We start from the raw sequence: 144,179 nt of genomic DNA, 5'->3' as shown, positions 1-144,179 counted from the left end.
CTGACTGAAAAACACCAAAAGAAAGATTCCCAGGGTCCCTGCTTATCTGCGTGAACGTGCCTTAGGCATGCTGCAAGGAGGCATGAGGACTGCAGATGTGGCCAGGGTAATAAATTGCAATGTCCGTACTGTGTGACGCCTAAGACAGCGCTACAGGGAGACAGGACAGACAGCTGATCGTCCTCGCAGTGGCAGACCACATGTAACAACACCTGCACAGGATCGGTACATCTGAACATCACACCTGCGGGACAGGTACAGGATGGCAACAACAACTGCCCGAGTTACACCAGGGACACACAATCCCTCCATCAGTGCTCAGACTGTCCTCAATGGGCTGAGAGAGGCTGGACTGAGGGCTTGTAGGCATGTTGTAAGGCAGGTCCTCACTAGACATCACCGGAAACAACGTTGCCTATTGGCACAAACCCACCGTCGCTGGACCAGACAGGACTGGCAAAAAGTTGTCTTCACTGACGAGTCGCGGTTTTGTCTCACCAGGGGTGATGTTCGGATTCGTGTTAATCGTCGAAGGAATGAGCGTTACCCCGAGGCCTGTACTCTGGAGCGGGATAGATTTGGAGGAGGAGGGTCCGTCATGGTCTGGGGCTGTGTGTCACAGCATCATCGGAGACTGAGCTTGTTGTCATTGCAGGCAATCTCAACGCTGTGCGTTACAGGGAAGACATTCTCCTCCCTCATGTGGTACCCTTCCTGCAGGCTCATCCTGACATGACCCTCCAGCATGACAATGCCACCAGCCATACTGCTCGTTCTGTGTGTGATTTCCTGCAAGACAGGAATGTCAGTGTTCTGCCATGGCCATCGAAGAGCCCGGATCTCAATCCCATTGAGCACGTCTGGGACCTGTTGGATCGGAGGGTGAGGGCTATGGCCATTCCCCATGAAATGTCCTGGAACTTGCAGGTGCCTTGGTGGAAGAGTGGGGTAACATCTCACAGTAAGAACTGGCAAATCTGGTGCAGTCCATGAGGAGGAGATGCACTGCAGTACTTAATGCAGCTGGTGGCCACACCAGATACTGACTGTTACTTTTGATTTTGACCCCCACTTTGTACAGGGACACATTATTCCATTTCTGTTAGTCACATGTCTGTGGAACTTGTTCAGTTTATGTCTCAGTTGTTGAATCTTGTTATGTTCATACAAATATTTACACATGTTAAGTTTGCTGAAAATAAACACAGTTGACAGTGAGAGGACGTTTCTTCAATATCTTTAATGAGTTTAGTTCAATATCTTTTCTGCATTCTACCTGGTTTCATTCCTTACTCTGAAACTATTTTTACATCCCAAAAAGTATAGAACCTAAGAACTTTCAAAACAGGAGAAACCCTGTAATTAACTCCATATTAAAGGGGTAGTTTGAGATTTTGGCAATGAAGCCATTTATCTACTAGCATGCTAACTGTTCCTGTAAACTTCCAGTCATTGTGCTAACCCTAGTTAGCATTGGCTCGTGAAACAACCTCTAACTTGTTTCACGAGTTAAATAAACTTCAGTTAGTGCTAAATACGGCTGCTAGAATCCTGACTAGAACCAAGAAATTTGATCATATTACTCCAGTGCTAGCTTCCCTACACTGGCTTCCTGTTAAGGCAAGGGCTGATTTCAAGGTTTTACTGTTAACCTATAAAGCGTTACATGGGCTTGCTCCTACCTATCTTTCCGAGTTGGTCCTGCCGTACATACCTACACGTACGCTACGGTCACAAGACGCAGGCCTCCTAATTGTCCCTAGAATTTCTAAGCAAACAGCTGGAGGCAGGGCTTTCTCCTATAGATCTCCATTTTTATGGAATGGTCTGCCTACCCATGTGAGAGACGCAGACTCTGTCTCAACCTTTAAGTCTTTACTGAAGACTTATCTCTTCAGTAGGTCATATGATTGAGTGTAGTCTGGCCAGGAGTGTGAAGGTGAACGGAAAGGCTCTGGAGCAACGAACCGCCCTTGCTGTCTCTGCCTGGCCGGTTCCCCTCCACTGGGATTCTCTACCTCTAACCCTATTACAGGGGCTGAGTCACTGGCTTACTGGTGCTCTTTCATGCCGTCCCTAGGAGGGGTGCGTCACTTGAGTGGGTTGAGTTACTGACGTGATCTTCCTGTCTGGGTTGGCGCCCCCCCTTGGTTTGTGCTGTGGTGGAGATCTTTGTGGGCTATACTCGGCCTTGTCTCAGGATTGTAAGTTGGTGGCTGAAGATATCCCTCTAGTGGTGCGGGGGCTGTGCTTTGGCAAAGTGGGTGGGGTTATATCCTTCCTGTTTGGCCCTGTCCGGGGGTATCATCGGATGTGGCCACAGTGTCTCCTGACCCCTCCTGTCTCAGCCTCCAGTATTTATGCTGCAGTAGTTTGTGTCGGGGGGCTAGGGCCAGTTGGTTATATCTGGAGTACTTCTCCTGTCTTATCCAGTGTCCTGTGTGAATTTAAGTATGCTCTCTCTAATTCTCTCCTTCTCTCTTTCTTTCTCTCTCTCGGAGGACCTGAGCCCTAGGACCATACGTCAGGACTACTGGGCATGATGACTCCTTGCTGTCCCCAGTCCGCCTGGCCTTGCTGCTGTCCCAGTTTCAACTGTTCTGCCTGCAGTTATGGAACCCCTACCTGTCCCAGACCTGCTGTTTTCAACTCTTAATGATCGGCTATGAAAAGCCAACTGACATTTATTCCTGATTATTATTTGACCATGCTTGTCATTTATGAACATTTTGAACATCTTGGCTCTCTCTAATTCTCTCCTTCTCTCTTTCTTTCTCTCTCTCTGAGGAACTGAGCCCTAGGACCATACGTCAGGACTACCGGGCATGATGACTCCTTGCTGTCCCCAGTCCACCTGGCCTTGCTGCTGTCCCAGTTTCAACTGTTCTGCCTGCGGTTATGGAACCCCTACCTGTCCCAGACCTGCTGTTTTCAACTCTTAATTATCGGCTATGAAAAGCCAACTGACATTTATTCCTGATTATTATTTGACCATGCTTGTCATTTATGAACATTTTGAACATCTTGGCCATGTTCTGTTATAATCTCCACCCGGCACAGCCAGAAGAGGACTGGCCACCCCTCATAGCCTGGTTCCTCTCTAGGTTTCTTCCTAGGTTTTGGCCTTTCTAGGGAGTTTTTCCTAGCCACCGTGCTTCTACACCTGCATTGCTTGCTGTTTGGGGTTTTAGGCTGGGTTTCTGTACAGCACTTCGAGATATTAGCTGATGTACGAAGGGCTATATAAAATAAACTTGATTGAAACTTGATTGATAACTTCCTTCATACTGGACGCAGACACATTAAAATGGTATCCACGATGGTATTCTGTGGCAGCTAGCAATATCCACACAAAGAAAATAATTGTGGACCCCATGCAGTAACACCCTGGACCCCATGCAGTAACACCCTGGACCCCATGCCGTAACACCCTGGACCCCATGCAGTAACACCCTGGACCCCATGCAGTAACACCCTGGACCCCATGCAGTAACACCCTGGACCCCATGCAGTAACACCCTGGACCCCATGCAGTAACACCCTGGACCCCATGGAGTAACACCCTGGACCCCATGCAGTAACACCCTGGACCCCATGCAGTAACACCCTGGACCCCATGCAGTAACACCCTGGACCCCATGGAGTAACACCCTGGACCCCATGCAGTAACACCCTGGACCCCATGCCGTAACACCCTGGACCCCATGCAGTAACACCCTGGACCCCATGCAGTAACACCCTGGACCCCATGCAGTAACACCCTGGACCCCATGCAGTAACACCCTGGACCCCATGGAGTAACACCCTGGACCCCATGCAGTAACACCCTGGACCCCATGCAGTAACACCCTGGACCCCATGCAGTAGCTCCGTGGACCCCATGCAGTAACATCCTGGACCCCATGCAGTAACACCCTGGACCCCATGCAGTAACACCCTGGACCCCATGCAGTAGCTCCGTGGACCCCATGCAGTAACATCCTGGACCCCATGCAGTAACACCCTGGACCCCATGCCGTAGCTCCGCGGACTCCAGTTTGAAAACCCCTGGCATAAGTCACATAATGAAACACTGGACTGACTGACTAAGATACTGTATGAGTCAGTCTGAGAGGATTTACCAAGTTTAGCCAGAGACGGATTCCATCCAATCTTACCCTTTCTTTCCCTAGTCTATCCAACCTTACCCTTTCTCTCCCTAGTCTATCCAACCTTACCCTTTCTTTCCCTAGTCTATCCAACCTTACCCTTTCTCTCCCTAGTCTATCCAACCTTACCCTTTCTCTCCCTAGTCTATCCAACCTTACCCTTTCTCTCCCTAGTCTATCCAACCTGCTGAACCATTATTTCTCTCTCTCTCTCTCTCTCTCTCTCTCTCTCTCTCTCTCTCTCTCTCTCTCTCTCTCTCTCTCTCTCTCTCTCTCTCTCTCTCTCTCTCTCTCTCTCTCTCTCTCTCTCTCTCTCTCTCTCTCTCTCTCTCTCTCTCTCTCTCTCTCTCTCTCTCTCTCTCTCTCTCTCTCTCTCTCTCTCTCTCTCTCTCTCTCTCTCTCTCTCTCTCAATTCAATTGACTTTATTGACATGGCAAGTTCATTATTACTTACATTGTCAAAGTATACATATCGAAAAATCTAAATCAAATATATATGTATATATATACAAAATATATATATTTATATATAAATAAATGGTGGGACCAACAGCAATAATAGTAGTAGTGTACATGGGATTACCATTAACAACAACTACAACAACAATATTAATCAGAACAACAATACATTAAATCAATGGTAGTAGACCAGTGTCAATATGATTTGAGAAGACATATGACCTGGTATGAAAGACAAAACAAAACTAAGCTAAATGGGAAATATTATCAACATTACTTTGCATTTTTCACTGGCTGTCCCTCAGGTTGTGGCAGGAGGACACATATTTGGCTGCCAAAACTGCACATTTTGGCTTTTCACCCAATAAATATTTGATTTTTTCTTCATCTTTTATAGTTTCAAATTCTTTGTATTGAGTTATAATTTTGGGAAAGAAATATGCTCTTCGGTCTGAGTATTTGTCACAGTGTAGTAGGAAATGCACCTCTGTCTCTACCTCTCCCCTGGAGCAGAGTGAGCACAGCCTGTCCTCTCTGGGCAGCCAGGTTTGTCTGTGACGACCGGTCTCTATAGCCAGACTGTGCTCACTGAGTCTGTACCTAGTCAATGTTTTCCTCAGTTTTCTATTAGTCACAGTGGTCAGATAGTCTGCCACCATGTACTGTCTGTTTAGAGCCAAATAGCATTGAAGTTTACTTTGATTTTTTGTGGTGTCTTTCCAATAGGTTATATATTTTTCTTTTTGTTTTGTGATGATTTGGTTGGGCCAGATTTTCTGAGGGCTGTCCCGAGGCTCTATGGGGTTTGTTTGGGTTGGTGAACTGAGCCTCAGGACCAGCTGGCTGAGGGGACTCTTCTCTGGTTTCATCTCTTGACATTGTAGAGCTGTGTGATGGAATGTTTTAGGGTCACTTGTTTTTAGATGGTTGTAAAATTTGATGGCTCTTTTTTCTATTCGAATGAGGAGGGGGTATTGGCCCAATTCTGCCCTACATGCGTTATTTGGAGTTTTTCTTTGTACTTGCAATACAGTCTTGCAAAACTCTGCATGCAATATTTCAGTTGGATGTTTGTCCCATTTAGTAAATTCATTATTAGAGAGTGGACCCCATACTTCACTGCCATATAGAGCAATTGGTTCTATAACTGATTGAAAAATTTTGAGCCAGATTCTAATTGGAATTTCAATTTTGATGTTCCTTTTAATGGCATAGAATGCTCTTCTTGCTTTGTCTCTCAGCTCATTCACAGCCATGTGAAAGCTACCTGTGTTGCTCATATTTAGTCCTAGATATGTGTAGTTTTTGGTGTGTTCTAATAGAACTGTGTCCAAATAGAATTTATATTTGACATCCTTATTTCCCGACCTTTTTTGGAATATCATTATATTTGGTTTTTTTAGGTTAACGGTCAGAGCCCAGGTCTGACAGAACCTGTGAAGACGATCTAGGTGCTGCTGTAACCCCTCTTTAGTGGGAGACAGCAGCACCAGGTCATCTGCGTACAGCAGACACTTGATTTCAGTGTTGTGTAGGGTGATACCAGGTGCTGCCGATTCTTCTAATGTTTTTGCCAATTCATTAATGTAGATGTTAAATAATGTTGGACTTATTGGGCAGCCCTGTTTCACTCCCCGCCCCTGAGAGAAGAAGTCTGTTTGCTTGTTGCCAATTTTAACCGCACATTTGTTTTTAGTGTACATTGATTTAATAAAATCATATGTTTTCCCTCCAATACCACTTTCTATTAGTTTATAAAAAAGACCTTCGTGCCAAATTGAATCAAATGCTTTCTTGAAATCTACAAAACACGAGTAGATTTTGCCTTTGTTTTGGTTAACTTGTTTATCAATTAGAGTGTGGAGGGTGTAAATGTGGTCTGTTGTACGATAATTTTTTAGAAATCCAATCTGGCTTCTGCTCAGGACGTTGTGTTCGTCAAGGAAATGATGTAGTCTGCTATTTATAATACTGCAGAGAATTTTCCCCAAGTTGCTGTTAACGCAAATTCCTCTGTAATTATTTGGGTCAAATTTGTCTCCATTTTTATAGATTGGTGTGATCAATCCCTGGTTCCAAATATCGGGAAAAATACCTGCAGTGAGGATAATGTTGAAGAGTTTGAGTATAGCCAATTTGAATTTGTGGTCTGTATATTTGATCATTTCATTTAAAATACCATCAGCACCACAGGCCTTTTTGGGTTGGAGATTGCATAGTTTTTCCAATAATTCTTCTTCTGTAATTGGGGTATCCACAGGATTCTGATAGTCTTTGACTGCTAATTCAAGGATTTGTAATTTTTCTTGTATATCTTTTTGTTCTGGGCTCTTTGTTATATTGCTGTAGAGGTTTGCAAAGTGATTTCTCCACATATCCCCATTTTGGATAGCCAATTCCTCATGATGAGGTTTGTTTAATTTATTCCAATTCTCCCAGAAGTGGTTTGATTCTATGGATTCCTCAATTCCAACCAGCTGATTTCTAATGTGCTGTTCCTTTTTTGTTCTTAGGGTGCGTTTGTATTGCTTCAGTGTTTCCCCATATTGAAGGCGTATATTTTTGTTGTCTGGTTCTCTGTGTTTTTGATTAGATATATTTCTCAATGACTTTCTTAGATTTTTGCAATCATTATCAAACCATTTTTCATTATCTGTTATTTTTGGTTTGCTCTTATGCTTCTTTAGATTAGCCAAGGAGGCTAATTTGTCAAATATAAAGTTTATGTTCCTAACGGCCAAATTTACACCTTCATTGCTGAAGGAGAATGTTAAGGCTAAAAAGTTGTCCAGGAGAGATTGTATTTTTTGGCTACTAATTGCTTTTTGGTAGATGTCTGTACTGTTTGCACTCCATCTATAGGCTTGTTTAGTACCATGTAATTTATTGGGCCGTGATGCTTCATGGTTGGGTTCTGCTCTTCTCAGATACACTGTGATTTTACTGTGGTCTGAGAGAGGTGTTAGTGGTCTCTCTCTCTCTCTCTCTCTCTCTCTCTCTCTCTCTCTCTCTCTCTCTCTCTCTCTCTCTCTCTCTCTCTCTCTCTCTCTCTCTCTCTCTCCCTCTCTCTCCCTCTCTCTCCCTCTCTCTCCCTCTCTCTCTCTCTCCCTCTCTCTCTCTCTCCTCTCTCCCTCTCTCCCTCTCTCCCTCTCTCCCTCTCTCCCTCTCTCCCTCTCTCCCTCTCTCTCTCCCTCTCTCTCTCTCTCCCTCCCTCTCTTTACGCATATCCAAAATAATAAGCTGGACAGATATACGTTTCCTATACACAGAGAAGAAGCAGATGGAGCACCAAAAGCAGCAAAACAGTGAACTCAGTGTTCCATAATGTGTCACTGTGTGTGTGCTGCTGATGCCCAAGGCTGGATCCTGATGGATGGATGGATCCTGGCTGATGGATGGATCCTGGCTGATGGATGGATCCTGGCTGATGGATCCTGGCTGATGGATCCTGGCTGCTGGCTCCTGGCTGTTGGCTCCTGGCTGTTGGCTCCTGGCTGCTGGCTCCTGGCTGTTGGCTCCTGGCTGATGGCTCCTGGCTGTTGGCTCCTGGCTGATGGCTCCTGGCTGTTGGCTCCTGGCTGATGGCTCCTGGCTGTTGGCTCCTGGCTGTTGGCTCCTGGCTGATGGCTCCTGGCTGTTGGCTCCTGGCTGATGGCTCCTGGCTGATGGCTCCTGGCTGCTGGCTCCTGGCTGTTGGCTCCTGGCTCCTGGCTGTTGGCTCCTGGCTGATGGCTCCTGGCTGTTGGCTCCTGGCTGATGGCTCCTGGCTGTTGGCTCCTGGCTGATGGCTCCTGGCTGATGGCTCCTGGCTGCTGGCTCCTGGCTCCTGGCTGTTGGCTGCTGGCTGTTGGCTCCTGGCTGTTGGCTCCTGGCTCCTGGCTGATGGCTCCTGGCTGATGGCTCCTGGCTGATGGCTGCTGGCTCCTGGCTGATGGCTCCTGGCTGATGGCTCCTGGCTGTTGGCTCCTGGCTGATGGCTGCTGGCTGTTGGCTCCTGGCTGTTGGCTCCTGGCTGCTGGCTCCTGGCTGATGGCTCCTGGCTGATGGCTCCTGGCTGTTGGCTCCTGGCTGTTGGCTCCTGGCTGTTGGCTCCTGGCTGATGGCTCCTGGCTGTTGGCTCCTGGCTGCTGGCTCCTGGCTGTTGGCTGCTGGCTGTTGGCTGCTGGCTGTTGGCTCCTGGCTGTTGGCTCCTGGCTGCTGGCTCCTGGCTGATGGCTCCTGGATGATGGCTCCTGGCTGCTGGCTCCTGGCTCCTGGCTGATGGCTCCTGGCTGATGGCTCCTGGCTGATGGCTCCTGGCTGATGGCTCCTGGCTCCTGGCTGTTGGCTCCTGGCTGGTTCCTGGCTGACTGTTGGCTGACTCCTTGCTGACTCCTGCCTGACTGAGATACCACAGCAGGTACTGTTGCAAAGTCATTTAAACAACATAGCACCAACATCATGAATAAAGACGACTTTACCCGGTTGTAATCTAATCTGGTCTCTGCACTACTTCTACAAAACCAGTATACAAACAGGAAATAAAGTGATTCTGCCATCCCGTAACAAATTTTACACAAGCAGGGCACAATCCTTCCAAACACAGTTCTACCCAGGTGAAACCCTATGTGAGAGGAGGGACATTACAAATGAGTGAAAGGAGCTTAGAAAAAGAAGCGGGAGGAGGGAGCCCCTGGCTATGCAAGCTGTCTCAATTCCCAATGACCAGAAGCACAGGTTACATAAACCAGCCAGTCACAGTGTGGTGTCTGTCTGTTCCTAGGTCCTGTGATCACTGTTCAACACAGTGAAGACAACACTACAAACCCCACATGCAGACACTGTTTGGTTTTTGTCTCTTGATTTTCTTCATTGAGGACCTTTGTTTCTGTTAAGTTCTCATGCCAGGATGTAGAGAAAACAACCCATTCATTTAATTTGTTTCATTCATTCATTCCGATCCTGTCCTGAGACATGGTTCTGTATGTTCTTACATGATCTCTGTAGAGAGCCCAGTGTCCTCCCCCTTCTACAAGCCAAGCCCAGTGTCCTCCCCCTTCTACAAGCCAAGCCCAGTGTCCTCCCCCTTCCTTCTACAAGCCAAGCCCAGTGTCCTCCCCCTTCCTTCTACAAGCCAAGCCCAGTGTCCTCCCCCTTCCTTCTACAAGCCAAGCCCAGAGTCCTCCCCCTTCTACAAGCCAAGCCCAGTGTCATCCCCCTTCTACAAGCCAAGCCCAGTGTCCTCCCCCTTCCTTCTACAAGCCAAGCCCAGTGTCCTCCCCCTTCCTTCTACAAGCCAAGCCCAGTGTCCTCCCCCTTCCTTCTACAAGCCAAGCCCAGTGCCCTCCCCCTTCTACAAGCCAAGCCCAGTGTCCTCCCCCTTCTACAAGCCAAGCCCAGTGTCCTCCCCCTTCTACAAGCCAAGCCCAGTGTCCTCCCCCTTCCTTCTACAAATCAAGCCCAGTGTCCTCCCCCTTCCTTCTACAAGCCAAGCCCAGTGTCCTCCCCCTTCTACAAGCCAAGCCCAGTGTCATCCCCCTTCTACAAGCCAAGCCCAGTGTCCTCCCCCTTCTACAAGCCAAGCCCAGTGTCATCCCCCTTCTACAAGCCAAGCCCAGTGTCCTCCCCTTCCTTCTACAAGCCAAGCCCAGTGTCCTCCCCCTTCCTTCTACAAGCCAAGCCCAGTGTCCTCCCCCTTCTACAAGCCAAGCCCAGTGCCCTCCCCCTTCTACAAGCCAAGCCCAGTGTCCTCCCCCTTCTACAAGCCAAGCCCAGTGTCCTCCCCCTTCTACAAGCCAAGCCCAGTGTCCTCCCCCTTCTACAAGCCAAGCCCAGTGTCCTCCCCCTTCCTTCTACAAATCAAGCCCAGTGTCCTCCCCCTTCCTTCTACAAGCCAAGCCCAGTGTCCTCCCCCTTCTACAAGCCAAGCCCAGTGTCCTCCCCCTTCTACAAGCCAAGCCCAGTGTCCTCCCCCTTCTACAAGCCAAGCCCAGTGTCCTCCCCCTTCCTTCTACAAGCCAAGCCCAGTGTCCTCCCCCTTCCTTCTACAAGCCAAGCCCAGTGTCCTCCCCCTTCCTTCTACAAGCCAAGCCCAGTGTCCTCCCCCTTCCTTCTACAAGCCAAGCCCAGTGCCCTCCCCCTTCTACAAGCCAAGCCCAGTGTCCTCCCCCTTCTACAATCCAAGCCCAGTGTCCTCCCCCTTCTACAAGCCAAGCCCAGTGTCATCCCCCTTCCTTCTACAAGCCAAGCCCAGTGTCCTCCCCCTTCCTTCTACAAGCCAAGCCCAGTGTCCTCCCCCTTCCTTCTACAAGCCAAGCCCAGTGTCCTCCCCCTTCCTTCTACAAGCCAAGCCCAGTGTCCTCCCCCTTCTACAAGCCAAGCCCAGTGTCCTCCCCCTTCTACAAGCCAAGCCCAGTGTCCTCCCCCTTCTACAAGCCAAGCCCAGTGCCCTCCCCCTTCTACAAGCCAAGCCCAGTGTCCTCCCCCTTCTACAAGCCAAGCCCAGTGTCCTCCCCCTTCTACAAGCCAAGCCCAGTGTCCTCCCCCTTCCTTCTACAAATCAAGCCCAGTGTCCTCCCCCTTCCTTCTACAAGCCAAGCCCAGTGTCCTCCCCCTACAAGCCAAGCCCAGTGTCCTCCCCCTTCTACAAGCCAAGCCCAGTGTCCTCCCCCTTCCTTCTACAAGCCAAGCCCAGTGTCCTCCCCCTTCCTTCTACAAGCCAAGCCCAGTGTCCTCCCCCTTCCTTCTACAAGCCAAGCCCAGTGCCCTCCCCCTTCTACAAGCCAAGCCCAGTGTCCTCCCCCTTCTACAAGCCAAGCCCAGTGTCATCCCCCTTCTACAAGCCAAGCCCAGTGTCCTCCCCCTTCTACAAGCCAAGCCCAGTGTCCTCCCCCTTCCTTCTACAAGCCAAGCCCAGTGTCCTCCCCCTTCCTTCTACAAGCCAAGCCCAGTGTCCTCCCCCTTCCTTCTACAAGCCAAGCCCAGTGTCCTCCCCCTTCCTTCTACAAGCCAACCCCAGTGCCCTCCCCCTTCTACAAGCCAAGCCCAGTGTCCTACCCCTTCTACAAGCCAGCCAAGTGTCCTCCCCCTTCTATAAGCCAAGCCCAGTGTCCTCCCCCTTCTACAAGCCAAGCCCAGTGCCCTCCCCCTTCTACAAGCCAAGCCCAGTGTCCTTCCCCTTCTACAAGCCAAGCCCAGTGCCCTCCCCCTTCTACAAGCCAAGCCCAGTGTCCTCCCCCTTCCTTCTACAAGCCAAGCCCAGTGTCCTCCCCCTTCCTTCTACAAGCCAAGCCCAGTGTCCTCCCCTTTCTACAAGCCAAGCCCAGTGTCCTCCCCCTTCCTTCTACAAGCCAAGCCCAGTGTCCTCCCCCTTCCTTCTACAAGCCAAGCCCAGTGTCCTCCCCCTTCCTTCTACAAGCCAAGCCCAGTGCCCTCCCCCTTCTACAAGCCAAGCCCAGTGTCCTCCCCCTTCTACAAGCCAAGCCCAGTGTCATCCCCCTTCTACAAGCCAAGCCCAGTGTCCTCCCCCTTCTACAAGCCAAGCCCAGTGTCCTCCCCCTTCCTTCTACAAGCCAAGCCCAGTGTCCTCCCCCTTCCTTCTACAAGCCAAGCCCAGTGTCCTCCCCTTTCTACAAGCCAAGCCCAGTGTTCTCCCCCTTCTACAAGCCAAGCCCAGTGTCCTCCCCCTTCTACAAGCCAAGCCCAGTGTCCTCCCCCTTCTACAAGCCCAGTGTCCTCCCCCTTCTACAAGCCAAGCCCAGTGTCCTCCCCCTTCTACAAGCCAAGCCCAGTGTCCTCCCCCTTCTACAAGCCACGCCCACAGCAGGCAGATCAGTCCTGTGTGGGCTCTAAAGCCATGTCTCTCTCTCTCTCTCTCTCTCTCTCTCTCTCTCTGAAAGTTAAACAGATTTATTTCACAGTGTTAAATAAAGCCAGTATCTAGCGGCAGTAATCTTGGTGCCAGGGAATGAGCCTTGTGGTGAGATGTACAGGATTTAAAGGGTTTCAGTCATCGTGTAGTCCCATCGATGAATCTGGTCCCGCTGTAGTGTGTCTGGACATTTCTGAGAAGAAGAGGCTTATTGTTTCTAAACATACTGCACTGTCATTATAACGATTACATTTCATTCCACTGTCACCATTATCACAAAGACAGACAGACAGACAGACAGACAGGCAGACAGGCAGACAGGCAGGCAGGCAGGCAGGCAGGCAGGCAGGCAGGCAGGCAGGCAGGCAGATACACACACACACACACACACACACACACACACACACACACACACACACACACACACACACACACACACACAGAGGCAACGCTGATCTGATCCCTCAAAGCAATTTATTTTCCCTCTAATCACTTATCTGTCCTTTCTGTCACCTCCAGCTTCACTAACGAATGATTTCCACTTTGTGTTGATCACTGATGACATGATCACATGATCACATGATGAAATGATGAAATTACATGATCACATGATCACATGATCACATCACATGATGACATGATGACATGATGACATGATCACATGATGACATGACATGATCACATGATCACATGACATGATGACATGATGACATGATCACATGATCACATCACATGATGACATGATGACATGATGACATGATGACATGATGACATGACATGATCACATGATCACATGACATGATGACATGACATGATCACATGATCACATGATGACATGATCACATGATCACATGATGACATGATGACATGATCACATGATGACATGATGACATGATGACATGATCACATGATGACATGATCACATGATGACATGATCACATGATCACATGATCACATGCACAGTGTAGCATGGAGAGGAACCAACCAAGGAATGAGACCTCAAACGGGGGCATCTCCATGTCTCCATACAAATCGCCTTTTCTGAAAATGTATGTCTGTAATATTCTGTGAAGGCTAGCTTCTGAAATGTCAACAAAAAAAACACTGCCTTCCCCCTCTATTGCAGTTGTGTGTACTTAACATGGCCTGGCATGACTTTAGTCCAGAGTCAATGAGCCGGGGGGAGATTAATACAGAGTTAAAGCAACACAAACCCCAACACGCAGATTACAGCAGGAAACAGGGTTAGTGTTATTCCTCTGAGATGGACTCATTCACTAATTTGATGGTGAATTTTTCTATTAGATTGATGTCCCTCTCCGTGGATCTTCTGAGTATAATTCTGTGTTACAAACCAGCTTGCCCCTCCGTCCTTGTATAAATAAAAGGAGAACTGAAAGTCCCACCCAAAGAACAGGAAACTATAAAGATATGCGCTTAACACCCAAATGCTTCGGAATTCAGACTGTCTACACTGTGCTGTGTAAATCTGTTATTCTCCTGAGCTCTGAAAAAGAAACAACCAAATCTTTATTTTATAATATCCACCACAATGGTTAGCTAGCACTGAATTCATCAGTGTTTATGGTTATGTCCCCCCAAGGAGGAACCATCATAGCTTTTGAAGTACCTGGTTTGAAACAGATTGAGAAACGCTGCGGTGGCCCACTGTGAACTTCCATTCGTACTGTAGTGTGGCTGGCTGACTCCCTCCACTGCTGAATGACATCTGGCCTGTCTGACTGGTGCTATCCTCTGGCCTGTCTGACTGGTGCTATCCTCTGGCCTGTCTGACTGGTGCTATCCTCTGGCCTGTCTGACTGGTGCTATCCTCTGGCCTGTCTGACTGGTGCTATCCTCGGGCCTGTCTGACTGGTGCTATCCTCGGGCCTGTCTGACTGGTGCTATCCTCTGGCCTGTCTGACTGGTGCTATCCTCTGGCCTGTCTGACTGGTGCTATCCTCTGGCCTGTCTGACTGGTGCTATCCTCGGGCCTGTCTGACTGGTGCTATCCTCTGGTCTGTCTGACTGGTGCTATCCTCGGGCTGTCTGACTGGTGCTATCCTCTGGCCTGTCTGACTGGTGCTATCCTCGGGCCTGTCTGACTGGTGCTATCCTCGGGCCTGTCTGACTGGTGCTATCCTCTGGCCTGTCTGACTGGTGCTATCCTCTGGCCTGTCTGACTGGTGCTATCCTCGGGCCTGTCTGACTGGTGCTATCCTCTGGCCTGTCTGACTGGTGCTATCCTCTGGCCTGTCTGACTGGTGCTATCCTCGGGCCTGTCTGACTGGTGCTATCCTCTGGCCTGTCTGACTGGTGCTATCCTCGGGCCTGTCTGACTGGTGCTATCCTCTGGCCTGTCTGACTGGTGCTATCCTCAGGCCTGTCTGACTGGTGCTATCCTCGGGCCTGTCTGACTGGTGCTATCCTCTGGCCTGTCTGACTGGTGCTATCATCTGGCTTGTCTGACTGGTGCTATCCTCGGGCCTGTCTGACTGGTGCTATCCTCTGGCCTGTCTGACTGGTGCTATCCTCTGGCCTGTCTGACTGGTGCTATCCTCAGGCCTGTCTGACTGGTGCTATCCTCGGGCCTGTCTGACTGGTGCTATCCTCTGGCCTGTCTGACTGGTGCTATCATCTGGCCTGTCTGACTGGTGCTATCCTCGGGCCTGTCTGACTGGTGCTATCCTCTGGCCCGTCTGACTGGTGCTATCCTCGGGCCTGTCTGACTGGTGCTATCATCTGGCCTGTCTGACTGGTGCTATCCTCGGGCTTGTTCACACTATTATTCATCATGCAGCATCACGTCTGGGGTTAAACACATCTCTCTGGACTACAGTGACGAAGAATTCAGGGAGGACAGGAAGGAAGGGGCTGGAGGGAGATACAGACACAGGAAGGAGGGGCTGGAGGGAGATACAGACACAGGAAGGAGGGGCTGGAGGGAGATACAGACACAGGAAGGAGGGGGCTGGAGGGAGATACAGACACAGGAAGGAAGGGCTGGAGGGAGATACAGACACAGGAAGGAAGGGCTGGAGGGAGATACAGACACAGGAAGGAAGGGGCTGGAGGGAGATACAGACACAGGAAGGAAGGGCTGGAGGGAGATACAGACACAGGAAGGAGGGGCTGGAGGGAGATACAGACACAGGAAGGAGGGGCTGGAGGGAGATACAGACACAGGAAGGAAGGGGCTGGAGGGAGATACAGACACAGGAAGGAGGGGCTGGAGGGAGATACAGACACATGAAGGAGGGGCTGGAGGGAGATACAGACACAGGAAGGAAGGGCTGGAGGGAGATAGACACAGGAAGGAAGGGGCTGGAGGGAGATACAGACACAGGAAGGAAGGGGCTGGAGGGAGATACAGACACAGGAAGGAAGGGCTGGAGGGAGATACAGACACAGGAAGGAAGGGGCTGGAGGGAGATACAGACACAGGAAGGAGGGGCTGGAGGGAGATACAGACACAGGAAGGAGGGGCTGGAGGGAGATACAGACACAGGAAGGAGGGGCTGGAGGGAGATACAGACACAGGAAGGAGGGGCTGGAGGGAGATACAGACACAGGAAGGAGGGGCTGGAGGGAGATACAGACACAGGAAGGAGGGGCTGGAGGGAGATACAGACACAGGAAGGAGGGGCTGGAAGGAGATACAGACACAGGAAGGAGGGGCTGGAGGGAGATACAGACACAGGAAGGAGGGGCTGGAGGGAGATACAGACACAGGAAGGAGGGGCTGGAGGGAGATACAGACACAGGAAGGAAGGGGCTGGAGGGAGATACAGACACATGAAGGAGGGGCTGGAGGGAGATACAGACACAGGAAGGAGGGGCTGGAGGGAAATACAGACACAGGAAGGAGGGGCTGGAGGGAGATACAGACACAGGAAGGAGGGGCTGGAGGGAGATACAGACACAGGAAGGAAGGGGCTGGAGGGAGATACAGACACAGGAAGGAGGGGCTGGAGGGAGATACAGACACAGGAAGGAAGGGGCTGGAGGGAGATACAGACACATGAAGGAGGGGCTGGAGGGCGATAGACACAGGAAGGAGGGGCTGGAGGGAGATACAGACACAGGAAGGAGGGGCTGGAGGGAGATACAGACACAGGAAGGAGGGGCTGGAGGTAGATACAGACACAGGAAGGAGGGGCTGGAGGGAGATACAGACACAGGAAGGAGGGGCTGGAGGGAGATACAGACACAGGAAGGAGGGGCTGGAGGGAGATACAGACACAGGAAGGAGGGGCTGGAGGGAGATACAGACACAGGAAGGAGGGGCTGGAAGGAGATACAGACACAGGAAGGAGGGGCTGGAGGGAGATACAGACACAGGAAGGAGGGGCTGGAGGGAGATACAGACACAGGAAGGAGGGGCTGGAGGGAGATACAGACACAGGAAGGAGGGGCTGGAGGGAGATACAGACACAGGAAGGAGGGGCTGGAGGGAGATACAGACACAGGAAGGAGGGGGCTGGAGGGAGATACAGGCACAGGAAGGAGGGGCTGGAGGGAGATACAGACACAGGAAGGAAGGGCTGGAGGGAGATACAGACACAGGAAGGAGGGGCTGGAGGGAGATACAGACACAGGAAGGAGGGGCTGGAGGGAGATACAGACACAGGAAGGAAGGGCTGGAGGGAGATACAGACACAGGAAGGAAGGGCTGGAGGGAGATACAGACACAGGAAGGATGGGCTGGAGGGAGATACAGACACAGGAAGGAGGGGCTGGAGGGAGATACAGACACAGGAAGGAGGGGCTGGAGGGAGATACAGACACAGAAAGGAGGGGCTGGAGGGAGATACAGACACAGGAAGGAAGGGCTGGAGGGAGATACAGACACAGGAAGGAAGGGGCTGGAGGGAGATACAGACACAGGAAGGAAGGGGCTGGAGGGAGATACAGACACAGGAAGGAGGGGCTGGAGGGAGATACAGACACAGGAAGGAGGGGCTGGAGGGAGATACAGACACAGGAAGGAGGGGCTGGAGGGAGATACAGACACAGGAAGGAGGGGCTGGAGGGAGATACAGACACAGGAAGGAGGGGCTGGAGGGAGATACAGACACAGGAAGGAGGGGCTGGAGGGAGATACAGACACAGGAAGGAAGGGCTGGAGGGAGATACAGACACAGGAAGGAAGGGCTGGAGGGAGATACAGACACATGAAGGAGGGGCTGGAGGGAGATACAGACACAGGAAGGAGGGGCTGGAGGGAGATACAGACACAGGAAGGAGGGGCTGGAGGGAGATACAGACACAGGAAGGAGGGGCTGGAGGGAGATACAGACACAGGAAGGAGGGGCTGGAGGGAGATACAGACACATGAAGGAGGGGCTGGAGGGAGATACAGACACAGGAAGGAGGGGCTGGAGGGAGATACAGACACATGAAGGAGGGGCTGGAGGGAGATACAGACACATGAAGGAGGGGCTGGAGGGAGATACAGACACAGGAAGGATGGGCTGGAGGGAGATACAGACACAGGAAGGAGGGGCTGGAGGGAGATACAGACACAGGAAGGAGGGGCTGGAGGGAGATACAGACACAGGAAGGAGGGGCTGGAGGGAGATACAGACACAGGAAGGAGGGGCTGGAGGGAGATACAGACACAGGAAGGAGGGGCTGGAGGGAGATACAGACACAGGAAGGAGGGGCTGGAGGGAGATACAGACACAGGAAGGAGGGGCTGGAGGGAGATACAGACACAGGAAGGAGGGGCTGGAGGGAGATACAGACACAGGAAGGATGGGCTGGAGGGAGATACAGACACAGGAAGGAGGGGCTGGAGGGAGATACAGACACAGGAAGGAGGGGCTGGAGGGAGATACAGACACAGGAAGGATGGGCTGGAGGGAGATACAGACACAGGAAGGAGGGGCTGGAGGGAGATACAGACACAGGAAGGAGGGGCTGGAGGGAGATACAGACACAGGAAGGAGGGGCTGGAGGGAGATACAGACACAGGAAGGAGGGGCTGGAGGGAGATACAGACACAGGAAGGAGGGGCTGGAGGGAGATACAGACACAGGAAGGAGGGGCTGGAGGGAGATACAGACACAGGAAGGAGGGGCTGGAGGGAGATACAGACACAGGAAGGAGGGGCTGGAGGGAGATACAGACACAGGAAGGAGGGGCTGGAGGGAGATACAGACACAGGAAGGAGGGGCTGGAGGGAGATACAGACACAGGAAGGAGGGGCTGGAGGGAGATACAGACACAGGAAGGAGGGGCTGGAAGGAGATACAGACACAGGAAGGAGGGGCTGGAAGGAGATACAGACACAGGAAGGAGGGGCTGGAGGGAGATACAGACACAGGAAGGAGGGGCTGGAGGGAGATACAGACACATGAAGGAGGGGCTGGAGGGAGATACAGACACAGGAAGGAGGGGCTGGAGGGAGATACAGACACAGGAAGGAGGGGCTGGAGGGAGATACAGACACAGGAAGGAGGGGCTGGAGGGAGATACAGACACAGGAAGGAGGGGCTGGAGGGAGATACAGACACAGGAAGGAGGGGGCTGGAGGGAGATACAGACACAGGAAGGAGGGGCTGGAGGGAGATACAGACACAGGAAGGAAGGGCTGGATGGAGATACAGACACAGGAAGGAAGGGCTGGAGGGAGATACAGACACAGGAAGGATGGGCTGGAGGGAGATACAGACACAGGAAGGAGGGGCTGGAGGGAGATACAGACACAGGAAGGAGGGGCTGGAGGGAGATACAGACACAGGAAGGAGAGGCTGGAGGGAGATACAGACACAGGAAGGAAGGGCTGGAGGGAGATACAGACACAGGAAGGAGGGGCTGGAGGGAGATACAGACACAGGAAGGAGGGGCTGGAGGGACATACAGACACAGGAAGGAGGGACTGGAGGGACATACAGACACAGGAAGGAAGGGCTGGAGGGAGATACAGACACAGGAAGGAAGGGCTGGAGGGAGATACAGACACAGGAAGGATGGGCTGGAGGGAGATACAGACACAGGAAGGAGGGGCTGGAGGGAGATACAGACACAGGAAGGAGGGGCTGGAGGGAGATACAGACACATGAAGGAGGGGCTGGAGGGAGATACAGACACATGAAGGAGGGGCTGGAGGGAGATACAGACACAGGAAGGAAGGGGCTGGAGGGAGATACAGACACAGGAAGGAGGGGCTGGAGGGAGATACAGACACAGGAAGGAAGGGGCTGGAGGTAGATACAGACACAGGAAGGAGGGGCTGGAGGGAGATACAGACACAGGAAGGAAGGGGCTGGAGGGAGATACAGACACAGGAAGGAGGGGCTGGAGGGAGATACAGACACAGGAAGGAAGGGCTGGAGGGAGATACAGACACAGGAAGGAGGGGCTGGAGGGAGATACAGACACAGGAAGGAGGGGCTGGAGGGAGATACAGACACAGGAAGGAGGGGCTGGAGGGAGATACAGACACAGGAAGGAGGGGCTGGAGGGAGATACAGACACAGGAAGGAGGGGCTGGAGGGAGATACAGACACAGGAAGGAGGGGCTGGAGGGAGATACAGACACAGGAAGGAGGGGCTGGAGGGAGATACAGACACAGGAAGGAGGGGGCTGGAGGGAGATACAGGCACAGGAAGGAGGGGCTGGAGGGAGATACAGACACAGGAAGGAAGGGCTGGAGGGAGATACAGACACAGGAAGGAGGGGCTGGAGGGAGATACAGACACAGGAAGGAGGGGCTGGAGGGAGATACAGACACAGGAAGGATGGGCTGGAGGGAGATACAGACACAGGAAGGAGGGGCTGGAGGGAGATACAGACACAGGAAGGAGGGGCTGGAGGGAGATACAGACACAGGAAGGAGGGGCTGGAGGGAGATACAGACACAGGAAGGAGGGGCTGGAGGGAGATACAGACACAGGAAGGAGGGGCTGGAGGGAGATACAGACACAGGAAGGAAGGGGCTGGAGGGAGATACAGACACAGGAAGGAAGGGGCTGGAGGGAGATACAGACACAGGAAGGAGGGGCTGGAGGGAGATACAGACACAGGAAGGAGGGGCTGGAGGGAGATACAGACACAGGAAGGAGGGGCTGGAGGGAGATACAGACACAGGAAGGAGGGGCTGGAGGGAGATACAGACACAGGAAGGAGGGGCTGGAGGGAGATACAGACACAGGAAGGAGGGGCTGGAGGGAGATACAGACACAGGAAGGAGGGGCTGGAGTGAGATACAGACACATGAAGGATGGGCTGGAGGGAGATAAAGACACAGGAAGGAGGGGCTGGAGGGAGATACAGACACAGGAAGGAAGGGGCTGGAGGGAGATACAGACACAGGAAGGAAGGGCTGGAGGGAGATACAGACACAGGAAGGAGGGCTGGAGGGAGATACAGACACAGGAAGGAGGGGCTGGAGGGAGATACAGACACAGGAAAGGAGGGGCTGGAGGGAGATACAGACACAGGAAGGAAGGGGCTGGAGGGAGATACAGACACAGGAAGGAGGGGCTGGAGGGAGATACAGACACAGGAAGGAGGGGCTGGAGGGAGATACAGACACAGGAAGGAGGGGCTGGAGGGAGATACAGACACAGGAAGGAGGGGCTGGAGGGAGATACAGACACAGGAAGGAGGGGCTGGAGGGAGATACAGACACAGGAAGGAAGGGCTGGAGGGCGATACAGACACAGGAAGGAGGGGCTGGAGGGAGATACAGACACAGGAAGGAGGGGCTGGAGGGAGATACAGACACAGGAAGGAGGGGCTGGAGGGAGATACAGACACAGGAAGGAGGGGCTGGAGGGAGATACAGACACAGGAAGGAAGGGCTGGAGGGAGATACAGACACAGGAAGGAGGGGCTGGAGGGAGATACAGACACAGGAAGGAGGGGCTGGAGGGAGATACAGACACAGGAAGGAGGGGCTGGAGGGAGATACAGACACAGGAAGGAAGGGCTGGAGGGAGATACAGACACAGGAAGGAGGGGCTGGAGGGAGATACAGACACAGGAAGGAAGGGCTGGAGGGAGATACAGACACAGGAAGGAAGGGCTGGAGGGAGATACAGACACAGGAAGGAGGGGCTGGAGGGAGATACAGACACAGGAAGGAAGGGCTGGAGGGAGATACAGACACAGGAAGGAGGGGCTGGAAGGAGATACAGACACATGAAGGAGGGGCTGGAGGGAGATACAGACACAGGAAGGAGGGGCTGGAGGGAGATACAGACACAGGAAGGATGGGGCTGGAGGGAGATACAGACACAGGAAGGATGGGGCTGGAGGGAGATACAGACACAGGAAGGAAGGGGCTGGAGGAAGATACAGATACAGGAAGGAGGGGCTGGAGGGAGATACAGACACAGGAAGGAGGGGCTGGAGGGAGATACAGACACAGGAAGGAGGGGCTGGAGGGAGATACAGACACAGGAAGGAGGGGCTGGAGGGAGATACAGACACAGGAAGGAAGGGGCTGGAGGGAGATACAGACACAGGAAGGAGGGGCTGGAGGGAGATACAGACACAGGAAGGAGGGGCTGGAGGGAGATACAGACACAGGAAGGAGGGGCTGGAGGGAGATACAGACACAGGAAGGAAGGGCTGGAGGGAGATACAGACACAGGAAGGAGGGGCTGGAGGGAGATACAGACACAGGAAGGAAGGGGCTGGAGGGAGATACAGACACAGGAAGGAGGGGCTGGAGGGAGATACAGACACAGGAAGGAAGGGGCTGGAGGGAGATACAGACACAGGAAGGAGGGGCTGGAGGGAGATACAGACACAGGAAGGAAGGGCTGGAGGGAGATACAGACACAGGAAGGAAGGGCTGGAGGGAGATACAGACACAGGAAGGAAGGGCTGGAGGGAGATACAGACACAGGAAGGAAGGGCTGGAGGGAGATACAGACACAGGAAGGAGGGGCTGGAGGGAGATACAGACACAGGAAGGAGGGGCTGGAGGGAGATACAGACACAGGAAGGAGGGGCTGGAGGGAGATACAGACACAGGAAGGAAGGGGCTGGAGGGAGATACAGACACAGGAAGGAGGGGCTGGAGGGAGATACAGACACATGAAGGAGGGGCTGGAGGGAGATACAGACACAGGAAGGAAGGGGCTGGAGGGAGATACAGACACAGGAAGGAGGGGCTGGAGGGAGATACAGACACAGGAAGGAGTGGCTGGAGGGAGATACAGACACAGAAAGGAGGGGGCTGGAGGGAGATACAGACACAGGAAGGAAGGGGCTGGAGGGAGATACAGACACAGGAAGGAAGGGGCTGGAGGGAGATACAGACACAGGAAGGAAGGGGCTGGAGGGAGATACAGACACAGGAAGGAGGGGCTGGAGGGAGATACAGACACAGGAAGGAGGGGCTGGAGGGAGATACAGACACATGAAGGAGGGGCTGGAGGGAGATACAGACACAGGAAGGAGGGGCTGGAGGGAGATACAGACACATGAAGGAGGGGCTGGAGGGAGATACAGACACATGAAGGAGGGGCTGGAGGGAGATACAGACACAGGAAGGATGGGCTGGAGGGAGATACAGACACAGGAAGGAAGGGCTGGAGGGAGATACAGACACAGGAAGGAGGGGCTGGAGGGAGATACAGACACAGGAAGGAGGGGCTGGAGGGAGATACAGACACATGAAGGAGGGGCTGGAGGGAGATACAGACACATGAAGGAGGGGCTGGAGGGAGATACAGACACAGGAAGGGAAGGGGCTGGAGGGAGATACAGACACAGGAAGGAGGGGCTGGAGGGAGATACAGACACAGGAAGGAGGGGCTGGAGGGAGATACAGACACAGGAAGGAGGGGCTGGAGGGAGATACAGACACAGGAAGGAGGGGCTGGAGGGAGATACAGACACAGGAAGGAGGGGCTGGAGGGAGATACAGACACAGGAAGGAGGGGCTGGAGGGAGATACAGACACAGGAAGGAGGGGCTGGAGGGAGATACAGACACAGGAAGGAGGGGCTGGAGGGAGATACAGACACAGGAAGGAGGGGCTGGAGGGAGATACAGACACATGAAGGAGGGGCTGGAGGGAGATACAGACACAGGAAGGAGGGGCTGGAGGGAGATACAGACACAGGAAGGAAGGGCTGGAGGGAGATACAGACACAGGAAGGAAGGGCTGGAGGGAGATACAGACACAGGAAGGAGGGGCTGGAGGGAGATACAGACACAGGAAGGAAGGGCTGGAGGGAGATACAGACACAGGAAGGAGGGGCTGGAGGGCGATACAGACACAGGAAGGAGGGGCTGGAAGGAGATACAGACACATGAAGGAGGGGCTGGAGGGAGATACAGACACAGGAAGGAGGGACTGGAGGGAGATACAGACACAGGAAGGAGGGGCTGGAGGGAGATACAGACACAGGAAGGAGGGGCTGGAGGGAGATGCAGACACAGGAAGGAGGGGCTGGAGGGAGATACAGACACAGGAAGGAAGGGGCTGGAGGGAGATACAGACACATGAAGGAGGGGCTGGAGGGAGATACAGACACAGGAAGGAGGGGCTGGAGGGAGATACAGACACAGGAAGGAGGGGCTGGAGGGAGATACAGACACAGGAAGGAGGGGCTGGAGGGAGATACAGACACAGGAAGGAGGGGCTGGAGGGAGATACAGACACAGGAAGGAGGGGCTGGAGGGAGATACAGACACATGAAGGAGGGGCTGGAGGGAGATACAGACACAGGAAGGAGGGGCTGGAGGGAGATACAGACACAGGAAGGAGGGGCTGGAGGGAGATACAGACACATGAAGGAGGGGCTGGAGGGAGATACAGACACAGGAAGGAGGGGCTGGAGGGAGATACAGACACATGAAGGATGGGCTGGAGGGAGATACAGACACATGAAGGAGGGGCTGGAGGGAGATACAGACACATGAAGGAGGGGCTGGAGGGAGATACAGACACAGGAAGGAAGGGGCTGGAGGGAGATACAGACACAGGAAGGAGGGGCTGGAGGGAGATACAGACACAGGAAGGAGGGGCTGGAGGGAGATACAGACACAGGAAGGAGGGAGATACAGACACATGAAGGAGGGGCTGGAGGGAGATACAGACACAGGAAGGAGGGGCTGGAGGGAGATACAGACACAGGAAGGAAGGGCTGGAGGGAGATACAGACACAGGAAGGAGGGGCTGGAGGGAGATACAGACACATGAAGGAGGGGCTGGAGGGAGATACAGACACAGGAAGGAGGGACTGGAGGGAGATACAGACACAGGAAGGAGGGGCTGGAGGGAGATACAGACACAGGAAGGAGGGGCTGGAGGGAGATGCAGACACAGGAAGGAGGGGCTGGAGGGAGATACAGACACAGGAAGGAGGGGCTGGAGGGAGATACAGACACATGAAGGAGGGGCTGGAGGGAGATACAGACACAGGAAGGAAGGGGCTGGATGGAGATACAGACACAGGAAGGAGGGGCTGGAGGGAGATACAGACACATGAAGGAAGGGCTGGAGGGAGATACAGACACATGAAGGAAGGGGCTGGAGGGAGATACAGACACATGAAGGAAGGGCTGGAGGGAGATACAGACACAGGAAGGAAGGGGCTGGAGGGAGATACAGACACAGGAAGGAAGGGGCTGGAGGGAGATACAGACACATGAAGGAAGGGCTGGAGGGAGATACAGACACATGAAGGAAGGGGCTGGAGGGAGATACAGACACATGAAGGAAGGGGCTGGAGGGAGATACAGACACAGGAAGGAGGGGCTGGAGGGTGATACAGACACATGAATGAAGGGGCTGGAGGGAGATACAGACACAGGAAGGAAGGGCTGGAGGGAGATACAGACACAGGAAGGAGGGGCTGGAGGGAGATACAGACACAGGAAGGAGGGAGATACAGACACAGGAAGGAGGGGCTGGAGGGAGATACAGACACAGGAAGGAAGGGGCTGGAGGGAGATACAGACACATGAAGGAAGGGGCTGGAGGGAGATACAGACACAGGAAGGAGGGGCTGGAGGGAGATACAGACACAGGAAGGAAGGGGCTGGAGGGAGATACAGACACAGGAAGGAAGGGCTGGAGGGAGATACAGACACAGGAAGGAGGGGCTGGAGGGAGATACAGACACAGGAAGGATGGGGCTGGAGGGAGATACAGACACATGAAGGAAGGGCTGGAGGGAGATACAGACACAGGAAGGAGGGGCTGGAGGGAGATACAGACACAGGAAGGAGGGGCTGGAGGGAGATACAGACACATGAAGGAGGGGCTGGAGGGAGATACAGACACATGAAGGAGGGGCTGGAGGGAGATACAGACACAGGAAGGATGGGGCTGGAGGGAGATACAGACACATGAAGGAGGGGCTGGAGGGAGATACAGACACATGAAGGAAGGGCTGGAGGGAGATACAGACACAGGAAGGAGGGGCTGGAGGGAGATACAGACACAGGAAGGAGGGGCTGGAGGGAGATACAGACACAGGAAGGAGGGGCTGGAGGGAGATACAGACACAGGAAGGATGGGGCTGGAGGGAGATACAGACACAGGAAGGAGGGGCTGGAGGGAGATACAGACACAGGAAGGAGGGGCTGGAGGGAGATACAGACACAGGAAGGAGGGGCTGGAGGGAGATACAGACACATGAAGGAGGGGCTGGAGGGAGATACAGACACATGAAGGAAGGGGCTGGAGGGAGATACAGACACAGGAAGGATGGGCTGGGTTGGCATGATAAGCGATGCTGTAGAACTCTACTGTGCTCACCGGTTTGGGATTTACTTGTGGTGATGACAGCGTTTTGATCTTGAATTGAACAGTGACTTTACCCGCCTTTTCTTTTATTCAACAGTGACGTGGCTTGTCTAATGAAAACATTACGACAGATGTTGTCATAGTAACACCGGTAAGTTATTTCTGATGTAATGGAGAAATGTATGAATGAGATTGTACTGAAGTAGGAACAAGGAATCGAGTGGCTGACAGCCAATCACTGAATGTACACTGCTCAAAAAAATAAAGGGAACACTTAAACAACACAATGTAACTCCAAGTCAATCACACTTCTGTGAAATCAAACTGTCCACTTAGGAAGCAACACTGATTGACAATAAATTTCACATGCTGTTGTGCAAATGGAATAGACAAAAGGTGGAAATTATAGGCAATTAGCAAGACACCCCCAATAAAGGACTGATTCTGCAGGTGGTGACCACAGACCACTTCTCAGTTCCTATGCTTCCTGGCTGATGTTTTGGTCACTTTTGAATGCTGGCGGTGCTCTCACTCTAGTGGTAGCATGAGACGGAGTCTACAACCCACACAAGGGGCTCAGGTAGTGCAGCTCATCCAGGATGGCACATCAATGCGAGCTGTGGCAAGAAGGTTTGCTGTGTCTGTCAGCGTAGTGTCCAGAGCATGGAGGCGCTACCAGGAGACAGGCCAGTACATCAGGAGACGTGGAGGAGGCCGTAGGAGGACAACAACCCAGCAGCAGGACCGCTACCTCCGCCTTTGTGCAAGGTGGAGCACTGCCTGAGCCCTGCAAAATGACCTCCAGCAGGCCACAAATGTGCATGTGTCTGCTCAAACGGTCAGAAACAGACTCCATGAGGGTGGTATGAGGGCCCGACGTCCACAGGTGGGGGTTGTGCTTACAGCCCAACACCGTGCAGGACGTTTGGCATTTTCCAAAGAACACCAAGATTGGCAAATTCGCCACTGGCGCCCTGTGCTCTTCACAGATGAAAGCAGGTTCACACTGAGCACATGAGCACATGTGACAGACGTGACAGAGTCTGGAGACGCCGTGGAGAACGTTCTGCTGCCTGCAACATCCTCCAGCATGACCGGTTTGGCGGTGGGTCAGTCATGGTGTGGGGTGGCATTTCTTTGTGGGGCCGCACAGCCCTCCATGTGCTCGCCAGAGGTAGCCTGACTGCGATTAGGTACCGAGATGAGATCTTTAGAGCCCTTGTGAGACCATATGCTGACACATGCACATTTGTGGCCTGCTGGAGGTCATTTTGCAGGACTCAGGCAGTGCTCCACCTTGCACAAAGGCGGAGGTAGCGGTCCTGCTGCTGGGTTGTTGTCCTCCTACGGCCTCCTCCACGTCTCCTGATGTACTGGCCTGTCTCCTGGTAGCGCCTCCATGCTCTGGACACTACGCTGACAGACACAGCAAACCTTCTTGCCACAGCTCGCATTGATGTGCCATCCTGGATGAGCTGCACTACCTGAGCCCCTTGTGTGGGTTGTAGACTCCGTCTCATGCTACCACTAGAGTGAGAGCACCGCCAGCATTCAAAAGTGACCAAAACATCAGCCAGGAAGCAAGGAACGAGAAGTGGTCTGTGGTCACCACCTGCAGAATCAGTCCTTTATTGGGGGTGTCTTGCTAATTGCCTATAATTTCCACCTTTTGTTTATTCCATTTGCACAACAGCATGTGAAATTTATTGTCAATCAGTGTTGCTTCCTAAGTGGACAGTTTGATTTCACAGAAGTATTATTGACTTGGAGTTACATTGTGTTGTTTAAGTGTTCCCTTTATTTTTTTGAGCAGTGTATAATGTAATAGAATGACAGTGAAAAAGCATGTGACTCTCCAATCATTTCACCCATCACACAACAACGTTTCAGAAGACAAGGAAGGATCCGGCAGCGAGGACAGAGTTTTTATTTTTCTCTCTGCAAGTCTGTCTGTTTCTGTCTGTCTGTCTCTCCTCCCCTGTCTGTTTGTGTCTCTCTGTCTCGCCTCCCCTGTCTGTCTGTCTGTCTCTCCTCATCTGTCTGTCTCTCTCTCTGTCTCTCCTCCCCTGTCTGTCTGTCTCTCTCTCTGTCTCTCCTCCCCTGTCTGTCTGTCTCTCCTCATCTGTCTGTCTCTCTCTCTGTCTCTCCTCCCCTGTCTGTCTGTCTCTCTCTCTGTCTCGCCTCCCCTGTCTGTCTGTCTGTCTCTCCTCATCTGTCTGTCTCTCTCTCTGTCTCTCCTCCCCTGTCTGTCTGTCTCTCTCTCTGTCTCTCCTCCCCTGTCTGTCTGTCCCTCCTCCCCTGTCTGTCTCTCCTCCCCTGTCTGTTTCTGTCTGTCTGTCTCTCTGTCTCTCTCCTCCCCTGTCTGTTTCTGTCTGTCTCTCTCTGTCCCTCCTCCCCTGTCTGTCTCTCTCCTCCCCTGTCTGTTTCTGTCTGTCTGTCTCTCCTCCCCTGTCTGTCTGTCTGTTTCTGTCTGTCTCTCCTCCCCTGTCTGTCTCCCTACTGCCCAGTAGGGAGATGTCAGACAGACAATGCTGGAACATACTGACTACCATAACCCTATGTGTTTTTTCCTTATTACAGATAACAGATACAGGCCTAATCTATCTTCATCACCAGTCAATCCTCTGGTGTCTCATCACCTGTATGTTCACTACTCCCCACTAGTTTAAAAGCATTGGATTGGTGTAGGCATGGGATAGAGGGAGTTTCCATATGCCGGTCGTTTCCTTTGGGGAATAGGAGAGATGATTGAAAATAATGGAGATGTCTGCTGTTTTACGATCCCATAACCAATTGTACTATTGTGTATGGTTTTTTTTTGCGTTATTTGTAACTTATTTTGCACATAATATTTCTGCCACCGTGTCTTTATGACCGAAAAGAGCTTCTTGATATCAGGGCAGCGATTACTCACCTCGTACTGAAGGAATTCTTCTTCAACAAGTCGGACAGGAAGGATTTACTTCAGATGCCCGACAGGGCCCTAATTCCCGTCATTTACAGGAGGAAAAGACTGAGATATCATGGGCAACGGTCCGGGTGCCTTGTAAGGATCCGTCGCCGAGAGGGTCATCTACTTTTACCATCGGTCCTATTAGCCAACGTACAATCAGTCGATAATAAAATAGACGAGCTACGAGCACGTAAACTCAGCAAAAAAAGAAACGTCCTCTCACTGTCAACTGTGTTTATTTTCAGCAAACTTAACATGTGTAAATATTTGTATGAACATAACAAGATTCAACAACTGAGACATAAACTGAACAAGTTCCACAGACATGTGACTAACAGAAATTGAATATTTTGTCCTTGAACAAAGGGGGGGTCAAAATCAAAAGTAACAGTCAGTGTCTGGTGTGGCCACCAGCTGCATTAAGTACTGCAGTGCATCTCCTCCTCATGGACTGCACCAGATTTTCCAGTTCTTGCTGTGAGGTGTTACCCCACTGGGGGGGAATGGCCATAGCCCTCACCCTCCGATCCAACAGGTCCCAGACGTCCTCAATGGGATTGAGATCCGGGCTCTTCGCTGGGCATGGCAGAACACTGACATTCCTGTCTTGCAGGAAATCACGCACAGAACGAGCAGTGTGGGTGGTGGCATTGTCATGCTGTCATCCCGCTCCAGACCATGACAGACCCTCCACCTCCAAAATCGATCCCGCTCCAGAGTACAGGCCTCGGTGTAACGCTCAATCCTTCAACGATAAACGCGAATCTGACCATCCCCACTGGTGAGACAAACCCGCAACTCGTCAGTGAAGAGCACTTTTTTCCAGTCCTGTCTGGTCCAGCGACGGTGGGTTTGTGCCCATAGGCGACGTTGTTGCTGGTGATGTCTGGTGAGGACCTGCCTTACAACAGGCCTACAAGCCCTCAGTCCAGGTGCTGACTCATCTTGGCCTCTCTAGCCCTGTAGAGCTGTCCTTGGTGCTGATTCACCTTGGCCTCTCTAGCCCTGTAGAGCTGTCCATGGTGCTGACTCACCTTGGCCTCTCTAGCCCTGTAGAGCTGTCCTTGGTGCTGACTCACCTTGGCGTCTCTAGCCCTGTCCATGGTGCTGACTCACCTTGGCCTCTCTAGCCCTGTAGAGCTGTCCATGGTGCTGACTCACCTTGGCCTCTCTAGCCCTGTAGAGCTGTCCATGGTGCTGACTCACCTTGGCCTCTCTAGCCCTGTAGAGCTGTCCATGGTGCTGACCCCACTTGGCCTCTCTAGCCCTGTAGAGCTGTCCATGGTGCTGACCCACCTTGGCCTCTCTAGCCCTGTAGAGCTGTCCATGGTGCTGACTCACCTTGGCCTCTCTAGCCCTGTAGAGCTGTCCATAGTGCTGACTCACCTTGGCCTCTCTAGCCCTGTAGAGCTGACCTAGATCCTGCTCCTTCCTTTGTAGCTCCCTGCTGCTGCCCCCCCCCCCCCCCCCCGTACATAGAGTATATACTCTATTTCATCTCACTAATGAAAGACTATTGTACTCCACTCTGTGCAGTGGATCTAGGGTTATTAAATTAGCATTATATAAGAAACTATTTGCTTGAAGCTGATTGATAGACTGAAATAAATCCTCATTGCAATATCTACAGACTGGAATCTAGAGTAGTTCATATGATTAGCCACGTCCATTGTTGGAGTACGGTATTCCTTTTTTCAATGGCAGAATCTTAAGCACCCTCGAGGAAAGTTAAAAGGCTTGTCTTCAAAGCTATAAAGCTACAATGAACACAGTGTTTCTCTCTGGAAATAATGTTCTCTCTCAAGCAATCGTTTTTGTCATACAGTAAATTTATCTCAACATTCAATGACTGCCTGAACTCTCTTCTCTGTGGATTACGAAGGCTGTGTTTCAGCCTCTCCCCCAGAGAGATCTATTTTAAGCTTCCTTCTCTTTTCCCAACCTCCTTGCAGCTACTACTGATTTGAATAATAATAGTTATAAACAGCCGGCATCTGAAATTTGAGACGCGAGCAACTCACACCTTCAGTTCTGTTTTTATTTTGGAACACCATTACGAGTATGATGACCTGTGTCTGGTGAGGTGCATGCTGGGATGTTAGATGGTATTCACTATGGACCAAATGGAAGCAAACTGTCTGAAACAGGCAGGGACTACTTGGAAATGTTTTGATACAGTATGCACCAGCCCAGTAAGCCTCGTTCAGGAAAGTAGAACATTATAGAATGTTCATGTACAGTATCGAGTAGATATATATTTGAATATCTGTCCTTTTTAATTACGTATAACATTTAATTTAATAAAAAAATATCTAGACCTAGTCTAGTGACAATGGATTAATGTCAGGGGGTTTGATACTGATGAATGACCAGTTACTCTGTATAAAATGTAATGTTTTAGTGCCATCTGGTGTTGAAATGATGTAACTGATCTCTCCTTGTCCTAGTCTGTAATCCCAACATGTTTCAAACTGACCACCATTGTCCCTGTTCCTAAGAACTCAAAAGGTAACCTGCCTACATTACTAATCGCCCCGTAGCGTTCACATCTGTAACTATGAAGTGCTGATGAAAGGCTGGTCAACGGTTTCTGCGATGATGGTGTTGATGTGAGCCATGATAACCAGCCTTTCACAGTTACAGATGTGAGTGCTACGGGGCGATAGTCATTTAGACAGATGACCTTGGCGTTCTTTACCAACTCTTTCCCTTTAATAATTTATAGCATTTGATAAATGATACATAACATTTGACCTTTCTCTCCAAATAAAATGAGTGAATGAAGAGGATAATTTGAAACATAAAATACAGAACAGGAGTTCATTGACAGCTAGAAGTAGTTCTGCCTTCTCATCACATTGACAGCTAGAAGTAGTTCTGCCTTCTCATCACATTGAGCTAGAAGTAGTTCTGCCTTCTCATCACATTGAGGTAGAAGTAGTTCTGCCTTCTCATCACATTGACAGCTAGAAGTAGTTCTGCCTTCTCATCACATTGAGCTAGAAGTAGTTCTGCCTTCTCATCACATTGAGGTAGAAGTAGTTCTGCCTTCTCATCACATTGAGGTAGAAGTAGTTCTGCCTTCTCATCACATTGAGGTAGAAGTAGTTCTGCCTTCTCATCACATTGACAGCTAGAAGTAGTTCTGCCTTCTCATCACATTGAGGTAGAAGTAGTTCTGCCTTCTCATCACATTGAGCTAGAAGTAGTTCTGCCTTCTCATCACATTGAGGTAGAAGTAGTTCTGCCTTCTCATCACATTGACAGCTAGAAGTAGTTCTGCCTTCTCATCACATTGACAGCTAGAAGTAGTTCTGCCTTCTCATCACATTGAGGTAGAAGTAGTTCTGCCTTCTCATCACATTGAGGTAGAAGTAGTTCTGCCTTCTCATCACATTGACAGCTAGAAGTAGTTCTGCCTTCTCATCACATTGACAACTAGAAGTAGTTCTGCCTTCTCATCACATTGACAACTAGAAGTAGTTCTGCCTTCTCATCACATTGAGGTAGAAGTAGTTCTGCCTTCTCATCACATTGAGGTAGAAGTAGTTCTGCCTTCTCATCACATTGAGGTAGAAGTAGTTCTGCCTTCTCATCACATTGACAGCTAGAAGTAGTTCTGCCTTCTCATCACATTGACAACTAGAAGTAGTTCTGCCTTCTCATCACATTGACAGCTAGAAGTAGTTCTGCCTTCTCATCACATTGACAGCTAGAAGTAGTTCTGCCTTCTCATCACATTGACAGCTAGAAGTAGTTCTGCCTTCTCATCACATTGACAACTAGAAGTAGTTCTGCCTTCTCATCACATTGACAGCTAGAAGTAGTTCTGCCTTCTCATCACATTGACAGCTAGAAGTAGTTCTGCCTTCTCATCACATTGACAGCTAGAAGTAGTTCTGCCTTCTCATCACATTGACAGCTAGAAGTAGTTCTGCCTTCTCATCACATTGACAACTAGAAGTAGTTCTGCCTTCTCATCACATTGACAGCTAGAAGTAGTTCTGCCTTCTCATCACATTGACAGCTAGAAGTAGTTCTGCCTTCTCATCACATTGAGGTAGAAGTAGTTCTGCCTTCTCATCACATTGACAGCTAGAAGTAGTTCTGCCTTCTCATCACATTGACAACTAGAAGTAGTTCTGCCTTCTCATCACATTGAGGTAGAAGTAGTTCTGCCTTCTCATCACATTGAGGTAGAAGTAGTTCTGCCTTCTCATCACATTGAGGTAGAAGTAGTTCTGCCTTCTCATCACATTGACAGCTAGAAGTAGTTCTGCCTTCTCATCACATTGAGGTAGAAGTAGTTCTGCCTTCTCATCACATTGAGGTAGAAGTAGTTCTGCCTTCTCATCACATTGAGGTAGAAGTAGTTCTGCCTTCTCATCACATTGACAGCTAGAAGTAGTTCTGCCTTCTCATCACATTGAGGTAGAAGTAGTTCTGCCTTCTCATCACATTGACAGCTAGAAGTAGTTCTGCCTTCTCATCACATTGAGGTAGAAGTAGTTCTGCCTTCTCATCACATTGAGGTAGAAGTAGTTCTGCCTTCTCATCACATTGAGGTAGAAGTAGTTCTGCCTTCTCATCACATTGACAGCTAGAAGTAGTTCTGCCTTCTCATCACATTGACAGCTAGAAGTAGTTCTGCCTTCTCATCACATTGACAGCTAGAAGTAGTTCTGCCTTCTCATCACATTGACAGCTAGAAGTAGTTCTGCCTTCTCATCACATTGACAGCTAGAAGTAGTTCTGCCTTCTCATCACATTGAGGTAGAAGTAGTTCTGCCTTCTCATCACATTGACAGCTAGAAGTAGTTCTGCCTTCTCATCACATTGACAGCTAGAAGTAGTTCTGCCTTCTCATCACATTGACAGCTAGAAGTAGTTCTGCCTTCTCATCACATTGACAGCTAGAAGTAGTTCTGCCTTCTCATCACATTGACAGCTAGAAGTAGTTCTGCCTTCTCATCACATTGAGGTAGAAGTAGTTCTGCCTTCTCATCACATTGAGCTAGAAGTAGTTCTGCCTTCTCATCACATTGAGGTAGAAGTAGTTCTGCCTTCTCATCACATTGAGGTAGAAGTAGTTCTGCCTTCTCATCACATTGAGGTAGAAGTAGTTCTGCCTTCTCATCACATTGACAGCTAGAAGTAGTTCTGCCTTCTCATCACATTGAGCTAGAAGTAGTTCTGCCTTCTCATCACATTGAGGTAGAAGTAGTTCTGCCTTCTCATCACATTGACAGCTAGAAGTAGTTCTGCCTTCTCATCACATTGAGGTAGAAGTAGTTCTGCCTTCTCATCACATTGAGGTAGAAGTAGTTCTGCCTTCTCATCACATTGAGGTAGAAGTAGTTCTGCCTTCTCATCACATTGACAGCTAGAAGTAGTTCTGCCTTCTCATCACATTGAGGTAGAAGTAGTTCTGCCTTCTCATCACATTGAGGTAGAAGTAGTTCTGCCTTCTCATCACATTGACAGCTAGAAGTAGTTCTGCCTTCTCATCACATTGACAGCTAGAAGTAGTTCTGCCTTCTCATCACATTGACAGCTAGAAGTAGTTCTGCCTTCTCATCACATTGACAGCTAGAAGTAGTTCTGCCTTCTCATCACATTGAGGTAGAAGTAGTTCTGCCTTCTCATCACATTGACAGCTAGAAGTAGTTCTGCCTTCTCATCACATTGACAGCTAGAAGTAGTTCTGCCTTCTCATCACATTGACAGCTAGAAGTAGTTCTGCCTTCTCATCACATTGAGCTAGAAGTAGTTCTGCCTTCTCATCACATTGAGGTAGAAGTAGTTCTGCCTTCTCATCACATTGACAACTAGAAGTAGTTCTGCCTTCTCATCACATTGACAGCTAGAAGTAGTTCTGCCTTCTCATCACATTGACAGCTAGAAGTAGTTCTGCCTTCTCATCACATTGAGCTAGAAGTAGTTCTGCCTTCTCATCACATTGAGGTAGAAGTAGTTCTGCCTTCTCATCACATTGACAGCTAGAAGTAGTTCTGCCTTCTCATCACATTGAGGTAGAAGTAGTTCTGCCTTCTCATCACATTGAGGTAGAAGTAGTTCTGCCTTCTCATCACATTGACAGCTAGAAGTAGTTCTGCCTTCTCATCACATTGAGGTAGAAGTAGTTCTGCCTTCTCATCACATTGAGGTAGAAGTAGTTCTGCCTTCTCATCACATTGACAGCTAGAAGTAGTTCTGCCTTCTCATCACATTGAGGTAGAAGTAGTTCTGCCTTCTCATCACATTGACAGCTAGAAGTAGTTCTGCCTTCTCATCACATTGAGGTAGAAGTAGTTCTGCCTTCTCATCACATTGAGGTAGAAGTAGTTCTGCCTTATCACATTGAGCTAGAAGTAGTTCTGCCTTCTCATCACATTGACAGCTAGAAGTAGTTCTGCCTTCTCATCACATTGAGGTAGAAGTAGTTCTGCCTTCTCATCACATTGAGCTAGAAGTAGTTCTGCCTTCTCATCACATTGAGCTAGAAGTAGTTCTGCCTTCTCATCACATTGAGCTAGAAGTAGTTCTGCCTTCTCATCACATTGACAGCTAGAAGTAGTTCTGCCTTCTCATCACATTGACAGCTAGAAGTAGTTCTGCCTTCTCATCACATTGAGGTAGAAGTAGTTCTGCCTTCTCATCACATTGACAGCTAGAAGTAGTTCTGCCTTCTCATCACATTGACAGCTAGAAGTAGTTCTGCCTTCTCATCACATTGACAGCTAGAAGTAGTTCTGCCTTCTCATCACATTGAGGTAGAAGTAGTTCTGCCTTCTCATCACATTGACAGCTAGAAGTAGTTCTGCCTTCTCATCACATTGAGGTAGAAGTAGTTCTGCCTTCTCATCACATTGAGGTAGAAGTAGTTCTGCCTTCTCATCACATTGAGCTAGAAGTAGTTCTGCCTTCTCATCACATTGAGCTAGAAGTAGTTCTGCCTTCTCATCACATTGACAGCTAGAAGTAGTTCTGCCTTCTCATCACATTGAGGTAGAAGTAGTTCTGCCTTCTCATCACATTGAGGTAGAAGTAGTTCTGCCTTCTCATCACATTGACAGCTAGAAGTAGTTCTGCCTTCTCATCACATTGAGCTAGAAGTAGTTCTGCCTTCTCATCACATTGACAGCTAGAAGTAGTTCTGCCTTCTCATCACATTGACAGCTAGAAGTAGTTCTGCCTTCTCATCACATTGACAGCTAGAAGTAGTTCTGCCTTCTCATCACATTGAGGTAGAAGAGGCACTAAAAACACAAAAGTAACTTAAACCAGTCTTCAGTATTTTTGCATAACTGAAGTGGTAAGAACTGAAATGGTACAGAAATGTTAAGAACTGAAATGGTAGGTGACAAAGGGATGTGTCATCAATACTGTGAGGTCGGCGTGAAAAACAGGAGTTTTGATGGCTTTATTTTCTTACAACATTGTCAAAACAATATGACAAACCATGCTGCACAACAGGGAAAAAAAGGCACATTTCAAAAGAAATGACAATAAGTACTGTAGGATTGCTTTATGGCAGGGTTCCCCAACTGGTGGCCTGCGGGCCAGAATGATGTTATTTGGCCCGCATAGCTTACTGAGCAATTGTTCTAAATTGTTGGACATAAAAGACTCTTAAAAAAAAAAAAAACACCAGAAGACAGCAACAAGTGATTTTGAACATCTTTTCAAAGTAGTCCCACGCATCAGAGAGATATGTGATCGTATTCAAATGTAAGCAAGGTTCGTAATTATGTTTCAGTCAAATACATCTGTTTGGATTTCTTGCATTCTATAAATTATTTTTAATTAATGTTCTCTTGCCCCACCGACCATCCACAAAGAAAAAGTTAAATAAAATAAAATTGGCCTGCAGCTGAATCAACATTAGTTGATGATCCCTGGCTTTTGGCATCACTTGAAATGTCAAACCATTTCAAAACGGAGTGAATATTTATTATAAATCGGCAAATAACACGCAGTGCGAGAGAATAACAGCTTGTTATTCTTGTTGTAACATTGATATAAGCACGGTTTATTTTATACAACAAAAACACTAAACTATCTCAAAGTAACAGTGTAAAAAAATAAATAAAATAAAAATAATGGTTTTTGATCAACAAAAGAAATCCACACGTCTTGACTCTTTGAATAAACTGAGAGATGCATTTGATCGTTGCATTGCGTTGGATATACTGTTTAGTTTAACAGTTATCCGCATGAAACTAAACTAGTTCTGACCTAAATTTATGGCGTTCATGGCGTTCCCCCTTCCGTATTTGCTGGGTTCACTTTTGTACCTATTTTAGATAACTTGAAAAATGGACCGCTTTGAACACTTTTTAATAATAAATGTGGAGCTGTCAATGCATGAAAATAAACTGTTTGCAACTTAATAAGCTACTAGAGGACATTTCTCAGCAGCATTTGCACCGAATGACAACTTAACAAGGCATTGGAAACGGTATAATGTAGGAACTACTTGGTTGGAGGGAATTTCGGGCCCGTTCCAGATCGGCTGCAAAAAGCACACACACCAAATCTCAAAACACACCTCAAAACACACCTCAAAACACACACAAGTGTTTAACAAGTCAGAAATCACATTGGGGCAAATCTTCACTTCCACAAAGTCAAGATTGTCTACCATTGGCATCGATGCATGACTAAGAGCAAATGTGAGTCAAAGTTAGTATTCACCCCCCAAGATTGGTTAATTTCTGCAGTGCAACTGCTTTGCATGCAAACTGGAACGTAGCCGTTGACAGCAGGGAACTTGCTGCCCAGTTAGGAAGTAATGGGCCTGACACCTAAACCCTCCTCGGCGTCACCAAGGTGGTTGGCTGACTTGTGGAAGGGCGTCTCCTTAAAGATAAACCAGCAGTTACCACCCCACAATATCAGGTTGAGGAATCCAAAGATCTGCCATAAAGGAGGTGGACAAGAAAAATATATTTTAGACAGGACAAAAAAAACATGTTTATTAATAAGGAACAATCACATTTCTCAAATGGCAATGGCTCCACGTCATTGAGGGTATATGTACGATACATGGATTGAATTCTGCAGCCAGGGCTGTAATTGAGGGGAAACGCAATGGAACTCGGTTCTCAAGCAAAAGCTCAGGTTAACATGCAAAACTTGTTTTTGAGTCGAGTTCCCAGGGTGATTTCCCCGATTCCACCCATGTACAGATTATTCAGGAGTGTACTGTATTATTGGCTCCCTGGGTACCAAATAATTATTTTATTCAAAAATAATTGTTATTGCATGACACAAGTAATTTTTCCAACAATTGTTTATACAGATTATTTCACTGCATCACAATTCCAGTGGGTCAGAAGTTGACTGTGCCTTTAAACAGCTTGGAAAATTCCAGAAAATTATGTCATGGCTTTAGAAGCTTCTGATAGGCTAATTGACATCATTTGAGTCAATTGGAGGTGTACCTGTGGATGTATTTCAAGGCCTACCTTCAAACTCAGTGCCTCTTTGCTTGACATCATTGGAAAATCTAAAGAAATCAGCCAAGACCTCAGAAAAACAATTGTAGACCTCCACAAGTCTGGTTCATCCTTGGGAGCAATTTCCTAAACGCCTGAAGGTCCCACGTTCATCTGTACAAACAATAGTACGCAAGTATAAACACCATGGGACCACGCAGCCGTCATACCGCTCAGGAAGGAGATGCGTTCTGTCTCCTAGAGATGAATGTACTTCGGTGAGAAAAGTGCAAATCAATTCCAGAACATCAAAGGACCTTGTGAAGATGCTGGAGGAAACGGGTACAAAGGTATCTATATCCACAGTAAAACGAGACAAACTTAGAACTGTTTTGCCATAATGACCATCGTTATGTTGTTTGGAGGAAAAAAGGGGATGCTTGCAAGCTAAAGAACACCATCCCAACAGTGAAGCACGGGGGTGGCAGTATCATGTTGTGGGGGTGCTTTGCTGCAGGAGGGACTGGTGCACTTCACAAAATATATGGCATCATGAGGTAGGAAAATTATGTAGATATATTGAAGCAACATCTCAAGACATCAGTCAGGAAGTTAAAGCTTGGTCGCAAATGGGTCTTCCAAATGGACAATGGCCCCAAGCATACTTCCAAAGTTGTAGCAAAATGGCTTAAGGACAAGGTCAAGGAATTAGAGTGGCAATCACAAAGCCCTGACCTCAATCCCGTAGAAAATTTGTGGGCAGAACTGAAAGTGTGTGCTAGCAAGGAGGCCTACAAACCTGACTCAGTTACACCAACTCTGTCAGGGGGAATGGGCCAAAATTCACCCAACTTATTGTGGGAAGCTTGTGGAAGGCTACCCAAAACATTTGACCCAAGTTAAACAATTTAAAGGCAATGCTACCAAATACTAATTGAGTGTATGTAAACTTCTGGCCCACTGGGAATGTGATAAAATAAATAAAAGCTGAAATAAATAATTCTCTCTACTATTATTCTGACATTTCACATTCTTAATTCCCTAAAACAGGGAATGTTTACTAGGATTAAATGTCAGGAATTGTGAAAAACTGAGTTTAAATGTATTTGGCTAAGGTGTATGTCAACTTCCGACTTCAACTGTGTGTGTGATATATATATATATATTTTTTTTTTTTATCCCAACCCCAGTCCCCGCACGAGGCCTTTTTCCTAGGCCGTTATTGTAAATAAGAATTTGTTCTTAATTGACTTGCCTAGTTAAAAAAAGTTGAAATAAAAAAAATGTTGTGGGGCAGTTTTACTTCCAAAGACCCTGGGAACCTTGGTATGACACATGGCATTATGGACTCCGTCAAGTACCGGGAGAGTTTAGACCAGAACCGGTCTGCCTCTGCCAGGAGGCTAAAACTGGGTCGTTGTTAAATCTTCCAGCAGGACAACGATCCAAAGCATTCCTCCAAATCCACACGAAAATGGTTCACTGACCATAGAATCAAGCAAAGGCCATCCCAGTCCCCTGACCTAAACCCCATTGGAAACCTGTGGGGTGAGCTGAAGAGAGTCCACAAGCGAGGACCAAGGACTGAAGGATCTGGAGAGTTTCTGTATGGAGGAATGGTCTCAAATCTCTTCCTATGTGTTCTCCCACCTCAAACAATTCTAGGAGACGACTCAGAGCCGTTACCATGGCAAAGGGAAGATGTGTTCTCCCACCTCAAACAATTCTAGGAGACGACTCAGAGCCGTTACCATGGCAAAGGGAAGATGTGTTCTCCCACCTCAAACAATTCTAGGAGACGACTCAGCCGTTACCATGGCAAAGGGAAGATGTGTTCTCCCACCTCATCAAGCGACACAGCGATATTGTCAAAGGGAGGGTGCACAAAGTACTAAATTCAGGGGTGCCAATAATTGTGACATCCATTTATTTTAAATAAAATAATTATTTGTTGATGACAGAACATGTTTGAAGAATTTTAACTCAATTAAAATGTTAGATTCATATGATATTTTGAGTGTAAGATCAAGCTGATCAACAAATACTTCCCCCCCCCCCCCCCCCCCCCCACAGACTTTTGTTCATCTAGGGTGTCAATAATTCAGGAAGGCGCTGTAAGTAGCCACCATTAATAACACTACAGGTAATAGCCTACCACAGAGGAGTTGAGTCGTCCCATATGAGGCACTGCTCCTGGTGTGCACTTGTTGCCGACGTCCTCGCAGGTGGAGATTAAGCCTACCAGGTTAGAGGGGCTGGTAGCCCACTTGACGTCAGTCAGGCCTTGACCCCAGGCAGAGGAGGACACCAGCCACAGGAAGGTAAAGGCTGCTGTCACCAGCAGGTCCTGTTGAAAGGACAGGAGACATTGTAAATAAAAGTATATAAAATGCAGGTTCAAGAGGAAGGTTAGAACATAAAATCAGACAAACACGCATACAAACAGTATGTAAACAGCCCATATAACAAACCTCACTTGTTGGTAACAGCTTACTCCTCCTGCATCCCACCCCCAAATCCAAATAATTAGTCAACGTTTGATTTGAATTGTTATGCATCTGATTATGTGAAACTTGAATTAGTGAAGCAGACAACGTCAAAGATTTGAAAGTATTTGATGTTCGCTTGATTCAGCTTTGATTTTGCACTTTTGGAACTAATATATTGGTTCCATTGTACTGGGGAAACTAAATCAAGTGCTAAATCAAATATCTGACAACGTACTTGACCCAGATCCATTGGTCCACAAGAAACCAAAATGTTCAATGACAGTTTCTTGAAATATGACTAGCGGCTTCATTATTGCTAGAGGAGTCGACTTCATGAGGAACACACCCCTGACCCCCCCCCCCCCCCCTTCCCCCAGTCCAGAGGAACACACCCCTGATCCCCCCCCCCAGTTCTGGTTCTTCATTTACAGACCACTGTTAAGTGCCCATCTCACGCAGATGTCAAGTGTCGATAGCTATTCCGTGCCACTGCTCAAGCTCTTTAGCCTTGTTGGGATCTGAGAATATGAAATAAACTTATTCATGTCACTGAGGGAGAGAGGGTAATGTATAATGTTTACACTATGTCAGGATATGTTATTGTTAGCCATCAGGGATCCTCTGGGAGGAGAAGAGACACAGTCTGGTACCAATCACCATGACAGCCGTGAGTTGGGGAGGAGTGAGCACTTTTGAGGTAGCGGTCAGGTTAGATGAAGTGAGGAAGAACAGATATCACTAAGGCTCTGTCGAGCAACAGAGATGCATTGGCTGTTCAGATGTGTAGAAGGAGACTCAGCATAGGAGAAAGGATTAAATATCAGTGCTTGTGTGAACAATGTCTTTGTCTAATGCAGCTGTATTGATCCTCTTGGAAGAATAAACTTGGTTTAAGCTTTCATAGTGTCCGTTGAGTTTTTAACTCAGAATTAGAACCTAACAGCCTTCAAGTCATTCTATAGACTGGGATTCTGCTCAACGCCTAACATCAACACCTTCCATTGAACACTACAAAGAGCATGAACAAAACAATTCCCAGTTAACTCACCACAATGGGGCCACGGCTGGTCTGCCTGTAGACGTGCTGGTAGCCCAGGTAGATCACCAGGCTGGCGATGCTGTAGAGGAAGGCAAACACCCCGATACAGACGTAGAACTCAGCTGAGGAGGAGTAGTCGCCGGTCAGATAGAGCTGGATAGTACTGGAGTCGTTCATACAGGAGGGGACGCTGTATGGATGGACCATCAGCCTGTGAGAACAGAGATACGTACAAGAGAGGGTGGTGTTCAGTAAGGAGAAAACAAAGTGAAACAGGGATGTACTACCAGAAATTGTCCAATAAGAACACATGATCTTTTGAGTGTAGAGACATGTAGTATAGGGTCATGTTCAGTAGGGAGACGTTTAGGAAATGTTTTGTATCGGGAGGAAAAACAGCGAGGTACTCGGCTGAGCTTGTCCAGTAAAAATATAGATTTTTATGTTTTGCTTCAAAACATTTTGCTTCAGTGTGCCCCGCTGAACAAGACCAAAATAATAACAACAAACCACTTTAAAACAGAAACATCACACACCCATACGAATCATCCGTTCACTCCTGTTCTGCTTACCTGAACGGGTAGTGAAAGACAGCAGTGATTTCTTGGCTGGTGCTGCTGCCCTGGCACTGCACATTGATGCTCGTAGCGCCGGCATAACCCGACGTCGTAGCGAAGGCAAATATGGAGAAGATCTGCAGACAGACGAAGCCAAATAAGGACATGACACAATGTAATTAAAGAAACAGTTGACAGTTTATAACTGGATATATACACACACAAACACACCTCTTTCTGAAATGACATCCAGTCCAAACAGGGCAGATTAGAACATGTGACTATGCTGCTCTAACAAGCAAAAAAAAAAAAGGCACTAACTGCTCATTTGGTCAAAAATGTGTTAATGTCATTTTTTTGCTACATTCTATACATGCTTAATCATGTGGACAAGTATCCTGCCTCTATTGTGTTTTGGAGAAGAATGGGGGTCATGTTAGCAGTAACTGCATAAAGTTACTGTGAAACCAAGGCAAAGAAAAGCCACCCCCCCCCCCTCAGTTCCACGCTATGAGCAGTTAGTGCCTTTTTGCTTGGTTGTGTGTGCCTTTTTGCAAGTTGTTACAGTACAGGTCGGGACTTCCAAGTTGTTGCAGTACAGGTCGGGACTTCCAAGTTGTTACAGTCTAGTCTAGGTCGGGACTTCCAAGTTGTTACAGTCTAGGTCGGGACTTCCAAGTTGTTACAGTATAGTCTAGGTCGGGACTTCCAAGTTGTTACAGTATAGTCTAGGTCTGGACGTCCAAGTTGTTACAGTATAGTCTAGGTCGGGACTTCCAAGTTGTTACAGTATAGTCTAGGTCGGGACTTCCAAGTTGTTACAGTACAGTCTAGGTCTGGACGTCCAAGTTGTTACAGTATAGTCTAGGTCTGGACGTCCAAGTTGTTACAGTATAGTCTAGGTCTGGACGTCCAAGTTGTTACAGTATAGTCTAGGTCTGGACGTCCAAGTTGTTACAGTATAGTCTAGGTCTGGACGTCCAAGTTGTTACAGTATAGTCTAGGTCTGGACGTCCAAGTTGTTACAGTGTAGTCTAGGTCGGGACTTCCAAGTTGTTACAGTGTAGTCTAGGTCTGGACGTCCAAGTTGTTACAGTACAGTCTAGGTCGGGACTTCCAAGTTGTTACAGTACAGGTCGGGACGTCCAAGCTGTTACAGTCTAGTCTAGGTCGGGACTTCCAAGTTGTTACAGTCTAGGTCGGGACTTCCAAGTTGTTACAGTCTAGTCTAGGTCGGGACTTCCAAGTTGTTACAGTACAGGTCGGGATTTCCAAGTTGTTACAGTATAGGTCGGGCCTTCCTAGTTGTTACAGTCTAGGTCGGGACTTCCAAGTTGTTACAGTCTAGTCTAGGTCGGGACTTCCAAGTTGTTACAGTCTAGTCTAGGTCGGGACTTCCTAGTTGTTACAGTCTAGTCTAGGTCGGGACTTCCAAGTTGTTACAGTCTAGTCTAGGTCGGGACTTCCAAGTTGTTACAGTACAGGTCGGGATTTCCAAGTTGTTACAGTATAGGTTGGGACTTCCTAGTTGTTACAGTATAGTCTAGGTCGGGACTTCCAAGTTGTTACAGTGTAGTCTAGGTCTGGACGTCCAAGTTGTTACAGTCTAGTCTAGGTCGGGACTTCCAAGTTGTTACAGTACAGTCTAGGTCGGGACTTCCAAGTTGTTACAGTACAGTCTAGGTCGGGACTTCCAAGTTGTTACAGTGTAGTCTAGGTCGGGACTTCCAAGTTGTTACAGTCTAGTCTAGGTCGGGACTTCCAAGTTGTTACAGTCTAGTCTAGGTCGGGACTTCCAAGTTGTTACAGTCTAGTCTAGGTCGGGACTTCCAAGTTGTTACAGTCTAGTCTAGGTCGGGACTTCCAAGTTGTTACAGTACAGTCTAGGTCGGGACTTCCAAGTTGTTACAGTACAGTCTAGGTCGGGACTTCCAAGTTGTTACAGTACAGTCTAGGTCGGGACTTCCAAGTTGTTACAGTATAGTCTAGGTCGGGACTTCCAAGTTGTTACAGTCTAGTCTAGGTCGGGACGTCCAAGTTGTTACAGTGTAGTCTAGGTCGGGACGTCCAAGTTGTTACAGTGTAGTCTAGGTCGGGACTTCCAAGTTGTTACAGTCTAGTCTAGGTCGGGACTTCCAAGTTGTTACAGTCTAGTCTAGGTCGGGACTTCCAAGTTGTTACAGTCTAGTCTAGGTCGGGACTTCCAAGTTGTTACAGTGTAGTCTAGGTCGGGACTTCCAAGTTGTTACAGTCTAGTCTAGGTCGGAACTTCCAAGTTGTTACAGTACAGTCTAGGTCGGGACGTCCAAGTTGTTACAGTCTAGTCTAGGTCGGGACGTCCAAGTTGTTACAGTCTAGTCTAGGTCGGGACTTCCAAGTTGTTACAGTCTAGTCTAGGTCGGGACTTCCAAGTTGTTACAGTCTAGTCTAGGTCGGGACGTCCAAGTTGTTACAGTATAGTCTAGGTCGGGACTTCCAAGTTGTTACAGTATAGGTCTGGACGTCCAAGTTGTTACAGTACAGTCTAGGTCGGGACTTCCAAGTTGTTACAGTACAGTCTAGGTCGGGACTTCCAAGTTGTTACAGCATAGTCTAGGTCGGGACTTCCAAGTTGTTACAGTCTAGTCTAGGTCGGGACTTCCAAGTTGTTACAGTATAGGTCTGGACGTCCAAGTTGTTACAGTACAGTCTAGGTCGGGACTTCCAAGTTGTTACAGTCTAGGTCGGGACTTCCAAGTTGTTACAGTACAGTCTAGGTCGGGACTTCCAAGTTGTTACAGCATAGTCTAGGTCGGGACTTCCTAGTTGTTACAGTCTAGGTCGGGACTTCCAAGTTGTTACAGTACAGTCTAGGTCGGGACTTCCAAGTTGTTACAGCATAGTCTAGGTCGGGACTTCCAAGTTGTTACAGTCTAGTCTAGGTCGGGACTTCCAAGTTGTTACAGTATAGGTCTGGACGTCCAAGTTGTTACAGTACAGTCTAGGTCGGGACTTCCAAGTTGTTACAGTACAGTCTAGGTCGGGACTTCCAAGTTGTTACAGTACAGGTCGGGACGTCCAAGTTGTTACAGTCTAGTCTAGGTCGGGATGTCCAAGTTGTTACAGTCTAGGTCGGGACGTCCAAGTTGTTACAGTATAGTCTAGGTCGGGACTTCCAAGTTGTTACAGTCTAGGTCGGGACTTCCAAGTTGTTACAGTCTAGTCTAGGTCGGGACTTCCAAGTTGTTACAGTCTAGTCTAGGTCGGGACTTCCAAGTTGTTACAGTGTAGTCTAGGTCGGGACGTCCAAGTTGTTACAGTCTAGTCTAGGTCGGGACTTCCAAGTTGTTACAGTCTAGTCTAGGTCGGGACTTCCAAGTTGTTACAGTACAGTCTAGGTCGGGACTTCCAAGTTGTTACAGTATAGGTCGGGACGTCCAAGCTGTTACAGTCTAGTCTAGGTCGGGACGTCCAAGTTGTTACAGTCTAGTCTAGGTCGTGATGTGATGCAGTACATCACAACACCAGCTAGTTTCAATCCATTTGAAACCCATTCTGCTGCTATGCAGGGTGGCTGGTGACACGGTTATTAAAAAAAGGCACTGTCTGTAATACATACAGCCTAAATCAAATGACTGCAAAGTCATGCAAATGTTCCTTACAAGCCAGAATGATGAATTGAATTTCATTTGAACTTACTCTACCGGTTATCTGTGCATTTTAATACTTCATTTGAGACAGAAAATCGACAGGAAAGTATTGTTTGCCCAACTTTTTCGAGTGCCGGTATTGAAGTTAACATTTCTCTAACCTTGACCATGTAAATACCTGCTGATTTTAAGTTCGTATGCTTGCATCGCGTGCACACGTTTGCTCGTGACTGAAGGTATGTGCACTAGACGTAAGTACATGCACACATACTAACCATACCGTAGTGATACAAACTGAAGTCAGCAGGTGTTTACTTGGTTTTAAACATGTTCCAGGTGAAAGAAATTTCCAACTTCCATACCAGCACTCTAAAAAAAAAAAGTTGGGTAAACATAACAATGCTTTCCTTTGGATATTTTGTCTCAAATTTCAGCCATCTGGACGAAACGCCACAGACAACCAGTAGAGTAATTTAAAATGTAACTATATTCAACCATCTAACTTGTAAAGAGCATTTACACAATTTTGCCATCTTATTTTCACGCTGTATATACCAATTAATTGTGTTTTACAGTCTGATTAATCAGACTACCTCTACATAGACCGAGCATTACATATTTATGCAAAAAAACATGAATTTCAAGGCATTGAAGTTCTCCCTATAATGTCAGATGATAGTGAGCCCTTGATTTATTCCATTCCATTCCACATAAGGGTCATTGGACTAAAGGCATCTTCTGTACGGGGTGTTTTAAGAGCCAGACACTAAACTGAACATTAACACACTGTTTGCGGTACGTTTTTTTTGTTGCATAATAACCTTATCTTTCATATCAGCAAGGAATTATATTTTTAAAAAATGTTAAAACGTTCAATTGATACACACCTTTATTTAACTAGGCAAGTCAGTTAAGAACACGTTCTTATTTACAATGACGGCCTATCCGTCATTGGTCCTTAAGGAGTAATTGTCTAGTTAAGGTCCTTAAGAGTACATTTGAGCTACATAGCATAATAATAATAAGTATCTAGATAAACAAACTTACCCATTCGAGCACTCTAATAAATGCCAGGGGCTCTTTCAAGGGTCCCAAGTCCATTGTAAATCCTGGAGTCTGAATGTTCTTTTGATATTCAACAAAAAAAAAAAGGTCAACAGTTTATTAGCTAACTCAGTAGACAAAGTTGAGTTGTCATTCGAGGATAGGCATGCAACCAAACACACAAATAGATTACCACGCAATCCTTTTGCGCAATAGAAGAAAATGGAATTTAGCAAACATAAAAAAAAAATTCAGACGCTGTTTTTACCTGGGATATCCCGTCCATTATACCACTGTCGCAAGTCAATTTTCTCGGATAGTTTGCAGTACTTTCTCTTTAGACGATTGTTGGTAGGGGGGAGGAAAAAAATTGGATGACTTCCTTGGTAATTTCAGAAACTTATGTCAAACTTTATTTTTCTCCAAGTGAAGAGCGCTGCACACGTGTTCACCGACGTTCTTAAAGTGACACGTTCACCCAATTGTATTCATTTGTATTAACAAGAACACACACATACAAAAGGTACATGGGGAATATAACAGTACCAGTCAAAAGTTTGGACACACCTACTCCTTCCAGGGTTTTTCTTTATTTGTACTATTTTCTACATTGTAGAATAACAGTGAAGACATCAAAACTATGAAGTAACACATATGGAATCATGTAGTAACCAAAAAAGTGTTAAACAAATATTTGACATTCTTCAAAGTAGCCACCGTGTCACCAGCCACCCTGCATAGCAGCAGAATGGGTTTCAAATGGATTGAAACTAGAAGACTTGGTTGATCTACGAGGACAGGTTCTCAACTGGTTCAAATCATACCTCTCTGAGCGGTATCAATTTGTTCAGATGGGCAACAATTCATCTGAATGTTTCCAAGGTTAAATGTGGTGTTTCCCAAGGTTCTGTGCTTGGACCCCTTTTATTTTCCTTGCACATGCTACACCTTGGTATGCACATCATGCACTTTGTTTGCTACGCTGATGATACCCAATTGTATTTATCTTTTAAACCAGACAATGCTTTACAGTCAGCCCGCCTTGTGACTTGCATCACAGATGTTAAACACTGGATGCCAACCAAACTTCTTGCTTTTACATTCTGATAAGACAGAAATGATGCAACCTGGCCACAAGAAACTTACTAACAACGTATCAGACCTCACGCTCAACATTTGATGGTTGCCTCATTACAACAAACATGGTTGTTAAAAACCTTGGTGTTACCTTTGACCCCGGCCTAACTTTTGACAACCACATAAAGAGCACATTCAAAACAGCATATTTCCATCTCAGGAACATTTCCAGAATTATACACTTCATCTCTCAGCCAGATTTTTAAAAACATTTTATTTAACTAGACCATTTACAATGACAGCCTAGAAACAGTGGATATACTGCCTTGTTCAGGGGCAGAACGACAGATTTGGGGATTCTATCTAGCTTGGGGATTCTATCTAGCAACCTTTCGGTTACTGGCCCAATACTCTAACCACTAGGCTACCTGTCGCCCCAGATGCCGAGAAACTGGCCCATGCATTTGTTTCATCTAGGCTAGACTACTGTAATGCCCTCCTCTCCAGCTGGTCAGACTTTACTATTAGAAGCCTGTGGAGGCCAGGTCATCTGATGCAGCACTGCATCACTCTCCTTCTTGGTCAAATAGCCCTTACACAGCCTGGAGGTGTGTTGGGTTATTGTCCTGTTGAAAAACAAATGATAATCCCACTAAGCGCAAACCAGATGGGATGGCGTATCGCTGCAGAATGCTTTGGTAGCATACTGGTTATGTGTGCCTTGAATTCTAAATAAATCACTGACAATGCCACCAGCTAAGCACCCCGACACCATCACACCTCCTCCTCCATGCTTCACGGTGGGAACCACACATGCAGAGATCATCCGTTCACCTACTCTGCGTCTCACAAAGACATGGCGGTTGGAACCAAAAATCTCAAATTTGAACTCATCAGACCAAAGGACAGATTTCCACCGATCTTAAGTCCATTGCTCGTGTTTCTTGGCCCAAGCAAGTCTCTTTTTCTTATTGGTGTCCTTTAGTAGTGGTTTCTTTGCAGAAATTCGACCATGATGGCCTGATTCATGCAGTCTCCTCTGACCAGTTGATGTTGAGATGTGTATGTTACTTGAACTCTGTGAAGCATTTATTTTAGCTGCAATTTCTGGTAACTCTAATGACCTTATCCTCTGCAGCAGAGGTAACTCTGGGTCTTCCTTTCCTGTGGCGGTCCTCATGAGAGCTAGTTTCATCATAGCGCTTGATGGTTTTTGCGACTGCACTTGAAGAAACTTTCAAAGTTCTTGAAATTTTACGTATTGACTGACCTTCATGTCTTAAAGTAGTGATGGACTGTCGTGTCTCTGCCGTGTCGTGTCTCTGCTTATCTGAGCTGTTCTTGTCATAATATGGACTTTCACCAAATAGGGCTATCTTCTGTATACCATCCCTACCATGTCACAACACAACTGATTGGCTCAAATGCATTAAGAAGGAAAGAAATTCCACAAATTAACTTTTAACAAGGCACACCTGTTAATTGAAATGCATTCCGGGTGACTACCTCATGAAGCTGGTTGAGAGAATGCCAAGAGTGTGTAAATCTGTCATCAAGGCAAAGGTTGGCAACTTTGAAGAATCTCAAATATAAAATATATTTTGATTTGTTTAACACTTTTTTGGTTACTACATCATTCCATGTATGTTATTTAATAGTTGTGATGTCTTCACTGTTATTCTACAATGTAGAAAATAGTCAAAATAAAGAAAAACCCTTGAATGAGTAGGTGTGTCCAAACTTTTGACTGGTACTTTATATACATTATTTTAATAGCAGGATACTGTAAAGTCCATTCTTCTTCTGAAGAGTATGAATTAGGCTGTTTGAGAAAGTCTGAATCCGTAGCAACCTGCATACACATAGTTTGAAGTACAATAGACCAACCTAGCTACTGTAGTAGGTCAAAGCTGTGTGCTGAAAAACCTTGGTAGAGCATGGGTACGCATTTTAGCGCTCATGTGAATTTCTTTTATTTTTTGGCTTCAGGCCAATGACTAATTTTCACTTAAAACACAGTATTATGTTTTTAATTTACATGTTTTTTTACACTGGATGGTGATTATTTGAAAAAAAGATTTCAAAAAAATATTTCGAAAAAATATTTCGAAAATGACATTTGCGCTTCAAATTATGTAAAAAAATATATATATTTTTGTCTCACATAATTTTTTGTTCAGGGCCCGGTTTCCCAAAAGCATCTTAAGGCTTAAGTTCATCCTTAGAACCTTCATAGGTGTATCGTTAAATCTCTGAGCTGTTTCCGTCACTAATAAAGTTTGTCGACTTGTTCAACAGAGGACATAGTGATCAATATTGTGAACGTTTTATTGTCAATTTTTGCCTTCAGGCCAATGCCTACTTTTCACATAAAACACAGTATTATGTTTTTATTATGTATTATGTTTTACGACCATTAATAAAGTTGCACTTGAAACCCCTCGTTATTTGCCGACTGCCTCAGACCACTTGGCTGTTCTATTCAATCATCCCACTATGAGCAGCTGGGGGCAACTGTTATGAGCAGCTGTGATGTGAACAGACATTATGCTGCATGGCATCTATTCAACTCTTAATAATCATTTCAATTCAGCCAATCTAGGAGATAAACACATTCAATTTGACTAGAATTTAGGATTTTGCATGGGATTTAAATGCCTGATATGACCGAATTTAAATTACCCCCGATCACAATGGTGATAGGAGTGCTGTATTACTCCGCTAAATAATGTCAGGGGACACAGGCAGCTCTTCATCACAAGGGGGCGCTATTTCTACATACAGCAAGGCAAATGTATTTAATGAAATTGTCCCATCTCATTCATATCAGAAGATTAGAGAGTGTGTTATAATTAACCTCTAACAGTTCTGTCCCATATATACTCTTTCCAGTTATTGACCCTGTTAAAATAGTCAGTTATGAAGTAGGTAGGCTAATCGGTTTACTCGTGACCTATTAAAGACAGATGCATGACAATAAAACGCTGTTCACAATATTGATCACTATGTCCTCTGTTGAACAAGTCGACAAACTTCAGTGACGAACCTTCCTTCCTCTTAATATCTATGACTCAATTTCACTGGTTTCTCCCTGAACACAGAAGCCTAGCCCACCTTGTGACCAGACCAGGAATTATTGTTAGAAAGGGCACAGTCACCAGTCTTCATATCGTGGAGCACATCTCCAAGAAGGAATGAGAGTTTCTTTGTTCTCCACCTTTTGACAGTTGACTGGGCGGCCATTTTGGGGCCGTGGGGGAGGAGTTGCCTGTGTATTGTACAGTTCTGGGTTACGTCCCAAATGGCACCCTTTTCTCTAAAATAGTGCACCACCTTTGGCCAAAAGCAGTGCACTTTGTAGTTAATAGGGCTCCAGTTGGGATACAGATTTCCATCTCACAGGAATGCTGCTCTGCAGATCATTGTGCTGCTGTGAGCTTGTGCTGCTGTGAGCTTCGGTGGAATGGCCTCGACCAGACCGGTTGCTTTGCTTTTTTTGTTAATAGTGAATCTGGGAGAGAGAGAGAGAGAGAGAGAGGAATATGTAGCCGGGAACCACTATAGCGTGGTTGGGGTTGTTTTTCAGAAAGAGAAGTAACTCACCACGCCGGGTAACTCACCACCGTGGATTCACGTGGCCAATGTTTTGACAGTAGGTCACACGGAGACACGATTATTGACCGTTCTCAGGGCATCTTACTTCAATAGACTTATTAGGGTCAAGTTCTGGTTCACCAACTTCAACAGTTTCAGTAAATCTGGCTCACGTTGTTTGTTTACCATGTTTCTGTCCTTCTGTCTCTAGTTCTGAAACTATTGTCACCAGTAGATGTTAAATAGTGGGTGTAACAGTATATCTTTAGTCCGTAACCCTCGCGAACCAGGGACCCTCTGCACACATCAACAACAGTCACCCACGAAGCATCGTTACCCATCGCTCCACAAAGGCCGCGGCCCTTGCAGAGCAAGTGGAACCACTACTTCAAGGTCTCAGAGCAAGTGACGTCACCGATTGAAAGGCTATTAGCGCGCACCACCGCTAACTAGCTAGCCATTTCACATCCGTTACATGGGCTTAGATATGGTATCAAGAGTCCAACACAATGTGGGAAATTACACTCAATCTACGGATGGGGATTGTGTGGATCCACTCTGACTGTTTGGATATTGCAATGTTTTTGGACAACAGGTCACACAGGCTTTTGCAGGGTTATCATCACTGTCATCTAAATTCTCAAAAGAGACTGTGGTTAGGGTCAGGTTTACAGAACGGGTCAGAAAATTTGTCAGGTAGCCAAACAGGTTTGTCTGACCCATGTTGTTTATCTTGACCATTTGGAGTTCTGGAACTGTTATGTTCATGTTTTCACTGTACACATGTTTGCGGGCGTGAAAACATGGGATCAAAATGAACAGTATAAACCAACGTGTAAAATCTGCCTGAAACTATGGGTGGGGATTGGATGGACACCAGGTCCTCTAACATCAGCTGGCTAGAGTTTTCATCACCCTGGTTATGTCTTGTGGGTTTCATAACCACGTCTTTATAACAATTAATAATGGTGAGACGGGAGACAGGAATTCAGTTCAACCATTTATATGAACACGCTCATCTCAACACACACAACTCCCATGATGCTCTGCGGCACAACTCCTATACACAACACTGGTAGTGTGAATGTACCTCTCCTCCTTTCCTCCTCCCGTCCTCTCAGCGACTTGTTGTGGAACTATTCCAGGAGTGGAGTGTGACTCAGCATTCTGAAACTCCGGACGACTCTAGAATGTCTTCCATCGGGCTCGACGTTCCGCTGCCTGGGAAGAGGGATAGGTGTTGGTGAAGGGTCCCGTGGTTGTGGTGGTCACTGAATTTTAAAGCCAGCTGGCTGGCGAGAGACTTCAGTCCTTTCTTTCTCTCCGACACCACATGATGTCCAGTCATGGGTTCACCCTGGCACAAGGGGTGTCCCATCGCATGGCACATTTCAAATCTGTTTCTGACTCACTCCATCTCGTAAAATGAATTAAATCTAATTTAAGGTTGCGTACGGCAAACAAATTACGGAACAAACAGGAGAACATTGTAGGGTCAATGAGGCAAGGTTTAACTTTTGACCTGAATGACCCACCCTTGCCAGCACCTCTATCAATTTAGCCTATGGAATGATGTAAGTAACAGGCGTATGGACGGGCAGCCCAACAGACAGGCGAGTGGCCAGACAGACAGACAGACCGACAGGGCAGGCGAGTGGCCAGATAGACAGACAGGCCGACAGGACAGGCGAGTGGCCAGACAGACAGACAGAACGACAGGGCAGGTGAGTGGCCAGATAGACAGACAGGCCGACAGGACAGGCGAGTGGCCAGACAGACAGACAGACAGACAGAACGACAGGGCAGGCGAGTGGCCAGACAGACAGACCGACAGGGCAGGCGAGTGGCCAGACAGACAGACAGACAGACAGACAGACAGACAAGGCAGGGCAGGCGAGTGGCCAGACAGACAGACCGACAGGGTAGGCGAGTGGCCAGACAGACAGACAGACAGACAGACAGACAGACAGACAGACAGACAGACAGACAAGGCAGGCGAGTGGCCAGACAGACAGACAGACAGACAGACCGACAGGGCAGGCGAGTGGCCAGCCAGACAGACAGACAGACAGACAGACAGACAGACAGACAGACAGACAGACAGACAGACAGACAGACAGACAGACAGGGCAGGCGAGTGGCCAGACAGACAAACAGACAGACCGACAGGGCAGGCAAGTGGCCAGACAGACAGACCGACAGGACAGGCGAGTGGCCAGACAGACCGACAGGATAGACGAGTGGCCAGACAGACAAACAGACAGACCGACAGGGCAGGCGAGTGGCCAGACAGACAGACCGACAGGACAGGCGCGTGGCCAGACAGACAAACAGACAGATCGACAGGGCAGGCGAGTGGCCAGACAGACCGACAGGACAGGCGAGTGACCAGACAGACAGACAGACAGACAGACAGACAGACAGACAGACAGACAGACAGACAGACAGACAGACAGACAGACAGACAGACCGACAGGGCAGGCGAGTGGCCAGACAGACAGACAGACCGACAGGACAGGCTATTGGCTAGACAGACAGACAGACAGACCGACAGAGCAGGCCTGTTTGCTGTTTACTGAGGGTTTATTCAAGCTGAGTATATCTGATAATCTCTGGCTTTGTCCAAATGTTCATCCTCTCTCAGCCTGTCACTCATCATGCCATGGGCTCTACGCTCTTTTGATCTGTGGAAGGCACGTGCCACGCCTGTGTTTGTTGTTTAAAAATGACGAACCATTGAAGCGTTTGAGAAGGGGATATGACACGAGACTTTTGGTTATGTTGTTGTTGAGAGCCTTGGATTCTGACTACTTTCACTTGGTTCGGTTTGGAAACATCAAAGGCAAAGATATTAACACGACCTTCACAATTTTTCTTAACCATCCTTTTTAATTGGCTTTTTCTTAACCATCCCTTTTAATTGGCTTTTTCTTAACCATCCCTTTTAATTGGCTTTTTCTTAACCATCCTTTTTAATTGGCTTTTTCTTAACCATCCTTTTTAAATATCTAAAGAGTCTGACATACTAGGCTAGCTATGCCATCATATAAACTACACCTGATATCTAAAGAGCCTGACACAGCTAGGCTGGCTATGCCATCACATAAACTACACCTGATATCTAAAGAGCCTGACACAGCTAGGCTGGCTATGCCATCATATAAACTACACCTGATATCTAAAGAGCCTGACACAGCTAGGCTGGCTATGCCATTACATAAACTACACCTGATATCTAAAGAGCCTGACACAACTAGGCTGGCTATGCCATCATATAAACTACACCTGATATCTAAAGAGCCTGACATACTAGGCTGGCTATGCCATCATATACACTACACCTGATATCTAAAGAGCCTGACACAGCTAGGCTGGCTATGCCATCACATAAACTACACCTGATATCTAAAGAGCCTGACACAGCTAGGCTGGCTATGCCATCATATAAACTACACCTGATATCTAAAGAGCCTGACACAGCTAGGCTGGCTATGCCATCACATAAACTACACCTGATATCTAAAGAGCCTGACACAACTAGGCTGGCTATGCCATCATATAAACTACACCTGATATCTAAAGAGCCTGACACAACTAGGCTGGCTATGCCATCATATAAACTACACCTGATATCTAAAGAGCCTGACACAGCTAGGCTGGCTATGCCATCACATAAACTACACCTGATATCTAAAGAGCCTGACACAGCTAGGCTGGCTATGCCATCACATAAACTACACCTGATATCTAAAGAGCCTGACACAACTAGGCTGGCTATGCCATCATATAAACTACACCTGATATCTAAAGAGCCTGACACAACTAGGCTGGCTATGCCATCACATAAACTACACCTGATATCTAAAGAGCCTGACACAACTAGGCTGGCTATGCCATCATATACACTACACCTGATATCTAAAGAGCCTGACACAACTAGGCTGGCTATGCCATCATATAAACTACACCTGATATCTAAAGAGCCTGACACAACTAGGCTGGCTATGCCATCACATGAACTACACCTGATATCTAAAGAGTCTGACACAACTAGGCTGGCTATGCCATCATATAAACTACACCTGATATCTAAAGAGTCTGACACAACTAGGCTGGCTATGCCATCACATAAACTACACCTGATATCTAAAGAGTCTGACACAACTAGGCTGGCTATGCCATCATATAAACTACACCTGATATCTAAAGAGCCTGACACAACTAGGCTGGCTATGCCATCACATAAACTACACCTGATATCTAAAGAGTCTGACATACTAGGCTGGCTATGCCATCATATAAACTACACCTGATATCTAAAGAGCCTGACACAGCTAGGCTGGCTATGCCATCACATAAACTACACCTGATATCTAAAGAGCCTGACACAGCTAGGCTGGCTATGCCATCATATAAACTACACCTGATATCTAAAGAGCCTGACACAACTAGGCTGGCTATGCCATCATATAAACTACACCTGATATCTAAAGAGCCTGACATACTAGGCTGGCTATGCCATCACATTAACTACACCTGATATCTAAAGAGCCTGACACAACTAGGCTGGCTATGCCATCATATAAACTACACCTGATATCTAAAGAGCCTGACACAACTAGGCTGGCTATGCCATCATATAAACTACACCTGATATCTAAAGAGCCTGACACAGCTAGGCTGGCTATGCCATCACATAAACTACACCTGATATCTAAAGAGCCTGACACAGCTAGGCTGGCTATGCCATCATATAAACTACACCTGATATCTAAAGAGCCTGACACAGCTAGGCTGGCTATGGCATCATATAAACTACACCTGATATCTAAAGAGCCTGACACAGCTAGGCTGGCTATGCCATCACATAAACTACACCTGATATCTAAAGAGCCTGACACAGCTAGGCTGGCTATGCCATCATATAAACTACACCTGATATCTAAAGAGCCTGACACAGCTAGGCTGGCTATGCCATCATATAAACTACACCTGATATCTAAAGAGCCTGACACAGCTAGGCTGGCTATGCCATCATATAAACTACACCTGATATCTAAAGAGTCTGACACAGCTAGGCTGGCTATGCCATCATATAAACTACACCTGATATCTAAAGAGTCTGACACAGCTAGGCTGGCTATGGCATCTTATAAACTACACCTGATATCTAAAGAGCCTGACACAGCTAGGCTGGCTATGCCATCATATAAACTACACCTGATATCTAAAGAGCCTGACACAGCTAGGCTGGCTATGCCATCATATAAACTACACCTGATATCTAAAGAGTCTGACACAACTAGGCTGGCTATGCCATCATATAAACTACACCTGATATCTAAAGAGCCTGACATACTAGGCTGGCTATGCCATCACATAAACTACACCTGATATCTAAAGAGCCTGACACAGCTAGGCTGGCTATGCCATCATATAAACTACACCTGATATCTAAAGAGTCTGACACAACTAGGCTGGCTATGCCATCACATAAACTACACCTGATATCTAAAGAGCCTGACACAACTAGGCTGGCTATGCCATCATATAAACTACACCTGATATCTAAAGAGCCTGACATACTAGGCTGGCTATGCCATCACATAAACTACACCTGATATCTAAAGAGCCTGACACAACTAGGCTGGCTATGCCATCATATAAACTACACCTGATATCTAAAGAGCCTGACACAACTAGGCTGGCTATGCCATTACATAAACTTGTTTTCTCATCCTTATTTTTCTCATGTTTTGCATGCTTATAAACATGCATTCCTAATGATGTGTATTTAATTTGATAATTGTACATATTCGGGAATCATACATATTAACAAATATTGACCAAGCTCACTGAAGGGACAAATCATTCCATAATACAATAACTGTCGTGCCCTCAACCAAGCTTGGCAAAGCTATTGTGAGGTAGGATGTGCTATTGAGGTCTTAACCAATCAGAAGACAAATTTATCGTGTCAAACACAGTAAAAGCCAATCACAGTGGGCTGTCTGCAAAGGACTATCCAATATCAATGCCATTGACACAATTTCTGGCCAAGCAGTTGCACGGTGGACAATTGGACGTAATGCATCTCGGCAAATTAATGCGCCTGATTTGTTTTTAGAAACGGGAGTTTATGACCGGTGGAGAGGATACAGAGCCGCAGTAGGCTACCACTCGCTGTCAGGACTACTGTTTTGTTGTTGATGTCATCGGTAGCCGTGTTAGAACCGGAGCGACCGTCAATTTATAGTCAGGATTACTAGAATAACAAGATAAAGACTACAATAAAAGTAGCTAGTTTTTTTTTCGGCGCACAGTGAGTATGGGAATTCTAACGCACTGTGTTCTACTTTTTATATTCCAGCATTTGACGTCCGCTTATGATTTTAAAGGAGGACTAGACAACAACGGACAGTATGTATTTGTGAAAGATCCTAGTTTGAATATCGAAAAGAGATCTGCAGATGTAGAATTAGACCAGTTTGACTCGGAATCATCCGACCACATTCGGAGCAGGAGAAGCGCTGATCAAGGGGACTGTAAAAGTCTCCAGGGATTCGACACCAAGTTGACTAACAACACCCACACGGTAAATTAACCCTGCAGGTCCGGTTTGACTTCTCTTCTCACCGGTATAATAGGCTAATGTTCTGCAGGTGACACGTTACCGCAACAATTATCCTCTCAATAAGAAAATGACTTGGGGTTTTAACAGTACAGCTGATTTTTACCGTTAACATGCAACTAACCACACATTATCTATTCGCCAGCTTCTTGCATGAGATCAATCTGTCATGTTTCACAGCTCACTCAATTGTAGTCAAGCCAGTTGATACTGACACAAGTATGCTACTGTATTTAAAGATGACTTTAACCCCATACAGAGCAGGATTATGGGTTAATATTCAGTTTAGCATCTCTGTAGCTAATTGTTTAAGGGTACCTGTAAGTAATTGATCAAGTTTAATCTTTAGTGAGTTTCACATCCAGGTGGTCTGTAATAGGTATACAATGATCAATTCTAAAGGTGTATCTTGCCCAGGGCCTAACTGCATTGATGCCATTATCTAGTCAGTCTAGTGTATGTACACACTTACTTACAGTAGGGTCCTGAAATTATTGACACCCTTGATGAAGATGAACAATAATGTGTAAAATGAATCATTCAAATACTGAGCTGTTGTATGCTCAAATCTTTGGTGGGAAATTATTTTATTTTATACTAATACAATTGCTCAGAGAAAGAGGGTATTGTTTAACAGGTCAGCTTTTATTTTCCCCCGAAAGGTCCGGGGGTCAAATTTATTGACACCCCTAAAGATTCTTCTAAAATAAATTAGTCCAAAGTGTAGTATTTGGCCCCATATTTCTAACACTCAATGACTACATCAAGCTTGTTAATCTACAAACTTGTTGGATGCATTTGCAGTTTGTTTTGATTGTGTAGCAGATACATTTGTGCCCAATAGCAATGAATGGTAATAATGTGTTGTGTCACTTTTTTTTCCGTAATCATGGTAGCAACCACATTTAATGTAGAAGTGTTTAGACGAGTTTGTAGAGTCACAAACTTGATGTAGTCACTGGGCTCTAGAAAAATGGGGCCAAATACTTCACTTTGGACTACTTTATTAGAATCTTTAGGCGTGTCAAAAAATTTGGACCCCTATTTTTTTTTTTTTTTTTTGAGAATAAATGATTACTTGTTAAACAAAATATATTTCTCAGAGATTGTATTAGTATAATATAATTTCCACATTGATATGAGCATACAATCTATCTCAGCATTTGAATTTTTTATTTAATACAGTCCTGTATTGCTCATCTTTATCAAGGGTGTTACTCATTTCAGACCCTGCTGTATGTCTCTCACCTGTTCCCTAACGGTTAGGAGTCTGACCTATATTTCCTCCCAGGAATGTTGCTGCTGTACTTCATACTAGGCCTGGCCTAACTGCCGTCTTTTCATTTTCTGCATCAGTGTGTACAGAGGGGGGAAATTAGCATTATTTTTCAATAAGAGAACAGGTGAAACCTAGTGTTTGTTTGGCAATTTAGGTGACTCATAGAATCCTGCTACCTATAGTTCTGACTAGGCCTGGCCTGACTTCTTAGTTTTTATGATCTGCCTCTGTGTGTCTGGAGGCCTATTGGTGGTTTTATATAGGCAATCTGTTTTTTCATGAATTTCTATTGCCTGTGTGTATAGAGGAAGTGTTTGTTTGTAAGGCGAAGCGTGTGTGTGCGTTTGGTTGTTAGGCAATTAGGTTACAAGATACACGCATGCAAAGTGTTTCTGCAATTTGAGAGCACATTCTTAACATTTAGACTATACAGTAGAACAGATGCATTGTGGCTAGACTCATAATCCTATGTTTTTGACTATACATTCTGTACATTTAGACTATGCAGTAGGCCTATACTGTAGGCAGAAGTGATTTTAAATTTGGCAGTATATTATGATGTTCTTGCCACTGACTGGCCACCCCTCGTAGCCTGGTTCCTCTCTAGGTTTCTTCCTATGTTCTGGCCTTTCTACAGTTTTTCCTAGCCACCGTGCTTCTACACCTGCGATTCTTGCTTGCTGTTCGGGGTTTTAGGCTGGGTTTCTGTACAGCACTTTGTGACATCAGCTGATGTAAGAAGGGCTTTATAAATACATTTGACTGACTGTCTTTCTTAATGATGTTGTCCTCAACCACTGTGTAGCCAGCTCTAACTAAGGACGTAGTCTAATTTAGGATCACCAGATGTCTTTTGGAAGCAGGGTTATCTTACTATCCGGCTGTGTCAACACTGGACAGCTAGACCAGCTCAACAACGTCTTACCATCCGCATTCTACTCAGCTAACAAACAGCCTGCCCACAGACAACTCGTTGAGATCAAATCACATTTTATTTGTCACATACACATGGTTAGCAGATGTTAATGCGAGTGTAGCGAAATGCTTGTGCTTCTAGTTCCGACAATGCAGTAATAACCAACAAGTAATCTAACCTAACAATTCCACAACTACTACTTTATACACACAAGTGTAAAGGGATAAAGAATATGTACATAAAGATATATGAATGAGTGATGGTACAGAACAGCATAGGCAAGATGCAGTAGATGGTATAGTGTACAGTCTATACATATGAGATGAGTAATGTAGGGTATGTAAACATAAAGTGGCATAGTTTAAAGTGGCTAGTGATACATGTATTACATAAAGATGGCAAGATGCAGTGGGTGATATACAGTATATACATATACATATGAGATGAGTAATGTAGGGTATGTAAACATTATATTAAGTGGCATTGTTTAAAGTGGCTAGTGGTACATTTTTACATAATTTCCATCAATTCCCATTATTAAAGTGGCTGGAGTTGAGTCAGTATGTTGGCAGCGGCCGCTAAATGTTAGTGGTGGCTGTTTAACAGTCTGATGGCCTTGAGATAGAAGCTGTTTTTCAGTCTCTCGGTCCCTGCTTTGATGCACCTGTACTGACCTCGCCTTCTGGATGATAGCGGGGTGAACAGGCAGTGGCTTGGGTGGTTGTTGTCCTTGATGATCTTTATGGCCTTCCTGTGACATCGGGTGGTGTAGGTGTCCTGGAGGGCAGGTAGTTTGCCCCCGGTGATGCGTTGTGCAGACCTCACTACCCTCTGGAGAGCCTTACGGTTGTGGGCGGAGCAGTTGCCGTACCAGGCGGTGATACAGCCCGACAGGATGCTCTCGATTGTGCATCTGTAGAAGTTTGTGAGTGCTTTTGGTGACAAGCCGAATTTCTTCAGCCTCCTGAGGTTGAAGAGGCGCTGCTGTGCCTTCTTCACAACGCTGTCTGTGTGGGTGGACCAATTCAGTTTGTCCGTGATGTGTACACCGAGGAACTTAAAACTTTCCACCTTCTCCACTACTGACCCGTCGATGTGGATAGGGGGGTGCTCCCTCTGCTGTTTCCTGAAGTCCACAATCATCTCCTTTGTTTTGTTGACGTTGAGTGTGAGGTTATTTTCCTGACACCACACTCCGAGGGCCCTCACCTCCTCCCTGTAGGCCGTCTCGTCGTTGTTGGTAATCAAGCCTACCACTGTAGTGTCATCCGCAAACTTGATGATTGAGTTGGAGGCGTGCATGGCCACGCAGTCGTGGGTGAACAGGGAGTACAGGAGAGGGCTCAGAACGCACCCTTGTGGGGCCCCAGTGTTGAGGATCAGCAGGGTGGAGATGTTGTTACCTACCCTCACCACCTGGGGGCGGCCCGTCAGGAAGTCCAGGACCCAGTTGCACAGGGCGGGGTCGAGACCCAGGGTCTCGAGCTTGATGACGAGTTTGGAGGGTACTATGGTGTTAAATGCTGAGCTGTAGTCGATGAACAGCATTCTCACATAGGTATTCCTCTTGTCCAGATGGGTTAGGGCAGTGTGCAGTGTGGTTGCGATTGCGTCGTCTGTGGACCTATTGGGTCGGTAAGCAAATTGGAGTGGGTCTAGGGTGTCCGGTAGTGTGGAGGTGATATGGTCCTTGACTAGTCTCTCAAAGCACTTCATGATGACGGAAGTGAGTGCTACGGGGCGGTAGTCGTTTAGCTCAGTTACCTTAGCTTTCTTGGGAACAGGAACAATGGTTGCCCTCTTGAAGCATGTGGGAACAGCAGACTGGGATAAGGATTGATTGAATATGTCCGTAAACACACCAGCCAGCTGGTCTGCGCATGCTCTGAGGACGCGGCTGGGAATGCCGTCTGGGCCTGCAGCCTTGCCAGGGTTAACACGTTTAAATGTTTTACTCACCTCGGCTGCAGTGAAGGAGAGCCCGCAGGTTTTGGTAGCGGGCCGTGCCAGTGCCACTGTATTGTCCTCAAAGCGAGCAAAAAAGTTATTAAGCCTGTCTGGGAGCAAGACATCCTGGTCCGCGACGGGGCTGGTTTTCTTTTTGTAATCCGTGATTGACTGTAGACCCTGCCACATACCTCTTGTGTCTGAGCTGTTGAATTGCGACTATTTTGTCTCTGTACTGGGACTTAGCTAGTTTGATTGCCTTGCGGAGAGAATAGCTACACTGTTTGTATTCGGTCATGTTTCCGGTCACCTTGCCCTGGTTAAAAGCAGTGGTTCGCGCTTTCAGTTTCACGCGAATGCTGCCGTCAATCCACGGTTTCTGGTTTGGGAATGTTTTAATCGTTGCTGTGGGTACGACATCGTCAATGCACTTTCTAATGAACTCGCTCACCGAATCAGCATATTCGTCAATGTTGTTGTTGGACGCAATGCGGAACATATTCCAATCCGCGTGATCGAAGCAGTCTTGAAGCGTGGAATCAGAAGCAACAAAATGGAGTCGTGGTCAGCTTTTCCGAAAGGAGGGCGGGGGAGGGCCTTATATGCGTCGCGGAAGTTAGTATAACAATGATCCAAGGTTTTACCAGCCCTGGTAGCACAATCGATATGCTGATAGAATTTAGGGAGTTTTGTTTTCAGAGTTAGTTCGTAGTTCCTGCTAAGTTTTTGTGTTTGTCCAATTCTTGATTCCCCCCCCCCCCCCCCCCCCCCCACCACTGTCCTTAATTTCCTTGTAGCAAGTAGCAACAAATTGCATTTAGTATAAACATTTAGTGGGAATTAGTACCTTTAAAAAAAATATATATATATGTCCTTCTAAATAATACATTCCTCCTATGTCTGACTGTATGATGTCATGATAATTACATCAGCCAGCTCGACATGCGTCAGAGGAGGAGGACTAAAGATCCCGAAAAAGTCTGATGCATCTGCAGTCGCGGCCTATAGTTGATGCATCAGATGAAACGCCAGGCATGAAACGCCAGGAGCTGAGGGAAAAGAGCCGGGACACCACCTCTGACACCGGTCAACCCCCCCCACCCCCCCCACCACCTTCCCAGCACACCATTACTTTCTGTGCACCAAGATGCAATTCGATGCAAATTTACTGTTGGAGAAAAAGCCCCATTTATAATATAACCATATTAACTGTTGCCATGTGGAATAGACTACAGTTTAGCAGAGGTGTTTTTAGGACTTCCACATGGGGATTTTCCTTTAGCGGGGTCCACTTGTGGTAAATTCAATTGATTGGACATGATTTGGAAAGGCAAAAACCAAGCCATGAGGTCAAAGGAATTGTCTGTAGAGCTCCGAGACAGGATTGTGTCGAAGCACAGATCTGGGGAAGGGTACCGAAACATTTCTGCAGCATAGAAGGTCCCCAAGAACACAGTGGCCTCCATCATTCTTAAATGGAAGAAGTTTGGAACCACAAAGACGCTTCCTAGAGCTGGCCGCCCGGCCAAACTTAGCAATCGGGGGAGAAGGGCCTTGATCGGGAAGGTGACCAAGAACCAGATGGTCACTTTGACAGAGCTCCAGGGTTCCTCTGTGGAGATGGGAGAACCTTCCAGAAGGACAACCATCTCTGCAGCACTCCACCAGTCAGGCCTTTATGGTAGAGTGGCCAGACGGAAGCAACTCCTCAGTAAAAAGCACATGGAGTTTCTAAAAGGCACCTAAAGACTCTCAGACCATGAGAAACAAGATTCATTGGTCTGATGAAATCAAGATTGAACTCAAGCGTCACGTCTGGAGGAAACCTGGCACCATCCCTACGGTGAAGCATGGTGGCAGCATCATGCTGTTGGGTTGTTTTTCAGCGGCAGGGACTGGGAGACTAGACAGGATTGAGGGAAAGATGAACGGAGCAAAGTACAGAGATCCTTGATGATAACTTGCTCAGGACCTCAGACTGCACACAGCCAAGACAATGCAGGAGTGGCTTCAGGGCAAGTCTCTGTATGTCCTTGAATGGCCCAGACAGAGCCTGGACTTAAACCCAATCTAACATCTCTGGAGAGACCTGAAAATAGCTGTGTAGTGACACTCCCCATCCAACCTGACAGAGCTTGAGAGGCTCTGCAGAGAACAATGGGAGAAACTCTCCAAATACAGGTTGCCAAGCTTGTAGCGTCATACTCAAGGCTGTATTCGCTGCCAAAGGTGCTTCAAGAAAGTACGGAGTACCTTCCAGTTCTCTGCTGCCAATGACTGGAACGAACTGCAAAAATCACTGAAGCTGGAGACTCATATCTCCCTCACTAGCTTTAAGCACCAGCTGTCAGAGCAGCTCACAGATCACTGCACCTGTACATAGCCCATCTGTAAATAGCCCATCCAACTACCTCATCCCCATACTGTTATTTATTTCTTGCTCCTTTGCACCCCAGTATTTCTACTTGCACATTCATATTCTGCACGTCTACCATTCCAGTGTTTAATTGCTAGATTGTAATTATTTCGCCACTATGGCCTATTTATTGCCTTACCTCCCTGATCTTACCTCATTTGCACTCACTGTATATAGACTTTTCTACTGTATTATTGACTGTATGTTTGTTTATTCCATGGTAACTCTGTTGTATGTGTCGAACTGCTTTGCTTTATCTTGGCCAGGTCGCAGTTGTAAATGAGAACTTGTTCAACTGGCCTACCTGGTTAAATACAGGTTAAATTTAAAAAAGGGTCTGAATACTTAAATGTGAAATTTCAGTTTTTTTTATTTGCAAAAATTTCAAAACTTGTTTTTGCTTTGTCATTATGGGGTATTGAGTGTAGATTGATGAGGGGGGGGGGGGAAACAATTTCATCAATTTTAGAATAAGGCTGTAATTTTAAAAAGTGAAGGGGTCTGAATACTTACTTTATGGTGTGGGCTGCATTTTCCTGGTATGATTTAGGTCCACTTATAAAATCTATGCCAAGGTGCATTGATGCTGTTCTGGCAGCTTGTGGTATCACAACACCCATTTCAGACACTTTATTGTGGTGTTTCCTTAGTTTAGGCAGAAACCTGTATGTGCTTCTGATAACTTAATCCACAGTGATATTTTTTTAATATATATAAACGAATGATCCTCTGTGGCTCCTGTGGTTGAATTAAAATATTTATCCTCTTTGACCTATCTTTTTTTCTATATTTTGTAGGATAATAGTGAAGATCTCAACTATGAAATAACACATGGACTCATGTAGTAACCCAAAAAGTGTTAAACAAATCAAAATATATTTGAGATTCTTCAGTAGCCACCCTTTGCCTTGATGACAGCTTTGCAATGACAAAACTGCACATTATAGTGGCCTTTCATTGTCCGCAGCACAAGGTGTAAATTTGGGAGGGATAAGCTTATGAAACATGGGACCAACCCCTTACATATTGCGTTTTTATATTTTTGTTCAGTGTATAAATGGAATAACCTGTTGACGTCACACCATTCATTCCTATGTGAAGACTCAACGGTGCATTTGAAATCAAGGAAGTAGATTTTTACCAACAAAGATGGCATGTCGTGGAAGGATATTTTCAAGACATAACATGCCCAGTTTGAGCTAGTCCAGGAAGTGACGTTGAAGGCTAGCTCAGTGTTGCCCCCTCTCATTGACGATCTCAAGATGAAGGCCAACCTGGGTACTGCAGGCTGCCGGTAGCAACTAAATTATCCTTAACTTCTTCTGTGGTGTTTATAAAAAAAATCCCCAAAATCAGGACATCTTGTGTAATAGAAGCAAGTATTCGTTCCATGATTGATTGTCTTAGAAAAAAATGTATTTATACAAATGTTGTCAATTACCGATTCACTATAATGGTGATCCTGCTTTCTGGATCTTCAATGAGACGAGCAGTTCTCCCCTGGGTCCAATATACTGCTGTTTGGGTACCGTACAGTAGAGCTCTGCTACCCGACATTATACATTGGGTTGTGGCCGGGTAGGTCCTGTTTTTGTTTTTTCATCAATAACTAGGGTACGGGTAGATTGTCACAAAAATGTTGAAGTTGAGCCATTCTGCACATGCTCAGTCATATCTGACTAAGATCATTTAGCAGATGCTCTTATCCAGAGCAGTAGTGATTGCAAGCATTTTCATTGATACTGGTCCCCCCCTGTGGGACTCAAACCCACAACACCGGCGTTGCAAGAGCCAATGCTCTACAAACTGAGTCACACGGGACCACAGCAAAGTACTTCAACCTCGTCAAATATAAGACTGGAGAGATTATTTTATAAAAAATAATAATGAGCCTTGAGTTTTTTGTCCTGAGTTTTATAATGATAAGTAGCTAACTGCTAGCTGTTTTCTCATGTGTTTATTTAGATGTATTTATTTAACTAGGCAAGTCAATTAAGAACAAATTCTTATTTTACAATGACGGCCTACCAGAAGGTAAAAGGCCTCCTGCGTGGATGGGGACTGGGATTAAAAATGTAGGACATAACACGTGTCACGACAAGACACCACAACATAAAGACCTACAGTAAGACAACAGCATGGCAGCAACACATGAAAACACAGAATAGTAGCAGCACAACATGACGACAACAACATGGCAGCAGCACATGACAACAACATGGCAGCAGCACAACATGACGACAACAACATGGTAGCAACACATGACAACAACATGGCAGCAGCACAACATGACGACAACAACATGGCAGCAGCACAACATGACGACAACAACATGGTAGCAACACATGACAACAACATGGCAGCAGCACAACATGACGACAACAACATGGCAGCAGCACAACATGACGACAACAACATGGTAGCAACACATGACAACAACATGGCAGCAGCACAACATGACGACAACAACATGGCAGCAGCACAACATGACGACAACAACATGGTAGCAACACATGACAACAACATGGCAGCAGCACAACATGACGACAACAACATGGCAGCAGCACAACATGACGACAACAACATGGTAGCAACACATGACAACAACATGGCAGCAGCACAACATGACGACAACAACATGGCAGCAGCACAACATGACGACAACAACATGGCAGCAACACATGACAACAACATGGCAGCAGCACAAAATGGCAGCAGCACAACATGGCAGCAGCACAACATGGCAGCAGCACAACATGACGACAACAACATGGTAGCAACACATGACAACAACATGGCAGCAGCACAACATGGCAGCAGCACAACATGGCAGCAGCACAACATGGCAGCAGCACAACATGACGACAACAACATGGTAGCAACACATGACAACAACATGGCAGCAGCACAACATGGCAGCAGCACAACATGGCAGCAGCACAACATGGCAGCAGCACAGCATGACAACATGGCAGCAGCACAAAACATGAAACAAACATTATTGGGTACAGACAACAGCACAAAGGGCAAGAAGGTAGAGACAATAATACATCACACGAAGCAGCCGCAACTGTCAGTAAGAGTGTCCATGATTGAATCTTTGAATGAAGAGATTGAGATAAAACTGTCCAGTTTGAGTGTTTGTTGCAGCTCGTTCCAGTCGCTAGCTGCAGTGAACTGAAAAGAGGAGCGACCCAGGGATGTGTGTGCTTTGAGGACCTTTAACAGAATGTGACTGGCAGAACGGGTGTTGTATGTGGAGGATGAGGGCTGCAGTAGATATCTCAGAGGGGGAATGAGGCCTGATCAGATCAGCCCAAGTGAAGCTGTTGCTATGGATACTCAGACTCAGAGAGCCATGAGAAGACTGCATGCAGAGCAAGCTGCACGCAGGGAGTGAGTGACTGACAGAGAGGAGCAGCTAATGAATTTACTAACAGAATAAGTGATTTTGTGTTTCGGGCTGGGCCTTTGCTTCTGCCAAATTTAATCAGGCCTGGATAGGGTAGGGCCTGAACATTCGCATGCATGGGTAGGGCTTCAAATTCATGCCCGTACAGGGCTCTACCATACAGCATAGTTCCAGAGCAGTTTATAGCAGACCTGGGTTTAAATACTATTTGAAATCTTTCAAACGTATTCAAAACTTTGAGAGTTTGCCTGAAGTGTCCAAGTGGGTTGGACATTTCTATTGCAACAAGCAATCTCAATAAAGCATAATGTATTTGAACCCAGGTCTGGTTTCTAGACCCAGCTGTAGGACTGTTTCAGGTACGGTTCTGTTCCAGATGTATTTGAACCCAGGTCTGGTTTCTAGACCCAGCTGTAGGACTGTTTCAGGTACGGTTCTGTTCCAGATGTATTTGAACCCAGGTCTGGTTTCTAGACCCAGCTGTAGGACTGTTTTAGGTACGGTTCTGTTCCAGATGTATTTGAACCCAGGTCTGGTTTCTAGACCCAGCTGTAGGACTGTTTTAGGTACGGTTCTGTTCCAGATGTATTTGAACCCAGGTCTGGTTTCTAGACCCAGCTGTAGGACTGTTTCAGGTACGGTTCTGTTCCAGATGTATTTGAACCCAGGTCTGGTTTCTAGACCCAGCTGTAGGACTGTTTTAGGTACGGTTCTGTTCCAGATGTATTTGAACCCAGGTCTGGTTTCTAGACCCAGCTGTAGGACTGTTTCAGGTACGGTTCTGTTCCAGATGTATTTGAACCCAGGTCTGGTTTCTAGACCCAGCTGTAGGACTGTTTCAGGTACGGTTCTGTTCCAGATGTATTTGAACCCAGGTCTGGTTTCTAGACCCAGCTGTAGGACTGTTTTAGGTACGGTTCTGTTCCAGATGTATTTGAACCCAGGTCTGGTTTCTAGACCCAGCTGTAGGACTGTTTTAGGTACGGTTCTGTTCCAGATGTATTTGAACCCAGGTCTGGTTTCTAGACCCAGCTGTAGGACTGTTTCAGGTACGGTTCTGTTCCAGATGTATTTGAACCAAGGTCTGGTTTCTAGACCCAGCTGTAGGACTGTTTTAGGTACGGTTCTGTTCCAGATGTATTTGAACCCAGGTCTGGTTTCTAGACCCAGCTGTAGGACTGTTTTAGGTACGGTTCTGTTCCAGAGCATTACAGGGCTACTGACTGCAGCCTGGGCCCAATCTATGGATGAGTAGAGTAACCGCAATTACACAAATTTAACAGACATCCTTATTCAGAGAGTGCATACATGTGTTGCTACCATGCTGTGTTGTCATGTTCTGCTGCCTTGTTATGTTGTCTTAGTGTTGTGTCTCTCTTGTTGTGATGTGTTTTTGTCCTAATATTTATAGTGTCTTTATTTTTTATCCCAGTCACCTGTCCCCGCTGGAGGCCTTTTTTCCTTTTGGTAGGCCGTCATTGTAAATAAGAATTTCTTCTTAACTGACTTGCCTAGTTAAATAAAATACATGTTCATACTGGTCCCTTGTGGGAATCAAACCCACACCCCTGGTGTTACAAGCACCATACTCTAACCAACTGAGCCACACAGAACCTTGATGAGATTTAGTTTTCTTTTAAAGTGGGTTATTCAGGCCAGCAGGACCAACAAGCTCGTGTGTACAGGGCAAAATGGTAAGTTATATTTCAATCAATGTCACTTAGTTTTAAAATGTTGTATGACATCATCCCACCCATGAACTGTTATTGAAGACTTCATGACATGGAGTTTGACTCTTCATTTAAAGTGGGGTTGACAGTTGGGAAAGAGATGTTGGTGCAGCTTCCGCCGGTGAGGACACTGTCTTAATGAACTCTTTATGCAGACATAATGACGTGGACCTAATGATATCCAGGTTTGTCCTTTCTTTTTCCAGAAGGTTTGACAGTTGATTGACAGTACTAGTGCAGCCTCAGCCTGTGAGAACATTTAAGGGTCTGAAGCCTATGCTACTGGTCGGCACGCTAAGGATTAAGGGTACTTGATCGTGCACACTTTAACACTTCACTGTCTACATGAGATGTTTTGTAATACTTAGAGTGAGAGGCGTGGTGCAGCATTAGGTTGGGAGGGGCGTGGTGCAGCATTAGGGTTGGGAGAGGCGTGGTGCAGCATTAGGTTGGGAGGGGCGTGGTGCAGCATTAGGGTTGGGAGAGGCGTGGTGCAGCATTAGGTTGGGAGGGGCGTGGTGCAGCATTAGGGTTGGGAGAGGCGTGGTGCAGCATTAGGTTGGGAGGGGCGTGGTGCAGCATTAGGGTTGGGAGAGGCGTGGTGCAGCATTAGGGTTGGGAGAGGCGTGGTGCAGCCTTGGGGTTGGGAGGGGCGTGGTGCAGCCTTGGAGTTGGGAGGGGCGTGGTGCAGCCTTGGAGTTGGGAGGGGCGTGGTGCAGCCTTGGGGTTGGGAGGGGCGTGGTGCAGCCTTGGGGTTGGGAGGGGCGTGGTGCAGCCTTGGGGTTGGGAGGGGCGTGGTGCAGCCTTGGGGTTGGGAGGGGCGTGGTGCAGCCTTGGGGTTGGGAGGGGCGTGGTGCAGCCTTGGGGTTGGGAGGGGCGTGGTGCAGCCTTGGGGTTGGGAGGGGCGTGGTGCAGCCTTGGGTTCACGGCTGGGTGAACACATGCTACTGGAGCTACTTGTATGTGGACATTTAGGTATGTGGACACAGTCAGATTAGGGGAATTACTTTATTGCATTATCCTTTATTACTATGAGGCCTACATTATCAGACCCACTGCTGCTAATATTAAAGATCATGTCTGAATTAAACCATTTGTGGATGACTCTCACACTGCCTGACTGATGTGATGGCTTGCCTCTCTACATGATGTTGTGATGGCTTGCCTCTATACATGATGTTGTGATGGCTTGCCTCTATACATGATGTTGTGATGGCTTGCCTCTATACATGATGTTGTGATGGCTTGCCTCTCTACATGATGTTGTGATGGCTTGCCTCTATACATGATGTTGTGATGGCTTGCCTCTATACATGATGTTGTGATGGCTTGCCTCTATACATGATGTTGTGATGGCTTGCCTCTATACATGATGTTGTGATGGCTTGCCTCTATACATGATGTTGTGATGGCTTGCCTCTCTACATGATGTTGTGATGGCTTGCCTCTATACATGATGTTGTGATGGCTTGCCTCTATACATGATGTTGTGATGGCTTGCCTCTATACATGATGTTGTGATGGCTTGCCTCTATACATGATGTTGTGATGGCTTGCCTCTATACATGATGTTGTGATGGCTTGCCTCTCTACATGATGTTGTGATGGCTTGCCTCTATACATGATGTTGTGATGGCTTGCCTCTATACATGATGTTGTGATGGCTTGCCTCTATACATGATGTTGTGATGGCTTGCCTCTATACATGATGTTGTGATGGCTTGCCTCTATACATGATGTTGTGATGGCTTGCCTCTCTACATGATGATGTGATGGCTTGCCTCTATACATGATGTTGTGATGGCTTGCCTCTCTACATGATGTTGTGATGGCTTGCCTCTATACATGATGATGTGATGGCTTGCCTCTCTACATGATGTTGTGATGGCTTGCCTCTCTACATGATGTTGTGATGGCTTGCCTCTCTACATGATGTTGTGATGGCTTGCCTCTCTACATGATGTTGTGATGGCTTGCCTCTATACATGATGTTGTGATGGCTTGCCTCTCTACATGATGTTGTGATGGCTTGCCTCTATACATGATGTTGTCTCTTCCCCTCAGTTTTCCTTCAATGACCTGAGTGGGTCCGTGTCACTGGCCTGGGTTGGAGACGCCACCGGGGTGAGTTTTACCATGTTCCATTCTGTCACTGTTACGTAATGATATAACTAAATGATCGTTATGTCAAACCTGAGTCTCAAACTTATAGATGGAATATAAGTATAATTATCCTTACGGGTGTTCTGTAGTAGTCCTTACGGGTGTTCTGTAGTAGTCCTTACGGGTGTTCTGTAGTAGTCCTTACGGGTGTTCTGTAGTAGTCCTTACGGGTGTTCTGTAGTAGTCCTTACGGGTGTTCTGTAGTAGTCCTTACGGGTGTTCTGTAGTAGTCCTTACGGGTGTTCTGTAGTAGTCCTTACGGGTGTTCTGTAGTAGTCCTTACGGGCGTTCTGTAGTAGTCCTTACGGGCGCTCTGTACCAGTCCTTACGGGCGCTCTGTACCAGTCCTTACGGGCGCTCTGTACCAGTCCTTACGGGCGCTCTGTACCAGTCCTTACGGGCGCTCTGTACCAGTCCTTACGGGCGCTCTGTACCAGTCCTAAAGCTAGACTTGTTCTCTACAGGTCATCCTGGCTTTGACAACATTCCAGGTTCCATTCTTCATGTTGAGATTCGCCCAGTCCAAACTCTATCGAAGGTAAGAGCAGACTGATTCATCACCAGTTGTGTCAAGGAATTTCTGTGTTAAAATATAGCCAGATAATATTTGAGCTGATGAGTTGTTGAATATTAAGTGTGCTTCCTCAGTGAGAACTATGGGAAGTCGTTCCAGGATGTCACAAACCTCATCAACAACACTTTCATCAGGACAGAGTTCGGGATCGCCATCGGACCAGAGAACTCTGGGAAGGTAAAATACGTTTTTAGAACCTGTGAGAACTATCTTTTGTGTTAATGGCATGTTCTAGAAGAAACGCTTCTGAAAATAATGGCAACACTTTACTGAAAGACTGCAGGTATAACTTTGTTTGTTTTCTAAGCATGTATGAACCTTTTACTGTCACATATCGAGGCTTATAATATGTTATATCTCCGTAATGTATCAAAAGATGCGTGATGTTGTAGACCACTGTTCAATGTTCAGAATAGTTCAATGGGACATATCATCATTTGGTTTGTCTGTCCTGCTCCTCCCAGGTGATCCTGACAGGTGACGTGTCTGGCAGCCTGGGATCTCGTATCTTTATCTCCAGAGACTTTGGGAACAGCTTTGAACATCAGGACCTTCCCTTCAACCCCCTGATGCAGATTACATACAACCCCAGAGACTCCAACGTACTCCTGGTTATCAGCAACACTGTGAGTCTGGGGGGTCAGGGGGCGTGTGGGGAGTACTACAAAGTATTCTTACTACTTCTAACACCCAGACCGGTCGACACAACTTATCAGTACTTTTACAACACCAGTGGTCTACCTCTCAGGGTTGATAGGAGCTGTTCAGATCCTATCTGTCTAAATCACTTTATTTTAGAGCTAAATTGAAATGTTTCTTACCGAAGAAATATGAGAAACATATGCATGAGCGTGGTAGCAATGGAATGGGAACAGTTTAGAGATCATGGGGAAATGAATAGACCAAAGTTGAGGACACAACAGTTCACCTGACACAAGACTGAATACAAACATTTAGACTTGATTTTTTGGGGGGGGACATTTTACATTTACTGTACTTTTTACTGCATTTGTTGATAAATAAATCTGAAAATTGTCTGAATCCATTCATTAGCATGATAAGAATGTCTGGATAATGTGGGGTAGGTGCAACCATAAGGATGTGCATGTGACAAAACCTTTCTATAGAAGGTGCAACGTAAGACAAAAACAAATGACAAGTATTTCAGTGAGAGAGCTAACACCTCTCCAAAGTGTGCACAGTGCCTAAGCAAATTCAAGTCTTCAACTATTAGGTGCTTTTTGGAGCTCTCCTAGCTGTGTTGTTGAGGAACTAGAGCAAGCAACACTTGTAAATGTTTTGTTTGGAACACAACCCAGCTTCTCAGCCATCACGCAATTACTGTTGTTTACGCAATTCAAAAATGGTTCCTTTTTTATAAACCTCAATCTGGGTCAGGTTGTCATGATATGAAAGTCTGATCTATTGCCAACATGATTTGATTAAGTTATAAAATATGATCTTACAGTGTTAGGCTTTCGCAGGGTAATTCAGAAAAAATAGACCGTAATGTTGATGCACATAGAAAAGAGGTCATGTAATTCAGGTGCGTTTTCCACTGCAAATGGTCTTCACAATAAACACCAGGCGCATTCTGTTCGGAACGACCCCCGGGCGCATTCTGTTCGGAACGACCCCCGGGCGCATTCTGTTCGGAACGACCCCCGGGCGCATTCTGTTCGGAACGACCCCCGGGCGCATTCTGTTCGGAACCACCCCCGGGCGCATTCTGTTCGGAACGACCCCCGGGCGCATTCTGTTCGGAACCACCCCCGGGCGCATTCTGTTCGGAACCACCCCCGGGCGCATTCTGTTCGGAACGACCCCCGGGCGCATTCTGTTCGGAACGACCCCCGGGCGCATTCTGTTCGGAACGACCCCCGGGCGCATTCTGTTCGGAACGACCCCCGGGCTATGACGACAGGTCATCTGGTAACTGTACATCAAACATAGTGATTGTAAACGTTGACACTGTGTATAATGACGTGAGTTTTATGATATGTGAAGTGCATATATGATTTCACGGCTGTCTGGCTTGCTTATATGACATCAAAGCAGTATTTTATTATAAACCGTCTCATCTTTCAAAATACATATAGTCCTCTTAATTTACAGCACCCCCCCCCCCCCCCCCCCCCCCAGTCAGACAACAATCGTTTTAGCAAAAGTAGCTCAATCTGAAGGGATGAGGGGGCAACTTGCTGTGGTGCTCCAGTTCAGAACGTCTGTCAGTCTAAACCCATACAGAGGCTGTGGAGCACAGAGCCAGAGCTCTGACGTCATGTTACTGTACAGGCACTACATTTCAATGAAGGCGCTTATCATTTCCAACCCAGATACGAGTCTAAAGGGCTACATGTGTCAGTTGGAGCGTAAAGCTGTGGGAATCAAAACAAAACTAGAGAGGACATTATTGGGGCCATATATTTTATTGTGTGTATGGCAACAAAAGTTTTTCACCCCATTTATTTTTTTATCTTGTATAATTGCTGCAACTCCCCAACGGTCTCGGGAGGCAAAGGTTGAGTTATGCGTCCTCCGAAACATGACCCGCCAAACCACACTCCTTAACACCCGCCTGCTTAACCCGGAAGCCAGCCGCACCAATGTGTCGGAAGAAACACTGTTCAACTGACGACCGAAGTCAGCCTGCAGGCGCCTGGCCCGCTATGAGCCTAGTAAAGCTTCCCGGGCCAAACCCTCCCCCAACCCGGATGTAACCGGGCCTCCCGGTCACGGCCGGTTGTGACACCCTGGGATCAAACCTGGGTCTCTAGTGACGCCTCAAGCACTGCGATGCATTGCCTTAGACCGCTGCGCCACTCGGGAGGCTCAATTTATGTATTTTTAATACCCTTTGAAACCCTTTACAGAACGAGCTCTGGCTGTCCGAGGACTTTGGAGAGAACTGGGTGAAGATCCACGACATGGTGTGTCTGTTCAAATGGTAAGAGACATCAGCTTTGGGTAAAGATGTATATAGCAAAGAGACGTCAGCTTTGGGTAAAGATGAACCTATCCTTACATGGCTGCCCACAAGGTAAGAGTTTGTAAAAAAAACGAGGATCTTTTAGCAGCCAGTTATCCCATTGAGTTCCTATAATGACCACTGTTATGTAGACTGAACTGTATGTTCATTCCCTCTCTTAACTGCAGCTCAGTCCCTGTGGTTGATTTGGTGGAATTATATTAGCTTGACCTCTGCTCCCTCAGGCAGCTAGCTGATTAGTTGATGTCGTATGTTGAATAAACCCATAGAATTTGAATACTAGACTGGATATGAACCTTCTTATGATGGTTCAAAGGTCAGACATATTGGTCAGGGAGATGGCCGACCAAGTTTTGCCAGTGCTGTGCTAAGATATTGTTTAAAACAATGAATGTGGAGAATGTATCTGCACTGTATGTATGTTAGCTAGAGGAATGATTCCATAAATGCGCTGTATGTGTTTTTAGAGAGATTTATGGAATCATTCTTCTCATTAACTGCCAATATACCAACATTCCATTCTAACAAGGCAGTCAATCCCCAGCCATACACTGGCTCGAATCAGTTTATGATAGGATTTAGACTGGCAGGTAGCCAGTATGGTCAGGTAGCCTAGCGGTTCGAGCATTGGGCCAGTAACTGAAAGGTCGCTGGTTTGAAAACCCGAGTCAACAAGGTGAAAAATCTGTCGGTGTGCCCTTCTGCAAGGCACTTAACCCTAATTTTCTTCAGGGGTGCCGTACTACTATGGCTGACCCTGTAAAACAACACATTTCACTGTGACATATATAATAATTATTTTTTGTATAAAGTTGTAAATATACTGATTGTATCATATATTAGCACTTGCAGCTTTCCAAGAAAACCAAATCTGAGACTTTTATGGTCTGTTAACATATATATTTTAGAGGCTATTAATATAGAAAATGCGTTTACAACATTTGTAATTATGACAATATCCTAGGTTGACTATAATTCCATTACACAATTTGTGATACATCACATGCCTTTTATTGTCCTGCATCAGTAAAAGCAGGAATTGCATCACCAATGCCACTACTGCCATTCAATCCAATTAGACAGGTTTTGGATTTCTCCCTGACCAAGATGGCTGCCATTTTCACCCAGTTATGGAACTTTGAGGGTTTAGTCCCTCTAGTAATTTAATAGGATCTCTATGAATAGACCGATCAGCTAGCTGATTAGTTTTTTTAGATGTAGTATGTTGAATAAACATACTAAATGAACATCAATATTGCCCCGACTGTTATCAGGGCACCATACGCACCGTAAAACACACACCGTAAAACACACTGTAAAAGCAGGCAGTAAACTGGAATTGCAGTTATGTTAATGTTTGACTATGTGTTCTCTGGGCCCTACCCTGCAGAAGCTCTATTTTTGTGTAGAGGTATTTCCTGGTTCTGCCTGCATTGTGCTGAAAGGGCGTCAGTAGTAGCTGAGTGTTTTGTTTACCCTCGCTGGTTCACTTTCTAGCGCTGCGACACCCAGAGCGTCACAAGTAGTGCGCACACACACACACACACACACACACACACACACACACAGTCGATATCACACCACCCAGCCTCTTCTCCCAGTCCCTAAAGACCTAACCTTGATAGAAACACAGGAATATAGGTCAAACTTAACTTAACTATGGCATGACAAGACTTTCTGAAGACAAACACAGCAAAGTAGATATTTGAGAAGGGCATGGCTGTACAGTATGTATGTGGGAGGGAATGTGTGATTTAAACTGTAACCAAGACGATAAAGCACGTCACCAAGGTCCTTTTAGGACAGCAGGATCAGCTGTTTGTCTCTATAGCCTGTCACAACTTCCATCATATCTCCAGCTGTACCCGTGTGTCCCAAACTATATCAGTCCAGTATACATTGAAAACAGTGATCTTGGTGCTGTACTAGCAACTAAACTTGTTTGGTACAGCGGCAGGTAGCCTAGTGGTTAGAGCGTTGGGCCAGTAACCGAAAGGTTGCTGGATCGAATCCCCAAGTGGACAAGGTTAAAAAAAATCTGTCATTCTGAACAAGGACGTTAACCCACTGTTCCCCGGTAGGCTGTCATTGTAAATAAGAATTTGTTCTTAACTGACTTGCCTAGTTACATTTTCAAATAAATGTTTACAAAGGCTAGTGATGTGTGGTGACAGCTTGTCGTCTTCTCTGTTTCCAGGGGGATGGACAGTAACATATTCTTCACCACCAGCCTCAATGGATCCTGCAGTAAGTGACACCGACACCCATTCAATAGCTAATAAACTCTAGAATGTGTATATAGTCTCTATAGTCGTAATAGTCTACAGTCGTAATAGTCTACAGTCGTAATAGTCTACAGTCGTAATAGTCTACAGTCGTAATAGTCTACAGTCGTAATAGTCTATAGTCGCTATAGTCGTAATAGTCTATAGTCGTAATAGCCTCTTGTGACAGACTGTCATAAATAGTTCATGTGGTTCTGGATTCCAAGATAAATAACTTGATATTTAACTTTGAGAATAGATAAGGAGAAGATCTGTCTCTCCCTCTCAGATGACCGGGGGATGCTGGACTTGAGGAGGACAATGGACTATGGGAAGACCATCAAGACTGTTGCCACTAAGATCTTCTCTTTCGGCCTGGGGGGAAAGTTCCTGTTTGCCTCTGTTATGACTGGAACTGTAAGTATGAGGAAGTGTGTGTGTGTGGTCTACTTGTTTGCATAATGTTTGTGGTCCTGCTTTGAATGTAAGCTTGTTCTCTACGCCTAAGGCCCTTCTCTCTCTCTGTTTTTCTCTTTCTTTCTCTCTCTGTTTTTCTCCGACCCTCCTCCAGGGCACTCTGAGAATGATCCATGTGTCGACTAACCAGGGGGAGGAGTGGAACATGGCTCAGCTGCCTCCGGTTGGCCACGAGGAGTTCTATTCCATCCTGGCAGCCAATGAGGACATGGTGTTCATGCACGTGGACGAACCAGGAGGTGAGTCAATAGCCTATACTGTGTTCTTTCTTTTTATCTTAAAGTATTTCCACAGTGTCCCTCTAGTTAACCATGTTGGATATGACCCTAACAGGACCAATGTTCTCTCCTCTTCCTGTCCCTCTAGTTAACCATGTTGGATATGACCCTAACAGGACAATGTTCTCTCCTCTTCCTGTCCCTCTAGTTAACCATGTTGGATATGACCCTAACAGGATCAATGTTCTCTCCTCTTCCTGTCCCTCTAGTTAACCATGTTGGATATGACCCTAACAGGACAATGTTCTCTCCTCTTCCTGTCCCTCTAGTTAACCATGTTGGATATGACCCTAACAGGACCAATGTTCTCTCCTCTTCCTGTCCCTCTAGTTAACCATGTTGGATATGACCCTAACAGGACAATGTTCTCTCCTCTTCCTGTCCCTCTAGTTAACCATGTTGGATATGACCCTAACAGGACAATGTTCTCTCCTCTTCCTGTCCCTCTAGTTAACCATGTTGGATATGACCCTAACAGGACAATGTTCTCTCCTCTTCCTGTCCCTCTAGTTAACCATGTTGGATATGACCCTAACAGGACAATGTTCTCTCCTCTTCCTGTCCCTCTAGTTAACCATGTTGGATATGACCCTAACAGGACAATGTTCTCTCCTCTTCCTGTCCCTCTAGTTAACCATGTTGGATATGACCCTAACAGGACCAATGTTCTCTCCTCTTCCTGTCCCTCTAGTTAACCATGTTGGATATGACCCTAACAGGACCAACGTTCTCTCCTCTTCCTGTCCCTCTAGTTAACCATGTTGGATATGACCCTAACAGGACCAATGTTCTCTCCTCTTCCTGTCCCTCTAGTTAACCATGTTGGATATGACCCTAACAGGACCAATGTTCTCTCCTCTTCCTGTCCCTCTAGTTAACCATGTTGGATATGACCCTAACAGGACAACGTTCTCTCCTCTTCCTGTCCCTCTAGTTAACCATGTTGGATATGACCCTAACAGGATCAATGTTCTCTCCTCTTCCTGTCCCTCTAGTTAACCATGTTGGATATGACCCTAACAGGACAATGTTCTCTCCTCTTCCTGTCCCTCTAGTTAACCATGTTGGATATGACCCTAACAGGACAATGTTCTCTCCTGTCCCTCTAGTTAACCATGTTGGATATGACCCTAACAGGACCAATGTTCTCTCCTGTCCCTCTAGTTAACCATGTTGGATATGACCCTAACAGGATCAATGTTCTCTCCTCTTCCTGTCCCTCTAGTTAACCATGTTGGATATGACCCTAACAGGACAATGTTCTCTCCTGTCCCTCTAGTTAACCATGTTGGATATGACCCTAACAGGACCAATGTTCTCTCCTGTCCCTCTAGTTAACCATGTTGGATATGACCCTAACAGGACCAATGTTATCTCCTCTTCCTGTCCCTCTAGTTAACCATGTTGGATATGACCCTAACAGGACAATGTTCTCTCCTCTTCCTGTCCCTCTAGTTAACCATGTTGGATATGACCCTAACAGGACCAATGTTCTCTCCTCTTCCTGTCCCTCTAGTTAACCATGTTGGATATGACCCTAACAGGACCAATGTTCTCTCCTCTTCCTGTCCCTCTAGTTAACCATGTTGGATATGACCCTAACAGGACCAATGTTCTCTCCTCTTCCTGTCCCTCTAGTTAACCATGTTGGATATGACCCTAACAGGACAATGTTCTCTCCTCTTCCTGTCCCTCTAGTTAACCATGTTGGATATGACCCTAACAGGACCAATGTTCTCTCCTCTTCCTGTCCCTCTAGTTAACCATGTTGGATATGACCCTAACAGGACCAATGTTCTCTCCTCTTCCTGTCCCTCTAGTTAACCATGTTGGATATGACCCTAACAGGACCAATGTTCTCTCCTCTTCCTGTCCCTCTAGTTAACCATGTTGGATATGACCCTAACAGGACCAATGTTCTCTCCTCTTCCTGTCCCTCTAGTTAACCATGTTGGATATGACCCTAACAGGATCAATGTTCTCTCCTCTTCCTGTCCCTCTAGTTAACCATGTTGGATATGACCCTAACAGGACCAATGTTCTGTCCTCTTCCTGTCCCTCTAGTTAACCATGTTGGATATGACCCTAACAGGACCAATGTTCTCTCCTCTTCCTGTCCCTCTAGTTAACCATGTTGGATATGACCCTAACAGGACCAATGTTCTCTCCTCTTCCTGTCCCTCTAGTTAACCATGTTGGATATGACCCTAACAGGACCAATGTTCTCTCCTCTTCCTGTCCCTCTAGTTAACCATGTTGGATATGACCCTAACAGGACAATGTTCTCTCCTCTTCCTGTCCCTCTAGTTAACCATGTTGGATATGACCCTAACAGGACAATGTTCTCTCCTGTCCCTCTAGTTAACCATGTTGGATATGACCCTAACAGGACCAATGTTCTCTCCTCTTCCTGTCCCTCTAGTTAACCATGTTGGATATGACCCTAACAGGACCAATGTTCTCTCCTCTTCCTGTCCCTCTAGTTAACCATGTTGGATATGACCCTAACAGGACCAATGTTCTCTCCTCTTCCTGTCCCTCTAGTTAACCATGTTGGATATGACCCTAACAGGACCAATGTTCTCTCCTCTTCCTGTCCCTCTAGTTAACCATGTTGGATATGACCCTAACAGGACAATGTTCTCTCCTCTTCCTGTCCCTCTAGTTAACCATGTTGGATATGACCCTAACAGGATCAATGTTCTCTCCTCTTCCTGTCCCTCTAGTTAACCATGTTGGATATGACCCTAACAGGACCAATGTTCTCTCCTCTTCCTGTCCCTCTAGTTAACCATGTTGGATATGACCCTAACAGGACAATGTTCTCTCCTCTTCCTGTCCCTCTAGTTAACCATGTTGGATATGACCCTAACAGGATCAATGTTCTCTCCTGTCCCTCTAGTTAACCATGTTGGATATGACCCTAACAGGACCAATGTTCTCTCCTGTCCCTCTAGTTAACCATGTTGGATATGACCCTAACAGGACCAATGTTCTCTCCTGTCCCTCTAGTTAACCATGTTGGATATGACCCTAACAGGACCAATGTTCTCTCCTCTTCCTGTCCCTCTAGTTAACCATGTTGGATATGACCCTAACAGGACCAATGTTCTCTCCTCTTCCTGTCCCTCTAGTTAACCATGTTGGATATGACCCTAACAGGACCAATGTTCTCTCCTCTTCCTGTCCCTCTAGTTAACCATGTTGGATATGACCCTAACAGGACCAATGTTCTCTCCTCTTCCTGTCCCTCTAGTTAACCATGTTGGATATGACCCTAACAGGACCAATGTTCTCTCCTCTTCCTGTCCCTCTAGTTAACCATGTTGGATATGACCCTAACAGGACCAATGTTCTCTCCTCTTCCTGTCCCTCTAGTTAACCATGTTGGATATGACCCTAACAGGACAATGTTCTCTCCTCTTCCTGTCCCTCTAGTTAACCATGTTGGATATGACCCTAACAGGACCAATGTTCTCTCCTCTTCCTGTCCCTCTAGTTAACCATGTTGGATATGACCCTAACAGGACAATGTTCTCTCCTCTTCCTGTCCCTCTAGTTAACCATGTTGGATATGACCCTAACAGGACCAATGTTCTCTCCTGTCCCTCTAGTTAACCATGTTGGATATGACCCTAACAGGACCAATGTTCTCTCCTCTTCCTGTCCCTCTAGTTAACCATGTTGGATATGACCCTAACAGGACCAATGTTCTCTCCTCTTCCTGTCCCTCTAGTTAACCATGTTGGATATGACCCTAACAGGACCAATGTTCTCTCCTGTCCCTCTAGTTAACCATGTTGGATATGACCCTAACAGGACCAATGTTCTCTCCTCTTCCTGTCCCTCTAGTTAACCATGTTGGATATGACCCTAACAGGACCAATGTTCTCTCCTCTTCCTGTCCCTCTAGTTAACCATGTTGGATATGACCCTAACAGGATCAATGTTCTCTCCTCTTCCTGTCCCTCTAGTTAACCATGTTGGATATGACCCTAACAGGACAATGTTCTCTCCTCTTCCTGTCCCTCTAGTTAACCATGTTGGATATGACCCTAACAGGATCAATGTTCTCTCCTCTTCCTGTCCCTCTAGTTAACCATGTTGGATATGACCCTAACAGGACAATGTTCTCTCCTCTTCCTGTCCCTCTAGTTAACCATGTTGGATATGACCCTAACAGGACCAATGTTCTCTCCTGTCCCTCTAGTTAACCATGTTGGATATGACCCTAACAGGACCAATGTTCTCTCCTGTCCCTCTAGTTAACCATGTTGGATATGACCCTAACAGGACCAATGTTCTCTCCTCTTCCTGTCCCTCTAGTTAACCATGTTGGATATGACCCTAACAGGACCAATGTTCTCTCCTCTTCCTGTCCCTCTAGTTAACCATGTTGGATATGACCCTAACAGGATCAATGTTCTCTCCTCTTCCTGTCCCTCTAGTTAACCATGTTGGATATGACCCTAACAGGACAATGTTCTCTCCTCTTCCTGTCCCTCTAGTTAACCATGTTGGATATGACCCTAACAGGATCAATGTTCTCTCCTCTTCCTGTCCCTCTAGTTAACCATGTTGGATATGACCCTAACAGGACAATGTTCTCTCCTCTTCCTGTCCCTCTAGTTAACCATGTTGGATATGACCCTAACAGGACCAATGTTCTCTCCTGTCCCTCTAGTTAACCATGTTGGATATGACCCTAACAGGACCAATGTTCTCTCCTGTCCCTCTAGTTAACCATGTTGGATATGACCCTAACAGGACCAATGTTCTCTCCTCTTCCTGTCCCTCTAGTTAACCATGTTGGATATGACCCTAACAGGACCAATGTTCTCTCCTCTTCCTGTCCCTCTAGTTAACCATGTTGGATATGACCCTAACAGGACAATGTTCTCTCCTGTCCCTCTAGTTAACCATGTTGGATATGACCCTAACAGGACCAATGTTCTCTCCTCTTCCTGTCCCTCTAGTTAACCATGTTGGATATGACCCTAACAGGACCAATGTTCTCTCCTGTCCCTCTAGTTAACCATGTTGGATATGACCCTAACAGGACCAATGTTCTCTCCTGTCCCTCTAGTTAACCATGTTGGATATGACCCTAACAGGACCAATGTTCTCTCCTCTTCCTGTCCCTCTAGTTAACCATGTTGGATATGACCCTAACAGGACCAATGTTCTCTCCTGTCCCTCTAGTTAACCATGTTGGATATGACCCTAACAGGACCAATGTTCTCTCCTCTTCCTGTCCCTCTAGTTAACCATGTTGGATATGACCCTAACAGGACCAATGTTCTCTCCTCTTCCTGTCCCTCTAGTTAACCATGTTGGATATGACCCTAACAGGATCAATGTTCTCTCCTCTTCCTGTCCCTCTAGTTAACCATGTTGGATATGACCCTAACAGGACAATGTTCTCTCCTCTTCCTGTCCCTCTAGTTAACCATGTTGGATATGACCCTAACAGGATCAATGTTCTCTCCTCTTCCTGTCCCTCTAGTTAACCATGTTGGATATGACCCTAACAGGACAATGTTCTCTCCTCTTCCTGTCCCTCTAGTTAACCATGTTGGATATGACCCTAACAGGACCAATGTTCTCTCCTGTCCCTCTAGTTAACCATGTTGGATATGACCCTAACAGGACCAATGTTCTCTCCTGTCCCTCTAGTTAACCATGTTGGATATGACCCTAACAGGACCAATGTTCTCTCCTCTTCCTGTCCCTCTAGTTAACCATGTTGGATATGACCCTAACAGGACCAATGTTCTCTCCTCTTCCTGTCCCTCTAGTTAACCATGTTGGATATGACCCTAACAGGATCAATGTTCTCTCCTCTTCCTGTCCCTCTAGTTAACCATGTTGGATATGACCCTAACAGGACCAATGTTCTCTCCTGTCCCTCTAGTTAACCATGTTGGATATGACCCTAACAGGACCAATGTTCTCTCCTCTTCCTGTCCCTCTAGTTAACCATGTTGGATATGACCCTAACAGGATCAATGTTCTCTCCTCTTCCTGTCCCTCTAGTTAACCATGTTGGATATGACCCTAACAGGACAATGTTCTCTCCTCTTCCTGTCCCTCTAGTTAACCATGTTGGATATGACCCTAACAGGACCAATGTTCTCTCCTGTCCCTCTAGTTAACCATGTTGGATATGACCCTAACAGGACCAATGTTCTCTCCTGTCCCTCTAGTTAACCATGTTGGATATGACCCTAACAGGACCAATGTTCTCTCCTCTTCCTGTCCCTCTAGTTAACCATGTTGGATATGACCCTAACAGGACCAATGTTCTCTCCTCTTCCTGTCCCTCTAGTTAACCATGTTGGATATGACCCTAACAGGACCAATGTTCTCTCCTCTTCCTGTCCCTCTAGTTAACCATGTTGGATATGACCCTAACAGGACCAATGTTCTCTCCTCTTCCTGTCCCTCTAGTTAACCATGTTGGATATGACCCTAACAGGACCAATGTTCTCTCCTCTTCCTGTCCCTCTAGTTAACCATGTTGGATATGACCCTAACAGGACAATGTTCTCTCCTCTTCCTGTCCCTCTAGTTAACCATGTTGGATATGACCCTAACAGGACCAATGTTCTCTCCTCTTCCTGTCCCTCTAGTTAACCATGTTGGATATGAGCCTAACAGGACCAATGTTCTCTCCTCTTCCTGTCCCTCTAGTTAACCATGTTGGATATGACCCTAACAGGACCAATGTTCTCTCCTCTTCCTGTCCCTCTAGTTAACCATGTTGGATATGACCCTAACAGGACCAATGTTCTCTCCTGTCCCTCTAGTTAACCATGTTGGATATGACCCTAACAGGACCAATGTTCTCTCCTCTTCCTGTCCCTCTAGTTAACCATGTTGGATATGACCCTAACAGGACCAATGTTCTCTCCTGTCCCTCTAGTTAACCATGTTGGATATGACCCTAACAGGACCAATGTTCTCTCCTCTTCCTGTCCCTCTAGTTAACCATGTTGGATATGACCCTAACAGGACCAATGTTCTCTCCTCTTCCTGTCCCTCTAGTTAACCATGTTGGATATGACCCTAACAGGATCAATGTTCTCTCCTCTTCCTGTCCCTCTAGTTAACCATGTTGGATATGACCCTAACAGGACAATGTTCTCTCCTCTTCCTGTCCCTCTAGTTAACCATGTTGGATATGACCCTAACAGGATCAATGTTCTCTCCTCTTCCTGTCCCTCTAGTTAACCATGTTGGATATGACCCTAACAGGACCAATGTTCTCTCCTCTTCCTGTCCCTCTAGTTAACCATGTTGGATATGACCCTAACAGGACCAATGTTCTCTCCTCTTTTCATCCTTTCATGTCCCATTGTCCTCTACTCTTCTATTCCTGTCTTCCTCTTCTTCACTTCTTCCCCTTTCTCCTCTTAATACAGCTCTCTTTAAGTTTCTAAATGCACTTCATGAACCATGCTGTAGCCTGCAGTCACTACTTCCCCATCTTAACACAGCTCTCTTTAAGTTTCTAAATGGATCGTGACTTGGTTCTGTATGTGTCTAGACACTGGCGTTGGCACCATGTACGTTCTCTATGACAGAGGCACTGTTTTAAAATCTTTAAGTCTATTGACGTACCCATCTCCATCTAAGTAACGTAAATAAATAAAAATCTCCATAATCCATCTGTTTTAGAGTAAATCTCTCTTCCTCTTCTACTCTCCTCCTCCCATCATCTCATCCTCTGTTCCTCCTTTCCTCATCACCTCCTCTCTTCCTCTAATACAGTAATAGAACTGTCTCTCTCCTATATGTCCCCAGACACAGGCTATGGCAGCATCTACGTGTCAGACGACAGGGGTACAGTGTACTCTAAGTCTCTGGAGCGTCACCTCTACACCACCACAGGGGGCGACACTGACTTCACCAACGTCACCTCTCTACGAGGGGTCTTCATCACCAGTATACTGGCAGAGGGTAAGGTCTACACACACACCTAAATGCAAGCATAGACACACACACACACACCTGCTTTAAATGCCCCAACACTTAGAGCACTCAGACTCCTGTGTCCTCAGTCTACGGTGTATTATATGCCAATTATGAGGCCCAGTATGACTTTCCTTAGCTGTTCAGTGTGAAATCAGCTGCATGTCTACAGCAGCTCAGAAAGACCAGTAGAACCATATACACTGGATTATATATACACTCCCCTAACTTTAAGCATCAGCTGTCTGAGCAGCTTACCGATCACTGTACATGTACACAGCCAATCTGTAAATAGCACACCCAACTACCTCATCCCCATATTGTTATTTATCCTCTCTTGCTCTTTTGCACCCCATCATCATCATCTGCACATCTAACACTCCAGTATTAATACTAAATTGTAATTATTTTTGCCTCTGGGGCCTATTTATTGCCTACCTCCATACTCTTCTACATTTGCACACACTGTATATAAATAGAAAAATCTTTTCTTTTGTGTTATTGACTGTACGTTTGTTTGTGTAACTCTGTTGTTTTTGGTCGCACTGCTTTGCTTTATCTTGGCCAGGTCGCAGTTGTAAATGAGAACTTGTTCTCAACTGGCCTACCTGGTTAAATAAAGGTGAAATATTAAAAAATGTATTTATATGGACAGTGAAGCTACAACTTTTAGTCTCTTTACGCCAGTATTTGGGATTTGTTTCATATGAGGCGACAGTACAGAATGTCACCTTTATTTTAGGGTATTTTCATGCATATTTGTTTTACTGTTTAGAAATGAAAACACTTTATGTATCTAGTCCCCCCATTTTGAAGAAGTTATAAGTATATGGACAAATTCACTTGTGTGCATTATAATGTAGTCAAAAGTGTAGTATTTGGTCTCATTTTCCTAGCATACAATGACTACATGTGCGCCCAATAGAAATGAATGGTAAATAATGTATTGTGTCATTTTGGAGTCAATTTTATTGTAAATAAGAATAAAATATGTTTCTGAACACTTCTACATTTTAAAGTGGATGCTACCATGATTTTAGCGAGAATAATGAGTGAAAGTTACAGGGGTACAGATCATACCCACAAGACATGCTAAACTCTCAGTATTACCAATAATGGGGGAGGATAGCATTATTTTTGGTGGTGTGATCCTTGTTCTTACTTTAATACACTATACTATAAGTGAATTTGTCCAAATACTTATTCAAATGGAGGGACAAGATGCACAAAAGATACATAAAGTGCTTTCATTTCTGTACTGTCGCCTCATGAAATATTTGATCGAAAATCTAAAATGCTGGAGTATAGAGACAAATAATACATAAAAAAAGAAAAGAAAATAGCTTCACTGTCCAAATAAATACGTAGGGGAGTGTAAATATCTCTTGTTGTATTGTTGTCCAGATGGCTCGGTGCAGTCCGTGGTGTCCTTCGACCAAGGAGGGGAATGGGTGCCCCTGCAGAAGCCTGCCAACACCAAGTGTGACTCCACAGCCAAAGACCCCGACAAGTGCAGTCTCCACATCCACGCAGCTTACAGCACGGCTATGAAGCTGAACGTCCCCATGCTGCCTCTCAGTGAACCAAACGCTGTAGGACTCATCATGGCTCACGGTAAATCGCACACATCTCCTTACTCATTCACCTGTTCATGACTGTGTCAATTTGACTAAGGAAAAAACACGGCAGGTCGTTGTGCCAGAGTCTGATCAAGCGTAAACACTCGGAGTTCCAGGCTTGACTCAGCCCTCTCCTGACCACTAACCCCTCTGACTCCCGGCGATACAATCTCTGTGATAATACCCCATGTGTTTTTGTCATTTCAGCAGACGCTCTTAATTTTACCCAGGTTGTGGTATCCAATTGGTAGTTAGTCTCGTCGCCGCAACTCCCATACGGACTCGGGAGAGGCGACGGTCGAGAGCCGGCGCGTCCTCCGAAACACAACCCAACTGCACTGCTTCTTGACAATGCCCATAACCCGGAAGCCAGCCGCACCAATATATAATATATATATATATGGCATTATCCATTACAATAATATATATATATGGCATTATCCATTACAATAATATATGGCATTATCCATTACAATAATATGGCATTATCCATTACAATTATATATATATATGGCATTATCCATTACAATAATATATATATGGCATTATGCATTACAATAATATATATATGGCATTATCCATTACAATAATATATATATATGGCATTATCCATTACAATAATATATGGCATTATTACAATAATATATATATGGCATTATCCATTACAATAATATATATATGTCATTATCTATTACAATAATATATATATATGGCATTATCCATTACAATAATATATGTCCTTATCCATTACAATAATATATATATATGTCCTTATCCATTACAATAATATATATATATGGCATTATCCATTACAATAATATATATATATATGGCATTATCCATTACAATAATATATATATATATGGCATTTCCATTACAATAATATATATATATATGGCATTATCCATTACAATAATATATGGCATTATCCATTACAATAATATATATATATATGGCATTATCATTACAATAATATATATATGGCATTATCCATTACAATAATATATATATGTCATTATCTATTACAATAATATATATATATGGCATTATCCATTACAATAATATATATATGGCATTATCCATTACAATAATATATATATGGCATTATCCATTACAATAATATATATATATGGCATTATCCATTACAATAATATATGTCCAATAATATATATATATATATATATATGGCATTATCCATTACAATTGGTAGGCGGGCGGAGCAGGTGAACCCAGGTGCAGACTCAGTTACCTCATCCCTGTCTCCTAGTCTAAGGTATTTGTTGAAAAGCGGGGGGGTAGATGGGGTGCAGGCCAGGGGAAGCTCGGGCGTGTAGCAGGGAACTAGGAACTGAGGCTGGGGCCAGGGGAAGCTCGGGCGTGTAGCAGGGAACCAGGAACTGAGGCTGGGGCCAGGGGAAGCTCGGGCGCGTAGCAGGGAACTAGGAACCGAGGCTGGGGCCAGGGGAAGCTCGGGCGCGTAGCAGGGAACCAGGAACTGAGGCTGGGGCCAGGGGCGGGTAGCAGGGAGTTTTTCCTTCCATGTCAAATTGTGCTGAAGGTTTCCCATATAATGTTATTTAAAGGGTCAGTCTGGGATTGGTTCATCTATTTATTTTTTTACTTAAAAATATGATATACTGTATAGCCATTGATTCTTGAAGAATATAACTTGTAAATGCCTCATGGGCATAGACGACCTACACCTTGCTGTCACTTTTTACTTGACCTCTGACCCCCTAACCCTCAGGGAGTGTGGGCGATGCCATCTCTGTGATGAAGCCTGACGTATTCGTGTCAGATGATGGAGGTTACACCTGGCTGCAGGCCCTGGAGGGACCTCACCACTATGCCATCCTGGACTCTGGTGGACTCCTGGTGGCCGTGGAACACTCTACTCAGCCCATCAAAGACATCAAGTACGTCTGTGTGTCAAAAGAAGGGCTCTGTTCTAAGTAGTGTACTATATAGGAAAAGGAAGGGCTCTGTGTTAAAAGTAGTGTACTATATAGTGAATAGGTCAGGGAGTCATTTCAGAGGGCGAGGCGACGCAGGTAGCCTGGATCCCAGTCTCAGGCTATTCTGCTGTAAGACAAGACTGGTATCCAGGCTAGAATGCAGAGGCCTAAAAAAAGACGAAAGAATGAAAGAACTGAAACATCTGATAGGACTTCCGTAGAAAACCACGTTACGATTTAACACACCCCGTGGCAAATGTTCTGACTTACGGTAATGTGTTCTTTCCTGCCAGGTTTTCCACAGACGAGGGCCAGTGCTGGCACGTTCACCAGTTCACTAGCGATCCCATCCACTTCTCAGGGCTAGCGGCGGAGCCGGGGGCGAGGTCTATGAACGTCAGTGTCTGGGGCTACAGAGACGCTCTGCTCAGTCAGTACTGGGTATCTGTCACCGTCGACTTCAGAGAGCTGCTCACTAGAACCTGTGAGTACCAGGATATACAATTAAACACTTCACACTACTTAGCCAACCTGAGCTGCACTGTATTGGCCTGGTTATGCATCCGCATAACCAGTCTAAAGGAAACTGATGTAATATAGATGGGACTGACTGGGGTTCAAACCTGGTTCTCTTACACCTCAAAGAGCTGTGTTAGCCTGCTGAGCTAAAGCCTCATGTCTGTTTCTCAGGTGAGGACCAGGACTACGTGCAGTGGCTGGCACACTCTGATGACATCAGCGACCCTAACGACGGCTGCATGCTGGGTTATAAGGAGAAGTTACTGCGTCTCAGGAAGGCCTCGGTCTGCTGGAATGGACGGGACTATGAGGTCAACAAGCAACCCACCCCCTGCTCCTGCACCCTGGATGACTTCATGTGGTAGGTGGTTCAATTACTTCAACTGTTGTTTGTAAACTGTAAATCCATGAGCATATTGCAGTGGTGTATTGTAAGGGAGAATAGATTAGAATAGATTAAACTAGACTAGATTAAACTAGATTAGATTAGACTAGATTAAACTAGATTAGAATAGATTAAACTAGTTTTGGAATAGATTAAACTAGTTTTGGAATAGATTAAACTAGATTAGAATAGATTAAACTAGATTAGAATAGATTAAACTAGATTAGAATAGATTAAACTAGATTAGATTAAACTAGATTAGATTAGATTAAACTAGATTAGATTAAACTAGAATAGATTAAACTAGAATAGATTAAACTAGAATAGATTAAACTAGAATAGATTAAACTAGAATAGATTAAACTAGAATAGATAAAACCAGATTAGTATAGATTAGCTTCATTTATTTTGTTCAGGTCAGCACATCAGAAACATACAAACAATTCACAATGTTGTCTGTCCCGGTCTATCCCTCCCTCCCCTCCTGCTCTGTCTCTCTCATCCTGTTTGTCTCTGTCCCTGTCTCTCTGTCCCTGTCTAACCTGTTCCACGCTGCCCCCCTTTAGTGACTTTGGGTACTATCGTAAAGAGAACAGTTCTGAGTGTGTGGAGCAGCCGGACCTGAAGGGCCACCTTCTGGAGTTCTGTCTGCAAGGCAAGGAGGAGCTGCTGCAGACCAGAGGGTAAGGCTTTAGTCATCTCTGTTCCAACCTGGGTCTCCTGTGCATAACGAGACCGTGTTAGCCCACTGAGTGAAAGCCTAGGCATTAGCTTGGGGAGCTAACACAAGCCTTCAAAGTCTCAGACAAAGCTACTCATCACACAAGTGTGGCTCACCAAACCACCTCCATGAAGATGCTCTGTTTGTGACCATGACTGACCACTAAGCATGTCCTCTTGGTCCACAGCTATAGGAAGATCCCTGGGGATAAGTGTGAGGGAGGAACACAGCCGGAGAGAAAAGAGATAGACCTCAGTAAGAGGTGTGTCAGTGATCTGCTGGGACCTCAGGAACTACTGGTTAGTAGAAATATATATATATGTATATGTATGTGTATATGTATATATGTATGTATATGTATGTATGTATGTATGTATGTATGTATGTATATATATGTGTTAGTGAATCTCATTGGTCCTGGTCTACGATGGACCATAATCCATTGGTAGTCTGGTGAGTTTTGACTCCACCCCTAGCAGAAAAGCTGTCATTTACATCCAGTTGAATTGGGTCATAATGACGTTCTATCAACCAGTTTAGCCTGCTGGGGGTGGAGTCAAAACTCCCCAGACTACCAATGGATCTCATTGGTCCTGTTATGCAATGACTGACCACTGCAACATGACTATGGAGGTGATGCTGCATCACTGTCAGTAGTAATGTTAACATTACTTTCTTATTTCTCTCCACTCCTACAGATGGATGGCCATCTGTCCAGCTCTGCACCCATCGTAGTGACTGTTTTAATCATTATGCTGCTCGCAATCGTAGCTGGGGTCCTCATCGTCAAGAAGTATGTCTGCGGTGGCAGGTCAGTAGAGCTGTTTTATGATTCATTATGTTGTTTTTGATCAGGTCAGTAGAGCTGTTTTTATGATTCATTATGTGGTTTTAGATCAAGACAATAAACTCTTCCAAGGAATGTACTGTATGTCCAGTTGTAGCCAAGTATACATTTGGAAAGTATTCAGACTACTTGACTTTTTCCACATTTTGTTACGTTACAGCCTTATTCTAAAATTGATTAAATAAATCCTCAATCTACACACACAACCCCATAATGACAAAGTGAAAACAGGTTTTTAGATTTTTTACAAATGTATAAATAATAATACCTTATTTACATAGGTATTCAGACCCTTTGCTACGACTCTCGAAATTGAGCTCAGGTGCATCCTGTTTCCATTGATCATCCTTGATGTTTCTACAATTTGATTGGAGTCCACCTGTGGTAAATTCAATTGATTGGACATGATTTGGAAAGGCACACAGCTGTATATATAAGGTCCAACAGTTGACAGTGCATGTCAGAGCAAAAACCAGGTCATGAGGTTCGAAGGAATTGTCCGTAGAGCTCTGAGACAGAATTGTATCGAGGCACAGATCTGAGGAAGGGTACCAAAACAAGATTATCTGGTCTGATGAAAGCAAGATTGAAATCTTTGGCCTGAATGCCAAGTGTCACACCTGGAGGAAAACTGGCACCATCCCTTTGGTGAAACAAGGTGGTGGCAACATTATGCTGTGGGGATGTTTTTCAGTGGCAGGGACTGGGAGATGAGTCAGGATCGAGGGAGATGAATGGATCAAAGTACAGAGAGATCCTTGATGAAAACCTGCTCAGAACCTCAGACTGGGGTAAAGGTTCACCTTCCAACAGGACAATGACCTTAAGCACACAGCCAAGACAACGCAGGAGTGGCTTCGGGACAAGTCTCTGAAGGTCCTTGAGTGGCCCAGCCAGAGCCCAGACTTGAACCCGATCATGCATCTCTGGAGACACCTGAAAATAGCTCTGCAGCAACGCTCTCCATCCAACCTGAAAGAGCTTGAGAGGCTCTGCAGAGAAGAATGGGAGAAACTCCCCAAATACAGGTGTGCCAAGCTTGTAGCGTCATACCCAAGAAGACTTGAGGCTGTAATTCAACAAAGTACTTAATAAAGGGTCTGAATACTTATGTAAATGTGATATTTCAGTTTTGTATTTTTTTATACATTTTACAAACATTTCTGAAAACCTTTTTTGCATTGTCATTATGGGGTATTGTGTGTAGATTGATGAGGGGGGGAAAAACATATTTAATCAATTTTAGAACAAGGCTGTAAAAAGTAAAGGGGTACTGTACATCCACAAAGAAGTGCAGAGCGCAAAGAGGCTGATCAGTAGTTTAAGAGAGAGCTGTAGAGGGCTTCTAATGATCCGAGCCGAGCTATACTAAGCCGAGCTATGCTGAGCCGAGCTATACTAAGCCGAGCTATGCTGAGCCGAGCTATGCTGAGCCGAGCTATGCTGAGCCGAGCTATGCTGAGCCGAGCTATGCTGAGCCGAGCTATGCTGAGCCGAGCTATGCTGAGCCGAGCTATGCTGAGCCGAGCTATGCTGAGCCGAGCTATGCTGAGCCGAGCTATGCTGAGCCGAGCTATACTGAGCCGAGCTATACTGAGCCGAGCTATGCCGAGCTATGCTGAGCCGAGCTATGCCGAGCCGAGCTATGCCGAGCTATGCCGAGCCGAGCTATGCCGAGCCGAGCTATGCCGAGCCGAGCTATGCCGAGCTATGCCGAGCCGAGCTATGCCGAGCCGAGCTATGCCGAGCCGAGCTATGCCGAGCCGAGCTATGCCGAGCCGAGCTATGCCGAGCTATGCCGAGCCGAGCTATGCCGAGCCGAGCCGAGCTATGCCGAGCCGAGCCGAGCTATGCCGAGCTATGCCGAGCCGAGCCGAGCTATGCCGAGCCGAGCTATGCCGAGCCGAGCTATGCCGAGCCGAGCTATGCCGAGCCAGTTAGTTTCTGGCACAACAATCGTGTTTTAAGGGTCTCAGTGTATCTGTGTTTTGATTGGTTCCCCCAGGTTCCTGGTACACAGCTACTCTGTCCTACAGCAGCATGCCGAGGCCCAGGGAGTAGACGAACCCCTAGACAGCAACCACACTCAGGCCAGCAACATGGCCGACTTCCACGACGATTCAGACGAGGTAATGTTACCATAGAAACACTTACACGTCCTTTTTATTTGGTTATTTGTGTGGCCTTAGCACGTATTAAACAGATGCAATATAGGTCAATACTTAGGTAGGGGGAATGGCTGTCTTTCCATTGCCTCAGTGTTTTCTCTAGTCCTTTCTGTGAAAAGTCCACTTTCATAGAAATGTTTTTGTTCTCTGTGCTTCTGTAGGATCTTCTGGAGTAACAGGTTGAACATGCAGCTCCCAAGAGGACCTTCTCGTCTCCTGTCTGTCCTTTACAACCCAGAGACTCCTGCAGCTACAAGAGGAATCTAGTCTCCTGTCTGTCCTTTACAACCCAGAGACTCCTGCAGCTACAAGAGGAATCTAGTCTCCTGTCTGTCCTTTACAACCCAGAGACTCCTGCAGCTACAAGGGGAATCTAGTCTCCTGTCTGTCCTTTACAACCCAGAGACTCCTGCAGCTACAAGGGGAATCTAGTCTCCTGTCTGTCCTTTACAACCCAGAGACTCCTGCAGCTACAAGGGGAATCTAGTCTCCTGTCTGTCCTTTACAACCCAGAGACTCCTGCAGCTACAAGGGGAATCTAGTCTCTTGTCTGTCCTGAGGCTCACTGCTCTACATCGAAGAACACGTTTCTTCTATCTGTACAACCAGAGGCTCGCTGCTGCTGCTCTCTCCTTCGCCTCCTGCTACTTCCTCCTTCCCTCCCTCTAACCCCTGACCTTCCAGCACCTGGCGGAGAGTTGTTCTAGTGCAGCTCTCATCATGTGATCTGAGTGAGAGACAGACAGAATTCAGCAGGAGAGCAGTGGTGTTGTGGTTGATTTAAAAAAAAATATATATATATTCTCCAAGTTCCTTTTCTGTTGGAACGGAATGATGTGATGGTTCTGGACTGCTGGTGAATCTGGAATCATGGAACTGCTGTTTTAGAAGCTGTTTTATGGTCATTGGGAGTTTCTCTTAATATCTACTGTAGCTAGACTCTTCAAACAAGTGAATGTAAACAGCACCATGACATTACGGGTTATTCATGCCTCTCCCATTGCTTGGGACTGGGGATCTTGGGAAATATTACGTATACGTTTCTATTGAAGACATGTCCTTTTTCCCCCTCCCCTGCACTTACATAAAGATTTTTCATTGATGTGATTCGGGGTTGGGACTATGGTAAATAGGTTGCAGTTGGTTACTATGGGTTGGTAAAATTATTCTACCAAGCCACCCTATTCTTAACTATTTTTTAACTATTTTGCCTAAATGATAAGATGCAAGTGTAAGCATTTAAAGTTGGATAGCAATAACATGTTTAGATCCACTGTATCAACACGCTAAGCTTTCATAGCCGGAATCAACCTCCTCTAAAGGGACGAAATCCTAACATGATAAATTTGTACCTAACTCAAACATTCACCTCCTAAATCATGCATTGATGTCAATGGTGTGAAAATTCGGTTTTTTTATATCTCAAGTTAAGATTTGGCTATATTGGAACAATAGAATAAGTCTATCTAAACATTGTATGCAGTTGTGACTGCCTAAAGCTGTAAAAAACGTCTGTTTTAGTTTGAGTCAGAGGGGGGAAATGTAGTATAACAAATAGCTATTGGCCTCATGCCTCATTTCTCTATACAAATGATGCTTATGTTTAATATATTGAGCTAATCCTACACTGGTGAAAGTAGTGTGAAGGAAGGACTATAGGAATCTATCGACGTAAACACAGGCGCTAAGAGCACATTTTAGAAATGTAGTAACTTACAGAGATCTGGACATCTTTGACGAAGCCATTTTGTTAGAAGAAATAGTTTTTTAAGCTAACAACGTTGCATGGATGTCCAGGCGTTCTGCCACTGGCGTGCCTGTTTTCAGTGTGTAGAACACACCTCTGTCTGTATGTACTGTACGCTCGTATCTGAATATGATGAGCTGATACTACTGAATCACACATCTTATTATGGCCACCACATTACCTGAAAAATGTCATTGACTTAAGTTTCACCTAGACTAGGGTCATTCTAGCCTCGGAAGCCCATTTGGAACGATGGCCTTAGAATGACCCATGTCTCCCAACTGGGAGTATACACCTGACAGGCGGTTTCTATTTGTTCCTAATACTATAGTCAGATACAATTTGTTTTTAGAATAATACATGTACAGTAGAAGCTAACTTACCAGTTCTTGTAGGCTTGAATGTTGAAAAACAAGACGCTGATAGCTTCCCATTTGAACTAGGCTACTTTAAATACTGTGGAGTCACATGTTCTCTCTCTCAATAGTTTGCTTTTTTAAAACATTTGTTGTGCAATCCTTTCCTCTTCCTATCTCTTCTGGTGTCTTATACGTCCCTTTTACATGGTGGACTTTTATTTATTTAGAATGATCTGATTGATTCTGAGTGCAGTAATGTAACTTATTGTGTGGATGGTTATCTAAATCAAATCACATTTTATTGGTCACATACACAAATGCTTGTAAAGTGTCTAGTATGGGGGTAGGGCCTGTCTAGTAGCGGGGGGTAGGGCCTGTCTAGTAGCGGGGGGTAGGGCCTGTCTAGTAGCGGGGGGTAGGGCCTGTCTAGTAGCGGGGGGTAGGGCCTGTCTAGTAGCGGGGGGTAGGGCCTGTCTAGTAGCGGGGGGTAGGGTCTGTCTAGTAGCGGGGGGTAGGGCCTGTCTAGTAGCGGGGGGTAGGGTCTGTCTAGTAGCGGGGGGTAGGGTCTGTCTAGTAGCGGGGGGTAGGGTCTGTCTAGTAGCGGGGGGTAGGGTCTGTCTAGTAGCGGGGGGTAGGGTCTGTGCCTTCCCAACGAGTGGCGAGTGTATGTACTGCCTGTTTAGATGTTTCTAAGTATCAGATCTGTCTGTGTATCCTTACCACACGTTGTCAATGACACCCCATGATTGGCTAACTACAGTAAGAACAATGTTAATAACAATTCCATTCCAAGAATTCAAACCAATAAGACATTACATGGTGACCTGCAATACCAACTACCCTGTTGTTTTGTAGAATAGTCCTCAGACTTCTCCTCTACCCATAATGCAATGGAAACAACATAACCCAATTTAATTTTACTCCCTGATCATGCAATACAGCTTCATTTGTCCATTGTGAAACAGACAAATGCAATGTTTCATCCAACCTATATTTGGTTTGTACATTACTATACCCACATTTGCACAGGTTGGAAAGAATCGGCGAAATCTCAATTGGCAGAGCCAAGCCAACACGTACTGTAGCTGCTGAAACACGAGGAAGACACCTGTTCTGAATGATTCATTCATGAAGGTTTTATGTATTGAGATTTGAAAGGTGACATCTATTACATTTTAAAATGGCTGTATAAAGTAATAATACAATGTGAGAAAGTTCTGGAATCGTTACATCTTTGTATCTGCTGTGTAGTTCAATATAATTGAGGTGATTTTGCTTTGGGTTATTGGCTAATAAATCAACTTGTTCCTTTAAGTTTTCTGCTCATATATATTGCATAAGAGTAGATTTTATTTTGTTAACGTTCAGAAAAACAACTTGATGATACAAGAATGTAAAATCAAACCTTAACAGATAAATAATGTGGCATTATCAGTCATTGTCATCTTTAAATAAAGTTTGCATATTACTACATTACAGAGAAATCATCAAAATATAAACATCTCAACTTCAGATTCTGTACAGGAAGTTTCCCTCAGAAGAAAATAACTATTTTCCATTCTGTACCACAGGCCAGGGCTTTGTAGACTGCATTAGTGCCTCCAGTTCTTCCTCTGATAACGCCGTTCCATCCCATCTCTCCATCTGCTCGTCTTTCTCCTCCTCTCTCTAGAGTTCTCTTGTCCTGAGGTGCGTCTGCTGTGCAGGGTGGGTACGGTTGAGAGCGGGTGGGTAATGAGGCCGGAGGAGCAGGGCTGTTTCCAATAGTCATGGGTCTAGGGCAATCCTCCCCTCCCTGGGTATCAGACTCTGGCTGGTCAGGAGGACCAAGGCACCTGTGCCACTTCCTTTGGGTGGCATGGCTGGTGTGCTACTGCTGCTGTCAGAGCCAGGCAGCTGCCGCCTACCCTGTCCCACCTCCACCCCCAGGAAGGACCTGCTGCCTACCCTGTCCCCCTGTTCCTCTATCCCCAGGTAGGGCCTGTTGCCTGTCCCACCTCCAGGTAGGGCCTGTTGCCTCCCCTGTTCCTCTATCCCCAGGTAGGGCCTGTTGCCTCCCTGTCCCACCTCCAGGTAAGACCTGCTGCCTACCCTGTTCCTCTATCCCCAGGTAGGGCCTGTTGCCTCCCTGTCCTAACTCCATGTAGGGCCTGTTGCCTCCCCTGTCCCACCTCCAGGTAAGACCTGCCGCCTACCCTGTTCCTCTATCCCCAGGTAGGGCCTGCCGCCTACCCTGTTCCTCTATCCCCAGGTAGGGCCTGCCGCCTACCCTGTTCCTCTATCCCCAGGTAGGGCCTGCCGCCTACCCTGTTCCTCTATCCCCAGGTAGGGCCTGCCGCCTACCCTGTTCCTCTATCCCCAGGTAGGGCCTGCCGCCTACCCTGTTCCTCTATCCCCAGGTAGGGCCTGCCGCCTACCCTGTTCCTCTATCCCCAGGTAGGGCCTGCCGCCTACCCTGTTCCTCTATCCCCAGGTAGGGCCTGCCGCCTACCCTGTTCCTCTATCCCCAGGTAGGGCCTGCCGCCTACCCTGTTCCTCTATCCCCAGGTAGGGCCTGCCGCCTACCCTGTTCCTCTATCCCCAGGTAGGGCCTGCCGCCTACCCTGTTCCTCTATCCCCAGGTAGGGCCTGCCGCCTACCCTGTTCCTCTATCCCCAGGTAGGGCCTGCCGCCTACCCTGTTCCTCTATCCCCAGGTAGGGCCTGCCGTCTACCCTGCCCCACCTCCAGGTAGGGCCTGCTCTCTCAGCCTGGCCCACATGCTGGAGTCCTGTTTCCCTTTCCTCTCTGGGGTGGGGGTGAACTTGCTCCGGAGGACTCTGAGGAAGATGTCACGATGGAAAGAGAAGCCCTCGGACATATGGTCAACGGTCCATTCCTCTGGTAGCTCCTGCTTCAGATACCTGGGGTGAGTCATTGGTGTGGTCAGTCGTTGAGGCAAAACATTCACAAAGATGCAGATAGAAATGTAAGAAATAAAGTTAACATGACTCCCTCTTCTACCTGACAGACAATCAAACATGTCATACACATTACATTTCTTTCTGACTATTTAGTAACATTTCACCTGATCTGCTGCATGGTGTCCCAGCTCAGTCTCCTCTCTGGAGCTTCCTCACCTGATCTGCTACATGGCGTCCCAGCTCAGTCTCCTCTCTTCACTGAAAACAGGGAAGGTGACAGTCGGCATTAGGCCTAGAGTGTGTGGAGTGATGACTTGATAAATATGATATTATCTTAGATGCAGTGTGGAACGATCACTGACAGGGTGAAAGTGGCTAGTGTACCATGTAAGCTACCATTGTGGCAGTGCTTTTAACCAGCACATCAACATGTCATTCTGCTACAGTAACAGGCACCCTTCAATAGCCTGGTGGTCCCAGATATCTTTGCATCGCCAACTGTCTCGCGGTGGTTGTCAGAATGGCCACTTAAACAGATGTGGGACCAGGCTATGCCTATGATTCAGTTTTAGGATAGATGTTTCTCAACTGAGCCCAGCCGGGACCTTGTCACCTACATCACCCATATCTTCTTCAAACCTCTCCTCCCTCCCATTGTCTTTGTGGGCCGAGGCCCTGTGTGTCTGCCTCTGTTTTATCCAGGCATCGCTGCTTGCATGTAGACACTGTGCCAACCCTGGAGGCTATCAGGGAGACCTGAAGGCTCACCACTGGTTACCAGACACTACTTGAATAAAACTCTAAATCGGGCAGATTTTTTTTTTTTTTCTCCCCCTGGTCTTCTATTCAGTCAGATCTAGCTAAAAAGGTAACCTAACAGAAATAACCACAATGCAATGGAAAGTAACCTTGGCTAGTATACAGAACCGAACGCCTTAGCGGAAAGGAGTATGCATCTAGATAGCTAACTTACATCCATTTAACATATCACAACGTGTTCAACCACAACCAGGTGTCTAGCTAACATGGATAGACAGAATTAACCATTTTATTCACCCAAATAAGATTCTCCTGCTAGACCAGATATAATTTGCTTAAAAATATCTGGCTATGCCTGCTTATCACGTGGAAACAATGTGGCACTTCCGCAAACATTCTAGTCGCCAGTCCCAAACACAGCCTACATCTGCACACACTTCCACCTACTGGAGTGGGGTATAAAAATAAGTCTCTACTTGGTCGAAAATACCAGACAACAAACCATTATTTTCCTAAATGCATTGATATTGATGCATTTTTACTAATTTATGCAGTGGTAACGCTTGTTAGAGATTACATACTAAAATAAATACCGGGTGATAGATCGGCCATTTTCGTCTATCTTCGTCTAAAAGGTCACATGCATCTCTTCGACATCGCTGTTGTTTCTTTTGCGCCATTTTGTCCGCTCACTTTGGTGATTGGGCTTTAGAACCCTGTACTGGAGCCAATCAGAAGGATACCGGACAGCGAAGACACGGTAAGAGAAGTCCGATTGAAGGCTATGCTAGTTGTCGGCACGGATTGGTTTGTCATTGACCAACCAAATTACTAACGCTACAAAATACAGGAATCGAATGTTAAATTACGAACTCTAATTTCAGTATGATGTTAGTAAAACTAATTCCTTGCTAGTCAACTTGCGCGACCGAGATAGAGTTGCACGATAAATGCAACGTTGGGTTTGAATGAAGCCAATAAATAATGGTGTCGTTTTGTAAGCAAAGCCAATGATATACGCAAATATGCATGCATTTCCAACATGCCTCCGCTCTGTATGTGAGACTTTCTACAGACTACCGTAGTTGTTTACTTGCTAGCTAGTAAACTATCCAGTTAGCTAACTAAGATCATATGTTCGCCTTTTTTCAAGCTATGTATACAGCTGTGTACAGTACCTAGCGAAACGTTTTGCTAGCAACAGTATCAAACAAAGACTAAATGTTTGGTAGGCTACAGTAATTGTTAGCTAGCTAGAACAAAGACAAAACAAAACTCGGCGCAACAATATGCCCTTCAACAAATGTAGCTAGCTTTTGTATTGATTTGCTGCATGATGGTTGGTGTATGCAGGCCATTCTGCAGCATATGGTCGGCAGATGGCGATACTGAGTCGTTTCAGTTTGCTGTCTGAACGCATTGTATGCAGCCGGCAATACATTCGTATCTAAAACATTCTCAATTCAGGCTGCATAAGCTTCTATTTCCTCCTTGACTTTTATTGAATGTGACAAAATATGCATACTTTTCTTATGAAACACAAGTGGCTAAATGTTAATCCCGAATGTTTAGCCAATCAGGTTGCAGCAGTATTATTTTTTCCCCCACCCCTAACCGAATGCGCAAAATTATATAATTACTCTGTACATCATGTAAACTGAGTAGTGCCCCACTACAGACAATTGTAGTGTTTAATGCAAGATGGACAGTCTCTCCTCAGAGATCGCATTGGTTTTGGGAGATAGCAAAATATGACCTTTTCATTCAAGACAGTTTCAGTTGTTTACTTGCTAGTTAGTAAACTATCCAGTTAGCTAACTAAGATCATATTTTGGCCTTTTCTCAAGCTAACTAACGTTAGCGGTGTACAGTACCTAGCGAAATGTTTTGCTAGCAACAGTATCAAACAAAGACTGAAGGTTTCAGTTGATAATAAAACATCTTCAGTTACTTTTTCCTCAACTTCTTTCTCTAATGTATTTCTCCAAGGGCTCCCGAGTGGCGCAGCGGTCTAAGGCAAGAGGTGTCACTACAGACCCTGGTTCGATTCCAGGCTATATCATGACCGGCTTTGATTGGGAGTCTTTAGGGCGGCACACAATTGTCCCAGCGTCGTTAGGTTTTGGCCGGGGTAGGCCGTCATTGTAAATAAGAATTAGTTCTTATTAACTGACTTGCCTAGTTTGATTAAAAATAAAATAACTTTATATCAAGTCAAGCTAGCTTGCAGAGATAAAAATAAAACAAAAAGTGTCATTAATGTTACCATCACAATACACTTAGGGTGTATTCGTAAATTCGTCAGTTATTCTGCGCTCTGGCACACTCAGGCGAGAGTGCTCTGAAATCGCTGTAGATAGCCAGAGTGAATTTACAAACGCACCCTTAGAAGCAAGGCAACAGTCATGTAATATAATTGGCAACCAATGTTTACTATTTAACATTTAAAATAGTACTCACTTATAGGAATGGGTAATTGTTAACAATTTGCTAGCTATCCAATAAAACCATCACCGAAGACCACATATTTTCATATACTTCTGTGGTTTAATCGTTTCCTGTTCTTTGGACTCAGGCTAGACTGAAGACAAAGCAAAGTTAGCAAAAATGGATAGTATGCAGAGTCTGTCTCGCAATGGGGTTTTCAAGTTACCTTTTGTAGCAGGTTAGGAGAACGTAGGTAGCAGGTTATGATAATTAACCTCCTCCTCACCTGCCACATTAAAGTTAAAAGAGACGGGATTCACCCTAACCGCAGGGGTTTCAGGATTATTTCCAACAACATCAAACTGTTTTAGAGACTGACGGACAGGGCCTGGTAGTGCTCCAGTTCTCCCTGTCAGAATAAGCAACAGAGGACTTGGAAAGCGTTTCGACTCCTGTAGAAATGGCACTTTGGTTATTGTGAGTAACCTAATTTAGCTTCCTCTAACTCCACCTTCTAGTGAGTTGATACAAACTGTCATTTCCTACCATTCTAAAAGATTGGAGACTGTCAAATGTTCATTATTTGATTGTTATTCCATTGGTTACCTCGAGGCAGTGGCCCACACTCATTGAATGTGGCGCTTTTAAATGTTAGAGGAATCACAAATAAAAACCTTTCTTGTGAATGACCTCTTTTACTGAGCGCAAAGTGGATTGCATGTTTCTCACTGAAACATGGCTGTCATCCGACTAGTGCCGCTCTTATTGAAGCCTCCCCCTGGACTACAGCTTTTCATACTCTATCGGGAAACGGGTGTGGGGTGGCAGCCTCTATTATTATTATTAATGCTCTCAGCTGTAAGGACATTTTGTTTGGCAACTTTAGGTCTTTTGAGCATCATGCTATACTGTTTAAATGTCAGCCACCAGTGCTGGCTATAACCCTGTAGAGGCCAACAAAGCACTGCCCCACTTTATTTACTGATTTCTCTGAACTATTGTCTGTTGTCCTTGAGAACTATGATACAAATCATTGTGTTGGCCGATTTGTAATATTCATGTTGACAAAGGCCATTGAATTTATGAATCTTTTTTGCTCTATGGACTTTATCCAACATGTTACTGGGCCCAGCCATAACCACAGCCATAGTCTGGACCTGGTTATTACCAAGAGGCTTTCTACTGGGCCCAGCCATAACCATAACCACAGCCATAGTCTGGACCTGGTTATTACCAAGAGGCTTTCTCCTGGGCCCAGCCATAACCATAACCACAGCCATAGTCTGGACCTGGTTATTACCAAGAGGCTTTCTACTGGGCCCAGCCATAACCATAACCACAGCCATAGTCTGGACCTGGTTATTACCAAGAGGCTTTCTACTGGGCCCAGCCATAACCATAACCATAGTCTGGACCTGGTTATTACCAAGAGGCTTTCTACTGGGCCCAGCCATAACCATAACCACAGCCATAGTCTGGACCTGGTTATTACCAAGGGGCTTTCTACTGGGCCCAGCCATAACCACAGCCATAGTCTGGACCTGGTTATTACCAAGGGGCTTTCTACTGGGCCCAGCCACAGCCATAGTCTGGACCTGGTTATTACCAAGAGGCTTTCTACTGGGCCCAGCCATAACCATAACCACAGCCATAGTCTGGACCTGGTTATTACCAAGGGGCTTTCTACTGGGCCCAGCCATAACCATAACCACAGCCATAGTCTGGACCTGGTTATTACCAAGGGGCTTTCTACTGGGCCCAGCCATAACCATAACCACAGCCATAGTCTGGACCTGGTTATTACCAAGAGGCTTTCTACTGGGCCTAACCATAACCACAACCATAGTCTGGACCTGGTTATTACCAAGAGGCTTTCTACTGGGCCCAGCCATAACCATAACCACAGCCATAGTCTGGACCTGGTTATTACCAAGGGGCTTTCTACTGGGCCCAGCCATAATCATAACCACAGCCATAAGTCTGGACCTGGTTATTACCAAGGGGCTTTCTACTGGGCCCAGCCATAACCATAACCACAGCCATAGTCTGGACCTGGTTATTACCAAGAGGCTTTCTACTGGGCCCAGCCATAATCATAACCATAGTCTGGACCTGGTTATTACCAAGAGGCTTTCTACTGGGCCCACCCATAACCACAGCCATACTCTGGACCTGGTTATTACCAAGAGGCTTTCTACTGGGCCCACCCATAACCATAACCACAGCCATAGTCTGGACCTGGTTATTACCAAGAGGCTTTCTACTGGGCCAAACCATAACCATAACCATAACCACAACCATAGTCTGGACCTGGTTATTACCAAGAGGCTTTCTACTGGGCCAAACCATAACCATAACCACAGCCATAGTCTGGACCTGGTTATTACCAAGAGGCTTTCTACTGACATATCCTCTATTGTTGATGTTTCTTTATCTGATCAAAACTATATTTTTTACTGCCTTGTTGCCCACAGCACAGGGTAATACTGAACGCATTATTAAGAAACGCTATCTTACCTCTGAAGTTGCTACAGATTTTATTGTGTATGAACAATACACCACCACCTATTCTGCCTTCCTCATGTGATGATGTAGTTGATAACTTTAATAACAAATGAAGGGCAACCACCGATGCCATAGCTCCAGTAAAGTTGAAAAAGGACACATCCAAACCGAGAGCCCGTTGGATGTGGTGAGGAAACAAATACATTTAAAGGGAAATTATAGAGCGGAAGTGGAGAAAGTCAAAGTTGCAGGTCCATTATGATATTCTGAGAGAGCAACTTGGTGTATATAACAAGGTCATTAGAAATGCCAGACGGGGTTACCCTGGCGTGATGTTTTGATAACCATGTAAATCTCTCTCGGACAAGGTGACTTTTATTCATATATTTGACTCTATTTACTCTCAGATTCGAAAATCCTAATTAGCATCAACGTAGGCATCATGAAAAACTACAAATCCCAGCCAGCTCTTGCACGTCATCTCTAGCGGACACCTTTGCTAACAGGTATTTTGTCAATTTAAAACTTGCACAAGACAGTTCACAGAATTGTCCATTGAATTTTTTTTTGCCAATTTATTCATTACTACATGTAGCTAACATTATATAGTTAATCTAGGGATTTTTTTTAACCTTTGCCTCCATTCGGCAGTCTCGTCCAGATTATCATGGCATTTATAGTTCTTTATGACAGCCACTTTAGCACCTAATTTTTGGGGGTAAATACAGGCAAATATATTGATAAGTCACGTTGTGCTAGACAGATTTACACGGTTATCAAAACGTCACGTCAGGGTAAGCCTACACGAAACACGTCCCTTATTTTAAGTGTTTCTAAAATCCCCTATGGGGGAAAATGAATGGTGGGGGAAAAAACGATTGGAACCATTTCCCTGTTTGACCACTAGGTTTTATGGGTATTATGACTCATACTGTGGTAGTCTATACACAACATCTGGGACTAACCCAAGATAGACCAGAGCCTGTAGTTTTCAATGGGAGCAAATGAAACATAGTGGGCAGAACAGGCACGGAGGTGGGCAGAGCCAAGCACGAGCTAGCGAGATCCTTTTGGCACTTTCTAGCATTGTATGTGCATATTTCCATCAGGGAACGCCTACTCTGAAGTGCACGTGTGCAATAACTCAATTCGCCCTTGCACTCCTTTTAAACAATCCCATTTTTTTAACTTTGGTAAAGTCTACAAAACGTAGTCCACTTTTTCGTTACATATTTTAGTTTTGGAAACAGAAAACTGTATTGACATCAAAATGTTTCATTGAGGAGAAAATTAGCTAAATGTCGACCCAAGTCCATCTCGCTCCATCTTCTCCCACTGCCGGCCACTGGGCTTCCCCTCATTCCCATATTTGGTAGTGAGTGGGAACGGCAACCGGATGCACATTTTGATATTTTCCGGTGAAATATCTGGCTCATTGTTCTATCTATGCTAGCATGGTGGTGGAAAATGGTGTTTCATTGCCACTAACGTTAGCGCAATTACATGCTACCTGTTCCCATAGACTTCCAGTCATTGAGCCAACAACTATCAATTTAAAAGCGCGTCTTGGCAGAAACGTATATGACTAAATTACGTTTTTTTGCAGCGGTGGCAACAATGAGGCCTCCGCTGCTAAATTAATATTGGGAAAACACTGTCATAGGCTATTATTGCTTTTGTGACCCTAACCTTGGTATTGACATCCCAACCTGCTTCACATTTTATTGACAAAACTCTGTACTTAACAGGAAGTGACAATAACAGGAAGTGACAATAACAGGAAGTGACTAGCTGACCATGGAGTACACCACCGCCACCACCTCGACTGGGGAGCAGATAGTCGTGCAGACGTCCAATGGACAGATACAACAACAGGTGGGTAACTATCTACTATGAGCTGCTGCTGGTTTGAATTAATTCATGTTCAAACCTCTCAATCAGTTAGGCCTTAAAATCATATCTAGATTTTTTTTTTCAAATTCATGGGTGATTTTTAACAATGTATATCTTGATCTTTTAAATAAAATTTGTTGTACAATTTTAAAAGGTCAAATACACTGCATTTCAAACAGTCCGCAATAATCGAATGAATTCGGAGCTGGTGAAATGTATACCTAGGCTAAATATAAGTCTTCAACAACCATAACACCCACTAATAATATAAATAGTTTAACCTGCTTTTTGGCAATAATAACTGATCTGGCTTTCTAGTCGGTCTCTGAAAATGCCCTTTTTGTTCCAAATTTAACCAGAACCATGCATAATGCATATTCACTAATAATGACCAACTTTGTGTAGCAGGCGTTCTAGAACATTAACACAGGTCTCGTAAACAGTCTCTCAGGCATGAGCTCACGTGCTAGTGAGTAGCCAGCTAATCTTTATATTCCGACTTGGACCTGTTTGCTTGCTAACAAGTTGGAACAGTTGAATTATGAACACACTCTTCTGTCCGTCTCCCAACTGTTTGAACAGCATGCAAGCAATTTCGAAGAGTTCAGACATAACATTTCAAACTATTTTTTTTAAAACTTCTCCTCTGTTACAGTAAAATAATTATGTTGGACCAAACCTCAAATGCAAATAGTGAGTTGAAACCGTTCGTCAGAGAGCAAATAGTGATCTCTCATCTTTGTTGTGAGTGCTAGGGGGCGGGGCCTGATGTCAGGGGGAGGGGCTTGGTGTGTGTGTGTAAATAGGAAGGTGCACGATCACAGCACAGAAGGAGACGAGACAAAAAAGACATGAGAACAAGCGGACACAAACACTCATAAAAAGGAAAATAAACAAAACTAGATTGTTGCGATACAGACATTTAGACTGAGAAGCAACGTAGAACACTATGTGCAGTTGATTTTTACCTCAGCCTTAGTTCAAACACCGGCTCCATCGCCGCACCGAACTAAAAAATATGTCCCTTTCTCTTTGGAAGAGCGGGGATGGCGTGTCGTCTGAAACCACGCGCAACGCCTTGTCGGACTTTTGATGATAGATAGTTCGGCAGCCTCTGGTGAGGGTGAAGCAGGCCTCTGTTTCATGCAGTGCGCCAGAGCAGTTCTTCCACTGTCAGGAGAAATGAATATCTTATTTGTATACAAATAGAAAAAGGTTGCTTCGCTACAACAACCACAACGGAAGCACAACCATGGCCTCGGATTCGCAGGTGGACGCGTTAGAACAGACCCAGTATCTGTTTCTGTGGTGGCAGAAATGCTAAAAGCCTCATGGGTAGTGTAGTTTTTTGGTGCTCTTTGAAACCAGCAACTGACGGTGAATACACGACATCTCAACAGAGAGGTTAAAACATTCATAATCGATGGACACTACATTTAATTAAAAAAAATGCATTGTTTTGCAATCCCCGTGGAGAAAATTGTTTATTTTGGTGATGAGGAGACTCTTTGGGATTCCTTTAGTAAAATGGAGTTATGAAATCTGAACACACGTTAACCGAGACACATAGACGGACAGGTTGGCTGACAATGTCACAAATGATGCGCGTGCATCGATGTGGACGGAATCCGTTATGTGGAACCACAAAAAATCTGAAGTCATCATGAGGGGCCGAAGGGTCTGGTACCCACATCCACTTTAAAAGCCACGAGGGGCCGCAGGGTCTGGTACCCACATCCACTGTAAAAGCCACGAGGGGCCGCAGGGTCTGGTACCCACATCCACTGTAAAAGCCACGAGGGGCCGCAGGGTCTGGTACCCACATCCACTGTAAAAGCCATGAGAGGCCGCAAGGTCTGGTACCCACATCCACTGTAAAAGCCATGAGAGGCCGCAGGGTCTGGTACCCACATCCACTTTAAAAGCCACGAGGGGCCGCAGGGTCTGGTACCCACATCCACTGTAAAAGCCACGAGGGGCCGCAGGGTCTGGTACCCACATCCACTGTAAAAGCCATGAGAGGCCGCAGGGTCTGGTACCCACATCCACTGTAAAAGCCACGAGGGGCCGCAGGGTCTGGTACCCACATCCACTGTAAAAGCCACGAGGGGCCGCAGGGTCTGGTACCCACATCCACTGTAAAAGCCATGAGAGGCCGCAGGGTCTGGTACCCACATCCACTGTAAAAGCCACGAGAGGCCGCAGGGTCTGGTACCCACATCCACTGTAAAAGCCACGAGGGGCCGCAGGGTCTGGTACCCACATCCACTGTAAAAGCCAAGAGAGGCCGCAGGGTCTGGTACCCACATCCACTGTAAAAGCCATGAGAGGCCGCAGGGTCTGGTACCCACATCCACTGTAAAAGCCATGAGAGGCTGCAGGGTCTGGTACCCACATCCACTGTAAAAGCCACGAGGGGCCGCAGGGTCTGGTACCCACATCCACTGTAAAAGCCACGAGGGGCCGCAGGGTCTGGTACCCACATCCACTTTAAAAGCCACGAGAGGCCGCAGGGTCTGGTACCCACATCCACTGTAAAAGCCACGAGGGGCCGCAGGGTCTGGTACCCACATCCACTGTAAAAGCCAAGAGAGGCCGCAGGGTCTGGTACCCACATCCACTGTAAAAGCCATGAGAGGCCGCAGGGTCTGGTACCCACATCCACTGTAAAAGCCATGAGAGGCTGCAGGGTCTGGTACCCACATCCACTGTAAAAGCCACGAGGGGCCGCAGGGTCTGGTACCCACATCCACTTTAAAGCCAAACAAAAACATTGATTGCAAAGTTAAACCATACTCTAACTTGATGCACAAGGACTACTTTTTTTTAAAACAATTTCCACTGAATATTTTACACAAACAAATTTACTTGAACAGTTCAGATGTAAAGTTTGGTAACATAATGAAGGTAAAAATTAATGTGACCACGTTTTCCAAAAACTCAAAAATACTTTCCTCCGAATTTAAAGATGTCCACTATGATATAACACCTTGAGTTTTGGTTATTGAACTAAAGTAAGTGAAGTAGATGAACACCAGGTAACATAATAATGACTGTAGATACATTTTTATTTATTTAACCTTTATTTAACCAGGTAGGCTAGTTGAGAACAAGTTCTCATTTGCAACTGCGACCTGGCTAAGGTAAAGCAAAGCAGTTCGACACATACAACAACACAGAGTTACACATGTAATAAACAAACATACAGTCAATAATACACTAGAACAATCTATATACAGCTTGTGCAAATGAGGTAGGATAAGAGAGGGAAGGCAATAAATAGGCCATGGTGGCGAAGGAATTACAATATAGCAATTAAACACTGGAATGGTAGGATGTGCAGAAGATGAATGTGCAAGTAGAGATACTGGGGTGCAAAGGAGCAAGATAAATACATAAATACAGTATGGGGATGAGGTAGATTGGATGGGCTATTTACAGATGAGCTATATACAGGTGCAGTGATCTGTGAGCTGCTCTGACAGCTGGTGCTTAAAGCTAGTGAGAAAGGTAAGAGTCTCCAGCTTCAGAGATTTTTGCAGTTCGTTCCAGTCATTGGCAGCAGAGAACTGGAAGGAGAGGCGGCCAAAGGAGGAATTGGCTTTGGGGGTGACCTGTGAGATTTACCTGCTGGAGCGCGTGCTACGAGTGGGTGCTGCTATGGTGATCAGTGTGCTGAGATAAGGCGGGGCTTTACCTAGCAGAGACTTGTAGATGACCTGGAGCCAGTGGGTTTGGCGACGAGTATGACGCGAGGGCCAGCCAACGAGAGCATACAGGTTGCAGTGGTGGGTAGTATATGGGGTTTTGGTGACAAAACGGATGGCCCTGTGATAGACTGCATCCAATTTGCTGAGTAGAGTGTTGGAGGCTATTTTGTAAATGACATCACTGAAGTCGAGGATCGGTAGGATGGTCAGTTTTACGAGGGTATGTTTGGCAGCATGAGTGAAGGATGCTTTGTTGCGAAATAGGAAGCCGATTCTAGATTTCATTTTGGATTGGAGATGTTTAATGTGAGTCTGGAAGGAGAGTTTACAGTCTAACCAGACACCTAGAATATGTGGACAACTACAAATACTTAAGTCAGAACCGTCCAGAGTAGTGATGCTGGACGGGTGGGCGGGCATGTGCGGGCAGCGATCGGTTGAAGAGCATGCATTTAGTTTTACTTGCATTTAAGAGCAGTTGGAGTCCACGGAAGGAGAGTTGTATGGCAGTGAAGCTTATTTGGAGGTTAGTTAACACAGTGTCCAAAGAAGGGCCAGAGGTATACAGAATGGTGTCGTCTGCGTAGAGATGGATCAAAGAATCACATTTACATTTACAACATTTAAGTCATTTAGCAGACGCTCTTATCCAGAGCGACTTACAAATTGGTGCATTCACCTTATGATATCCAGTGGAACAACCACTTTACAATAGTGCATCTAAATCTTTTATGGGGGGGGGGGGGGGTTAGGATTACTTTATCCTATCCTAGGTATTCCTTAAAGAGGTGGGGTTTCAGGTGTCTCCGGAAGGTGGTGATTGACTCCGCTGACCTGGCGTCGTGAGGGAGTTTGTTCCACCATTGGGGTGCCAGAGCAGCGAACAGTTTTGACTGGGCTGAGCGGGAATCACCAGCAGCGAGAGCGACATCGTTGATGTATACAGAGAAGAGAGTCGGCCCGAGAATTGAACCCTGTGGCTCCCCCATAGAGACTGCCAGAGGTCCGGACAACTAGCCCTCCGATTTGACACACTGAGCTCTATCAGAGAAGTAGTTGGTGAACCAGGCGAGGCAATCATTTGAGAAGCCGAGTCTGCCGATAAGAATGTGGTGATTGACAGAGTCGAAAGCCTTGGCCAGGTCGATGAATACAGCTGCACAGTAATGTCTCTTATCGATGGCGGTTATGATATCGTTTAAGACCTTGAGCGTGGCTGAGGTGCACCCATGACCAGCTCTGAAACCAGATTGCATAGTGGAGAAGGTGCGGTGAGATTCGAAATGGTTGGTAATCTGTTTGTTAACTTGGCTTTCAAAGACAGGCAGGGTAGAATATGATGACCGCGGCAGCTTTCAAATCTATGGGAATCTCAGACGATACGAAAGAGAGGTTGAACAGGCTAGTAAAAGGGGTTGCACAATTTCGGCAGATAATTTTAGAAAGAGAGGGTCCAGATTTTGCAGCTCTTTCAGAACATCGGCTATTTGGATTTGGGTGAAGGAGAAGTGGGGGAGGTTTGGGCGAGTTGATGTGGGGAGCGCAGGGCTGTTGACTGGGATAGGGGTAGCCAGGTGGAAAGCTTGGCCAGCTGTAGAAAAATGCTTCTTGAAATTCTCAATTATTGTGGATTTATCGGTGGTAACAGTGTTTCCTAGCCTCAGTGCAGTGGGCAGTTGGGAGGAGGTGCTCTTATTCTCCATGGACTTTACAGTGCCCAGAACTTTTTTGAGTTTGTGCTACAAGATGCAAATTTCTGTTAGGAAAGCTAAGGCTAGCTTTTTCAAACTGCCTGTGTATATTTGTTCCTAACTTCCCTGAAAAGTTGCATATCTCGGGGGCTGTTCGATGCTAATGCAGAACGCAACAGGATGTTTTTGTGCTGGTCAAGGGCAGTCAGGTCTGGAGAGAACCAAGGACTATATCTGTTCCTGGTTCTACATTTTTTGATTGGGGCATGCTTATTTAAGATGATGAGGAAGGCACTTTTAAAGAATAAACAGGCATCCTCTACTGACGGAATGAGGTCAATATCCTTCCAAGATACCCGGGCCAGGTCGATTAGAAAGGCCTGCTCGCTGAAGTGTTTTAAGGAGCGTTTGACAGTGATGAGGGGTGGTTGTTTGACCGCAGACCCATTACGGATGCAGGCAATGAGGCAGTGATCGCTGAGATCTTGGTTGAAAACAGCAGAGGTGTATTTGGAGGGCAAGTTGGATAGGATGATATCTATGAGGGTGCCCGTGTTTATGGATTTGGGGTTGTACCTGGTGGGTTCATTGATCATTTTTGTGAGATTGAGGGCATCAAGCTTAGATTGTAGGATGGCCGTGGTGTTAAGCATGTCACAGTTTAGATCACCTAGCAGCACGAGCTCTGAAGATAGATGGGGGGCAATCAATTCACATATGGTGTCCAGGGCACAGCTGGGGGCAGAAGGTGGTCTATAACATGTGCAGTTTGATCTACTCCAGGAAGTGGTGTTGCAGGCTAGCTCTACTCCAGGAAGTGGTGTTGCAGGCTAGCTCTACTCCAGGAAGTGGTGTTGCAGGCTAGCTCTACTCCAGGGAGTGACGTTGCAGGCTAGCTCTACTCCAGGGAGTGACGTTGCAGGCTAGCTCTACTCCAGGGAGTGACGTTGCAGGCTAGCTCTACTCCAGGGAGTGACGTTGCAGGCTAGCTCTACTCCAGGGAGTGACGTTGCAGGCTAGCTCTACTCCAGGGAGTGACGTTGCAGGCTAGCTCTACTCCAGGGAGTGACGTTGCAGGCTAGCTCTACTCCAGGGAGTGACGTTGCAGGCTAGCTCTACTCCAGGGAGTGACGTTGCAGGCTAGCTCTACTCCAGGGAGTGGCGTTGCAGGCTAGCTCTACTCCAGGGAGTGGCGTTGCAGGCTAGCTCTACTCCAGGGAGTGGCGTTGCAGGCTAGCTCTACTCCAGGGAGTGGCGTTGCAGGCTAGCTCTACTCCAGGGAGTGGCGTTGCAGGCTAGCTCTACTCCAGGGAGTGGCGTTGCAGGCTAGCTCTACTCCAGGGAGTGGCGTTGCAGGCTAGCTCTACTCCAGGGAGTGGCGTTGCAGGCTAGCTCTACTCCAGGAAGTGGCGTTGCAGGCTAGCTCTACTCCAGGAAGTGACGTTGCAGGCTAGCTCTACTCCAGCAAGTGGTGTTGCAGGCTAGCTCTACTCCAGCAAGTGGTGTTGCAGGCTAGCTCCGTGCTGCCCGCTCTGAGTTACTCAAGTTGAAGGCTGACCAGGGTACTGCAGGCTGCCATTAGCAACTAAATTATCCTTCGAACTTCTTCTGTGTGCTATATATATATATATATTTTACAATTTACATTTTTATTAAATAATTAAATAATCTTAGCGTTCATTTGACACCCAATTTGGTGAATTTCACATGTTATTGCTCATGGGACATTTTACATGGAAATGCAATTATACTGCTTATATTATCAAACAATTGTTATACCTCTCTGGGACTTCTGGGACGAGGCGTCTATTGTTACACTTCTCTGGGACCTCTGGAATGAGGCGTCTCTTGTTACACTTCTCTGGGACCTCTGGAATGAGGCATCTCTTGTTACACTTCTCTGGGACCTCTGGAATGAGGCATCTCTTGTTATGCAGAATCACTGATATCAACATCACCTTGCTTCCCCAAATATATCTACTCGTGATGTGATGAAGATTAGCGATTCTGCTCCTCGCCTTGCTCAAAGTGATCCAACGTATGCTGCCTTGTCTGCAGACTCAGGGCACAGTGACGGCAGTGCAGCTGCAGACCGAGGCGGCTGTAATGACGGCCTCTGGCCAGCAGGTGCAGACACTCCAGGTAGTGGTGTGACCGCCGGCCTGACTGTCACTCAGTGTCACAGTGTACTGCATGACCCTCGTCCACCCACCCATCTCAGTGCTCTGAGCACCACTAGCATGCTATTAGGCTATCGCTGTTCTGAACTGCAATGTAACTCCTCTTTAATGGAGGTATCAACATATCGAAACAATAGTTCGGCCATCTTGTTGTTCATCGTATTTGACTCTGTTTTCCGCGTAGTGTCAACTCAAAGAGCTGGCTCCATTCCAAGTGTGTGTGTGTGTATTTATCATTTTATTTCCTAAAAGCAGGAATGCTTTGTCAGAAATGTTAATTCATACGCTTGAATGGTATGCATGGCATTCTATGGAACTCTGGCTGTGCCATGAAACGGTTATTTTATTTGAAGCTATACATTGGATGATTTTTATTGACAAATTAACAACCAAATGAAGCAATGAACTTAACCCCCCCACCCCCCACACACACACACACACAGGTCCAGGGTCAGCCCCTGATGGTGCAGGTGAGCGGAGGGCAGTTGATCACGTCGTCAGGGCAACCCATCATGGTGCAGGCTATGGGTGGGGGACAAGGACAGACCATCATGCAAGTGCCTGTGTCTGGAGGACAGGGACTACAACAGGTGAGGAATGGGATGAAGAAGAAAAACCATACAGAAATATATTTACTAGAATCCATTCAATGAGGATGCAGTCATATTGCAGTGGTCTTAGGGGCTTTTCCCATTCTAGTAATCGTATTTCTTTGAGCCAGATTCAGGAGTTGGAATGATATTACGAACACAAAGCTATCATCTGATCATGTTTCACTGTCAGATCCAGCTACAGGGGGGACAGCAGATCCAGCTGCAGAACGGCCAGACGATCCATCTAGGGGGACAGCAGATCCAGCTGCAGAACGGCCAGATGTTACAGCTAGGGGGACAGCAGGGTCAAACCCAACAGATCATCATCCAACAGCCACAACAAGCCATCACAGCCGGACAGAACCAGGTATATACACACACACACAGGCGCATGCACACACTCTCTCACACACACACACACGCACACACACACGCACGCACACATGCACACACACACACACACACACACACACACACACACACAAGCACACACAATTAGTTCACCTTCCACGTGATGAACTACACACCTCTTATTACGCACATTTGAGATATGAGTAAGACCTGTGAGTGTGTAAACTCTGGTGTGTGTGTTCCAGTATGTAGGGTCAGGAGTGGCCCCGTACGGTGTGTTCCTGTATGTAGGGTCAGGAGTGGCCCCGTACTGTGTGTTCCTGTATGTAGGGTCAGGAGTGGCCCCGTACTGTGTGTTCCTGTATGTAGGGTCAGGAGTGGCCCCGTACTGTGTGTTCCTGTATGTAGGGTCAGGAGTGGCGCCGTACTGTGTGGCTGCTCCGACCCAACTTTGCTATTTTGTGATTTTTTTGTTTTGTTTTATTTTTTACTTTATTTTCACAAATGTATCCACTATCATTACTTATAACCGACAAGAACGTTTTGAAGAACACAGATCAGGCAGTTACTTACCTCCAAATCCGGCTTCAATCTCGACTTCGACTCATCTGCCCTCGGGCTCTTTCTGTAACTCCTTCTCAATTGAGGGGTTATTTATACGGATTCTTCTGGATTTTTGACAATGAAGCTCACTATCTACTTGCCCAGAAGGAAGTTCGAGGTCGTTTTGTGAGCCAATGCTGACTAGCGTTACCCATAGACTTAGTCATTGCGCTATCTGCTAGCATAGACTTACAGTCATTATGCTAACGCTAGTTGGCAACTGCGCTAGTTAACAACTCCCTTCAAACTGCACGCAGATGTAAAAATTTGGGGTTAAGGCCCTGTTCTTGTACATCAAGTTGTCTCACGCTACAGAAACAGGAGATGGGCTCCTACTCCTATGAGCTGTTCCAGTTCGCACAAGCCAAGGCTGATGCTACTTACTTCACCTGTAGTCATATATGACCCAGTCCGGTGTGTTCCTACAGGGCCAGCAGATCCAGTTGCAGCAGGGCCAGCAGCTGGCGCAGACAGCTGACGGACAGACCATCGTCTACCAGCCAGTCAACGCAGACGGCACTGTCCTCCAACAGGGTTTGTTTACATTACACACACACACTTTATTTACTTTACACATTACACAATCATTTCGCTGCCCCTGTGATAACATCTGCAAATCTATGTACGCGACCAATACATTTACACAGATACGAACGTGTGCAACACACACACACACACACACACACACACACACACACACACACACACACACACACACACACACACACACACACACACTTCCAGTAATATACGTTCTGTACATTCTCAAAAGCTGTTAGTTATATGCCGTCACGTACCTTCTGGTGCCGCGAGTGGAATGTCAATCTGATGACTATAGTAATGGTGATGGTGGTGGTGATAAGGAGGCTTTTTCTCCCCAGGAATGATCACCATCCCAGCAGGTAGTCTGACGGGGGCCCAGATGGTACAGACGGGGGGCGCCAACACCACCACTACCAACAGTGGACAGCAGGGCACTGTGACCGTCACCCTGCCGGTCTCTGGCAACATGATGAACACCGGTGGCATGGTCATGGTAAGCCCCCCAGATACACCCAGACATTACCTAGATCACTGAGGGGGTTGGAGCACCGGGTCTGTTATTACGGAGCCTGTAGTGTGTCATTACCTGGTTATTACAGAGCCTGTAGTGTGTCATTACGGAGCCCGTAGTGTGTCATTACGGAGCCCGTAGTGTGTCATTACGGAGCCCGTAGTGTGTCATTACGGAGCCCGTAGTGTGTCATTACGGAGCCCGTAGTGTGTTATTTCCTGGTTATTAGAGCCCAAACTGAATCCGCACACATAATTCTTACCTAGACTCAGTAAGGTATTGGGCAGTGAATTAGATATTACACAATCTCTATGGTATGGGGTGTTTTATTGGAAAGAATTGTCTCTGTCAGGCACATGCCATGTGTGTGTTTGTCCCTCTAACTAGTTTGTCTCTCCCTGCTAGATGATGCCCAGTGGAGGTGCGGTGCCTGGTATGCAGCGTATCCCTCTACCTGGGGCTGAGATGCTAGAGGAGGAACCTCTGTACGTCAACGCTAAACAGTACCATCGCATCCTGAAGAGAAGACAGGCCCGCGCCAAGCTGGAGGCAGAGGGCAAGATCCCCAAAGAGAGGAGGGTGAGTAGCCTGGGTTAGGGTTAGTGTGTGATGACAGGCCCGCGCCAAGCTGGAGGCAGAGGGCAAGATCCCCAAAGAGAGGAGGGTGAGTAGCCTGGGTTAGGGTTAGTGTGTGATGACAGGCCCGCGCCAAGCTGGAGGCAGAGGGCAAGATCCCCAAAGAGAGGAGGGTGAGTAGCCTGGGTTAGGGTTAGTGTGTGATGACAGGCCCGCGCCAAGCTGGAGGCAGAGGGCAAGATCCCCAAAGAGAGGAGGGTGAGTAGCCTGGGTTAGGGTTAGTGTGTGATGACAGGCCCGCGCCAAGCTGGAGGCAGAGGGCAAGATCCCCAAAGAGAGGAGGGTGAGTAGCCTGGGTTAGGGTTAGTGTGTGATGACAGGCCCGCGCCAAGCTGGAGGCAGAGGGCAAGATCCCCAAAGAGAGGAGGGTGAGTAGCCTGGGTTAGGGTTAGTGTGTGATGACAGGCCCGCGCCAAGCTGGAGGCAGAGGGCAAGATCCCCAAAGAGAGGAGGGTGAGTAGCCTGGGTTAGGGTTAGTGTGTGATGACAGGCCCGCGCCAAGCTGGAGGCAGAGGGCAAGATCCCCCAAAGAGAGGAGGGTGAGTAGCCTGGGTTAGGGTTAGTGTGTGATGACAGGCCCGCGCCAAGCTGGAGGCACAGGGCAAGATCCCCCAAAGAGAGGAGGGTGAGTAGCCTGGGTTAGGGTTAGTGTGTGATGACAGGCCTGAGCCAAGCTGGAGAGGATGGTGAGTAGCCATAACTAGCTAGCCATTTCACATCGGTTACATAGGCAACAGGATATATAATAAACAGTAGCAGCAGCGTATGTGATGAGTCAAGAGTTATTGCTAAAATTATCAATGAAGATAGTCCAGGTGGCTATTGATTAACTATTTAGCAGTCTCTTGACTTGGGGGTAGAAGTTCAGCGTCCTGTTGGTTCCAGACTCTGTGCATCGGTACCTCTTGCATTGCGTTAGCAGAGAGAACGGTCTATGACTTGGGTGACTGCAGTATTTGACAATTTTTTTTAGGGCCTTCCTCTGACACCGCCTGGTATAGAGGTTCTGGATGGCAGGGACCTTGGCCCCAATGATGTACTGGGCCGTACGCACTACCCTCTGTTGCGCCCTGCGGTCAGATGCCAAGCAGTTGACATATCAAGCAGTGATGCAGCCAGTCAAGATGCTTTCAATAGTGCAGTTGTAGACATTTTTGAGGATCTGAGGGTCCATGCCAAATCTTTTCAGCCTCCTGAGGGGGAAAAGGCGTTGTCGTGCCATCTTCGAGACTGTGTTGGTGTATGTGGACCATGATAATTCCTTCTGATGACCTAAGGCAACAACGAAGAAGAGGAAGGAAAGCGGGACTCCAAGCTAAGCTGAAAAGACGGGCTACACGGCCTCGTCTTCCTAATACTCTGATGGCTAATGTCCAATCATTGGAACTCTGAGCAAGGCTTCAAACGCAAAGGGACATCAGGGAAGGGAATGTCTTTATTTTTACTGAGACGTGGCTTACGGAAAACACACTCGACTCTGCTATTCAACCAGACGTCTTCTCCGTATTTCGAATGACTCGAACGGTGGCTTCTGGTAAGAGTCGGTCGGTCGGGGAATGTTTCCTCATAAACAGTTCCTAGCGTACCGAAGTTGAAAACATTGCGAGATGCTGTTCACCCGTCCTGGAGTTTCTGATACTAAAATGGCGACCCCACTATATGCAGAGGGTTTTTCTTTATTTTGACTATTTTCTACATTGTAGAATAATAGTGAAGATATCAATACTATGAAATAGCATATATGGAATCATGTAGTAACCAAAACAATGGTGAACAAATCAAAATATATTTGAGATTCTTCAAAGTAGCCACCCTTTGCCTTGATGAAGGCTTTGCACACTCTGAAGAAATTTGACATGCCACCCCAGGTCCTCTCCAAATACTATCCCAGCACCATCGAGAGTGTCTTGACTGGTTGCATCATGGCCTGGTAAGGGAATGATGCTCCATCCACTACCGCAAGGCCCTCCAGCGGGTGGTAAAGACGGCCCAATACATCACTGGGACCGTGCTTCCACCCCATCCAGGACATCTACTCGGAAACGGTTCATAAGGACGGTACGCAGCATCATCACAGACCCCACACACTCCAACCATGAGCTGTTTTCTCCCTTACCGTTGGGCAGATGGTATCAGAGCATGAGGTCTGATACCAACAGGCTCAGACTGGACAGACTGGACTGACCAACTGCTCTGATTCTCTGCACCTTTGCAAACATCACAACTGCTGCTTCCAGACCCTTACTATACTGCTCAATTTATACACTTGCCCCCCCATCCCCCTTTCCCTAAAACATGTGTAAATATTTTGTTCTATAAATTGTGCCTTCCTGTATTATACTGATGCTACAATGTTTATTATATTCTACTGAGACGTTTACTTTATGTTCCTGTTCTTATCTTTCATTATTTATTATTGTTGTTGCATTGTTCTATAAGGAACCTACAAGTAAGCATTTCATTGGACGATGTATATCGTGCGTATCCCGTACATACGACTAATAAAACTAGAAACTAGTGAAGTGGACACAGAGGAACGTGAAGGTCTCGACCCGCTCCACTACAGCCCTGTCGATGGGGGCAACCCGGCCCTCCGTTTCCTGTAGTCCACGATCAGTTCCTTTTGTCTTGATCGTGTTGAGGTACAGGTTGTTGTTGTTGTCCTGGCACCACAATGTCAAGTCACTGACCTCCTCCCTATAGGCTGTCTCACCGTCATCGGTGATCAGGCCAACCACGTCGTGCCTTCAGCAAACTTAATGATGGTGTTGGAGTCGTGCGCGGCCAAGCAGTCGTGGTTGAACAGGGAGGGCAATAAAGGCGTCCGCATGCTTCCCAGCCGAAACTGTTCGTTAGAGTTTATGCATATATTATGACATTTTGTGACGTTTTTGTTCGTTTTGGACTTTGGCGGGGGCACACCAAAACAATTCTAGAGGCGAGACAAAGTTCAGAGCCGAATTCTACGCTCCTTCGTCGGGTGATTGGCAGGGATTCTTCAGTAAAGTCTTTGTTGTCATTCAATGAGACAACTTGCTTTCATGCACAACTTTTTTTTTTTATTGTTGAGAAATACTGCACTCAACATCTTAGTTAGATGTAAAATTGCGAGGCTAAGCTCTCCTCGGCAAAAATGCCAAAATTAATGACAACTCAATAAATCTATTTAGATAATTTCTGACTTTTTGAGGACGTGTATACTGGCTACAGCTTCTCAAAACACTACTATTGCTTATACAAGCGAAGGTCTTTTAAGGAAGTATGCGAGCACACTCGTTCAGTTTGTTCGGCTAGCCGAGTTTGGCAAGGCACCAGCCAACTGAAGGATGACGAAGCCTTAAAACACACACCACTGAGGGGCCCCCGTGTTGCGGGTCAGCGTGGCGGATGTGTTTTTTTATTTTTTTATTTTAACTGACTTGCCTAGTTAAATAAAGGTAAGAACAAATTCTTATTTTCAATGACAGCCTAGGAACAGTGGGTTAACTGCCTGTTCAGGGGCAGAACGACAGATTTGTACCTTGTCAGCTCGGAGATCCGAACTTGCAACATTTCGGTTACTAGTCCAACACTCTAACCACTAGGCTACCCTGCCGCCCCGTTGTTGCCTACCCTCACCACCTGGGGGCAGCCTGTCAGGAAGTCCAGGATCCAGTTGCAGAGGGAGGTGTTCATTCCCAGGGTCCTGAGCTTAGTGATGAGCTTGGAGGGCACTATGTTGTTGAACGCTGAGCTGTAGGCAAAGAACAGCATTCTCACATAGGTGTTTATTTTGTCCAGGTGGGAAAGGGCAGTGTGGAGTGCAATAGAGATTGCATCATCTGTGGTCGGGCGGTATGTGAATCTGATTGGACCCAGGATTTCTGGGATGATGGCGTTGATGTGAGACCTGACCAGCCTTTCAAAGCATTTCACAGGTTACCTTGGCTTTCTTGGGCACAGGGACAATGGAGGTCTGCTTGAAACATGTAGGTTTTACAGACTAGGTCAGGGAGAGGTTGAAAATGTCTGAAGACATTTGCTAGCTGATCAAATCATGCTATTAAGTAAGCGTCCTGGAAATTTGTCTGGCTCCATGGCATTTTGAATGTATTTTTTAATTGTGTGAACACATTTTTATTTAGTTTTGCCTTGTGAATGTTAACCTGTTTTAAAGGTCTTACTCACATCGGCTATGGAGAGCGAGATCAGACAGTCGTCCAGAACAACTAGTGCTCTCATGCACAGTTCAGTGTTGCTTGCCTCACAGCAAGAAGGAATTTAGCTGGTCTGGTAGGCTCGCGTAGCTGGGCAGCTTGCAGCAGGGTTTCTCTTTGCCCTGCCACATCTGACAAGCGTCAGCTGACGTAGTAGGGTTAGCGTTAGGGTATGACAGTGCCAAGCTAGAGGCTGAGAGAAAGACCCCCCCCCCAAAGAGAAGGATGAGTCAGAATGGTCTCATGCTTTTCTGAAGGGCTGTCACTATGGAGTATGGGAATTGATTATGTTCTTCTGATGCTTGACTGAAAGAACAGTGTTGTTAGTGACTAACGTTTGTCTGTCTCTGTTTTGCAGAAATACCTGCACGAGTCCCGTCACCGTCACGCCATGCAGCGCAAGAGGGGAGACGGAGGACGCTTCTTCTCTCCCAAGGAGAGGGAGGAGATGGCCCTGGCCCTGGTAAGAGAGCTGGTACCACAACCAGATAGCCAGTAGGACCTCAACTCATCCCCCTCCTGAATATCTCAATCTGCTTCCTCACTATAACCGCCATTATACAATTTAAAGAATCCTAACTAGTGCCAGTCTTTTCAGGTTTTATAAAAATACACATAGATGATAATGATAATAATAATAATAGCTTTTAGAATGGGAAATGCTGTAATGTACAGTGCATTCTGAAAGTATTCAGACCCCTTGACCCACGTTTTGTTACATTACAGCCTTATTCTAAAATTAATTAATTTGTTTTTTTCCCCCTCATCAATCTACACACAATACATTTTTGCAAATTAAAAATAAATAATAATAATGAAATATCACATTTTACATAAGTATTCAGACCCTTTACTCAGTACTTTGTTGAAGCACCTTTGGCAGCGATTACAGCCTCAAGTCTTATTGGGTATGACGCTACAAGCTTGGCACAACTGTATTTGGGGAGTTTCTCCCATTCTTCTCTGCAGATCCTCTCAAGCTCTGTCAAGTTAGATGGGGAGTGTCGCTGCACAGCTATTTTCAGGTCTATCCAGAGATGTTCAATCGGGTTCAAGTCCGGGCTCTGGCTGGGCCACTCAAAGACATTCAAAGACTTGTCTCAAAGCCACTCCTGCGTTGTCTTGGCTGTGTGCTTAGGGTCGTTGTCCTGTTGAAAGGTGAACCTTTACCCCAGTCTGAGGTCCTGAGTGCTCTGGAGCAGGTTTTCATCAATGATCTCTCTACTTTTCTCCGTTCATCTTTTCCTCGATCCTGACTCGTCTACCAGTTCCTGCCACTGAAAAACCTCCCCACAGCATGATGCTGCCACCACCATGCTTCACCGTAGGGATGATGCTAGGTTTCCTCTAGACGTGACGCTTGGCACTCAGGCCAAATAGTTAAATCTTGGCTTCATCAGACCAGAGAATCGTGTTTCTCATGGTCTGAGAGTCTTTAGGTGCCTGTTGGCAAACTCCAAGCGGGATGTCATGTGCCTTTTTACTGAGGAGTGGCTTTCGTCTGGCCACTCTACCATAAAGGCCTGATTGGTGTAGTGCTGCAGAGATGGTTGTCCTTCTAGAAGGTTCCCCCATCTCCATAGAGGAACTCTGGAGCTCTGTCAGAGTGACCATCAGGTTTTTGGGCACCTCCCTGACCAAGGCCCTTCTCCCCCGATTGCTCAGTTTGGCCGGGTGGCCAGCTATAGGAAGAGTCTTGGTGGTTCCAAACTTCTTCCAATTAAGAGCGATAGAGGCCACTGTGTTTTTGGGGACCTTGAATGCTGCAGAATTTTTTTGGTACCCTTCCCCAGATCTGTGCCATAACACAATCCTGTCTCGGAGCTCAACGGACAATTCCTTCGACCTCATAACTTGATATTTGCTCTGACATACACTGTCAACTGCGGGACCTTGTATAGACAGGTGTGTGCCTTCCCAAATCATGTCCAATCAATTGAATTTACCACAGGTGGACTCAATTGTAGAAACATCTCAAGGATGATCAATGGAAACAGGATGCACCTGAGTTTAATTTTGAGTCTCATAGCAAAGTCTTGATACTTATGTAAATAAGGTATTTGTTTTTTATTTTTAATATATTTGCTAAAATTTCTGAAAGCCTGTTTTCGCTTTGTCATTATGGGGTATTGTGTGTAGATTCATTGCTATTTAATCCATGTTAGAACAAGGCTGTAACGTAACAAAATGTGGAAAAAAGTCAAGGGGTCTGAATACTTTCCGAAGGCACTGTACATGATGTTATAGAATGTACATGATACATGTTTAGGTTGACTGGTACCTTCCTTCCTCTCTCTCTCTCTCGCCTTCTCTTCCTCAGCAACAGGCAGAGCTGGCCGCCCAGGCAGGAGAAGACGATGTAGCCCAGATGGTCCGAGTTTCTTAACACCTACAACCCCCGACCACCCCTCCGTCAGCCAGTAGAGGCCCTCTGAGCCCCCCCACCCAGCTAGCCAGCACCCAGCTACACCTCTCATCTCCTAAGAATAATAATAATAATTGATTGGATTGATATAGCACTTCTCCAGACACTCCAAAGTGCTTTACAATGTAAGGAGGAAACTCATCCAAGACCTCACCCACCACAAATATGTAGTTCCTATCCAGATGATGCCATGACAGACATTTTTCCCCAGAAAGAAAGCATAAACCTATATTCTCCCACCACCTCTTGCCCCTATACATCAACAATCTGTTATCCCTATGACAGGGGTCCTCCATGATGGGCCACTAGGAATTAACTTTAACCCTTGACCTCCCAGCTCCCTGGTCTTCCAGACCTGGCTCTGTGACTGGCTGCAGTGCCTGAGGTATTCGGACACACAGCAAGTAAAGATGTGAAAGGTAAGATTTACTGGGACTGTAGTGCTCTGTCCTGGAAACCAAGACAACGATGAGATGTTTCACCTGCATAATACCCTGGTCAATGACTTCATGTATGCCGAAGAAGTCATAACTGATGGTAGTTAGTTGCAGAATACATTTTGTTTGGTCGTAAAAGCAGCAAAATCATTTTGGTGGGTTTCACAAATGCAAAAAAACAGTTTACAAATTCAGCTGAAAAAGAGTCAAAAAGATGGTACAAAATGATGGTACACTTATTTTTGCCCTGTGTGTGTCTTTTTGTTGAAACATGCACCATAGAAGCCCAGCCTTGGTCCATAAGAATTGTCAAATATTGTCTCCAATATGAAAATGGATATTAGTTAGAATGTTTTTTGTAAGCACTTCTCAGCAGGGTCCAATTTCAAAATGTTCTCATAGAGAACTAATAGAGGAAAATTGTAATTTCAGTTTACTTCCTGAATTGAAATGGAATTGACCCCAAGTCTTGCTTTTCAGACGTGTTTTCAATATCCAGTACCCAGTTATTGTCTGTACAGGGAATGTATTTTATACAACTTTTTTTCTTTGTAGCGAAATAGACGACACATTTATGTTGCCACGACGTCTGAATGACCCGTGTACTTTGCCTGTTTTACTTTAGGGCGTCTTTTTTAAATATTTGAAGTGTACATTTTATGTTCCAAAACATTTTTATTTTTTTTGTGGTTGACAACATTGTTTCACTGAGCTCATCTGTTCATTAAATTGTATTACGTTGACTTGAAGTCCTTTTTCTAGTTCTGTATGTTTTCATTGATCATATTTCGTCTTGAGTTTGCTGTGTGTGTGTGTGTGTTATTCTCCTGTTTAGGTTCTAGAGTGAGGATGAATTTATCAATATATCTTAACACTTTTAGCAGTAGATAAAACAGTCACAGAGAACTATACTTGTGAACATTGACCGGTGGCCACCAATGACGCCAACATTCAGTTTATGAGCTGTGGCCACCAATGACGCTCCTCTCCTCTGTCTCGACCGGCAGGTGACAGGAGAGACACGTAATTGGTGGCCAATGGTCACACACACAGTATCTTAGCACTTTTAACAGTAGATTAAAACAACCGCAGAGAACTACTGTATCCTTGTGACCGTTGTACACCGTCTCATACGTTCCAGGTAGATCCAACCCCCTGACAAACCTGTTAGCAGGAAGGATGTCCAAACCCTAACCCGGACGACACTGGGCCGATTGTGCGCCGCCCTATGGGACTCAAAATCACGGCCGGTTGTGATACAACCTGGAATCGAACCAGGGTCTGTAGTGACACCTCTAGCACTGAGATGCAGTTGCCTTAGACCGCTGAGCCACTCGGGAGCCCGATAAGTCATATGTTGTGTTCTGTCGGTTGAATGCTGAATGTTAGTGCAGCACTATGTAAGATATTACATGTGAAGGTGTCTATTTGGGGTTTCTGCCAGTTATTCATTCCTATTTAGTAGACACTCTTATCCAGAGCAATTTACAGTAGTGAGTGCATACATTTTCATACTTTTTCCATATTAGTCCTCTGGTGGGAATTGAACCCACGACCCTAGCATTGCAAGCACCATGCTCTACCAACTGAGCCACATCATCACATCATCTCAAAGTTATTAAATTACTGTATTGTACATTGTTTTATCTCCATGGTGACAGAAAGTCTACAGGTTCAAACCTAGATGACCAGCCTGTGTACAATACATTAAGTGGTCTGTAAGGATGGTAAATTAATTATGCACAAAAAAAGTGGTTTTCCATGCTATTTGATCAAAGAAAAAATCTTTAATGTGGATGTTTTGTGTCTTTGCCTCTAACTTTACACCTTTTGATGTAAATGTTTTGAGTACAGGGTTTTGTTCATTCTGGATTCCATTAGAATGACATCACAGAGGAAAGGACAGGGGCAACAACTTTTACAATTCCAACTGTTGAATCCTGTAAGATACTCTTCTTAATTATACAACTACTGTTTGGCAGCACCCCTACTGCCCGTGGCTATGAGCACCTTATGAACGAGTCAGTGTACGATTGTGACGGAGTTAAAGAGGACCCTTCACCATCTTTATCTCATCAATCATCAAAAACGTGTTTTAATTGAAGGGGTCTTTTTTTCATATTTTGATGCAGTCCTTCAGGGATGATAGATAACCACAATTTGTTGTATCTCGGTTTCCAATTAGTAAAATGACTGCTAAAGTTTGTCATTTACACTGAATCTGTCCACAGGAGATTAACGTTAGTGGTTAACAAATTATTTGACTGTGAACTCTTTCGTGTAACATCTGTTCATTAAATTATATTAACATGGTGTCGCTATTGATACACTTCATTGAACATCAATACACAAAAAATCTAAACATGAACAAAACTGACTGTGGGTTAGCACTGGTCATGATGCTATCAAAAGTGAGATGGGTCCAGTCCAGCTCTCATTGGGCACACGAGTGGTCCCTTCTCACCATCTCGGCTGGCCATTGGCCGAGAGCCTTCCACATCCCGCACACTCATTCAGGTGACTGCTCTAACAAGACGCCCACATCGGATGCTGAGCTTGTGACTGAGACAACCGACTGTAACTGGTAAACCGGTGGATGACCGACAACAAGAGTTGACTACACACTCTCCACTGCTCAGTGCTTACATGCCAGCTAATAATATTCAGTATAGTAACGTTACATGGTCCATCTCTTGATTTTGCGCTCAGCAGACAGTTTCGGTTCGGAAATTCCAAACACGAAGCAGTAAAGCTCACCGGTCAACGAAAAGCGAGCAGTGCGTGACAGCAGAGAGAAGACGAGCCTACCAAGTCGGACATCATCACAATTCTCATCCAAAAGGTCGGAATCACTTGAATGCGAAGATGACAGACGCGGTCGTGGACGGTAAATTGGAGGTGGTGAAACAGGCAACGAAATATGTAAAAGAGACCGAGAACGTCGCGGAAAAATATTCTGCGATGACCGTTAGCAAGAACAGTGACATGAACATGAACGTCGGTGAATTGCAGTCTGCCGCATTTACTGCGGTGCCCACTCTCAAATCTGTCAAGAAGGTAAGACTGACAAAACCGTGAGCACTGAGCACCGTCATCAACATCCAGTACAGTATAGGCTAATTGTGGGAAAACTGCATCTATGCGGGATTATGGATGAGTGGGTGCAGGACCTGCCTGCTGTATCATAGTGACTAATGTTTCTTAAAGAAAAAACATCCTATTGCGTCTCTGACCTTCTAAAATATCAAATAAAAATTAACTTTATGAATATTTCACCTTATGTTACCCAATGATAAATATTGTATTTATTTACTGGGAAATTCCCTGAATTTATAGTAGGACCATTATTCTTATAATGTACAGCATTCGGAAAGTATTCAGACCCCTTCCCTTTTTTGATATTTTGTTATGTTACAGCCTTATTCTAAAATGTATTAAATAAAAAAATCCTCATCAATCTACACACAATACCTCATAATGAGTATTAACAGGCTTTTAGAAATGTTTGCAAATTTATAAAAAAGCAAATACAGAAATACCTTATTTACATAAGTATTCAGACCATATGCTATGAGACTTGAAATTGAGCTCAGGTGCATCCTGTTTCCATTGATCATCCTTGAGATGTTTCTACAACTTGATTGAAGTCCACCTGTGGTAAATTCTATTGATTGGACATTATTTGGAAAGGCACACACCTCTCTATATAACGTCCCACAGTTGACAGTGCATGACAGAGCAAAAACCAAGCCATGAGGTCGAAGGAATTTTCCGTAGAGCTTCGGATAAGATTGTGTCGAGGCTCAGATCTGGGGAAGGGTACAAAAAAATTATGCAGCATTGAAGGTCCCCAAGAACACAGTGGCCTCCATCATTCTTAAATGGAAGAAGTTTGGAACTTTCAAGACTATTCTTAGGACTGGCTGCCCGGACAAACGGAGAAATTGGGGGAGAAGGCCCTTGGTCAGGGTGATGACCAAGAACCCGATGGTCAATCTGACAGAGCTCCAGAGTTCCTCTGTGGAGATGGGAGAACCTTCCAGAAGGACAACCATCTCTGCAGCCCTCCAACAATCAGGCCTTTATGGTAGAGTGGCCAGACGGAAGCCATTATTCAGTGAAAGACACATGACAGCCCGCTTGGAGTTTGCCAAAAGGCACCTAAAGGACTCTCAGACCATGAGAAACAAGATTCTCCGGTCTGATGAAACCAAGATTGAACTCTTTGGCCTGAATGCCAAGCGTCACATCTGGAGGAAACCTGCCACCATCCCTACGGTGAAGCATGGTGGTGGCAGCATCATGCTGTGGGGATCTTTTTCAGGATGAACGGAGCAAAGTTCAGAGAGATCCTTGATGAAAACCTGCTCCAGAGCGGTCAGGACCTCAGACTTGGGTGAAGGTTCATCTTCCAACAGGACAACGACCCTAAGCACACAGCCAAGACAACGCAGGAGTGGCTTCGGGACAAGTCTCTGAATGTCCATACATATGCAAAAATTTCAAAACACCTGTTTTTCTTTGTCATTATGGGGTATTATGTGTAGATTGATGAGTTTAAAAAAACGGTTTAATTCATTTTAGATATAAGGCTGTTCAAGACCCATGCAAGTGCTTCCAGTCAGTGTCCAAGCTGAGCAGTGAGCACCTCGATCTATCTATTACTCAGACCCAGATAGAAAAGCTAATCCTCTGCATAATTGTAACTAATTAACTAAATTATTCATCAGTAGGCTACTTCAAAAACAATGACCAAACTCTACAATACTCCTAATCAGGTGCGTAACTTTGGTTTTATTAGTGGGCGGGACATAATCCGTCATAATTTCCTGCATTTCTATTAGGGCTGTCCCTGACTAAAATAAATATTGATCCACCAAGAAGTGTAGTCTTTCCCAACCGATTAGTCAAAAGTTTAAAATGTCTATTTTTCCACAGGCCTATATAGACACATCCTATGTGTTTGAACTTATACTGAACTTGTCTGATGCTTTAAGCACGATGTTTGATTAAATAATGATGACACACAAATGACTCGAGGGAGCCAGAGATCAAGATAGCCTAACCAGAAAGAAAAAGACCAGTTCCCAACCCTCTCGCTGCTGCTGGCCTCTGCCAATACGCCCCTGAAGTTGCTGGTAATAGGCTACACCAGCAGTCAGCAACCTTTTCCATCTGGGGTGCCAATTTATCTTGCCGTTTCTACCAATCTGCTCGCCAGTTATGATTTGCATATGCACTTTCTCTTGGAACAGTTTAATTTTAATTTATAATAGTCTTTATATCTCAAAATCATAGAATGTTGATTAACCACAGACAATCTAAATCTAAATGAAAATTATACAAATCTAAAAGTAACTTTTATTGCCATTGCCAACTATGTAATAATAACCTACATAAAGCCAACACAAAAACATTGCAGCCAGCAGGTAGAAAATAACCAATGTTTCAACGATCTTGAAACATTGTATCAACTATCAACTGGGTGTCCCCAAAACTCGCACTAGCAATCTTGAGACGTTGTATCAAATATTCTGGGCCCTCAGTTTCCAGCGCCAGTGAGCTTGGGGCAGACACAGCTGTAGACTATTTGTGCAAAGGATAAGAAGTAATCAGGTATTTTATGATGTTTTCACTGGATCAGAGCATTACATTTTTCCCTTTTCATGCAGAGTGGTTATCAAAAGGGAGAGAGTTTGAAATATTGTTCAAATAGTTTGAGAAATTATTGTCATTCTCAATTGATTCTAAAAACACTTTTTTTAACTTTCTGTTTGAGGTGAAGAAAAAAATTACTTTGAGAAGCTCCACAGCTCATTAGTGTTTTGATTCGTTAAGACAATCATAAATACTGTCAGACATCCTCAAATGGGCACATTTATAGGCCTACATTTGCGCGCAGGCCAGGTAGACTAGTCCTACTTCTATATGCATAATCAGGAGTGCGTCTTTACTGAACAATGACAGGAGCGTTTCAAACCAAAAAAAAGAATAAATAAATTGACAACTTGTAAATGAAATGAAATAAACAAAAAAAAACGTGTTTCTCAAGAGTGTATCATTAACATCTGCTAAATACACGTCTACTCCCGACAATGACATCTGTAAATGACTCTACTAATACTATATTGAATGTATTAACAGAAATTACCATAACCAAACAAACATGGCAGATGATAAATGATGGGAATTAACGGTAAATGTAGGCTACTACTGGTGATTGATAGACACAGCAAAACGCCGTACACAATGAATGTTATGAAACAATGAATAGCCATGAAATGGTGGGAGAGAGCTCATTCTGGGGAGAGGGAGAGACGTGCCTTGTGCATCTGGGTCACAATCCCCAGATTCCTTGGAACGTGGCATCCCCCAGCAGCCTTCTCAATGGACAGGGGCAAAATCCCACAGGTGACTCGTGTGCCATTTACGGGAAAAAGTATCTATTTGCTACTGCTCTACAACAACAAAGATTATTCCAGCCTTCACATAATGCAAATATGCCCCCTTTTGTGTTTTACACTTCCAGCAGAGGAATAACATTTCTGAGTGCATGATATTCAGTTTCACTTGCATATAGTATGTTCTATGGATGGCCTTAAACTGCAGTAATTGATGTCTGAGATGATATGAACATGACTGGGCATTCAAACATATAGTATCTGTATCCATTCATCATCATCAATATTGTGTTGTGTGCTGACTGTGCACCATGACAGTGAAGCCTGTAGAGCTGTTTATACCGTGTCAGTGTGTAAAGTAGGGAATTATCTAGGGAAACTGACAGATCAATAACGTTACAATGCTATACTGACTGTAATAAAAACTCACATTGCGCTGTCAAAAGAAATCTGAATATCGGTCTTCGATCGTTTGACCGCTGGTTTCATCGTTTGATTCAAGTCTACTGCAGTGTGATTGATGCACAAATAATACCTAAAGTAAGTGAGCTAGCTAACGTTAGCCAACTTTTGGCTAGCTCTAATGATACATCTACTGGTGAAAACTAGCCAAGTTAATTTACTTCTGTTGAAACGGGACAAAAAGGCTACAAAACTGACAGATAGCTAGAGCTGAGCTGAAACTTTCTTCAGACAGAACTTCAGTCGAGAGAGGATGAAACATTATCTTACGTTCCATGTCAGCTACACTACTAGCTCAGCACTGGGAACAAATACATTTTTTTCAGTTAAGTCAAAAAGCTGTTACCTTGCCAGCTACATCAGCCAAATAAAGAGTAGCCAGTTTCTGCTCTGCTTGCTTTTACAACTCTGAGAAAAAGTGCAACACACAGACAGCAGCACCGTGCTGGTCAGAAGCTGCACAGCCTGTCGGCATGCTCTGTGGTGTCCACGTGGTCCTAAATCCAGCTGGCTGAAACCACCAAACAGCCTACTCGACCGCTCTGAGGCATCTCCGGTGGGGGGGGGGTCATGTGGCCAGGGAAAGTTGCACCCCTGCTCCCGATTGTAGCCAGTTTGTTTTGGGCAGTTATTTTAAAATGGAGCTAAATTGGGTTATGATTTCAACTGAACAGGGTATGGCAAAGTGGGGTCAGTTCAGATAAACGTAGGGTATGGCAAACTTGACAGTGTTGAAGCTCATTTACTGTATTTCTACACAATTTAAAAACTCTAAAATGCTATTCGGAGAACAGCAAAAACAAACAAAATTGACTCCAGCCATGATCACCTTGGCTGCTGTAACTTCATTCACCTCAGTTGATAAGGGACATAAATAACATTCTACGACAACATGTTTTACAGCAATTAGCTGTAATTAAAAACTGGGATTAAAAACTCTAGTTTAGTTTCATGTTAAGTCAAACAGCAGTTACCTAGCCATTTACAGCCATGCTGTTCACTGCAGCCAGGCAAACAGCCTTCCTGTCCGCTCCGAGGTGTCTGCATGGTCCTAAAGCCAACCCTAATATGCTAAAATGCTATTATTGTCTTTTAATCAGGATTGGAATGGTTTTAATACTCTGCCATACTTTGCCATACCCAATTGACACCCCTGCAATGCATGTAGACAAATAGCAAAGGGCCAGGGGTATGCTGTATTTAGATTTTAGTTCCAGACTTGTGACACGGTGCCTTGCAGTCGGAGACTGAAGAAAGGCTTTAGGGATGTACATATACTAGAGACTATTTTGAGGATGTTAGTTCCAGACTTGTGACACGGTCCCTTGCAGTCGGAGACTGAAGAAAGGCATTAGGGATGTACATATACTAGAGACCATTTTGAGGATGTTAGTTCCAGACTTGTGACACGGTGCCTTGCAGTCAGAGACTGAAGAAAGGCTTCAGGGATGTACATATACTAGAGACCATTTTGAGGATGTTAGTTCCAGACTTGTGACACGGTGCCTTGCAGTCGGAGACTAAAGAAAGGCTTTAGGGATGTACATATACTAGAGACCATTTTGAGGATGTTAGTTCCAGACTTGTGACACGGTCCCTTGCAGTCGGAGACTGAAGAAAGGCGTTAGGGATGTACATATACTAGAGACCATTTTGAGGATGTTAGTTCCAGACTTGTGACACGGTGCCTTGCAGTCGGAGACTGAAGAAAGGCTTCAGGGATGTACATATACTAGAGACCATTTTGAGGATGTTAGTTCCAGACTTGTGACACGGTGCCTTGCAGTCGGAGACTGAAGAAAGGCTTTAGGGATGTACATATACTAGAGACCATTTTGAGGATGTTAGTTTCAGACTTGTGACACGGTCCCTTGCAGTCAGAGACTAAAGAAAGGCTTCAGGGATGTACATATACTAGAGAACATTTTGAGGATGTTAGTTCCAGACTTGTGACACGGTCCCTTGCAGTCAGAGACTGAAGAAAGGCTTCAGGGATGTACATATACTAGAGACCATTTTGAGGATGTTAGTTCCAGACTTGTGACACGGTGCCTTGCAGTCAGAGACTGAAGAAAGGCTTCAGGGATGTACATATACTAGAGACCATTTTGAGGATGTTAGTTCCAGACTTGTGACACGGTGCCTTGCAGTCAGAGACTGAAGAAAGGCTTCAGGGATGTACATATACTAGAGACCATTTTGAGGATGTTAGTTCCAGACTTGTGACACGGTCCCTTGCAGTCGGAGACTGAAGAAAGGCGTTAGGGATGTACATATACTAGAGACCATTTTGAGGATGTTAGTTCCAGACTTGTGACACGGTGCCTTGCAGTCGGAGACTGAAGAAAGGCTTCAGGGATGTACATATACTAGAGACCATTTTGAGGATGTTAGTTCCAGACTTGTGACACGGTGCCTTGCAGTCGGAGACTGAAGAAAGGCTTCAGGGATGTACATATACTAGAGACCATTTTGAGGATGAGAACACAATGAACTATTCCTGGCCGCAATCGGTGTCTGTAATGACACATTAGTGTGTTCTTTATTATATTCTGGTTGACAACAGATTGCTGTTGTTAAAACATGCTGTTGTTAAAACATGTTACAACATATTGAGGAACATTCAGAGAGTTTATATAGTTTATTTAAAAAATAATGTATAACTTGTTTATTATCAGGAATGTGTTCCCTGTATGTTCCTAAATATGTCCCATTTCCTGCCTTGACCAATTTAGGAAAAAACATTGTTAAACAACCGCTAGAGACTAAGTAGTTGAATCCCCAGAGTGTTTCAGTAAAGACAGAGCCAGTATAGTGAAGGGATGACAGTAGGCTGCTATAGGAGGAAACACTCGCTTCAATATCATGGAGGGATGTGCATTGCAACGATGGACTGAGCTGCACTGAGCTTATTTAACTCTCGATTGTGACCGGGTCCCAAATGGCATTTCCCCAAGAGCATTATGGGCCATGGCCGAAAAGGAGCCATTTACGATGAATACTGTGATAGACTATTAACATTTAACCTTTATTTAACCTTTATTCAACATTTATTTAACCTGTATTCAACATTTATTTAACATTTATTTAACATTTATTTAACATTTATGTAACATTTTATTTAACATTTTATTTAACATTTTATTTAACATTTGTTTAACATTTTATTTAACATTTATTTAACATTTTATTTACCATTTGTTTAACATTTATTTAACATTTTATTTAACTAGGCAAGTCAGTTAAGAACAAATTCTTATTCTACAATGACGGCCTACACTGGCCAAACCCGGACGACGCTGGGCCAATTGTGCGTCGCCCTATTGGGACTCCCAATCACGGCCGTTTGTGATACAGCCTGGAATCGAACCAGGGTCTGTAGTGACGCCTCTAGCACTGAGATGCAGTGCCTTAGACATCTGCGCCACTCGGTAGCCTGCACACGTAAGATTTAGATCTAGTTCTGGGTTTGGATGAATTAAAAACAGAACGTATCACTGCTGAGTGTTGAAACTCCTTGATTAGCCATGACAATATGTGGACTGAGTATTATCTAATTGCCAATTCCACTGACTGAGGTGCACTGTACTGCACTGTCTGGATTTGAATGATATGCTTAGTATCCCCAGAATGTATACAGCCCAAGTCTTTGGTTTATACTGTAGCATGACAGCCAGGGATACGTGCCAAATGGCACACTATTCCCTTTTTATAGTGCACTACTTTTGACCAGGGCTCCCAAATGGGGCAACTAGGCTGCCATTTGGGACACATCACAGAGCTTATACAACCCAGAACTTATTGCTGCATAGCCCCTCTTAGACCTGGCAATATGTGGACTGAGTTTCCCAGAGCCTCAGTCTGCAGGGAGTCTGGGCCGTATACACAAAGCCTCTAACAGTAGGAGTGCTGATCTAGGATACATTTTCCCTTTTAGATCATAATAAATAAGATTATATGAACAGTGGGGATCTGATCCTAGATCAGCATTCCTGCTCTGATGTTCTTTGTGATTACGGGTCGTGGTGTTTTTGAACACACTGGATATTGGAGGAATGTGGTCTTGAGTCTTATGAAAATAAATCTCTGTGTTATGAATTCATGTGAGAGGCTGAGAGCCAGGGCTCCCTGCTGTGGTCAAACTGGGACACCCGTAGAGTGTTAAAGTCTTGAGTAAGAAGATGGATTTACAGGGTCAAAATAGTGAATAAGACTATCTAAAACACTGAAGTTGAACATGGATTATGGCAATTATTTAAAAAATCATTATTTTGCTGTAGTGCTGAGCAGTATTTGGGGAAGATAAATAAGTGTTATGGTTTTCTAAAACAAAAGACATGTCCAATAGAATATTTATTTGTTTATCCAACCGTGGTCTTTCTCTCTACATACCAACCGTGGTCTCTCTCTCTCCATACCAACCGTGGTCTCTCTTTCTCCATACCAACCGTGGTCTCTCTCTCTCCATACCAACCGTGGTCTCTCTCTTCCTCCATACCAACCGTGGTCTCTCTCTCTCCATACCAACCGTGGTCTCTCTCTCTCCATACCAACCGTGGTCTCTCTCTCTCCATACCAACCGTGGTCTCTCTCTCTTCCTCCATACCAACCGTGGTCTCTCTCTCTCCATACCAACCGTGGTCTCTCTCTCTTTCTCCATACCAACCGTGGTCTCTCTTTCTCCATACCAACCGTGGTCTCTCTCTCTCTCCATACCAACCGTGGTCTCTCGCTCTCTCCATACCAACCGTGGTCTCTCGCTCTCTCCATACCAATTGTGGTCTCTCGCTCTCTCTCCATACCAACCATGGTCTCTCTCTCTCCATACCAACCGTGGTCTCTCGCTCTCTCCATACCAATTGTGGTCTCTCTCTCTTTCTCCATACCAACCGTGGTATCTCTCTCCATACCAACCGTGGTCTCTCTCTCTCCATACCAACCGTGGTATCTCTCTCTCTCTCCATACCAACCGTGGTCTCTCGCTCTCTCCATACCAACCGTGGTCTCTCGCTCTCTCCATACCAACCGTGGTCTCTCGCTCTCTCCATACCAACCGTGGTCTCTCTCTCTCTCCATACCAACCGTGGTCTCTCGCTCTCTCCATACCAACCGTGGTCTCTCGCTCTCTCCATACCAACCGTGGTATCTCTCTCTCTCTCCATACCAACCGTGGTCTCTCTCTCTCCATACCAACCGTGGTCTCTCTCTCTCTCCATACCAACCGTGGTCTCTCTCTCTCCATACCAACTGTGGTCTCTCTCTCTCCATACCAACTGTGGTCTCTCTCTCTCCATACCAACCGTGGTCTCTCTCTCTCCATACCAACCGTGGTATCTCTCTCTTTCTCCATACCAACCGTGGTATCTCTCTCTCTCTCCATACCAACCGTGGTCTCTCTCTCTCCATACCAACCGTGGTCTCTCTCTCTCTCCATACCAACCGTGGTCTCTCTCTCTCCATACCAACTGTGGTCTCTCTCTCTCCATACCAACTGTGGTCTCTCTCTCTCCATACCAACCGTGGTCTCTCTCTCTCCATACCAACCGTGGTATCTCTCTCTTTCTCCATACCAACCGTGGTATCTCTCTCTTTCTCCATACCAACCATGGTCTCTCTCTCTCCATACCAACCGTGGTCTCTCGCTCTCTCCATACCAACCGTGGTCTCTCTCTCTCTCCATACCAACCGTGGTCTCTCTCTCTCCATACCAACCGTGGTATCTCTCTCTCTCTCCATACCAACCGTGGTCTCGTGCTCTCTCCATACCAACCGTGGTCTCTCGCTCTCTCCATACCAACCGTGGTCTCTCGCTCTCTCCATACCAACCGTGGTCTCTCTCTCTCTCCATACCAACCGTGGTCTCTCGCTCTCTCCATACCAACCGTGGTCTCTCGCTCTCTCCATACCAACCGTGGTATCTCTCTCTCTCTCCATACCAACCGTGGTATCTCTCTCTCTCTCCATACCAACCGTGGTCTCTCTCTCTCTCCATACCAACCGTGGTCTCTCTCTCTCCATACCAACTGTGGTCTCTCTCTCTCCATACCAACTGTGGTCTCTCTCTCTCCATACCAACTGTGGTCTCTCTCTCTCCATACCAACCGTGGTCTCTCTCTCTCCATACCAACCGTGGTATCTCTCTCTTTCTCCATACCAACCGTGGTATCTCTCTCTTTCTCCATACCAACCATGGTCTCTCTCTCTCCATACCAACCGTGGTCTCTCGCTCTCTCCATACCAATTGTGGTCTCTCTCTCTTTCTCCATACCAACCGTGGTATCTCTCTCTTTCTCCATACCAACCATGGTCTCTCGCTCTCTCCATACCAATTGTGGTCTCTCTCTCTTTCTCCATACCAAGTTGAAGTTGAACATGGATTATGGCAATTATTTAAAAAATCATTATTTTGCTGTAGTGCTGAGCAGTATTTGGGGAAGATAAATAAGTGTTATGGTTTTCTAAAACAAAAGACATGTCCAATAGAATATTTATTTGTTTATCCAACCGTGGTCTTTCTCTCTACATACCAACCGTGGTCTCTCTCTCTCCATACCAACCGTGGTCTCTCTTTCTCCATACCAACCGTGGTCTCTCTCTCTCCATACCAACCGTGGTCTCTCTCTTCCTCCATACCAACCGTGGTCTCTCTCTCTCCATACCAACCGTGGTCTCTCTCTCTCCATACCAACCGGGGTGTCTCTCTCTCTCCATACCAACCGTGGTCTCTCTCTCCATACCAACCGTGGTCTCTCTTTCTCCATACCAACCGTGGTCTCTCTCTCTTCCTCCATACCAACCGTGGTCTCTCTCTCTTTCTCCATACCAACCGTGGTCTCTCTCTCTCCATACCAACCGTGGTCTCTCTCTCCATACCAACCGTGGTATCTCTCTCTTTCTCCATACCAACCGTGGTCTCTCTTTCTCCATACCAACCGTGGTCTCTCTCTCTCTCCATACCAACCGTGGTCTCTCGCTCTCTCCATACCAACTGTGGTCTCTCTCTCTCCATACCAACTGTGGTCTCTCTCTCTCCATACCAACCGTGGTCTCTCTCTCTCCATACCAACCGTGGTATCTCTCTCTTTCTCCATACCAACCGTGGTATCTCTCTCTTTCTCCATACCAACCATGGTCTCTCTCTCTCCATACCAACCGTGGTCTCTCGCTCTCTCCATACCAATTGTGGTCTCTCTCTCTTTCTCCATACCAACCGTGGTCTCTCTCTCTCTCTCCATACCAACCGTGGTATCTCTCTCTTTCTCCATACCAACCATGGTCTCTCTCTCTCCATACCAACCGTGGTCTCTCGCTCTCTCCATACCAATTGTGGTCTCTCTCTCTTTCTCCATACCAAGTTGAAGTTGAACATGGATTATGGCAATTATTTAAAAAATCATTATTTTGCTGTAGTGCTGAGCAGTATTTGGGGAAGATAAATAAGTGTTATGGTTTTCTAAAACAAAAGACATGTCCAATAGAATATTTATTTGTTTATCCAACCGTGGTCTTTCTCTCTAAATACCAACCGTGGTCTCTCTCTCTCCATACCAACCGTGGTCTCTCTTTCTCCATACCAACCGTGGTCTCTCTCTCTCCATACCAACCGTGGTCTCTCTCTTCCTCCATACCAACCGTGGTCTCTCGCTCTCTCCATACCAATTGTGGTCTCTCTCTCTTTCTCCATACCAACCGTGGTATCTCTCTCTTTCTCCATACCAACCATGGTCTCTCGCTCTCTCCATACCAATTGTGGTCTCTCTCTCTTTCTCCGTACCAAGTTGAAGTTGAACATGGATTATGGCAATTATTTAAAAAATCATTATTTTGCTGTAGTGCTGAGCAGTATTTGGGGAAGATAAATAAGTGTTATGGTTTTCTAAAACAAAAGACATGTCCAATAGAATATTTATTTGTTTATCCAACCGTGGTCTTTCTCTCTACATACCAACCGTGGTCTCTCTCTCTCCATACCAACCGTGGTCTCTCTTTCTCCATACCAACCGTGGTCTCTCTCTCTCCATACCAACCGTGGTCTGTCTCTTCCTCCATACCAACCGTGGTCTCTCTCTCTCCATACCAACCGTGGTCTCTCTCTCTCCATACCAACCGGGGTGTCTCTCTCTCTCCATACCAACCGTGGTCTCTCTCTCCATACCAACCGTGGTCTCTCTTTCTCCATACCAACCGTGGTCTCTCTCTCTTCCTCCATACCAACCGTGGTCTCTCTCTCTTTCTCCATACCAACCGTGGTCTCTCTCTCTCCATACCAACCGTGGTCTCTCTCTCCATACCAACCGTGGTATCTCTCTCTTTCTCCATACCAACCGTGGTCTCTCTTTCTCCATACCAACCGTGGTCTCTCTCTCTCTCCATACCAACCGTGGTCTCTCGCTCTCTCCATACCAACTGTGGTCTCTCTCTCTCCATACCAACTGTGGTCTCTCTCTCTCCATACCAACCGTGGTCTCTCTCTCTCCATACCAACCGTGGTATCTCTCTCTTTCTCCATACCAACCGTGGTATCTCTCTCTTTCTCCATACCAACCATGGTCTCTCTCTCTCCATACCAACCGTGGTCTCTCGCTCTCTCCATACCAATTGTGGTCTCTCTCTCTTTCTCCATACCAACCGTGGTCTCTCTCTCTCTCCATACCAACCGTGGTATCTCTCTCTTTCTCCATACCAACCATGGTCTCTCTCTCTCCATACCAACCGTGGTCTCTCGCTCTCTCCATACCAATTGTGGTCTCTCTCTCTTTCTCCATACCAACCGTGGTATCTCTCTCTTTCTCCATACCAACCGTGGTCTCTCTCTCTCCATACCAACCGTGGTCTCTCTCTTCCTCCATACCAACCGTGGTCTCTCTCTCTCCATACCAACCGGGTGTCTCTCTCTCTCCATACCAACCGGGTGTCTCTCTCTCTCCATACCAACCGTGGTCTCTCTCTCCATACCAACCGTGGTCTCTCTTTCTCCATACCAACCGTGGTCTCTCTCTCTTCCTCCATACCAACCGTGGTCTCTCTCTCTCCATACCAACCGTGGTCTCTCTCTCTTTCTCCATACCAACCGTGGTCTCTCTCTCTCCTTACCAACCGGGGTCTCTCTCGCCATACCAACTGTGGTCTCTATCTCTCTCTCCATACCAACCGTGGTCTCTCTCTCCATACCAACCGTGGTCTCTCTCTCCATACCAACCGTGGTATCTCTCTCTTTCTCCATACCAACCGTGGTCTCTCTTTCTCCATACCAACCGTGGTCTCTCGCTCTCTCCATACCAATTGTGGTCTCTCGCTCTTTCTCCATACCAACCGTGGTATCTCTCTCCATACCAACCATGGTCTCTCTCTCTCCATACCAACCGTGGTCTCTCGCTCTCTCCATACCAATTGTGGTCTCTCTCTCTTTCTCCATACCAACCGTGGTATCTCTCTCCATACCAACCGTGGTCTCTCTCTCTCCATACCAACCGTGGTATCTCTCTCTCTCTCCATACCAACCGTGGTCTCTCGCTCTCTCCATACCAACCGTGGTCTCTCGCTCTCTCCATACCAACCGTGGTCTCTCGCTCTCTCCATACCAACCGTGGTCTCTCGCTCTCTCCATACCAACCATGGTCTCTCGCTCTCTCCATACCAACCGTGGTCTCTCTCTCTCTCCATACCAACCGTGGTCTCTCGCTCTCTCCATACCAACCGTGGTCTCTCTCTTCCTCCATACCAACCGTGGTCTCTCTCTCTCCATACCAACCGTGGTCTCTCTCTCTCCATACCAACCGGGTGTCTCTCTCTCTTTCTCCATACCAACCATGGTCTCTCTCTCTCCATACCAACCGTGGTCTCTCGCTCTCTCCATACCAATTGTGGTCTCTCTCTCTTTCTCCATACCAACCGTGGTCTCTCTCTCTCTCTCCATACCAACCGTGGTATCTCTCTCTTTCTCCATACCAACCATGGTCTCTCTCTCTCCATACCAACCGTGGTCTCTCTCTCCATACCAACCGTGGTCTCTCTCTCTCCATACCAACCGTGGTCTCTCTCTCTCCATACCAACCGTGGTCTCTCTCTCTCTCCATACCAACCGTGGTCTCTCTCTCTCCATACCAACTGTGGTCTCTCTCTCTCCATACCAACCGTGGTCTCTCTCTCTCCATACCAACCGTGGTATCTCTCTCTTTCTCCATACCAACCGTGGTATCTCTCTCTTTCTCCATACCAACCATGGTCTCTCTCTCTCCATACCAACCGTGGTCTCTCGCTCTCTCCATACCAATTGTGGTCTCTCTCTCTTTCTCCATACCAACCGTGGTCTCTCTCTCTCTCTCCATACCAACCGTGGTATCTCTCTCTTTCTCCATACCAACCATGGTCTCTCTCTCTCCATACCAACCGTGGTCTCTCGCTCTCTCCATACCAATTGTGGTCTCTCTCTTTCTCCATACCAACCGTGGTCTCTCTCTCTCTCCATACCAACCGTGGTATCTCTCTCTTTCTCCATACCAACCGTGGTCTCTCTCTCTTTCTCCATACCAACCGTGGTCTCTCTCTCTCCATACCAACCGTGGTCTCTCGCTCTCTCCATACCAATTGTGGTCTCTCTCTCTTTCTCCATACCAACCGTGGTCTCTCTCTCTTTCTCCATACCAACCGTGGTCTCTCTCTCTTCCTCCATACCAACTGTGGTCTCTCTCTCTTTCTCCATACCAACCGTGGTCTCTCTCTCTTTCTCCATACCAACCGTGGTCTCTCTCTCTCTTACCTATAGTCCTGGACGTATCCCCCCTCTCCTGTCTCTACCATAGTCGGGACGTATCCTCCCTCCCTTCTCGTCTCTTACATAGTATGGGACGTATCCTCCTCCCTTCCTGTCTCGTCACATAGTCTGGGACGTAATCCTCCTTCCCTCCCTGTCTCTTACCATAGTCTGGGACGTATCCTCTCTCCCCTGTCTCTTACCATAGTCTGGGACGTATCCTCCCCTACCCGTCTCTTACCATAGTCTGGGACGTATCCTCCCTCCTGTCTTTACCATAGTTGGGACGTATCCCCCCATCCCTGTTTCTTACCATAGTCTGGCGTATCCTCCCTCCCTGTCTCTACCATAGTCTGGGACGTATCCTCCCTTCCCTGTCTCTTACTCAGTCTGGACGTTCCTCCCCTTCCCTCCCCTGTCTCTCACCATAGTCTGGACGTATCCTCCCTCCCTGTATCTTACCATAGACGGGACTGATCCTCCCTTCCTGTCTCTTACCATAGTCTGGGACGTATCCTCCCCTCCCTGTCTCTTACCATAGTCTGGGACGTATCCTCCATACCCTGTCTCTTGACCATAGTCTGGGACGTATCTCTCCCTCTCCTCTCTTACCAATAGTCTGGGACGTATCCCCCATCCCTGTTTCTTACCATAGTCCTGGGACGTATCCTCCCTTCCCTGTCTCTTACCATAGTCCTGGGACGTATCCTCCCTTTCCCTGTCTCTTACCAGTCTGGACGTATCCTCCTTCCTCCCTGTCTCTCCACATCGTCTGGGACGTATCCTCCCCTCCTGTATCTTACCCATAGTACGGACGTATCCTCCTTCCCTG

At 46.1% G+C, this 144,179-nt stretch overlaps 4 protein-coding genes and 1 long non-coding RNA gene across 10 annotated transcripts; 3 read left to right on the top strand and 2 right to left on the bottom strand.

Moving 5' to 3' along the window:
• Positions 1–9,580: 9,580 nt before the first annotated feature.
• LOC120059540 (repetitive proline-rich cell wall protein 2-like) lies at positions 9,581–12,437 on the top strand. The gene is made up of 5 exons (XM_039008672.1): positions 9,581–9,661; positions 9,917–10,420; positions 10,932–11,154; positions 11,595–11,812; positions 12,192–12,437. Exons 1-5 carry the CDS (start codon positions 9,581–9,583, stop codon positions 12,435–12,437), a joined length of 1,272 nt encoding a protein of 423 aa, XP_038864600.1.
• A 24,086-nt stretch (positions 12,438–36,523) lies between these two features.
• LOC120059029 (synaptophysin-like protein 2) lies at positions 36,524–47,809 on the bottom strand. The gene is made up of 6 exons (XM_039007793.1): positions 47,597–47,809; positions 47,332–47,409; positions 42,671–42,792; positions 42,108–42,309; positions 40,726–40,917; positions 36,524–38,049 (listed from the first exon to the last, which is right to left on the bottom strand). Exons 1-6 carry the CDS (start codon positions 47,612–47,614, stop codon positions 37,915–37,917), a joined length of 747 nt encoding a protein of 248 aa, XP_038863721.1. The 5' UTR covers positions 47,615–47,809; the 3' UTR covers positions 36,524–37,914.
• A 10,266-nt stretch (positions 47,810–58,075) lies between these two features.
• Positions 58,076–97,737, top strand: LOC120059027 (sortilin-like). Its single transcript, XM_039007792.1, has 19 exons — positions 58,076–58,594; positions 72,395–72,454; positions 72,958–73,031; positions 73,142–73,244; positions 73,532–73,693; positions 75,941–76,014; positions 78,254–78,303; positions 78,610–78,737; positions 78,892–79,036; positions 86,882–87,037; positions 88,454–88,663; positions 90,416–90,584; positions 90,917–91,107; positions 91,314–91,503; positions 92,094–92,210; positions 92,436–92,547; positions 92,947–93,059; positions 95,101–95,224; positions 95,425–97,737. Exons 1-19 carry the CDS (start codon positions 58,328–58,330, stop codon positions 95,437–95,439), a joined length of 2,460 nt encoding a protein of 819 aa, XP_038863720.1. The 5' UTR covers positions 58,076–58,327; the 3' UTR covers positions 95,440–97,737.
• A 739-nt stretch (positions 97,738–98,476) lies between these two features.
• Positions 98,477–102,310, bottom strand: LOC120059026. 4 transcript variants are annotated; one of them, XR_005478084.1, is made up of 4 exons: positions 101,624–102,310; positions 100,436–100,529; positions 99,554–100,271; positions 98,477–99,486 (listed from the first exon to the last, which is right to left on the bottom strand). It is a non-coding gene; the product is annotated as an uncharacterized LOC120059026 (long non-coding RNA). The 4 variants fall into 4 exon arrangements; XR_005478082.1 differs by having other exon boundaries at positions 98,478–99,486; positions 101,245–102,310; XR_005478083.1 differs by having other exon boundaries at positions 98,478–99,486; positions 101,328–102,310.
• LOC120059025 (nuclear transcription factor Y subunit alpha-like) lies at positions 101,504–126,985 on the top strand. Of its 3 annotated transcripts, XR_005478080.1 has the most exons (10): positions 101,504–101,790; positions 107,711–107,837; positions 115,880–116,026; positions 116,220–116,396; positions 117,412–117,517; positions 117,865–118,019; positions 118,443–118,616; positions 123,228–123,332; positions 125,190–125,713; positions 126,873–126,985. XR_005478080.1 is itself a non-coding variant. In XM_039007790.1 (9 exons), the coding sequence occupies exons 2-9, from the start codon at positions 107,760–107,762 to the stop codon at positions 125,253–125,255; spliced, it is 1,008 nt and encodes a 335-aa protein (XP_038863718.1). In that variant the 5' UTR covers positions 101,504–101,790; positions 107,711–107,759; the 3' UTR covers positions 125,256–126,483. The 3 variants fall into 3 exon arrangements, 2 of the variants coding, with proteins under 2 accessions (XP_038863718.1, XP_038863719.1); XM_039007790.1 differs by lacking the exon at positions 126,873–126,985 and having other exon boundaries at positions 125,190–126,483; XM_039007791.1 differs by lacking the exons at positions 101,504–101,790; positions 126,873–126,985 and adding an exon at positions 103,334–103,934 and having other exon boundaries at positions 125,190–126,483.
• Positions 126,986–144,179: the final 17,194 nt, after the last annotated feature.

Source organism: Salvelinus namaycush, chromosome 14 (genome assembly GCF_016432855.1).
Source record: "Salvelinus namaycush isolate Seneca chromosome 14, SaNama_1.0, whole genome shotgun sequence".
NCBI classification, from domain to species: Eukaryota; Metazoa; Chordata; class Actinopteri; order Salmoniformes; family Salmonidae; genus Salvelinus; species Salvelinus namaycush.
Note: the sequence above shows the minus strand (reverse complement) of the source record. Positions and strands in the feature narration are given on the sequence as shown.

What these genes read in the sequence shown, in the direction of transcription:
- LOC120059540 (XM_039008672.1), top strand. Translation starts at nt 9,581, where the DNA reads ATGATCTCTGTAGAGAGCCCAGTGTCCTCCCCCTTCTACAAGCCAAGC. An exon ending in CCTTCTACAAGCCAAGCCCA is followed by an intron (nt 9,662 to 9,916) that starts GTGTCCTCCCCC and finishes TCCTTCTACAAG; the next exon opens with CCAAGCCCAGTGCCCTCCCC. An exon ending in CCTTCTACAAGCCAAGCCCA is followed by an intron (nt 11,813 to 12,191) that starts GTGTCCTCCCCC and finishes TCCTTCTACAAG; the next exon opens with CCAAGCCCAGTGTCCTCCCC.
- LOC120059029 (XM_039007793.1), bottom strand. An exon ending in GTCTTTCACTACCCGTTCAG is followed by an intron (nt 42,310 to 42,670) that starts GTAAGCAGAACA and finishes CTGTTCTCACAG; the next exon opens with GCTGATGGTCCATCCATACA. An exon ending in CCAGCCGTGGCCCCATTGTG is followed by an intron (nt 40,918 to 42,107) that starts GTGAGTTAACTG and finishes TCCTTTCAACAG; the next exon opens with GACCTGCTGGTGACAGCAGC.
- LOC120059027 (XM_039007792.1), top strand. Translation starts at nt 58,328, where the DNA reads ATGGGAATTCTAACGCACTGTGTTCTACTTTTTATATTCCAGCATTTG. An exon ending in CAGCCCATCAAAGACATCAA is followed by an intron (nt 90,585 to 90,916) that starts GTACGTCTGTGT and finishes CTTTCCTGCCAG; the next exon opens with GTTTTCCACAGACGAGGGCC. An exon ending in AGAGCTGCTCACTAGAACCT is followed by an intron (nt 91,108 to 91,313) that starts GTGAGTACCAGG and finishes TCTGTTTCTCAG; the next exon opens with GTGAGGACCAGGACTACGTG.
- LOC120059025 (XM_039007790.1), top strand. Translation starts at nt 107,760, where the DNA reads ATGGAGTACACCACCGCCACCACCTCGACTGGGGAGCAGATAGTCGTG. An exon ending in CGGCACTGTCCTCCAACAGG is followed by an intron (nt 117,518 to 117,864) that starts GTTTGTTTACAT and finishes TTTTCTCCCCAG; the next exon opens with GAATGATCACCATCCCAGCA. An exon ending in AGATCCCCAAAGAGAGGAGG is followed by an intron (nt 118,617 to 123,227) that starts GTGAGTAGCCTG and finishes TCTGTTTTGCAG; the next exon opens with AAATACCTGCACGAGTCCCG.